The sequence below is a fragment of the Rhinopithecus roxellana genome, chromosome 8, assembly GCF_007565055.1.
Source record: "Rhinopithecus roxellana isolate Shanxi Qingling chromosome 8, ASM756505v1, whole genome shotgun sequence".
Classification (NCBI taxonomy): Eukaryota; Metazoa; Chordata; class Mammalia; order Primates; family Cercopithecidae; genus Rhinopithecus; species Rhinopithecus roxellana.
In genome coordinates, this window is record NC_044556.1 from 35,249,296 (window position 1) to 35,393,474 (window position 144,179).

The 144,179-nt window shown below is 42.9% G+C and overlaps 1 protein-coding gene and 2 long non-coding RNA genes across 4 annotated transcripts; 2 read left to right on the forward strand and 1 right to left on the reverse strand.

The window, feature by feature from the left end:
- Positions 1–9,432: 9,432 nt before the first annotated feature.
- LOC115899126 lies at positions 9,433–15,558 on the forward strand. Its single transcript, XR_004058796.1, has 2 exons — positions 9,433–9,534; positions 14,928–15,558. It is a non-coding gene; the product is annotated as an uncharacterized LOC115899126 (long non-coding RNA).
- On the reverse strand, positions 15,102–58,725 carry SLC16A1 (solute carrier family 16 member 1). Of its 2 annotated transcripts, none has more exons than XM_010359044.2 (5): positions 58,412–58,725; positions 29,753–30,013; positions 24,999–25,142; positions 20,286–21,152; positions 15,102–16,941 (listed from the first exon to the last, which is right to left on the reverse strand). In XM_010359044.2, the coding sequence occupies exons 2-5, from the start codon at positions 29,967–29,969 to the stop codon at positions 16,667–16,669; spliced, it is 1,503 nt and encodes a 500-aa protein (XP_010357346.1). In that variant the 5' UTR covers positions 29,970–30,013; positions 58,412–58,725; the 3' UTR covers positions 15,102–16,666. The 2 variants fall into 2 exon arrangements, with proteins under 2 accessions (XP_010357346.1, XP_010357347.1); XM_010359045.2 differs by having other exon boundaries at positions 57,642–58,572.
- An 8-nt stretch (positions 58,726–58,733) lies between these two features.
- Positions 58,734–118,560, forward strand: LOC115899125. Its single transcript, XR_004058795.1, has 3 exons — positions 58,734–59,335; positions 63,122–63,220; positions 118,121–118,560. It is a non-coding gene; the product is annotated as an uncharacterized LOC115899125 (long non-coding RNA).
- Positions 118,561–144,179: the final 25,619 nt, after the last annotated feature.

Here is a 144,179-nt window from a genome sequence, read left to right on the forward strand (position 1 = left end):
GTATTTTTAGTAGAGACGGGGTTTCACCGTGTTAGCCAGGATGGTCTCGATCTCCTGACCTCGTGATCCGCCCGTCTCGGCCTCCCAAAGTGCTGGGATTACAGGCTTGAGCCACCGCGCCCGGCCTGAAATTATTTTAAATAGACATGTTTTATAGCATATAACTATTATTGAAAAGTTTATTTCTAAACTTTAATCCTAAGCCAGGCATGGTGGCTCATGCCTATAATCCTAGCACTTTGGGAGGCTGAGGCAGGCAGATCACAAGGTCAGGAGTTTGAGACCAGCCTGGCCAATGTGGTGAAACCCCATCTCTACTAAAAATACAAAAATTACCCATGCATGGTGGCAGGCACCTGTAATCCCAGCTACTTGGGAGGCTGAGGCAGAAGAATCACTGGAACCCAGGAGGTGGAGATTGCAGAGAGCTGAGATCACACCACTGCACTCCAGCCTGGGTGATAGAGTGAGACTCCATCTCAAAAAAAAACAAAAAACAAAAAAACTTTAATTTACTTACATTCACCTAATTTACTCATTCTTAACAAATATGATTTGAACTGCTCATGGAAATTTTATGAGACATTAAACAGAGCTGGCTTTTTTTTTTTTTTTTTTTTGAGACGGAGTCTCTCTCTGTCACCCAGGCTCGAGTGCAATGGTGCAATCTCAGCTCACTATAGCTTCCGCCTCAAGTAATTCTCCTGCCTCAGCCTCCTGAGTAGCTGGGACTACAGGCACGCGCCACTATGCCTGGCTAATTTTTGTATTTTTAGTAGAGATGGGGTTTCACCATGTTTGCCAGGCTGGTCTCGAACTCCTGATGTCAGGTGATCTGCCTGCCTCGGCCTCCCACAGTGCTGGGATTATAGGCACGAGCCACTGCGTCAGGCTGTGCTGGCTATTATCTGAAGTTATTTTATGGTTGTTGACAAATGGAAAAGTATTTAAAATATCACAGAAGCAAAGAAACTGAAAAACATGGTTCTTCCTTCTATTTTTTGTTTTAATTTTACTTTTCACGATTGACCTGCATCAAGCCATTATTTTTACAGTGCATTTCAATTATAGGTTGAATTTATAGTTTTATGGTCTTAGGGAGACAATATAAACCTGTCTGACTAGGAAATCTAGGCAAGAACAAACAGTTCTTAAAACACTTTCATTTTTATTTTATCAACCATTTAAAAACTAGCTTTACTTACCAAAGATTACCCCACATCATATGAATTAAAAGGCAGTTGGGCTATTTCCTAAATTTCTGAGAGTTTTAGGAATATTTCATTTATATTAGTGCTCATTTAACTCAACTCCAGTTTGAATAGAACTCCTTTAGGGGATTTTATAAATTGGTTTAGTAATACCATCTGGAGGTAGGAAAAATATCAAATATACAAATCATACATACCTAAATATACATAAAGATGTATACAAAGATCTTATTGCTTTTATTCTAAAATTTTAGTCCCCAATCAGTAATAAAACTGGCTTATCTCCACTTATATTTTTATCCAAATTGTGCTTCTGACAAAAATTGGACAAGTTAAGGCTACTTGCTCACATGACTAAAGCATATTTTAAAAATAAAATTTGTGGAAAAGACAATATTTTTTGGTTGCCAGTTTCCAAATAGTTTCTTCTCCTTTTTTAAACAGAAAAACTAAGCTTGTTAACAAAGATCCTGAAATGTTGAGTTTACTAATTTAGTTAGGAACTTTTCAATTTAGCTTTTGCTTTTAACCAGATTATTGAGTTCAAGGTGGAGCGCATTGATAAATAGGGCAGACAAAGCATTTTCTGTGTCTGGACTCAGCATAGATAGCTCTGAGTTTAATAATTTGACTAGGGGCCGGGCGCGGTGGCTCAAGCCTGTAATCCCAGCACTTTGGGAGGCCGAGACGGGCGGATCACGAGGTCAGGAGATCGAGACCATCCTGGCTAATACGGTGAAACCCCGTCTCTACTAAAAAATACAAAAAACTAGCCGGGCGACGAGGCAGGCGCCTGTAGTCCCAGCTACTCGGGAGGCTGAGACAGGAGAATGGCGTGAACCCGGGAGGCGGAGCTTGCAGTGAGCTGAGAGCCGGCCACTACACTCCAGCCTGGGCAGCAGAGCAAGACTCCGTCTCAAAAAAAAAAAAAAAAAAAAAAAAAAATAATTTGACTAGGGCATAAAGGTGGTTAATGAAGCAAAATTGATCGACTTGAGGACTTAACTTTTATAAACAGTTTTTCTGGCTTTCTTTTCAACCATCAGGGTGGGATGGTAACTAAGTAAACAGGTTAGCTGATTCGATTTTTCTTATCAGTTTGTTGCTTAAAGCTTTTCATTGTCCTTTTTAAAGGAGACCTTTAGAGAAGCAATTTTTTGAAACCTAAAATCTGGTTAGAGGCTTCTGTGTATCGAAAATAGGCATCTCATCTGTTTGTCTAATTTGAGAGCCCTTACTTTCAAATGTGCTTCTTAGATGGATAATCTTGTCCATCTGGAATGTTCTCTATAATGTCCCCTGTAATTCTAAATTGTCTTTGATAAAATTTCCCCACTTTTTGGCCAGGCACAGTTGTTCATGCCTATAATCCCAGCACTTCGGGAGGCTGAGGCAGGAGGATAGCTTGAGCCCAGGAGTTCAAGACCAGCCTGAGCGACACAGTGGGGACTCCATCTCTACAAAAAAAATTTTTTTTTGAGACAGAGTCTCACTCTGTTGCCCAGGCTGGAGTGCAGTGGCACGATCTTGGCTCACTGCAAGCTCTGCCTCCTGGGTTCACACCATTCTCCTGCCTCAGCCTCCCAAGTAGCTGGGACCACAGGTGCCCGCCACCACCCCTGGCTAATTTTTTTATTTTTAGTAGGGATGGGGTTTCACCATGTTAGCCAGGATGGTCTCGATCTCCTGACCTCGTGTTCTACCCACCTCGGGCTCCCAAAGTGCTGGGATTACAGTCGTGAGCCACCGCGCCCAGCCAAAAATGTTTTTAAATTAGCCAGGTGTGGTGATGTGCACTTGTGGTCCTAGCTACTCAGAAGGCTGAGGTGGGAGGATCACTTGAACCTTGGAAGTCGAGGCTGCAGTGGGCCATTATCATGCTACTGCACTCCAGCTTGGGTGACAGAATGAGACTCTGAAAAAAAAAAAAAATCACTGTTTTGGTTAGAATTTACAGCCTCCAGGGCAAAAATTTTTGTACATAAAAAAGGCAGGCGCCTGGCGTGGTGGCTCAAACCTGTAATCCCAGCACTTTGGGAGGCCGAGGCGGGCCATCACGAGGTCAGGAGATGGAGACCATCCCAGCTAACATGGCGAAACCCCGTCCCCGTATCTGCTAAAAAATACAAAACATTAGCTGGGCTTGGTGGCGGGCACCTGTAATCCCAGCTACTCGGGAGGCTGAGGCAGGAGAATGGTGTGAACCCGGGAGGTGGAGCTTGCAGTGAGCCAAGGTCGGGCCACTGCACTCCAGCCTGGGCGACAGAGCGAGACTCTGTCTCAAAAAAGAAAAAGAAAAAGAAAAAAAAAATTATCTACTGTTGGCCAGGTGTGGTGGTTTACGCCTGTAATCCCAGCACTTTGGGAGGCCTAGGCAGGCAGATCACCTGAGTTTGGGAGTTTGAGACCAGCCTGACCAACATGGAGAAACCCCGTCTCTACTAAAAATACAAAATTAGCTGGGCGTGGTGGCAAATACCAGTAATCCCAGCTACTCGGGAGGCTGAGGCAGGAGAATCGCTTGAACCCGGGAGTGGAGGTTGCCATAAGCTGAGATCGCACCACTGCACTCCAGCCTGGGCGACAGAGCAAGACTCCTCTCAAAAAAAAAAATAAATAAAAATAAAAAATAAAAGGCAGGCATACTGGAAAGTGGAGTCCTCAGTTGTTTAGCATATTGGGTTTCTCAGATGAGATGCCTATTTTCTCAATATGAGAGCTGAGATAAAAGCCTGAGAGGGAAATATCATGAGGTTGGGTCATGTGATGTTTTCAGTGTTTCTTCTTGCAACGAAATTTTCTGGGCTCATGGGTAACCTAGTGTCAAACTAACCCTTATCCTTTCTTATCTTTTTCTTTTCTTTTTTTTTTTTTTTGAGACTGAGTTTTGCTCTTGTTGCCTATGCTGGAGTGCAGTGGTGCAATCTCGGCTCACTACAACCTCTGCCTCCTGGGTTCAAGCGATTCTCCTGCCTCAGTCTCCCGAGTAGCTGGGATTACAGGCATGCGCCATCATACCCAGGTAATGTTGTATTTTTAGTAGAGACGGGGTTTCTCCATGTTAGTCAGGCTGGTCTCCAACTCCCGACCTCAGGTGATCTGCCCACCTCGCCCTCCTGAAGTGCTGGGATTACAGCTGTGAGCTACCGTGCCCGGCCATCTTATCCTTTCAGTAGTTATATATTTAGGTGATAGGTGGTCTAACAGCTTTTAGGTGACCTTCCCATACCTGTCAATTAAGTTGTGGTTTGGTTCCAAGATTCCTTAGCCAACATAGTCGATGATCTTTCCCTATCTTAGTGTGCAAGAAAAAGAAACAAAGAGGAGAAAACCCAAATCCCTGTGAATTTCTGAAAAATAGTGTCTAACACCCCCTGCAGTAACTGCCACTTGCTGCAATCACTGTCAATTATCTTTAAAACTGTGATTCTTTGGTAGCGATGCAACAATCACCAAAAGTCCCAAAGGTCATTTACTCTGCCACAACACAGCCCTTGGCACCCCAAAGCCAAAATTACCAGGAGCTCAAATACAAAGAGCTGGCCCTGGTAGGAACTTACTCATGACATTGGGAGCACTGTGAGGAAGACAGGGGACTCTAAAGGATTAAGGAGCACCTTATCTGCATCCTTCAAGGCCCTCAGGGTCATCAACAGTCTTTTTCAAGTCCCTTCATGGTCACCAGAACTGTTACAAAATTTCAATAAATTTAGTCTAACGATCAAGTTGGTTTTTATTAGCAATTCTTAAATCAGACTGCATCTCATCTAAAAAATAGGTAAGTGCTCTGCTAGGATGGCAAACCAGTTTTTTTTTTTTTTTTTTTTTTTTGAGACGGAGTCTTGCTCTGTCGCCAGGCTGGAGTGCAGTGGTATGATGGTGGCTCACTGCAACCTCCACCTCCTGGGTTCAAGCGATTCTCCTGTCTCAGCCTCCTGAGTAGCCGGGACTACAGGCGCATGCCACCATGCCCAGCTAATTTTTGTATTTTTAGTAGAGATGGGGTTTCACCATGTTGGCCAAGTTGGTCTCTCAATCTCTTGACCACATGATCTGCTTGCCTTGGCCTCCCAAAGTGCTGGGATTACAGGTGTGAGCCACTGCGCCCAGCCTAACAGTTGGTTTTTATAAGATAGCTAGAGCAGGAGTGAGGAAACAATAGTACCAGAAGCAGATTGTTAACATCAAGTTACTTCCAGTTACTTTCCTTGTAAGGGTTAAAGGAGGAGACTGCCTTAACATGCTGGTTCAGGTTGACTGGGCCTCTTCTGACTGATTGGTATGAATCTTCTGTTTTTAGGAAAAATTGGTCTAATGGGGAATTTTCCTGCTTCCTTAAAGTTTCAGCTTGATTGCATGACACTTAGCATAAGTGACTCCATTTTGATTTTTTCTTTTGGGGTCTAGTGCAGGAGCTCAGCCCAAAACAGTGGTTTCCCATACATTTTATTTTACACCTTTGTAATAAATTGGTAAATGAAAGTAAAGCGTTTCCCTTAATTCTGTGAGCCACTGTAGCAAGTGATTGAACCCAAGAAAGGGTCTAATTTGTAAAACCTCTAATTTGTAGCTAAGTTGGACAGAAGTTGTGAGTAACATGAAGGTCTACTATTTGCAGTTGGAGTGTGAACATGTGAAACTGAGTCCTTTTTTTTTTTTGAGACAGGGTCTTGCTTTTTCACCCAGGCTTGAGTGGAGTGGCGCAATCTCGGCTCACTGCAACCTCCACCTCCTGGGTTCAAGCAACTCTCCTGCCTTAGCCTCCCAAGTAGTTGAGATTACAGGCGTGTGCCACTATGCCTGCCTGATTTTTTGTATTTTTAGTAGAGATGGGTTTTCACCATGTTGCCCAGGCTGGTCTGGAACTCCTGAGCTCAGATGATCCACCCATCTCGGCCTCCCAAAGTGCTGGGATTACAGGCGTAAGCCATCATGCCCAGCCTGGAACTGAGTCTGTGTGATCTGACAGTATACCTAGGTTAGATAGTATCAAAACTGAGTTTAGTTGTAAGACTCTCAGTTGGTGTCTGTGGAAAATTGGACAATTGCTTGATGTGGAGAAAAATCCCTATACATTTGATCACAGGAGTATTCTATGTTGAGTGTTGAGTACAGAGAAAAATAATTTGCTTTTCCTATCCAGTAGCCCACAGGCCCACTGGGATCTCCTCTGTTTTCTGCCCTTCATCAGACTTGAGCTTGGGGAACACTCTGCGTTGGTTCACGTGAGTCTCCGAAATTTGACCTGTGGACTTTTAGGGTGCTCATCACGCTATATTATAAGCACTGATTTCCTTTTCATGCCACCAACAGACTTAAAGCTTCTTAAAAATAGAGACCAGGCTTTATTCAGCTTTTTATCCTCTTAACCTAGCCCAGGGCCTGGCACACAGTCTGTGTTTAATAATGCTTGAGTGTCAGTTCTACCATGGTTCCTACATAGCTCTCTCTGGATGATTTTCTCCAGAAATGCAGCATTATCTTTCTCTACCTAGTTGAAATGTCACCTCCTGCAGAAGCTTCCCCAGGCCCTAAAATCAAACGGTATATCTCACTTTGTGTGCAGTTCCCTCTCATCTCAAGAAGTTCACAGTTTGGTAGGGATTTAGAAGAGCAAACTAACGTGTACAATGCACTGCAGTGCTAGGAAAAATTGTGAAAGACTTTTAAATGGGCAAAGAATTACTGGCTGTCTTTCAATGGAATGATGTGTGTTATTTAGAGTTCCAGGTTATCCGATTCTATGCTACAAAAGTGCTGGACTGTTTTATAACTCTGTAGAAATGAAAGTAAATGGGGAAGGCTGATGATGGTGCAAATGTTTTCTGTCTAGAACCGGATACAGGATGAAAACAACGTCTGTTCATGGCAATGCAAATAAATACGTTTTGTCCGGTACAGAACAAATCTTTCCAAGTGTAACCGCCTGAGGGGTTCACCTTGCCTGCTGCCTAGACAGAGCATTCATCAAGACAGGAATTGCAATAGAGAAAGAGTAATTTACACAGAGCCAGCTGTCCTGGAGACCAGAGTTTTATTATTACTCAAATCAGTCTCCCCAGGCATTCAGGGAGCAGAATTTTTAAGGATAACTTGGTAGGCGGGGGAAAGCCAGTGGGCCAGGAGTGCTGATTTGTCGGAGATGAAATCACAGGGAGTCAGAGCTGTCTTCTTGCACTGAATCACTTCCTGGGTGGGGGCTACAAGATCAGTTGAGCCAGTTTTTCAACTGGGGGGTGCCAGATGATCCATCAAGTGCTAAGTCTGCAAAATATCTCAAGCACTGATCTTAGGAGCAGTTTAGGGAGGGTCAGAATCTTGTAGCCTCCAGCTGCACGACTCCTAAACCACAATTTCTAATCTTGTGGCTAATGTTAGTCCCAGGCAAAAAGGATGTCTGCTTTGGGAAAGAGCTGTCTTTGTTTAAACTATAAACTAAGCTTCTCCCAAAGTTAGTTTGGCCTATACCCAGGAATGAACAAAGATGGTTTGCAGGTTAGAAGCAACATGGAGTCTGTTAAGTTAGATCTCTTTTGCTGTCTCAGTCATAATTTTGCAAAGGCAGTTTTATAAGTAAAGTTCCATTTTACACAGTTATAAAATCCTACTAGTTTTCTCCTTGATTCATGATTTAAATAAATGTATGTTTATTCTCTGAATTATGCTTTTACCATTTTGAAAACTATCCTTTAATAGTGGTATCTGTGAAAGAGAAAGCAATAATTAATACACAGTGAGCATTTATTCCGTGTCAGGCACTATGCTAAGGGTTTTATAGATTTAATCCTCATGGTGACCTTGTAAGTTAAGTTCTATTATTAGTTCCATTTTACAGATATGGAAGCCAAGGCCTAGAGGTTAAGTAACTTGCCTAAGGACCCAGAGCTAGTAAGTGGCCTGAGATTTGAGACCTGAGATTTGAAAGACTTGCATTGTAACTGCACTTCAGTTAAGGGGACAATTGAAATGAAATTGTGGGATCAGGTAAGGCTCCCAAATTTCAGAGGATAAGGCGTTGCTGCAGAGGGGAAAGAAGGGCGGGGCTTCCAGGTACAGGTCAGCCCTAAGAAATGTAGTTGGCCTGGAGAGCAGGGTGTGGGCTGGAGTGGTAAGAGATAAGGCTGAAGGAAACTTCAGGAGTTTCCTTCACGGAGGAAGGAAATCACAGAAGGGCCCTGTGAGGCCTGAAGCCAAGGAGTTTGGACTTTATCCTCAAATGACAGGATTTTAAGCAGGAAAAAAAGACATTATTGGATTGAGTTTTATTATCTTTATTGCTCTTGTTTGTAGTTATAAAAGAGGTATAGGCTTTAAAAAAAATTGTTGTTAAAAAAAAAAAAACCACTAAGAGATTTGGCCCTTTTAGAAAAATGATACTGGCAGCACTGTTGAGGCTGGATCCGAAGTGGTGAGTGAGAAAAGACGGAAGCTGTTGAAAACTAAGCCAATAGCAAGGAAAACGAAGAGGAGAGGATGGAAAGGAGAAACAGTAAACTGGCTGAATCTACAGGATTTGGCAACTGTGGCATGGGGGGATAGGAAAGGGTGGGAGTGAGGGAGGGGCTGATGCACAGGGAGAGCCCCCTCAAGGTGTCTAGCTCAGAAAACCTTCTACTGCAGGCCTGGTTACTCATTCTTAGCACTTAAGAACTGAGATAGTACTTAAAGCGTTGATATCAAGTTTGTACAACTCCCATTCTAAAAAGCATATACAAATAGAGCCTGACCAAAGTACCCAGGCCCTTTTTTTTGGCCTCAAGGTGGTTAGAAGCCGCGGTGTGGGGGAAAGAGTGTGGAGAAAGGAAAAGAAAGATAAATCACAAAGACTACAGCCATTATAAACCTTCTGTTGATAATTACGCACATACAGATTGTCAGCACACCAGGTGACTTTTAATCCTGGTCCAGTTCCCCTCCTGGCCCTCTTAATGGCTTCTGGCCACTTCCTCTTGGGATCTGGCCAGAGTAAGCTCAGGAAATGCAAAGTTTTAATTCTGGAATCAGTAAAGCATATTAGTAAAGGAAATCCACAAATGAAAAAAACATCACATTATGCATTTCAAAGCCAAGGGACAGAATCACAGATTGTATATTTGTGGGGACAGGAACCATTTTACACATTTTGGTGCAGAACTCAGGGATTGGTTTAGCCATTATTTACCCTCAGGTTCACCCAGGATTTGGTCTCTTGCATTCTTGTATGATTCCAAAGCTTCCATCCAGCACAACCTTCAGCTCTAGCAGCTAAGCTGTCTGCAATCCTGCTTTGTGCTCCCTGACAGCACGGGAGGATGACCCACTACGATGAAGGCCCAGATAAAGAGTCAGTATTTTTAATTATACTAACTTCCCTAGGATTTTGCAGGATCAGATGATAGAATATATTTGAAAGGCCTTTGTAAAATTGGATGAGCTATACAACCACCAGCTGTTCTTTATTCATTGTTGTTCTGGTTGATGACCTAACTGATACTTGCTACACTGCACTGCAGAATGTTCAAGGAGATTCAGATTTCTACAATGACTATGCACTTAATATATTGTTACTATGTACTCACAGTGTGTTGTGTACTTTCACACATAATCCTCAAAATAATTTTATAATGTTTATTAAAGATCAGATAGATTTAACTTGCTCAAAAACATAATTTTTGATCTTTTTATGCTCTCCCAAGATTGGATTAGGTTTCTCCATGTGTTACCACACCACAGCAGTTACTACATATCTTCCCCACTACACTAGAACCTCTGGGTGCTAGGAACTGAATTTTGTTCACTGCTATATGCCCTCTATCCAGCTAATGGAGCCAAACACAAAACATAGAAGATGCTACAAAAAATAGTTTGGGTGAATGAATGAATGAGGCTGATTTTATATCCATTGCTCTATTCTGAAAACTACTGTTTTCTTATTAACTTACTGTTCGTCACCTGTTTTTCCCTACTAGAATGTAAGATGCCTGTGAAAACATATTGTGTTTTATTCACTGCTGGATTCTCAAAGCCTGGAACAATGCCTGGGATATACTAAGTGTCCAATAAATATCTGTTGGTGAATGAACAAATGATAGCCATACGGACAAGCAAATTCCACCTCTTTTTGTGATATCACTATTTTTTTTTTTTTTTTGCGATGGAGTTTCACTCTTGTTGCCCAGGCTGGAGTGCAGTGGCATGATCTCAGCTCACCACAACCTCCACCTCCCGGGTTCAAGAGATTCTCCTGCCTCAGCCCTCTGAGTAGCTGGGACTACAGGCATGCGCCACCACTCCTGGCTAATTTTGTATTTTTATAGAGACGGGGTTTCTCCATGTTGGTCAGGCTGGTCTCTAACTTCCGACCTCAGGTGATCTGCCTGCCTTGGCCTCCCAGAGAGATGGAAATATAGGCATGAGCCACTGCCCTCAGGTCTAGTTTGTGTTTTTTCACTTAATATTATGCCATATTTGTATCACAGGGACTTCATAACCATATCCATCTAACTATTTATTGAGGCCAGGCAAAGTGGCTCATGTCTGTAATCCCAACACTTTGTGAGGCCCAGGCAGGATTGCTTGAACTCAAGAGTTGGAGACCAGCCTAAGCAACATAGTAAGATCCAGTCTCTATAAAAGTTATAGTTATGAGGTCAGGAGTTCGAGATCAGCCTGGCCAATATGGTGAAATCCTTTCTCTACTAAAAAAATACAAAAATTAGTCAGGTGTGGTGGCATGTGCCTGTAATCCCAGGTACTCAGGAGGATAAGGAAAGATAATTGCTTGAACCTGGGGGGCAGAGGTTTCAGTGAGCTGAGATTGCGCCACTGCACTTCAGCCTGAGTGGCAGACAGAGCAAGACACCGTCTCACATACACAAAAAAGTTATAGTTAGTCCCAGCTACTTGAAAGGTTGAGGCTGCAGTGAGCAGTGACTGATAGTGCCACCTCACTCCAGCCTAGGCAACAGAATGAGACCCTGTCTCAAAAACAGACTACAACAAACAAACAAAAAAAAAAAAACACTGATACCCAACCTAATAATTTTTCAAAGAAATTGATAATTTCAAAGACAGGCAAAAACTTTCTTAGACAAATTTCAAAATCTGAAATTTTTAGGAAAAACGAGTTCCTTATGCTTGATATATATTATCAATTGTGCTTGATACACATACCAATTTACTCAGCCACCAACCGGTAATAATTTATCATTTAAACTGTCATGATGTAGTAGGGAAAATAGATATTTCATCAACCTTTCCATTTGCATTTGAAGACACTGCTAGGTATAAAGAACCTTAGCCAAGATTATTGACTAGTTTTATTTCTTCTTTTATAGAATCGTTAGTTATTGAGGGGAAAAGTTTATCTGCTACTAGTATGGCATCTTTTCCCTATGGAGGGAGTGTGGTATTAGAGTAGAAAGACTAAGGACTTTGATATTCAAATCCATCTTACGTGAAAAGCTGGTATATATGCACCATTTGGTGAAGTGTTAGTTTCATCCCTTCATTTACCAAAGAAAGACCAATATATTGGGAAGACTAAAAGGAGAAGCTGATCAAAAAGGAGGATTTAATTGTTTAGCTAATATTCTTAAGAGTCACCCTGAAACTATCCTCTGGCAAGTAAGAGTCCACCTCAGGAATTATCATAGCCTTTTTACCCCTAAGCATGAACTTTTTAGAGTCAAGTGCATCCACTTATTAACCTTCTTGACAACCCTAGGGGTGGGTACTCATTATTATTAACATCTTTTATTAGAAAAAAACCTTGATGCTTAGGGAGGCTAAGTAACTTGTCTGATCTCAATTTAAAACCAGGCAGTCTCCCTTGCTAACCAACCAGTAGGATGTGATTCCTTTTGCTATCTCCTCTGGGCAAGTCAGAGTAAAAGCAAAAAGTAAATATACTGATGCTCTTCAGCTGAGGAGAAGGATACTCTATGCTCTACTGCTTACATTTGAATGACTTTGCCACAGTGGCCCAGACTGAATGGAGGAAAAAAGAGTGACTGAATCTAAAACCCTAAAGCTGGAACACTTTTCAGGTAGTGACGTATGTAAACTACCACCCCTCCCTGCCCAGATTCCTTTAAAGTCTGAAGCAACTTGCCTCAATTGCTCACATTTAGGCAAGCCAGGCAAACTTAAGTTGTCATTTCCCATCATACACTGAAAGAACGGTCACAGTTACACAAGTCTATCATTAACCTCTTTCTTCATGTCTTCTAAGCAGTGCCTGACTTGATTATTAAAACAAACCATGATGGCGGGGTGTGGTGGCTCATGCCTGTAATCCCAGCACTTTGGGAGGCTTTTCTGTTAACCTTTCCTCATCTTTCTAAGCAAAAGTGTGTGTGAGGGGATGGTGGTGAGGGGCATACCTGCACTGATGATTAGACTTATTATACTGTGAACCATTTCCCAGAGAAGGTAAAACCCAGACATTTAGCTTTTGCATACAAACATGCAACCAATATCCACTTTATCGCTCTGAGATTTAATACAGTAAGCCATTTGTTCATATGGAAATATTAAATGGTTTTTAACCATTTACTTTATCATCATCCTTTCATTAATACAATACATAGTTTTGTATAAACTATGCATTTATGTTGGCTAGTTAAGACAGTTTATAAATTTGGGTATAACATGGTAATATGATATGATTTATGTTACCATGACCTTCTGCAATGGTTCAACCTATCAGTTTCTTGAATACTTTTCCTGCTTTGACTTGGGAGCCTGTTTCAGAGTGTGTACCCTTGAATAGTCCCATGCCTTTTCAGGCACTGCAATTACCTAAGAACTGTCTATATTCCCTCTGTGTTACAGAGAAAAAGAAAAGCAGGTGCTTTATGGATACATCTATTTTCCCAAAGCAGCCACTGAAACCATGTTTATTTATTTATTTATTTATTTTTCTTTTTGAGACAGAGTCTTGCTCTGTCGCCCAGGCTGGAGTGCAGTGGCCGGACGGATCTCAGCTCACTGCAAGCTCCGCCTCCCGGGTTTACGCCATTCTCCTGCCTCAGCCTCCTGAGTAGCTGGGACTACAGGCGCCCGCCACCTCGCCCGGCTAGATTTTTGTATTTTTTTAGTAGAGACGGGGTTTCACCGTGTTCGCCAGGATGGTCTCAATCTCCTGACCTCGTGATCCGCCCGTCTCGGCCTCCCAAAGTGCTGGGATTACAGGCTTGAGCCACCGCGCCCGGCCTTGAAACCATGTTAACTGAAATAAAACTTCAAATGCAGTCAATCTTCAAATGGAGTAAAGGACAACAGACTAGATCAGAAAGCCCAGTTGCTTCCAGTGTTGACCTGCAACACAGAGATGATAAGCTGATTAATAAGGAGAGACTAAGAGTAGGCTTATGTTGAGCTTTAGTGTTGGTTCTGTTACCAAAACTGATCCTGAATAAATCCCTTAAGCATTTATCTTCAGTGGGAAAAAGTCAGGGTTGTACGGTTAGTACATTCAGTTCCAGCTTTGAGCCAGTTATAGGCATACCTTAAAGACACTACAGTAGGTTCAGTTCCAGACCATGGCAATGTCACACATCTTTTTTTAGTTTCTCATTGTATATGAGTTATGTTTACACTGTATCCAGTAGCTTTTTTTTTTTTTGAGACGGAGTCTTGCTCTGTCGCCCAGGCTGGAGTGCAGTGGCGCGATCTCGGCTCACTGCAAGCTCCGCCTCCCGGGTTCACGCCATTCTCCTGCCTCAGCCTCCTGAGTAGCTGAGACTACAGGCGCCCGCCACCGCGCCCGACTAATTTTTTGTATTTTTTTTTAGTAGAGACGGGGTTTCACCATGGTCTCGATCTCCTGACCTTGTGATCCGCCCGTCTCGGCCTCCCAAAGTGCTGGGATTACAGGCGTGAGCCACCGCGCCCGGCCAGCTTTTTTTTTTTGAGACAGAGTCTTGCTCTGTCACCAGGCTGGAATGCAGTGGCGCAATCTCAGCTCACTGCAACCTCCGCCTCCTGGGTTCAAGCAATTCTCCTGCCTCAGCCTCCCGAGTAGCTGGGACTACAGGAGTCCACCACCACGCCTGGCTAATTTTTTTTTTTTTTTTTTTGAGATGAGTCTCTCTCTGTCACCCAGGCTGGAGTACAGTAATGCGATCTCGGCTCACTGCAAGCTCCGCCTCCCGGGTTCATGCCATTCTCCTGCCTTAGCCTCCCTGAGTAGCTGGGACTACAGGCGTACGCCACCACGCCCGGATAATTTTTTGTATTTTTAGTAGAAACGGGGTTTCATCATGTTGGCCAGGATGGTCTCAATCTCCTGACCTCGTGATCCACCCGCCTCGGCCTCCCAAAGTGCTGGGATTACAGGCTTGAGCCACCACGCCCAGCCTATTTGTTTCATTTTTTAAAATTGGACTGAATCTTAGGAGAAAACAGAAAATTGTACTGCGTTATTGCATAGCTAGCTGGGATTATAGGCGTGAGCCACCGTGTCTGGCCTAATCCTCATTTTTATACAGGGGAAGAGAGGAGAAGTACACAGAGATTATCGACTTGGGTCCGAAGAAAATTACAGAGTCCAACCTGAGGCCAAGCCTGCCAACACTCTCAGCAGCAGTTTTCTCCTTGAACAGTCTTCCTCTATCTGCCATGATGCCCAGGCATACAAAGGGAGTTTTTCATTGTTTCCTTAAGGTTAAATGCTCTGGATGCTCTCAGTTCAAATAAGATGGTTTTAAAATTCCCCTCCTCCTTGCCTTTCAGCAAAGAAGAGAAAAGGAGAAATTCAAATGAAAATAAATCATATCCCCAAATATCAAGGCTCATAAGCTGGATGATTTAATTCAATCAATTTAGCAAGGCCCGAAATGAAACCTGGTAATGAAAATGAAGACACAGCAATATTTTCCTGAAGAAAATAGACATTTGGAAGAAATATTTTCTTAAAAAATGTTTATTTGGAAAAGTCAGCCTCTTACACAAGGTTTTGTATCTATGCTTTTAACTCTGTCAATTACAGTGGTATTTTAAATGCATTGAATATAATTCATTGAATATCTATATCTTTCTGCCTCGATTTAAGTGATATTAGGTTAAAAAAATATTTACAGTTTTCATTCTGGTCCACCTTCCCTCCTTATCCTTATACTGAATCAATTTCTCTAATTTTCAGGTAAGTGAAAGGGGTCACGAAATTTCTAGGTTTGTGTGGAGAGTAAGAATGCATCCAACAATTCAACAACGATTTTCTGTAAGGCCTTCTCTGAAAAAAGAGAAAGAATTACTTATTAAAACTAAGCACACTTAGCAACTTCTTTCCCAATCCTATCTTTATTCGTTTGTCTGGTGCCAAATTTTTCTGGCCCTTTTTAATTTGCCAACATTAAAAAATAAAATTTAAAACAAACAAACAAACAAAAAAACACCAAACACACATATATCTTATGCATAGCACTAAGCCAGAAGCAGATATAAATGGGACCACTGTGAATCAAAGGAGAAAAATTCCAGGAAAAAAAAATTCCAATAGCTTCACAGTTTAACTGAGGTTTTGGAAAAACTTAAGTGAATTCAGCTGATGTCTGAAATATCCGTCTACATTTAATTAGATGTGTTGTATTTACCAAGGAGGCACAAATACGTAGTTTTGTAGATTTTAATACTAACTTTTCCAGTGAGAAAAATAATACCAGGTGATTTCAAAAAGGGCAGTGATCGACAAACACTCAAAATGCATCTTTGAACAGGGGAGCAAAAATAGCTAATTTAATGAAAACAAACCTTAAGCACTGCACTTGGCTTCTAATAAGCATCCCAAGAAAAGGTACCTGAGAGGGGTTGACAAGTACACTGTGTCTAGAACAGCCAAGATGTTGCCAAAGTTTTATGCTTTGAATTTCTTAAATATGTAGCTAGCAGAAACATATGCCAGAAATCTACTGATGCCAGGAAAATGTTTTTGTCAGCATTTTATAAAATCTCTAATTTTCAACCAATATTTCTGTCCATAAATCTTCCAGTGAAAATGTCTGAAATATATTACATGTAACAATGAAGCAAGATTAATTTTAAATTTTGGATTTGCTTCAAACAAGTTAGTTGTTATTTTTCCTTTTAACACAACACGTGAAATAGATGAATTCAGCAAAAATGGTTTAAGAAGTTAAGGCTCTCTAGAGTTCTAATGACTAAAACTTAAGGCACATATTATAATCTTTATGACACTATTAAAAGCGAAGATTAAAACAAAACAAAACAAAATAAAACCTACTTCTTTCCCGCATCCTTTGCTACCAATCACTCCCTCCTCAAAGCATATGTCATTTTAAATTCAGGCTAATGGTAAGGAGTCAAACAAAAATCCCACCAATGAACAACTGGTATGATTTCCACACAAATGTCTACTATTTGCATTGAGCACCACTGGTAGATTACAGGCCAGTAGAATATTTTCAGATATCCTGGGTCATCAACTGCTCAATTTACCCTTCAGTCCCATGGATTCAGACTGGACTGTCCTCCTCCTTGGGCCCTTCTTCTGTGTCTTTCTGGTCCGGAGATTCTGCTGCTTTGGTAACTTCCTTTGGCTTTCCAGCAACATCTATACTGGTCTCTTCCTCTTTACTTTCCTTTTTCTGCTCGTTTGCTTTCTGTTCTTTTGCCAAAAGTCGATAATTGATGCCCATGCCAATGAAGAGATAGATACCGGAAATAATCAGGACGACGCCACATGCCCAGTATGTGTATTTGTAGTCTCCATATATGTCATTGAGCCGACCTAAATATGTAAAACAACAAAAACAGTTATGTTTCTAAGAGTAAACAGGTTTTTTTTTTCTCCCCCAAGCAAAGCTTAAGGATCCATTCAGAAAGATGTCAACCCAATCTTTAAAGAGTCCCAAAATGATGAATTAGTATAAGGAATTGCTGAAAATTAGCTGATCCTCTGTTTATAATGCCTCATGGATTTTAAGTGGCCTTTGCATCTTCTGTTATTTTTAGTAACCTGAAAATAGTTAACTCTTGGCAAACTGGAAATGGAAGAGACGCAGTGATCACCTAGAGTCAATTCTCTTAACACACTATAGAAATAAGCGTTGCTGAAAGAGGCCTGGGAGTCTTGTCCAAGGCCATAGTGCTGTCCCAGTTACCCAGGCCAATCCTCTTTCTCAGCATTTCCCAAAGAGTATTCCTGTGAACACTTGTCCAGTGCTAAAAACTTAAAAGCAATATCTTACACCCATTCTAAGTGCTTAATCCTTATAACAGGCAGATTCTATTATCATCCTCACTGGACAGATTTAAAAACTAAATTACAGAGATGTTAGCTAATTTGTCCATGGTAACAAAACTAATAAGTGAAATGACTTGGCTTTAAACATAGGAAGTCTGACTCTGAAGTCTGCACCCTTAAGCATGTGCTACAAGGATACTGCTTTAATGTTTCAAAAGTCAAATGAATGGGTAAATGGCATATTATTTTCTCATAAAGGCTTTGTGAAGTCTGGTAGTAAAGAATCCTATTTAACTTGATGTTTCCAAATTTTATTTTGGTCATGTAACTTCCATTACTGTAAAATTTATTAGCATCTCATTGAACTGGTATCTCTGGGAAAATTCTACTCTACACTTAAACAGGACTTAATACACCAATTTAAATATGATTCCATATGGCTTTCTAACTCACGGCATCATTCATTAACAATAGTTTTTGAGGCCGGGCGCGGTGGCTCAAGCCTGTAATCCCAGCACTTTGGGAGGCCGAGACGGGCGGATCACGAGGTCAGGAGATCGAGACCATCCTGGCTAACATGGTGAAACCCCGTCTCTACTAAAAATACAAAAAACTAGCCGGGCGAGGTGGCGGGCGCCTGTAGTCCCAGCTACTCGGGAGGCTGAGGCAGGAGAATGGCGTGAACCCGGGAGGCGGAGCTTGCAGTGAGCTGAGATCCGGCCACTGCACTCCAGCCTGGGCGGCAGAGCGAGACTCCGTCTCAAAAAAAAAAAAAAAAAAAAAAAAACAATAGTTTTTGAGCCTTTATCATATACCAGGCACTGGCTCAGCTAGGCCCTGAGGATAAGGGTGAACAGAGGAGTTAACATCCACAGTTCAGTGGACAAGAGACATGTTAATCAAGTAACTACACAAACTGTGACAAGTACTACCAGGGGAGTTTGAAAGAAGTGGGGTCAAGAAACTTTCCTTAAAATGTCAACTAAGCTGGAATTTGCAGGATAGGAATTATCTAGGAGAAAGGGGATGGGAATTAGATCCAGGTAGAGAACTGCAGTGCAAAGGCACAATGGTAGGAGAGAGCATGGTGTGTGAGGGGAAAGAAGGGCCAGGTTGCTGGGGCACAGAAAGCAGGAGGCCAGTGGTAGAAATGAGGCTGGAGGGACAGGTGGGGCCAGTCCATGCAGTGCCTTGCAAGCCACATTAGGGAATTTGCTTTTCACCCTGAAAGTAAGGGGAAGCAACTGGAGAGTTTTAAGAAATCTTGAAGAGTTCTGAACTGGAGACTTCAAGGAGACTGAAGAACAGCTGGAACTGATACAGGCAGACCGGTTAGGAGGTTACAGTTAGGAGCAGCCCAAACAGGAGACAAGAGCTTTGGATAAGGGTAGTAGTTGTGATGGAGAAAAATGGGCAGATGAGAAAAAGATTTAGAGCATAAAAACTGATAGAACTTAGTAACTCACTGGGTATGAGATGGAAGAAGACTTATCTCAAAAGGCAGCTATGGATCTTCTGTTATATACTCACTCACTCACCAAATCAAAATTCCTAAAGTATGAGTCACATCCAGAAGGAGGGTCAAATTATTTTTTCACTATGTGTTATCTATTGAGCTATTAATTTGAAAGATAAAGTATTCAATAACCTTCAGGAATAGTTCCCAAGTTATAATTAGTTTACTAGCTGTATGATCTTAGCCAAGTTACTTCACCTTTTGAAGCCTCTGTTCACTTACAAAATGGGGACTAAAACGGTCCTACCTCTCACATGGACTTGTGAGATAGATACAACAGCAGATACAAAATGATAAGGACTGTCTCTGGTACACTGTGAGCTTACACGGTAGCTATTATTATACTACTGCTACTGAAATAAACTTTTGTTTTTTTTTTTTTTTTTTTGCTTTTTGTGTGTTTTTAAAAAACTTATGGGCCAGGCGCAGTGGCTCACGCCTATAATCCCAGCACTTTGGGAGGCCGAGGCGGGTGGATCACCTGAGGTTAGGAGTTCGAGACCAGCCTGGCCAACATGGTGAAACCCTGTCTCTACTAAAAATACAAAAATTAATGTGGGCATGGTGGTGGGCGCCTGTAATCCCAGCTACTCAGGAGGATGAGGCAGGAGAATCGTTTGAACCCAGGAGGCACAGGTTGCATTGAGCTGAGATCGTGCCATTGCTCTCCAGCCTGGGCCACAAGACCAAGACTCTGTCTTAAAAAAAAAAAAAAAAAAAATTATGTGAAATACACTCCATTTTTAAAATGAAATAATCACTAGTGCTTTAAAGATTGAGTTGTTTTTCTACATGCTTTTCTACACTAAGCACATCAGTTTTGTGATCAGAAAAAAATGTATTTTAGGCCAGGCATAGTGGCTCACACCTGTTACCCAGCACTTTGGGAGGCCGAGGCAAGTGGATCATTTGAGGTCAGGAGTTAGAGACCAGCCTGGCCAACATGGCGAAACCCTGTCTCTATTAAAAATATAAAAATTGGCCAGCATGGTGGCATGCACCTGTAACCCCAGCTACCGGGAGGGTGAAGCAGGGGAACTGCTTGAACCCAGGAGGCGGAGGTTGCAGTGAGCTGAGATGGTGCCACTGCACTCCAGCCTGGGCAACACAGCAAGACTCCGTCTCAAAAAAAAGAAAAAACACTGACATTTGTAATGATATTTGATCCCCCTTTTGGCTTGATGGTTCCATTTAATTAGATTCTATACTTGAGCAATTATCCTGTGCCAAGCATTGTCCCAGCACCAAGGACACAGAAATGAGAAAGATTTGTTCTTACCCAAATAGCTCACTAATGTTTGCTTTCTGTCAGCCTTCCCATCTCATATGCTTGTTTGTAACTGAGCCACATTAGTAGGGAGATATACTGTACCTAAAAGTGGTGGCCCCAGGAGGACAGGACAGCATTCCACAATGGTCACCAATCCCACAGCGCTGGAGAACCTCTGGGGTCCAACAAGGTCCATCAGTGTTTCAAACAATACGGAGCTGAGCCACCCAAAGGCAAATCCAAAGAATCCCGCATAGACACAGAATCCAACATAGGTAGTGGATAAAGGTGCTAGCATATGACACACTCCATTTGCAACAATAGAAGCCGCAAAGAAATACTGAATTCGAGGTCTTATTGGCTTTGTGTTGGCTACAAGTCCCATAGATGGTCTGGCTACCATGTCAACAAAAGCCAGAATGGAAAGAAGGAAGGCAGACTTCTCACTAGAATAATGCTGACTCTTCCCGTAACTACTAAGAAACACTAAAGGTGCAAAGAGTCCAAAAAACATGATCACATTTCCAGAGAGGTATAGCAAAAAGCCTCTGTGGGTGAACAGGGTTAAGTCCAGGAACTGATTAATTGTTTGGAAGACTGATCGTTTCTCCCGTTTAGGGTGTCTTCCAATAAGATCCGTATTTGCATCATGCAGATCTTTTTTTACACCAGATTTTCCAGCTTTCTGAAGGGATGCTTTAGACTTATCTTTCCCTGCCTTGGTTGGTTTGGGCCCGATTGGTCGCATGAGGGCTCCAGCGACACAGCAGTTTAGTAGCAAGCCTCCAAGAATTAGAAAGCTTCCTCTCCATCCAAAGATACCAAAGAAAACCTGATTGAGGGGGGCCAGAGTACAGAGGAACACAGGACTGCCTGCCATGGCCAGTCCGTTGGCCAATGGTCGTCTTTTGTAGAAATACTTGCCAATCATGGTCAGAGCTGGATTCAAGTTGAAGGCAAGCCCAAGACCTGTGAAAAGGGAAAATAAATAAATAAATAATAAGAGGTATAAATAATGGAAAGAATAGAATATAAATCCTCATTGTTAGAGAACATGTTATGTAGTGGTTTAAAGTATGAGTTCTAAAACAGACAAGGGTTCAAATCTCAGTATCAGTGCTTACTGGCAGCATAATCTCAGACATGTATACCCTCCTATGACTGCTTCCTAATATGTAAAACGGGCAGAGGGTACTGTTGTGAGGAAGAAAAATTTGTTAAGCACTTAGTACCCAGTGCCCAGCATGTAGTAAGCACTCAATATATGTTATTTTTATTATGTTATTATTATTCGAAGGTGAATAATTGTCTATTTTGTCCAATCTAACAAAATCACCTTAAGGACTATTATGACCATATAAGATCGTTAAGTCGACAGTAGAGATAAAACAAATTTACACTAGAAAATACATAAGGCCAGGTGCAGCGGCTCATGTCTATAATCCCAGTGCTTTGGGAAGCCAAGGTGGCAGGATTGATTAAGGCCATGAGTTCAAGACCAACCTAGGCAACATAGCAAGACCTGTCTCTACAAAAAGTAATTCGAAAATTAGCCTGGTATGGCAGTGTGTGCCTGTAGTCCTGGCTACTTGGGCGGCTAAAGCTGGAGTATCACTTGAGCCTAGAAGTTTGAGGCTACAGTGAGCTATGATCACATAACTGCACTCCAGCCTGGGCTACAGAGCAAGAACCTGTCTCAAAAACAAAAAAGAAAGAAATAACATATAGTACAAAATGATCCCTTCCAATATAGCACCAAAACTTAAAAACAGGCATTTCCTAAGGCTCCAATTGTGAAACTTTCCTGAGAGATCAGAGAATTTAAAATACACACAAAGTTTTGGGAAAATAAAACATAACATTGTTAAGATGTCAAGGCTCCTGAAATCAATGTACTAACTTAATGCAATCCAATGAAAATGTCAGTGAATTTTACTTTCAGATTAAGGTAAAATGATTCTAAAGGATACTTAGAGAAAAAGTGGGACCAACCAGAACATATTATTTAAATGTCTTTACAAAAGCTACAATCATTAGAGCAGTGTGGCTCTGTTTCACGAATTGGTAAAAATTGATTAGTGCAAGTGCAGAAACACTACAGAAAGTCCACGAGCAGAGTTGAAATATACAGAAACATTTAATGTAAGATAAAGTAGCATTTTAAATTAATTCAATAAATAGTGAAATTATTCAATAAATACTGCTAGCAGAAGTAAATATTCAAAGAACTTCCTGACCTCATAGCAAACCATTCTTACATTTGTTAATAAGCTCTAGGGTCTATGATCCCTTACATTTTCCAAATCTGGTTCCCTGTTGTTATGCAGGTCTCTACTTAAAATTGATTGTTCAGTGAGCCTTTACCTTCACTGCTTGCCCAGTTCTTCCCTGTCACAACACTTAGTTAAAGGTTTTGTATAGCATTTATCACTGCTTGATATTTTTCTCATTTATTCATATATTTATGAGTTGTACTGTCTGACTCCTCCTATTAAAGAGCTGCCTGACTTGTTGCTCTATCTCTATAGCACCTAAAATGGTTCCTAACACACATACAGTTGTTGCTCAATAAGTATTTCATAAATAAATTAATAAAAGAGCAAATGAACCAACTGATTAACCATGTGGGAACAAATAGAGTTAAATTTCTTTTTTCTCATCTTACGTCAGATGTTTTCATTCTTTCAGAATTTTTTTTTTTTTTTTTTTTTTTTTTTTGAGACGGAGTCTTGCTCTGCCGCCCAGGCTGGAGTGCAGTGGCCGGCTCTCAGCTCACTGCAAGCTCCGCCTCCCGGGTTCACGCCATTCTCCTGTCTCAGCCTCCCGAGTAGCTGGGACTACAGGCGCCCGCCTCGTCGCCCGGCTAGTTTTTTGTATTTTTTTAGTAGAGACGGGGTTTCACCGTATTAGCCAGGATGGTCTCGATCTCCTGACCTCGTGATCCGCCCGTCTCGGCCTCCCAAAGTGCTGGGATTACAGGCTTGAGCCACCGCGCCCGGCCTCTTTCAGAATTTTTAAATGTAGTTGGGCGCGGTGGCTCATGTCTGTAATTCCAGCATGTTGGGAGGCCGAGGTGGGTGGATCACCTGATCAGGAGTTTGAGACCAGCCTGGCCAACAAAGTGAAACCCCGTCTCTACTAAAAATACAAAAATTAGCTGGGTGTGGTAGCAGGCGCCTGTAATCCCAGCTATTTGGGAGGCTGAGGCAGGAGAATCAGTTGAACCCAGGAGGTGGAGATCATGCCATTGCAGTTTAGCCTGGCAGTGAGAGTGTCTCAAAAACAACAACAACAACAACAAAAAACAAAAAATCAGATTTTTAAATATAAAAACTAAAGTGCACTAAACAAAAGTGGACAAATATTTTCATAATCTTGGAGTAGAAAACAACTTTCTCAGGATGATATACAAGATAAAAACTATAAAATACTTTTTGAATACATAAAAATTTTAGATGTTTAATACTGGGAAAACATTGGAAAAGAGTTAATTTTAAAAATACTTTTTTAACAAAATTCAACATCCAAAAATTAATCAGGAGGCTGGGTGTGGTGACTCACGCCTGTAATCCCAGCACTTTGGGAGGCCGAGGTAGGTGGATCACGAGGTCAGGAGATCGAGACCATCCTGGCTAACACAGTGAAACCCCGTCTCTACTAAAAAAAATACAAAAAATTAGCCGGGCATGGTGGCGGGCACCTGTAGTCCCAGCTACGTGGGAGGCTGAGGCAGGAGAATGGCATGAACCCGGGAGGCGGAGCTTGCAGTGAGCTGAGATCGCTCCACTGCATTCCATCCTGGCCGACAGAGTGAGACTGTCTCAGAAAAAAAAAAAAATAAAGAAAATAAAGATTAAAACCAAGAGATACTGTTCTCACCTATTAAATTGGCAATTTTTTTTTTTTTGAAAAAAGACAATATCCCATTGTTGACAAAAGGGATAATCTTGGAATCTCTGATATACTGTGGTGGGACAATAAGTGAGTATAACATTTTTAGAGGACAATTTAGCATACATATTAAAACAAACACACAGCAGTTCCCTTTCTACAAATTTATACTAAGAATATATTCATGTTCACAAAAGAATTTCAACCTAATACTGACAAAAACAATCTGTCAACAATTAAGAGATCAGTCAAATAAAATTATGTTATGTATATTCAATGGAATAATAGAGATTAAAATTGTTATGTATCAAAACATTTAGCAACATGGAAAACTGTTCATGATATATTGTTAAGTGGAAAAAGAACTGGTTACAAAATATTATACATAATTTGATCCTTTTTTGCTCTAAAAAAAGGTGTATCTGTGCATAGAAAAACACATGGAAGGATATATATAGAAATGTTAATGATATTCTTTGGATTGTGAGGTTATGGGTAACTTTTATTCATTATGTTCATCAACAGTTCATTATCTTCATTTAGTGATTTTTAAAATGGGGGAGGAATTATCAAGCATATCCTCTACCCCTCAGAAACGTTATGTGGACATTCTATCAAATAGCCACTCTCGCACCAAGTTGCCACACACATTGTATCTACCACTACTGTCTATTCTTAGGACAAGGAATGCAATCATTCTTTCAATTCATTTACTCATTCAACAAACAATAATATCCATCACATAATGGCAATTTCTTTAAAAGTTTGCTTTTCTAGTACTTTTATCTGTAGTTCTTCAAAATGATAATCAAGTCATTTCTATAAGAAAATAATTTCACTCCAGAGATCTGAAAGATGAATGCAGGTAAATACAAAATAGCCAGCAAAAAACTAATGCTTCCAAATGAATCAGTAGTAACTCACCTCCAACGAATCCAATACAGAAGTATAGTTCCTGTACAGTGTTACAGAAAGAAGCTGCAATCAAGCCACAGCCTGACAAGCAGCCACCAATAATCATGACTATACGACTTCCATATTTATTCACCAGGATACTGCTGATAGGACCTAAAAGATAACCAAAAATGTAGTAATATAAAGGAAACTGCTCCCTCACATCTATACAAGTATGAATGACAACGAATGACAAATCCTCCAAAATAAACAAGCAGCAATGATAAGAATACTGTTTTCTGTAATTATTTCTGAGTCATATGTGTACTAAAATAAAGATGTTAGAAAACATAATTGTGCAGGTTCTAAATCTAAAAATACTGGATGGAATTTTACTAAAATACAAAAGACCTGAAGTTATCCTTAATCTTTCTCTTTTAAGGCAGGGCAGACTGAAAACACCTTGGTAATGAATGTTCACAAGATTCTTGATATATCTAGGATATGATTAACATACATGTAGAAAGTGGCTGGGCGCAGTAGCTCACGCTTGTAATCCCAACACTTTGGGAGGCTGAGGCAGGTGGATCACCCAAGGTCAGGAGTTCAAGACCAGCCTGGCCGACATGGTGAAACCCCGTCTCGACTAAAAATACAAAAATTAGCCAGGCACGGTGGCATGTACCTGTAATCCCAGCTATTCGGGAGGCTGAGGCAGGAGAACGGCTTGAACCTGGGAGGTGGAGGTTGCAGTGAGCCAAGATCCTGCCACTGCACTTCAGCCTGGGCAACAGAGTGAGACTCTGTCTCAACAAACAAACAAACAAAACAAAAACGTGTGTAGAAAGTATGTTCTAAATTTCAGACACACACAGTGATAGGAGACATATAAATGCATCTAAATACCTTTTAGAGTACTTGTATATTATCACAAATGTGGTTAGTGTGTTTTTTTTTTTTTTGAGACGGAGTCTCGCTCTGTTGCCCAGGCTGGAGTGCAGTGGCACGATCTCGGCTTACTGCAAACTCCACCTCCCAGGTTCATGCCATTCTCTTGCCTCAGCCTCTTGAAAGACAGGGCAGAAGTGGTGGCTCATGCCTGTAATCCCAGCACTTTGGGAGGCCAAGGTGGGTGGATCACCTGAGGTCAGGAGTTCGAGACCAGCCTGACCAACATGGAGAAACCTCGTCACTACTAAAACCACAAAATTAGCTGGGTGTGGAGGTGCATGTCTACAATCCCAGCTACTCGGGAGGCTGAGACAGGAGAATCACTTGAATCTGGGAAGCGGAGGTTGTGGTGAGATTGCACCATTGCAACTCTAGCCTGAGCAACAAGAGCAAAATTCCGTCTCATAAAAAAAAAAAAAAAGTGGACTGAGGGAGTTTGTCTTCTCTTCTGTCACATGAGGACACAGACAGATGGCACCATCACTAGTTATTTAGTCTGCTGGAACTTTGATCTTGGACTTCCCAGCCTCCACTGTGAGCAATACTTTGTTACAGCAGCCTGAGCAGACTAAGATAATCAGTTCATGAAAATATTAGATCACAGCTAATTTGAAAATAATTTGAGCCAAGAATGGGGGCTCACATCTGTAAACCCAGAACTTTGGGGGGCCAAGGCAGGCAGATCACTTGAGTCCAGGAGTTTGAAACCAGCCTGGGCAACAAGGCGAAACCCTGTCTCTACCAAAAATAAAAAAGTTTGCCAGGTGTGGTGGTACACACCTGTAGTCCCAGCTACTCCAGAAGCTGAGGTGGGGGGAATGCTTGAGCCTGGATGGCAGAGGTTGCAATGAGCAGATTGTGCCATTGTACTCAGCCTGGGCAAGAGAGCAATACTCTGTCTCAAAAAGAAAAGAAAGAAAATAATTTGAATTTAAAGCTTGTGTAAGATGAAAAAATTACATACTGAAAGAACACTTATAAAATATTTTTAGGCCGGGCACGGTGGCTCACACCTGCAATCCCAGCACTTTGGGAGGCTGAGGTGGGTGGATTACCTGAGGTCAGGAGAGTTCGAGACCAGCCTGGCCAACATCATCTCTACTAAAAATACAAAAACTAGCCGGGCATAGTGGTACACGCCTGCAGTACCAGATACTCAGGAGGCTGAGGCAGGAGAATTGCTTGAACCCAGGAGGCAGAAGTTGCAGTGAGCAGAGATCACGCCACTGTAGTCTAGCCTGGTCAACAGAGTGAGACTCTGTCTCCAAAAACAAAAACAAACACAAAATGAAACAACAACAACAATATATATAGAGAGTCATAAGACTTTGTACAGTCAGAATAACAAAGATAAATACCAGGCCAGGCATGGTGGCTCATGCCTGTAATCCCAGCACTTTGGGAGGCAAAGTGGGCAGATTGTTTGAGCCTAGGAGTTCAAGACCAGCCTGGGCAACACTGCGACAACCCACATCTACAAAAACTACAAAAATTAGCTGAGCGTGGTGGTGCAAGCCTGTAGTCCTAGCTACTTGGCAGGGTGAAGGGGGAGGATTGATCGCCTGAGCCCAGGGAGGCTGAGGCTACAGTTAGTGGTGATCGTGCCACTGCACTCCAGCCTTAGTGACAGAGTGAGAAACCCTGTCTCAAAATAAAATAAATAAATAAATAACTAATAAAAAAGACCAGCTTGGGCCATAGAGTGAGACCCCATCTCTACTTAACAAAAATAAAAAATTAGCTGAGCATAGTAGTAGGGCCAACTGCTACTGGGGAGGCTGAGGCAGACATGATCATGCCACTGTACTCCAGCCTGGTCAATACAGTGAGACCCCATGTCAAAAAAAAAGAAAAAAGATCCCACAAAACAAAGATCAGTATCACCACACTGCTGACTTTGTGAGGTAGAAGCTAATACTGCAGAAGTTAAAGTTTTTGAAATATTTAAAATTCCAAACCACAAGTGTTAAGGTGACCCTTATGGAACTTAAAATATGTAAATTTATACTTTCATGTTTTTAAAAAAGGAAAAACAAACCAAAAGTAGGCAGGTAACATCTCCTCCCCACAAAATATACTTTAATAACCATCACTGTATATCTCTGACCCAAAGCACTAAAAAAGAAAACAAAACCAACTATATCTCAAAATGTATTAGTGTTCACATTGTGGTCCAAGTGAACAAGTTAAAGGATTATCACAGTTGTAAAAGTGATGAAAACTATTAGGGGATATACTATTTAGAAACTAAACCAAACGAAACAACCCATTTAGTAAAAATTCTGCAACAAGGTTCATGATAGGCATTTTGTCTTTTAGTGTTATTTCAGGAAGGATGGGCCTAATTAGCTATGATTAAAAATAGAAAGGGGTATGGTTTATGGGCCTATTAAAATACAAACTCAAAAAAATGTGCTAGTTATCTCACTAATTGTGTAAGGACAAAGGAGGAACTGTTTCCCCAAAGGAAAGAGTCACGTGCAATTAATAAAACTGACATCACTTACTTTTGATGCAAAACACAAGTGGCTCTCTAGCTCTTTGGTGGCACAGAATTGCAACATGTAAACTTCCGGTTTGTAGTCAACTTAAGAACACACTGAACACCTGGAGTACCTCTGGGTAATGTTTATACCAATTTCTTCAAGCCAACATAGTCAAAACCTGATTAAAATCCTGGCCGAATGGAGTTCAAAGCCTGCAAAATTATTGGCTCTCAGAAGCTAATGCCCAAAGTCCCTTTTGATTTCTCTGAACTTACAAAAAAAGCAAACACTACAATTTAGCACTTAGGTTCTTTAATTTGATAGACAAAATAGGCCCATGTTCAAAATGTAAAAGGCACAAAAAGATAAGTAGTGGAAACATAAGTCTTCCTATTCCTGTTCCCAGTCACCCAGTTTCTCTCTCCATGGCAGCCAGTTACCTGTCTGTTTCTTCTGTACAATTTAATTATAGGCTTAATGAAATGATGATTTCAACTGCTTATTCCTGTTTCATGATCATATATTATTGTCTCAAAAGGATTATAAACTTCTCAAAGGAAGGGATCAGTGTTTTCTGTCACTCACAACACCTCGCCCCGTGCTGAATATACTCATAGAACTTGATAGATATTGGTTGAATATGGCACCACCTTAGCAGCCTAAGGCTAAGTTATTTATAGTTGAAACCTAGAATCATTACATTGGCTAGAAACAGTATTTTAGATGATGTTAAGTGAGCAACTTACTCCCTACATTTCCTTTACAATATGCCAAAGAAAACAAAAGAGAAATAAGTGGTAAAATTTAAGTTTAGAGTACAGCTGAAATGCTTTTAGGACTCATAACATCGCAAGTCATACGGAGGAGGTTTTATTCAGTTAATTCTAACATCATACAAAGATTTTACCTGAGACTCTGAACCATGCCATTAGGCCAGTCTGATTTATTTTAATTCTCCCAACATCAATTTTTAAAAATCTCTATTTATGTTTACATTTCAAGAGTCTAGCAGGGATCAAAAAAAAAAAAAAAAACCAGTTGCGCATACATCATTTTTATAACAGTCTTTTAAGCTCAATGATACATCAGTTGGAGCAAATCAAGGTCCCTCACGATTTTCTCATTTCTGTTTTGAAATGCTATAGTATTTCAAACACCATAGCGAGAGCTGCTATTGTTATCAGGAATGAAAAATGTGACTCTAAACACCAAACTTTAGGAAATAACATTTCAAAACATCTCACTGAATAAGACTTTTTTTTTTTTTTTTTTTTTTTACAGTTACCTATTACAGACACTCTGGCTGCTTCATGGAAATTAAAATAGCAGGCCTTAATAGGTACTTACCTCCACCATACATGACAGCCAACATTATGGAGGATATCCATGACACTTCGCTGGTGGTGGCATGGAATATACTTTCAATCTCTTTGAAGAAGACAGTAATAGATTTGGGAAATGCATAAGAGAAGCCGATGGAAATGAAAGCTCCAATTACCACTGCCCAGCCCCAGCCTCCATCTGGGGGGGTGTATCCAACTGGACCTCCAACTGCTGGTGGCATTTTAAGTGTAGATAAATTCTAACACACAGGTCACATACAAATATCTGAAAGATATAAAATTAAAATAGTATGTCAATATAAGGCCCACCTATAAAACTTTTTTGTGAAACAAGAAATATAGCCAGGCGTGGTGGATCATGCCTATGAGTAATCCCAGCTACTTGGGAGGTTGAGGCAGGAGGATCATTTGAGGCCAGGAGTTCAAGACAGCCTGGGCAACACAGATCCTGTGACTGTCTAAGAAAATTTTTTAAAAATTAGCTGGGTATGGTGGAGCATGCCTATAGTCCAAGCTACTCAGGAGGCTGAGGCAGGAGGATCACTTGTACCCAGGAGTTTGAGACCAGCCTGGGCAACATAAGTAGACCCCAACTTTACAAAAAAATTAAAAAATTACCCAGACATGGTGGTGCGTGTCTGTGGTCCCAGTTAGTCGGGAAGCTGAGGTAGGAGGATCACTTGAACCTGGGAGGTAGTGGCTGCAGTGAGCTGTGATTGCACCACTGCACTGCAGCCTGGGTGACAGAGCGAGATCTTGTTTTGTTTTGTTTTTTTTGAGACAGAGTCTCACTCTGTCGCCCAGGCTGGAGTGCAATGGCGAGATCTTGGCTCACTACAACCTCTCCACCTCCCAGGCGGTTCTCCTGCCTCAACTTCCCGAGTAGCTGGGAATACAGACGCACGCCATCACCTCTGGCTAATTTTTGTATTTTTAGTAGAGACGGGGTTTGGCCATGTTGGCCGGGCTGGTCTCGAACTCTTGAACTCAGGTGATCCACCCACCTTGACCTCCCAAAATGCTGGGATTACAGGCGTGAGCCACCATGCCCAGCCCCGACACTATAGGTTTTAATATAGCCTTTGTAAGTTTTTTACCTTTTCCAAAACATATTCTTCCATACTTTCTTTTCACATTCTTTTATTTATGGCTGACTTAACGTACTAGGAGTGGGTGCCTGACTCGCTAGATATGTAGCAATTTACAAAAAAATAAGATAATTCTTTTTTTTTTTTTGAGACTGGAGTCTTGCTCTGTCGCCCAGGCTGCAGTGCAGTGGCCGGATCTCAGCTCACTGCAAGCTCCGCCTCCCGGGTTCACGCCGTTCTCCTGCCTCAGCCTCCCAAGTAGCTGGGACTACAGGCGCCTGCCACCTCGCCCGGCTAGTTTTTTTGTATTTTTTTTAGTAGAGACGGGGTTTCACTGTGTTAGGTAGGATGGTCTCAATCTCCTGACCTTGTGATCCGCCCGTCTCGGCCTCCGAAAGTGCTGGGATTACAGGCTTGAGCCACCGCGCCCGGCAAAATGAGATAATTCTAAACACCCAAAATTTTCACTTAACAGGCTGGGGAACTATCTCAGAAAAGTTTCCTTTTATCTAATAGCTTTGATTCAAGGTATTTTTTCCCACTATATGACAAGAAACTCCTAAACAACAGCTAGCCAATACAGTTAAAATCAGAAATATATATATGATGTCAAAAGATGGTAGTTTTAGGCCAGGCGCAGTGGCTTACGCCTGTAATCCCAGCACTTTGGGAGACAGAGGTGGATCACCTGAGATCAGGAGTTTGAGACCAACCTTACCAATATGGTGAAACCCCATTTCTACTAAAAATACAAAAATTGGCCAGGCATGGTGGCGTGCGACTGTAGTCCCAACTACTAGGGAGGCTCAGACAAGAGAATTGCTTGAACCCAGGAGGCGGAGGTTACAGTGAGCTGAAATCAGGCCACTGCACTCTAGCCTGGGCGACAGAGTAATACTCTGTCTCAAAAAAAAAAGTAGTTTTAAATCAAAGTTAACCCCTTTGTCTTGAATTCACTTAGTACTAATGAATAATGAATAGCATGGTTAGAAAATGTAACTTCCTGTTAGATTATTAATAAGGGGCAGGTGGGAGTGAGTGTTTTGTGGTAGGTTACCTGTTTTCTCATGAAGGTCTCCTTTACTTTTAATTAAGCCAACTTCCACCCTATATTACAACTTATCCTGTATGTTAGCAGGTCCATTTCAGAGTACTTCCACTCAGACTATATTACAGAAATGAATACAGGTCAGAGATGACAAGTTCACTATTGACTACCATGTTCTTTAGTCTATAACACAAACCCTTCTTCATAATATTAATACTCAACTCCAAAACACTGTTCCTTCCATCCCCATGAACAATTCAAATACAATTTAGGACACTGGATGTTGCGGGAGTATGATGAAAATAGCTTCATACAAGAAGTTTCCTGAAAAGCAGGGACATACTCACCTCTTACAAACAACATTCTACTATAGGTTCTAGCCAGTGCATGCAGGCAAGAAAAAGAAACAAAAGGCATAAAGAATGGAAAAGAAATAAAATAGGCCAGGTGCAGTGGCTCACACTTATAATCTCAACACTTTGGGAAGACCAATGTGGAAGAATTGTTTGAGGACAAAAATTCAAGAACAGCCTGGACAATATATCAAGACCCTACCTCTACATAAATTGTTTAAAAATTGGGTGTGATGGTGCACGTATGTAGTCCTAGTTACTTGGGAAGCTGAGGTGGGAGGATCACTTGAGCCTAGGAGTTTGAGGTTACAGTGACCTATGATCATGCTGCTGCACTCCAGAGCAAGACCTTGTCTTGGCTGAGCATGGTGGCTCACACCTCTAATCCCAGCACTTTGGGAGGCCGAGACGGGCGGATCACAAGGTCAGGAGATCGAGAGCATCCTGGCTAACACGGTGAAACCCCGTCTCTACTAAAAAAATACAAAAAACTAGCCGGGCGAGGTGGCGGGTGCCTGTAGTCCCAGCTACTCGGGAGGCTGAGGCAGGAGAATGGCGTAAACCCGGGAGGCGGAGCTTGCAGTGAGCTGAGATCCGGCCACTGCACTCCAGCCTGGGTGACAGAGCAAGCCTCCGTCTCCAAGAAAAAAAAAAAAAAAAAAATGAGCCTCACTTGGCCAGGCGAGGTGGCTCACGCCTGTAATCTCAGCACTTTGGGAGGCCGAGGCCTGGGGATCACTTGAGGTCAGGAGTTAGAGACCAGCCCGGCCAACATGGTGAAACCCCGTCTCTATTGAAGATACAAAAAATTAGCTGGGCATGGTGGTATGTGCCAGCTACTCGGCAGGCTAAGGCAGGAGAATCACTTGAACTCAGGAGACAGAGGTTGCAGTGAGCCGAGATCACGCCATTGCACTCCAGCCTGGGCGACAGGGGGAGACTCTGTCTCAAAAAAACAAAACAAAACAAAACAAAAAAAGCCTTGTCTCTAAAAAATAAATAATAATAATAATAAAGTTGTTTTTATTCAGATGACAGATTTGTATAAAGAACACCCTTTAGAGTTTTCTAAAGAGATGTTCCTTAGAACATCAAATAAGTGAATTTGACTAGGTCTCAGGATACAACATCAATAAACAGAAACCAGTTGTATTTCTATATACCAGCAATGAACAATCCAAATCTGAAAAAATTTTTAAATGCTATTGTAAATGGTAAACGATATAGAAATAATTCTCACAAAAGATATATGAGATATGTACACCAAAAACTATAATACTGAGAAATTAAAATAGATAACCTATCCTCTCGGACTGAAACAATCAATATTTAAATCAGGCAAAGATTTCTGAAGGAAAATAAAGAAACAACTATAAAAAAAGTTGGCCAGGTGCGGCGGCTCACGCCTGTAATCCCAACACTTTGAGAGGCTGAGGCGGGCGGATCACCAGGTCAGGAGTTTGAGATCAACCTGGCCAACATGGTGAAACTCCTTTTCTACTAAAAATACAAAAATTAGCTTGGTGTGGTGGTGCGTGCCTGTAGTCCCAGCTACTAGGGAGGCTGAGGCAACAGAATTGTTCACTTGAACCTGGGAGGCAGAGGTTGCAGTGAGCCAAGATGATGCCACTGCACTCCAGCATGGCCGACAGAACGAGACTGTATCTCAAAAAAAAAAAAGTTTAAAAATTAGAATTCAAAATATATGCAAAACAATATACCCAACAAAAGACATACCCAGAACATAAAAAGAACTTGCACAACGATAGCAAAAAGGCAAATCATCCAACTTAAAAAAAAGCAAAAGATCTGAACAGATGCTTCACCAAAGATACATGTATGATAAACAAGCACATGTAAAGATGCTGAACGTAGTTGGTTATTTAAAAATGCAAAATAAAATCACAATCTAATACATACGTACTAAAAATAAGATAGATAATTCCACGACTTTGTGGGGATATGAAGCCAATGGAACTCTCATTGCTGATGTTACAGTCCCTTGGAAAACATTTTGGCAGTTCCTTATAAAGTTATAGATACATTTAACATATGAGCCAGCCATTACAGCCACAGGTATTACCCAGGATTTATATAAAAATTCTCTAGCAGCTTGATGCATAATAGGCAAAAACTGAAAACAACCCAATGTCCATCAACAAATGAATGGATAAAAAATGGCATAGCTATATAAAAGAATACTACTCAGCAATAAAAAGGAACTACTGATGCATGCAGTAACATGGAGGAATTGTAAAAGCATTCTGTTAAGTAGAAAAAAAAGCTAGACAGAAGATTGTATTCTATATGGTCACATTTATATTAAATTCTAGAAAAGGCAAAATTGTAGCACAGGTTAGGCATCTGTAATCTGAAAATATGAAACCAAAATCTGAAACTTTCTGAACACCAGCATGATGCTCAAAGAAAATGCTCATTGGAAAATTTTGAATTTTGGATTTTTGGATTAGGGATGTTCAACTGCTTAAGTAACTGCAAATATTCCAAAATCTGCAAAAATCTGAAATCCAAAACACATCTCATCCCAAGCATTTTAGATAAGGGATAGAAAACAGATCAGTGGCCACCAGGATTCGGGGGAGGAGACTGCAAAGCGGTTTGGGGATAACTTTTAGGGTAATGGAAATTTATTATCATGATGGTGACAGTTACTCATCAAAGTGTACATTCAAGTTAGTAAATTTTATTATGTCGATTATACCTCAATAAAGCTCATCAAAACCAAAAAACAAAAGTTCAAGGACAGTGACAAAGGGAATAAAATTTGTTCTGTGCCACAGGGAGACAATACAGAAGCAAAAGGAGAGGGCAGGTGAACTTCTTAGTCTTGGTTATCTGGATGGTTAAAAGAAAGAGGAAGAAGACAAAGAGAATAAACAAAAGGAGACAAGAGGAGGGCAGAAGACTCTTCTGAGAATTCACAACTCAGGCCAGTGTGAGCTCATGCTTGGCAGGGGATTATCTGTAGAAAATCTTTGTGTTCTTCCAGAGATACATTATATTTGATTTTGCTAGCAAAGATTTCCCACAAACAAAGGCCTGCTAAACATAAGCTCACAATTGTGAACACATCAAGAACCAATTAACTGTAAGTAAATGCAATGTCAAATCAACAGTCAGACACTCAGGAACTACAGTCATAGAAATATGAATATTTAAACGACTAAAGACATAAAACAAGGCATTTAAAACATTAGAGAAAATTGTGTCTTTCTCTAAAAAAGATCCATTGAAGAAGATTAATTGATTTGAAATAGAACAAGAAATGGAAAGTAAAGTTGGCCGGGCATGGTGGCTCGTGCCTGTAATCCCAGCACTTTGGGAAGCCGAAGAGGGTGGATCACCTGAGGTCAGGAGTTCGAGACCAGCCTGGCCAAAATGGTGAAACCCCATCTCTACTAAAAATACAAAAATTTGCCAGGCTTGGTGGCACGTGTCTGTAATTCCAGCTACTCGAGAGGCTGAGGCAGGAGAGTCGCTTGAACCTGGGAGGCAGAGGTTGCAGTGAGCTGAGATTGCACCACTGCACTCCAGCCTGGTGACAGAGCAAGACTCCGTCTCAAAAAAAAAAAAAAAAAAAAGTAAGTCAAGTCAATGAAATTAATAACAGTTAACTAGAAGACTAGACATAGCTATATACAGAGTCAGTAAACCTTAAGAATAGGTTTGAAGAGATTAGTCAGAATTCAGGGGAGAGTTTCATTCTGAAGCTATGTTTTTAGAATGAAGGTTTTAGAATGGGAGGATCTGACATTTATCTAATGGGACTTTGGAAAAAGAGAATAAAGAGTGGAGAAGAGGCAACTGTCTCAGTAAATGAGTAAGGATTAATTACTAAGGATATTATTGACTTGAGGAACAATATAAATCCTCAGTTTGAGGAAACAAGATAAAGAGAAAAATCTTAGAAGACAACTATTTAGAAAATACAGATGACGGCCGGGCGCGGTGGCTCAAGCCTGTAATCCCAGCACTTTGGGAGGCCGAGACGGGTGGATCACGAGGTCAGGAGATCGAGACCATCCTGGCTAACACGGTGAAACCCCGTCTCTACTAAAAAATGCAAAAAAACTAGCCGGGCAAGGTGGTGGGCGCCTGTAGTCTCAGCTACTCGGGAGGCTGAGGCAGGAGAATGGCGTAAACCTGGGAGGCGGAGCTTGCAGTGAGCTGAGATCCGGCCACTGCACTCCAGTCTGGGCGACAGAGCCAGACTCCGCCTCAAAAAAAAAAAAAAAAAGAAAGAAAAGAAAATACAGATGACACAGCTAACAAATATTCATACTGACAAAACAGTCTTCTTGACATTTTGAAAAATTCTCACCTACCATGTCTTCAAATATTGCTTCTCCCCCATTCTCTTTTCACTTTTCTGAGACTCCAATTGGATATGGGTTGGACCTTCCCATGCTATCTACTCTCTTACTCTCCCTTCTATGTTGTCATATTATCATTCATTCCTTTGTTTCTCTGAACTTCATTCTGGATGGTTTCTTCTGTACTTTAGCTGTGTTTGGCACTAAAGATTAATGTGACATAACCTATGGGAAATAGCTGGCCAGTACTCATTTTCAAACCAATCAAGTAAAAGAGATTTCTATTAAACAAAAGCAAACTTCATTTTAATTGAAATAAATGTGTTGATACACATCTCTGTGATAACTATCTCATTTTTCTAATAATAATTCTTTTTTTTTTTTTTTTTGAGACGGAGTCTCGCTCTGTCGCCCAGGCTGGAGTGCAGTGGCCAGATCTCAGCTCACTGCAAGCTCCGCCTCCCAGGTTTATGCCATTCTCCTGCCTCAGCCTCCGAGTAGCTGGGACTACAGGCGCCTGCCACCGCACCCGGCTAGTTTTTTTTGTATTTTTTAGTAGAGTCGGGGTTTCACCATGTAAGCCAGGATGGTCTCGATCTCCTGACCTCGTGATCCGCCCGTCTCGGCCTCCCAAAGTGCTGGGATTACAGGCGTGAGCCACCGCGCCCGGCCTCTAATAAAAATTCTAACTTAGAAAACAGAGAAGGCGGCCAGAGGCAGTTGCTCATGCCTATAATCCCAACACTTTGGGAGGCCGAGGCAGGTGGATCACTTGAGGTCAGGAGTTTGAGACCAGCCTGGCCAACATGGTGAAACCCCATCTCTACTAAAAATACAAAAATTAGCAGGGCATGGTGGTGGGTGCCTGTATAATCCCAGCTACTTGGGAGTTTGAGGCAGGAGAATTGCTTGACCCTGGGCGACAGAGCAAGACTCTGTCTCAAAAAAAAATTAAAAAAAGGAGAAGGCAGGAGTTTGTTGTCCAGATGAAATAATTTTTCAATATTCTCCAGTATTTCTGACCTAACCCCTTTTTGGATTTCTATCATGGGACTCTCTCTAGGACTATGCATTCTGGAATTTTCCCTTCCTTTGAGATTTTTATTGCCTGGGACAGTGAACCACCATAAGAAATGGGATGAGTGAGAGATACACCTCTCTTTTGTAGTGGGTGTAAAGGCTTTTGGATAATTCAAGTTGGAAAAGAAAAAGTAGAGATCAGGCATCCATTCTCAAGAGGTAATTTTTAGCTAAGGTTATCTCTCAACCTGAGGATGTGCAGAATAATTCCCTCAAAAATATAACCCAGTTTAAAACCTGAAGGTCTTTGTCCTAGGGCATTTCATCTACCTAGGATTTGGGTGAGATAAAAATATTTACAAGTTAAGGTTTCCTAAAATTTCTACTGGAATGAATATGAATAAAAGGTATTTAACAGGTCAGCTCTGCTAACAGAAACAGCCTAAATTCTAAAATGATGTTAAATAAAACTGCTGCAGGCATTGATGAGTTTTTTCTTCTTCTAAGTATGAAAAAAGAGAACACTTGAAAATTTTCAAAGAACTACTAAAAAGATTAATTCATCTCAGAATATTTACACACACAGAACACCCACACACAGACAGTAGGGCTGTTTAACACATCAAGCTCTGACTGGAACAGCGAATACGTGCTGGACGTGATTAAACTTTTGAGTTTAGCTGCCAGCTATGATTTGTCCCAATTAAGGCAGTTACAATTTTTAGTCACTAAAGTTTGCCTCATCAAGTTAATACCTTAGTCCATAGTGCCAAAATTAGATTGAAAGCTTCAAGAAGCTTTAAAAAAATTTAAAAGGAAATAAGAAAGTATAAGAAATAAGAGTATACAAAATCATTATGAAAAACAACACTTCAAACCAGACGCAGATTCAACACAATTCTGCCACCACCTGACAAACGGCTATCCCTGTTAACTTAAAAATTCTGATGGTACATAACCGAAAAAACAAAAAGTCAGTTAATATGATCTAAGCGTATTATTTCCTTTTAAACTGGCAAATCTCAGCTATAAACAGAAGGGCTCATTCAAAAAGTAAATTATGAGAGCAGGCCCCCTTGCAGAGTACTCAGAGTTCCCTTGAGAAAACAGAGCACACGCATTCTTTGTATGCTAAAGCCCAGAGGCTAAAAGAGACTAAAGTTTAAGATTTTAATCCTTACAATGTGCACAGTAGCTTTCCCATCAGCTTAGCTATTATTGCCCAAGAATGATGGGGAGACTAAAAAACAAAGTGATAGGGTAATGAGAAAAATTCATCAATTCATCTTGTAAAGGATGATAGAAAACAACCCTAACTTTTCTTGGCAATGACAGTGATAAGAATGACCTTCTAGATTTTCTGATATTTTTTTCTCGTAACTCTTTTTTTTTTTTTTGAGACGGAGTCTCACTGTCGCCCAGGCTGGAGTGCAGTGGCCGGATATCAGCTCACTGCAAGCTCCGCCTCCCGGGTTTACGCCATTCTCCTGCCTCAGCCTCCCAAGTAGCTGGGACTACAGGCGCCCGCCACCTCGCCCGGCTAGTTTTTTGTATTTTTTAGTAGAGACGGGTTTCACCGGGTTAGCCAGGATGGTCTCGATCTCCTGACCTCGTGATCCGCCCGTCTCGGCCTCCCAAAGTGCTGGGATTACAGGCTTGAGCCACCGCGCCCGGCTTCTCGTAACTCTTATAAATTGTGCTAGTAAATTAATCTGGAAATCCGAAGCTGTGCTCTATACCCGCCGTGTCCTTGCCCGACTCCCAAAGAGAAGAGCTACAAAAGCCTTGAAAATAGTATTTATGATGTTATGTACACTTTCCTCATTAACACTTAAAGCCACTGTCAGAGGCCAGGCGCGGTGGCTCAAGCCTGTAATCCCAGCACTTTGGGAGGCCGAGACGGGCGGATCACGGGGTCAGGAGATCCAGACCATCCTGGCTAACACGGTGAAACCCCGTCTCTACTAAAAAATACAGAAAACTAGCCGGGCGAGGTGGCGGGCGCCTGTAGTCCCAGCTACTCGGGAGGCTGAGGCAGGAGAATGGCGTAAACCCGGGAGGCGGAGCTTGCAGTGAGCTGAGATCCGGCCACTGCACTCCAGCCTGGGCGACAGAGCGAAACTCCATCTCAAAAAAAAAAAAAAAAAAAAAAAAAAAAGCCACTGTCTTTTCCTAAAATGACAACGACCAGTTTGTGAATTTAAAAGAAGCAGAAAGTATCCAAAACCAATAACCTTAAAATAATGTGTTACCAAGTATAAACTAGTTTTAGGTTTCAAATTCACACGGAAACATTCAAATCCAGAAAGGCTGATTTCCTGAAGCTATTGCTGCTAAAGTAGATACTTGTTGCTCTCTGTAACTAGCCCTAATCCAGCTTCATGGTTTACAGAACCACCTGTCCCAAGTTAACTTCCAAGATTCAAAGCCTAGACCTCACTTTGTCGTTTCTTTTCCACTTGGAAACCGAATACATTGAGGAAACCAAAACAATGAAAAAAATCAAGCAGAAAGTCCAAGTCAAAGAAGGAATATAACTACTGGATCTGGCTAGCCAAACGCTCAGCAATTATGAAATGCATAATTTTGCTCAAACTGCATATAAAGAATCTTAAAAAATGTAAACCTGTCTCTGCAAACTTCCAACTCTCTTTACCTACCCTGCCATTCTGGGAAAATCCTATCCACATTACAAGAAGTTAAATATATTATGCTTATAAGAGAAATTAACAACTTGCTAACTAAATTGCTTAAAGAAGGATTTTAGGCCTATCTTTCAGAATTCTGTTTATGATAATTGATTTTAGATCTTGCTTTTAATTCATATTTATAATCCCTTAAAAAAATCAATATTTTAGTTAATAATTTCCAGTTTTAAATTATTTACATAGACCACTCTACCAATAAACAGAAAGCATTTCTTTTTTTTTTTTTTTTTTGAGATGTCATCTCATCCTGTTGCCCAGGCTGGAGTGCAATGGCATGATCTCGGTTCACTGCAACCTCCGCCTCCCAGGTTCAAACGATTCTCCTGCCTCAGTACACTCAGTAGCTGGGATTACAGGCACACGCCACCATGCCCAGTTTTTTTTTAATTTTTTTTTTTAAACTTTTAGTAGAGACGGGGGTTTTACCATGTTGGCCAGGCTGGTCTCGAACTCCTGACCTCGTGATCCATCTGCCTTGGCCTCCCAAAGTGTTGGGATTACAGGCATGAGCCACCGTGCCCGGCCAACATATTTCTTTTTTAAGATAGCAGATCTCCAAAGAACAAGAGTTGGTAAGGATGTGGACAAAAGGAAACCCGTGTACACCGTTGGAGGGAATATAAACTGGTGTAGCTGTTATGGAAAACAATATGAAGATTCTTCAAAAAATTAAAAATACAATTACCATTTGATCTAGCAGTCATACTTCCGGGTATGTATCCAAAGGAACTGAAATCTGGATCTCAAAGAGATTACCTGCACACTCCCATGTTCTTTGCAGCATTTTTCACAATAGCCAAGACATGGAAGCAACATAAATGTCCATCTACGGAGGAACAGATTAAGAAAATGTGGAAAATACATATAACAGAGTATTACTGGCCTTAAGAGAGAAAGAAATCTGGCCGGCCACGGTGGTTCACACCTGTAATTCTGGCACTTTGGGAGGCCAAGGCAGGCAGATCACCTGAGCTCAGCCTGCCCAACATGGTGAAACCCTGTTTCTACTAAAAATACAAAAATTAGCCAGTTATGGTGGCACACACCTGTAATCCTAGCTACTTAGGAGGCTGAGGCAGGAGAATTGCTTGAACCTGGGAGGCAGAGGTTGCAATGAGTGGAGATTGCGTCATTGCACTCCAGCCTGGGCGACAAGAGGGAAACTGTCTCAAAAAAAAAAAAAAAATCCTGCTACTTGCGACAGCATAGATGGACCTGGAGGACATTTGTTAAGTGTAATAAGCCAGACCCAGAAAGACAAACTTTGAATGATCTCACTTATATGTGGAGTCTAAAATAGTCATAGAAGCAGAGAGTAAAATGGTGATTGCCAGGGCCTGGGAGGAAGGGGAAATGGGAAGGTATTGATTAGAAGGCACAGAATTTCCATAATACAACAAAAGTTTGTTCTGGAGATATACTGTATAATATAGGGCCTATGATTAATTAACAAGACTGTATTGAATTCTTAAAAATGTGCTAAAAGTGTAGACCTATGTTAAGTCCTCTAAACACAACAGGAAAAAGCAAAACAAACCACCAAGAAGAACAAATGCAGCAGAAGGAAATTTTGGGAAGTGATTAAATTTATGGTACTGATGGTGATGGTTTCACAGTTGTACACTTATGTCCAAATATATCAAGTTGTATATATTAAATATCTACAGCTTTTTGTATGTCAAACATATTTCCAGGAGGCAGTTCAAAAAAGACAATGACAGTATGCAGCCCAAGATCACAGGAGAAAAATATTAGACATATGTCCAGAAATTCATAAATTTATCTTTTTTTTTCTGAGTTCACTTTCTGTTGTTCATTGTTATTTGTCAGTTGTTTTTTTTGCAATGGCGTGATCTCGACTCACTGCAACCTCTGCCTCCCGGGTTCAAGTGATTCTCCTGCTTCAGCCTCCTGAGTAGCTGGGATTACAAGGGTGTGCTACCATGCCGGGCTAATTTTTGTATTATTAGTAGAGAAGGGGTTTCACCATGTTGGCCAGGCTGGTCTCGAACTCCTGATCTCAGGTGATCCACCCGCCTCAGCCTCCCAAAGTGTTAGGATTACAGGCGTTAGCCACCGTGTCCTGCATTTGTCAGCTTTTTAAAATGAGTTATGTATTATTTCTTTCATTATTCTAAATAAAAACTCAGCTTCATACTCCCTCCACTCCCCACCCCTGCCCACCCCCCGGCCCAAAAAGACAACAAATCTAGAAAGATTTTGTTCCAAGGCAACCTTAAGCAGAAATGTATTTGGAAAAGGGAGTATTTTAATAGCATTTTCAGATAATTGAGGATATTCCTCTTTGATACTACACCAAAACTTGATGGGTGATTTATTTATTTATTTTTTTTAAAGACAGTGTCTCGCTCTGTCACCCAGGCTGGAGTGTAGTGCTGCAGTGGCTCACTGTAGCTCCTGGGCTCAAGTGATCCTCCCACCTCAGCCTCACGAGTAGCTGATATTACAGGCGCGAAACACCAGGCCTGGCTAATTTTTGTATTTTTTTTGTAGAGATGAAGTTTTGCCATGTTTCCCAGGCTGGTCTTGAACTCCTGGGCTGGTTCAAGTGATCCGCCGGCCTCAGCCTCCCAAAGTGCTGGGATTACAGGCGTGAGTCACTGCCTGGCTGCTAGTTTCATGATGATTAGTTTTAAGTGAAATCTAAAGACCTCAATCTTGAGAGTCTTGAGGTCCTTGAAGGGTCCAAAAAAAACCCACACTTTGAGAATGGCTGTTTTTTAAAATCATTAATTCAATTTGATCGCAAAAGTGACTAAATTGATACCTAATGGTACCTAATGGTTTATTCAGACTGCATATCATCTTGGTGCATTCAACTGAATCAGAATCAGGTTAGACGACAATGCTTTCTTCAGCACAATGTTTTTTTTCAGTAAATTCTGATGTATAACAGGGATGTATTAATTATAGAAAAAAGCTGATCTATATGTATACTGGAAAGGATGGCCAGAGATGGTGCAGAACACACTATTTTTCACTGTACATCATTTAGGCTCTATTTAAATAATATATATTTTATACTTTGATAAAAATTATGTACATACACCTCATTTATTAAAATAATTTTGATCAAGGATGTCAAATTTACTTTTAGTCAGTTAAAAAAGAACATGCAATAATTCTATTATAGAACGAAATAATAATTCACTTTCCTTTACAGGAAAGTTCTTTAGACAAAATCATGTCCTTTGCAACAACATGGATGAAGATGGTGGCCATTATCCTAAGCAAACTAACACAGTAAACCAAATACTTTTCTCACTTATAAGTGTGAGCTAAACATTGGGTACACATGGACATAAAGATGGGAACAATAGTTACTGGGGAATACAAGATGGGCGAGAAGAGAAGAGGGGCAAAGGGTTGAAAAACGACCTATTGGGTTCTATGCTTACTTCCTGGGTGATGGGTTCAATTGTACTCCAAACCATACCATCATGATATACCTTTGTAAAAAATCTGCACTTGTACCCCAGAATCTAAAATAACAGTTGAATAAATAAATAATGATGTAGTATAAAAAAAGAGTTCTTTGGCTTATCAAGTTTATCTCCTATAGACCTCTTCCCATTTTCTTTTCTTTTTTTTTTTATTTGAGATAGAGTTTTGCTCTTGTTGCCCAGGCTGGAGTGCAATGGTCCGATCTCGGCTCCGCCTCCTGGGTTCAAGTGATTCTCCTGCCTCAGCCTCCCGAGTCGCTGGGATTACAGGCATGTGCCACCACACCCGGCTTATTTTGTATTTTTATTAGAGACGGGGTTTCTCCACGTTGGTCAGGCCGGTCTCAAACTCCCAACCTTAGGTGATCCGCTCACCTTGGCCTCCCAAAGTGCTGGGATTACAGGCATAAGCCATTGAGACCGGCCCACATTTTCTTGTAGTCCTAAATACCACAGGTATTCTTGGAGAGCATTCTCTAAACCAGAAATTTGTCCAAAGTTTTTCCTAACAAGAAAGCTCACAATGCACACTTGTCAGGAGCCTACAGGACCATAAAACATATGAAAGCTAACATTTGTAAGTGTCCTCATCTCTACTGTGATCTACAAAAGCCCTGTTTTTTTTCCAGTAAATATAGCATGTGCTAAATTTGTGATGTGATGAAATGGAGAGTGTTTGTAAGATCTCAGGGCCTTTTCACCACCTAAAGTAAGACAGAAGGAGGTTGAGAGGAGGGTTTCTCCAGCATAAACAATATCCCTTAATTTCCAGCCTTTCTGACACCTCTCTCTGTCCACTGCAGTGCAAGTATGACCCCCTTTTTTTTTTGAGATGGAGTTTCGCTCTGGTTGCCCAGGCTAGAGTGCAATGGCATGATCTTGGCTCACTGCAACCTCCACCTTCTGGGTTCCAGCAATTCTCCTGCCTCAGTCCCCCAAGTAGCTGGGATTACAGGCACCTGCCACCATGCCCGGCTAATTTTTGTATTTTTAGTATAGACAGGGTTTTACCATGTTGGCTAGGCTGGTCTCAAACTCCTGACCTCAAGTGATTCGCCTACCTCAGCCTCCCAAAATGCTGGTATTACAGGTGTTAGCCACCTTGTCAGGCCAGTATGATACTTTTCTACCTTGTAAATGACTTTTGGTGAAGAAACTTTGCTAAATATTAGTCCAACTAGAGTCACCTGAGCAAAGCTTCAATGCTGAAATTTTTTGAAAAGGCATAAACAAAGTTGAAGTAACATGAAGGCATGTGGACATAAAGAACCAGCCTCAAGAAATTCCCAGAGAATGGGATTTAACTACCAAATAACATGTATTATAAATATCTCTGGCTTGTTAGGTGAAATGGGTTTAAGTTTTCCTAGACAGCTTCCTGGCAATCAATGTTTCAGCTAACCAGCATTAAGAGCTACTTTTGCTATATCATGAACAAAGCCAGTCAAGCTATTTCAATGAAAAATAAATAAATGGAAAATGTTGGCTTTCTATTTGCAACTTCAACTAAATTTCATTAAGATACAATATGCCCGAGTAAGAATCAATCTTCACTTGCATTTCCATTTTACTGGGCATATGTTGATATATAATTCCAATTAATTTGACTTGACTTTAATACTCTACAATATCCTAAGATGCTACTATTGTGACCCCAATCCTAATCCTCTCGTATAGTACTTGTTTTAGATATGAGGAGGATTAAAGTAGTATAGAGAACTGATGAAGCTGAACATATTTGTAAATGGGCAAACTAACATGCAAACTTAAAGGTAATGAACATATATATACACACATGCACACATTTGTGTGTGTATATTTACTTATTTAATCTTCTTTTGTCAATCTCAGCCAATGTTATGTTAAATAATCTGAATCTGGTAGCAAACACTCTTAATTCTCCTTGTAAGAAAATGACTTACATCATTTGTTCAACCAAATAAGCATGATTTTATTTAGGGAGAATGAGGCTATTCTATAATAAAGGTGGGGGGTATAAAATGGATCACTTACTTTTGGGATAAGTACCCACATCAGTACAACTTTTTTCAAAAGATAGTGACCCATTCGTTTTAAACTGAAAACAGGAATTTTCCAGTGTCTACTAAAAACACTACAGATTAGCCGGGCATGGTGGCACGTGCCTGGAGTCCCAGCTACTCAGGAGAATCTCTTGAACCGGAAAGGCGAAGGCTGCAGTGAGCGGTGAGGAAGAATGGGGTATACTTTGTTAGCTAACAAAGAAAGATTTGTGTAGAAAGGCAACATTTTAGGGTGATAACAGCTAAAGAAGATCAAATACCAATGTCCTAAATTATCAAACTTCATCGTATTGTTTTTGCAATTAAAATTGCAAAATGACTGGGCGCAGTGGCTCATGCCTGTAATCCCAGCACTTTGAGAGGTTGAGGCAGGTGGATCACCTGAGGTCAGGAGTTTGAGACCAGCCTGGCCAACATGGTGAAACCTTGTCTCTACTAAAAATACAAAAATTAGCTGGGCATGGTGGCGGTTGCCTGTAATCGCAGCTTCTCAGGAGGCTGAGGCAGGAGAATCACTTGAACCCAGGAGTTGGAGATTGTGGTAAGCCAAGATCGCACCACTGCACTCCAGCCTGGACGACAGTGTGAGACTCCATCTCAAAAAAAAAAAAAAGATTGCAAACTAAGATTTTAAAAATTACACATGATATTGGCCGGGCACTCACGCCTGTAATCCCAGCGCTTTGGGAGGCCGAGACGCTCACGCCTGTAATCCCAGCACTTTGGGATGCCGAGACGGGCGGATCACAAGGTCAGGAGATCGAGACCATCCTGGCCTGGCTAACATGGTGAAACCCCGTCTCTACTAAAATACAAAAAAAATTAGCCAGGCTTGGTGGCGGGCGCCTGTAGTCCCAGCTACTCGGGAGGCTGAGGCAGGAGAATGGCATGAACCCAGGAGGCAGAGCTTGCAGTGAGCTGAGATCGTGCCATTGCACTCCAGCCTGGGCAACACAGCGAGACTCCGTCTCAAAAAAAAAAAAAAAAATTACACATCATACAATTGTATCATCATTTTAAAAAGTGTATCAGGATATACACCAAACATTTTGGCGATTCATTCAACAAATCTGAGTGCCTGGAGTAAAGGCAGTGAAAGAGAAAAAGAGACAGACATAAGCCCTGCCCTCATGGAGCTTAGACTCTGGGGAAGAAAGCAAATAGGTTAAACAAATTAATTAAGTAAATATGTTCTAATGAGCATACTTAAAATGTCACATTGCTGGAGGTTGAGAAGGGGAGATAATATGCTCTTTCCATACAACTATGCTGACTGACTTGTTCTGATGAACATGTATTACTTGATAGTAAAAGAAAATATGGCCAGGTATGGTGGCTCACAACTGTAATCCCAGCACTTTGGGAGGCAGAGGAGGGAGGATCACTTGAGTCCAGGAGTTCAAGACCAGCCTTGGCAACATGGCAAAACCCTATCTCTACAAAAAATGCAAAACATTAGACAGCAGTGGTGGCACACACTTGTGGTCCCAGCTACATGGGAGGCTAAGGTGAAAGGATCACTTGAGCCCAGGAGGCGGAAACTGCATGAACCAAGATCATGCCACTGAACCCCAGCCTAGGCAACAGAGTGAAATTCTGTCTCAAAAAACGAAAAACAAAGCCCCACAAAGTAGTTGTTTTAAAAGATTACAAGTTATACATATGTGTTATAGAAAAAAAAATGTGTGAATAGAAAATAAAATTTACCTGTCATTCTACCATCCTCATTTAAAGTTATTTATATTTTGATGTAAATCCTGACTTCCTTTTATGATAGTCATGCATATGAATAAACATAAATTTGCAATATGTATGTATGTATGTATATGCTGCTTAATAGACATTTTCCATTAATATCAGAAACTTTTTTTTTTTTTTTTTGATGGAGTCTTGCTCTATCGCTGAGGTTGGAGCGAAGTGGTGCAGTCTTGGCTCACTGCAATCCCTGCATCCCAGGTTCAAGTCATTCTCCTACCTAAGCCCCCTGAGTAGCTGGGATTACAGTTGTGCGCTACCACACCTGGCTAATTTTTGTATTTTTAGTAGACATGGGTTTCACCATGTCGGCTAGACTGGTCTCAATTCAAACTCCTGACCTCAAATGATCTGCCCATCTCGGCCTCCCAAAGTGCTGGGATTACAGGCCTGAGCCACTGCACCTGGCCTTTTGAGACAGGGAGTCTTGCTCTGTCACCCAGGGTGGAGTGCAGTGGCACGATCTGGGCTCACTGAAACCTCTGCCTCCTGAGTTCAAGTGAATCTCCTGCCTTAGCCTCCTAAATAGCTGGGATTACAGGTGCCTGCCACCATGCCCACCTAATTTTTGTATTTTTAGTAACGACAGGGTTTCGCCCTGTTGGTCACGGTGGTCTCAAACTCCTGACCTCAGGCCACCTGCTTCAGCATCACAAAGTGCTGGGATTATAGGCATGAGCCACTGTGCCTGGCCAGAAACATTTTTTGATGTGTTTGTTTTTAAAAAACACGATGCTGTTTTTGAAGAATGGTATTCTAGTCTATGGATGTATTATATTTTAAAACATAACCTACTGTTGACCGGGCATGGTGGCTCACGCCTATAATCCCAGCACATTGGGAGGCCAAGGCAGGCGGATCACTTGAGGTCAGGAGTTCGAGACCAGCCTGGCCAACGTGGTGAAACCCTGTCTCTACTAAAACTACAAAAAAATTAGCTGGGCGTGGTGGTAGGTGACTATAATCTTAGCTACTTGGGAGGCTAAGGCAAGAGAATCACTTGAACTCAGGAGGCAGAGGTTGCAGTGGGCCGAGATCACGCCACTGCACTCCAGCCTGTGCGATACAGAGAGAGTCAGTCTCAAAAAAAAAAAAAAAAAAAAAAAAAAACGAAAACAAAAACCAAAAAACAAAGAAAAATGAAGTTTGCCAATATTCTCATTACAAGTCAATGATAGTAAGGTTTATTTTAAGATACACAATAAACAGTATCTACGTTTTTCCTATATTAAAAGTTCACAAAGGAACTGATATCAGATGAAAAAAATGTGACTAACTCTCCAGTATTAACAGCACTGTGGGTTATTTCGGTCTGAGCCATAAGATTATTGGGTAAAAGTTGGACAGCTGCTCAAAAGTAGTGGCAAATTCATTTTTACTTTTCACGGCGAATCCCTGACTTCAAGAGTATTTTCCCAACCAATTTGGCACCTGGGCTAATTCTCAAAGTTACCCAACAGAGAAGCTAAAATACTGTAAGTCTGTAATACAGTGCAAAAAAAAAATAGCATAATTAAAACAAAAATCATGAAATCCAGTTACTTTAGTTCTCTTTAATACTGGGGCTAAAGGATAAGTGTACTCACTTACAGGGTATGGAGGCAGATGAGGATATTCAGAGATTAGAAAATATCTTCTGTGGATATGGCAAAGCTTTAAGAGAAGTTAGCAGAACCAATTCTTTATTACTGTTAAAAGTATTCTTACAATTTTTCTTTTCCGTGATACTTTTTAAATTTTTTTTGAGACAGAGTCTCACTCTGTCACCAGCTAATTTTTGTATTTTTAGTAGAGATGGGGTTTCACTATGTCGGCCAGGATGGTCTCCATCCCCTGACCTCGTGATCTGCCTGCCTCAGCCTCCCAAAGTTCTGGGATTACAGGCCTGAGCCACTGTGCCCGGCCTCCTTGATCCTGTTGTATCATTAATGCTTCTCATATTTATTAGTAGAGATTGAGGCTATATTTTGTCTCATAAGACGGAAAGCAAAAAAGAAGAGATATTCTGATAAGGCTCACTGTAACAGTTGGACATAGAGGAGGGTACGGTAATATCCTTACTATTTTTCTGAATATAACTTGCCACATGGAGATAATTCATTCCATGACGTTATTCAATGCTCCTTAGGTAGTACCTTGAAAACTCTACATAAGTTGTATGTGTATTTCTTTCTTTGTAAACAATATTTCCCTACTAATTTTAGCTGTGTGCTTTTAGATCATGAATTAAGGGGAGAGGTTATTTTTCTACTTAAAAAAAAAATCACTTTATCTTATCATAGGCCTGATGCGGTGGCTCATGCCTGTAATCGCAGCACTTTGGGAGGTCGAGGTGGGTGGATCTCGAGGTCAGGAGATCAAAACCATCCAGGCTAACACGGTGAATACCCATCTCTACTTAAAAAAAAAAAAAAAAAAAAAACAAAAAATTAGCAGGGCGTGGTGGTGGGCACCTGTAGTCCCACCTACACAGGAGGGTGAGACAGGAGAATGGCGTGAACCCAGGAGTCGGAGGTTGCAGTGAGCCGAGATCGCACCACTGCACTCCAGCCTAGGGGACAGAGAGAGACTCTGTCTAAAAAAAAAAAAATCACTGTATCTCAACCAAATGTTAGCATTAGATGAACTTCAGGTAATCTACTTTTCCCAGTTTTTGAGAAGTAGAGAAAAATATGAAACCAGAAAAAAAACCTTTCAGTGATGTAATGCTTTCTGGATCTAGTGCCCTCTACAGTCAAAAAAGCAGAAAAGTTTTTGTTTTGTTTTGTTTGTTTTTCTTGAGAGGGAGTCTCCCTCTGTCACCCAGGCTGTAGTGCAGTGGCAGGATCTCGGCTCACTGCAACCTGCGCCTCCTGGGCTCAAGCAATTCTCCTGCCTCAGCCTCTCAAGTAGCTGGGATTACAAGCATGCACCACCACGCCCAGCTATTTTTTGTATTTTTAGTAGAAAGGGGTTTCGCCATGTTTTCTGAGCTATTATTATACTAGCAAATTTTGCCTTTTTTATGCTTCATTTTTGCCTTCTTCTCACAGACTGAAAAACTGGCTACTACCTAAGTTAAGAGTCCTATGTCCCTTTCACATTAATTTATTTCTTGGTTGGTCAGGAGTTTCCAAATATAGACCCATTTCACATTTTATAAAATGACATGAGATGTCATGGAGAAAAGAAAGTTGGGGGCTACTTCCATCAACAGTAGGTTTCGCTTGGCAGAATTCTAAATTATATTCTGGAATAAATAATGATATGTGTTCTATTTTCTACAGCAACCCAAAATATATTCAACAAATCGATATCTAAGTGGGCCATTTAAATTTATTAACACATGGCCGGGCCCGGTGGCTCAAGCCTGTAATCCCAGCACTTTGGGAGGCCGAGACGGGCGGATCATGAGGTCAGGAGATCGAGACCATCCTGGCTAACACGGTGAAACCCCGTCTCTACTAAAAAATACAAAAAACTAGCTGGGCGAGGTGGCGGGCGCCTGTAGTCCCAGCTACTCGGGGGCCGAGGCAGGAGAATGGCGTGAACCCAGGAGGCGGAGCTTGCAGTGAGCCGAGATCCGGCCACTGCACTCCAGCCTGGGCAACACAGCGAGACTCCGTCTCAAAAAAAAAAAAAAAAAAAAAAAGAGTAAATACTAACAACAGCATCATACAACACAATAGATTGAAGTAACGATGTGCATTTCTAATTTCCAGGGCAGGTATTTCAAACTTTAGGTTCATCAACCTCTTTTTTCCAATTGAGCAAAATAAAGGCCTGCACTAATAGTGACCTGTTGAAGACAAGGTATGAAGCAATTTTAAGTACATTTGAGGTTGTGAACACACCCAAAACAGTACAAGAAAATCCCTCAAGTCTGTGAAGACACCCAATATTCCATTTAACTTATGGCACTTAAGATGAACTCCTTTGGAAACATAAACATATGCCTCTTGAATACAAAGGAAAATTATTATTATCATTATTATTATTATTATTATTTTGAGATGGAGTTTCGTTCTTGCTGCCCAGGCTGGAGAGCAATGGCACAATCTTGGCTCACTGCAACCTCCGCCTCTCAGGTTCAAGCGATTCTCCTGCCTCAGCCTCCCAACTAGCTGGGATTACAAGCATGCATCACCATGCCTGGCTAATTTTGTATCTTTAGTAGAGACGGGGTTTCTCCATGTTGGTCAAGCTGGTCTCGAACTCCCAAACTCAGGTGATCCATCCGCCTTGGCCTCCCAAAGTGCTGGGATTACAGACATGAGCCACGGCGCCCAGCCTCAAAGGAAAATTATTATGCCTTAATTTGTGAAAATCATTTTATTCTCTCTTAGCATATACACAAATATTTTGTTCCCTCTCATTGTGAGGTCAGAATTTATGATGATTAGTAAATAAAACAAAGTCAATAACCAAGGAATGTCATCATGATTCTGTAAAATCCTATAACATCAGCATCTGTGTGCTGTGTTGCTTCATAGGTTCTGGCTAACTTCATTCTAACCTTGGAACAGAAGTAAAGAAGTTAGGAGCAGGGGTTCTTAGACTCTTTGGTGCCAGGGATTCCTACAGAACCCTTGTCAGAATGTTTTCTTTTTTTAATATAATTTTATTTTTTTCTTAAACAAATAGAGACAGGGTTTCGCCATGCTGCCCAGTCTGCTTTTGAACTCCTGGGCTCAAGTGATCCACTGACCTCAGCCTCCCAAAGTGCTGGGATTACAGGCGTGAGCCAGCGTGCCCAGCCAGAATAATGTTTTTAAATGCATAAAATAAAATGCAAAGATAGAACTGTCAAAACACTTTAACTGGAATTAACAATGTGCTTTTAAAAAATAAAATAAGATCCAGCAGTGGGTCTAATAACCACAGTAATTTTGAGGTAGTGATAAGCTTAAACAATTTCAAGATAGCTATAACAGCTGCATTATGATATGAAGTACATGATTTCTGTTGGTGACAAAGTCACAGGTACTGCTAATACAACCATGCATTTGTTGCCTATATTCATATTTGAATGAAATTCCAAGTTTTAATTAGAGATTAATGAAAAGATGTAATATTCTTCCCCCAAACAAGTTTACAGACCCCCCGAATTCAACAGACCTTGGGGAATCAATATGCAGACCCAGGATAAAAACCTCTCATACGGGAAGAGAAGAGTAGGTCAATAAAGTAAAAACATAAGTTTTGGTTCCCAAAACTCGAAAAGACAAATTATAAAGGCCCTGTTACTCTCCAAAATAGTCTAACACACCAGAGCAGTGTACAGATTTTCATTCATTCAATAATCTTCAAAAGGTTTGTATAGGAAGAGCAAAATCAGAGGGAGGACATATTTTTCAACCAATGATCAAATATATAGCTTATAATATCAGTACATTTTGAGGAAATTCTCCTATACAAAGGCTAAGTCATTGTAATTTTAAGTCAGATTCCAGCAATATCAAGAGTTGTGATTAGCAACATGATAGTGTAGATAACCAACAGAATTGGATCTTACTCTGCAAGACAAATGGTCAGTGACACCCTTCAATGGTTCAGCCCATGCAGCTGCCTCACTGGTGTGGTGGATGTGAACCCTTCCTTCCTATCATTGTGCATACTGTGATCCCAGAAGATTGTTATTGCTGGACAGGTGGGGTAGCTCACACCTATAATCCCAGCACTTTGGGATGCCAAGGCAGGAGGATGGCTTGGGGCCAGGAGTTTGAGATCAGCCTGGGCAACACAGCGAGACCCTATCACTAAAAAAATGTTTAAACAAATTAGCTGAGCATTATGGCCCATGCCTGTAGTCCTAGCTACTCAAAAGGCTGAGGTGGCTCTGCTTGAGCCCAGGAGTTAGAGGCTGCAGTGAACCATGATGGTTTCACTATACTCCAGCCTGGGCAACAGAGTGATTTTATAAATTTTTAAAGTATAATTCATAGATTTATAACTTATATACTCTTCTCAGGATGACACTAGGAACCAAACATGCCACCTAAACTAGTCCTCCCATTCATTGTAAAAATCTGCTGTAACACTCCCTCCCTGCAAAGAGAAAAATATATAAACAAGGTAGCAGTATTACAAATGAAAAGTGGGGGGTTGGACAAGAAATAACAAAAGCGATGAGGGATTGGCAGAAACTGCATGTGGTAGGGCAGGGGGGCCTACTAGGAGAAATATTAAGATGATTCAGAGGTTTTAAGCCTGGCTACCTTCAAGAATGGTAGAATCAGAAGAAAAAAACTAGGTTTGGAGATGAAGGAAACTTGAGAACAGGCAGAGATAATGAGCTTTAAGTGACATATTAAGTTTGAAATGCCCAGGAAGCAACTAGAAAAGCAGATCATCAATAAGAGTGTTCAATCCCTGTCCTTGAGGAACTTACAATCTGGAATCCTTTTATAGCTAGAGATTTGGATTTAGTAGTGATTCTACTAGATACTCCCTAAAAGCTGTGGGAACAGCAAAGTCCTCCAAGAAAGAGCATGAAAGTCCAAAAGAAACGCCATCAATTTAAGGACAAAATTTTTAAATATTCTAAATACTAAAAGCCATTTGAAATGTTAACATCAAGTGCTAAAAACACTTTTACAACTTAAAATAGTGGCCTTTTAAGAGGCCATACCTCGATACATTTAAATACATTTCCAGAAAAAGACAGTGTCAATAACATACCATATTGTATTAAAACATAAACTTTAACTTGTCCTTCCTATTCAAATTGTACCTCTCTTTATAGAGGTATTCTAGTTAAATTAAAAATAAATGGTAGAATTAAAGCCATAATTATTTCCACTTGCAAACCACTAGTGAAATAATGAAAACAGGCTATTAATGTAGTAGAAAAAGGGATAACCAAATATATGCCTCTTGAAGGAAGTACACAGCAATATCTAAGAATTATACTTGTCCTCTCCCCCAACACTCCCACTCGGAAATCAAACCTGAACTAAATTTGTTCAGTCTTCAATCTAGCTACCAATTTACAGCAAATACAAAGGATAGAGGGACATATTAAACTAGGACATGTGAAATCTATACCTGAGGGACATATTCATCAACATTCAGGATGAGAGAAACTGGAGGAAAAATGGCCTGGTTCCTTCAACAAATATTAGGTTGGTGCAAATGTCATTGTGGTTTTTAAATTGCCATTAAAAGTAATGGCAAAAACCACAATGACGTTTGCACCAACCTTACAAGGAAAATACATTACGAGGAAAATAATTAAGATGAGGGAACCTATAGATTAAAAAGTTTAAGAGACATCCCAAACAAACGTAATACGTTACCTTGATTGGATCCCAAATTAAACCAACCAATTATTTAAAAACAACTGAGGAATATTTGAATACTGACTGGATATTTGGTGAGGTTAATTTTCAAAGGTAGGGTAATGGCATTGTGGTTATGATTTTCTCAAGAGTTATCTTTCAGATATCTATATTGAAATAAAACAAATGAAATCATTTGCAGAATTTGCTTCACAGTAATCCAGTAGGGTCTGGGGAAATTAGATAGGGGAAGAGATAAATCGTGTCGCTCAATTCTTTGTGTTTTGAAATTTTCCATACTTAACTGTTCAAAAGGGAAAAAAGAAAAACACCATTCTCAGGGGGTGCCAACAAAAACTGAAAACAACAGTTTGAATTTTGTCTCCAAGCCTTACAAGCTGAGCAGCCCTGGTCTAGTCACGCAACTTCTTAGTGTCCCTGTTGGTTAAACGGAGACAAACAAATACCACCTAATAAACTCATATTCGTTCAAGCCAGAAAGGATATAAGGATATAACATGTTGAACGTTATATCCTTAATGTCTTTGACTTTCCCAGTCTCCCACATCTGGTCTCCACCAAATTCTGTCTGTTTCTCTACCAAATCCTGTCTTGTCCATCACCGTGGTCTCACACCACTCCAACGCCTCCTTTCAGCCTGTTTTCCACATTGCATACAAAGTGATGTTCCTAAAACGCAAAATCCAATCAGGTTATCCCCAGCCCCACTGAAAATCCTTTTTTCTTTTTTTGAGACGGTCTTGCTCTGTTGCCTGAGCTGAGCTGAAGTGCAGTGGTGCGATCTCAGTTTTCATTGCAGCCTCCACCTCCTGGGTTCAAGCAGTTCTCCTGTATCAGCCTCCCAAGTAGCTGGGATTACAGAAGCACGCCACCACACCCAGCTAATTATTTGTATTGTATTTTTAATAGAGACAGGGTTTCACCATGTTGGCCAGGCTGGTCCTGAACTCCTGACCTCAAGTGATCCACCTGCCTCCGCCTCCCAAAGTGTTGGGATTACAGGCGTGAGTCACCAGTGCCCAGCTTGAAAATCCTTAAACTGCTTTCAATCAGCTTCAAGATAAGAGCCTTCTTTAAATTTTTTTACCCTCCTTGATTCCTTAAAAATTCCTTTAAATTTTTTACCCTCCTTGATTCCTTAAAATGGCTTACAAGGCCCTCCATTTTCTCATACTATCTCTTCAACTTCTATCTCTTTCTATTCTCTTAGACTTTTTTATGCTTTAGCTTTAGTAAAATTATTTCAGCTCTTGCATTACACCCTGTACCTCTAAGTGTAGCTTCAGTGTTCATGTCTGGAATGTTCTTTCCACCCATCATCACTGCCTTGCCTGGCTAGCTCTTTCATCCTTGAAGTCTCAGGTTAAACAGTATTTCCTCAGAGAGGTCTACCCAAATTGCTTCTATACTAAGTTGGGTGTCTCCTCACACCTACACAATACAGTATTTGTTCCTACAGGAACCTGTACTTACCCTAGTATAACAGTCCCTACTTGTTTGTAAAGAGTATTTGCTGTGGCAATTATATATTTATCTGTTTTCCAGCTAGACTATAACTCTAGGAGGGCAAGTGGTGAAATTTGTTCACTGCTGAATCCTAAGTCTCTCATGGTGCCTGGTAGGCAATAACAAACTGAACATACAAAATTCACAACAATCTGGACTGTTTTCCTCATACCCAAGTTTCATCTTCCTAGTCCTCTCAACTGCAACAAAAACAAGACAGCTATGAAGGCATTTACACAGAGACCTTAATCTTGCATAGGACTGAGCATTGTAAAGTGAATTGAAAACACGATGGGAACATAAGGAGTTGAGAAATCTATTTTCAGGCTGAGATAATTTGTATCCTAATTTACAATCTAAAGAAAACTCAGGAGTGCCAATCTAACAAAAATGAGTTCAATGACACACATAGTTCCCACCAAACCATAACAAGTTTTCAGACCTAAGATGTTAGATCATTTAATCCCTTCAGCCTCGGTTTCCTTATGTGTAAAACAAGGGATCCTTATCAGCTGGTCATTAGGATCCTTTCCAGGGCTAATATATGCCCTAATATTTGAAGGCTAAAAGATGTAAATTAGTGAAACACTAATCATTTGTTTTCATCCTATAGTGATGATTTTTTTCCTTTTTAATCTATTTAAGGACATTACAGCTTACCCCGTTAAGCACAACTAAACCTTCAAATCTATTCAGCTATAAAAATCTTACAAAATGCTCCTCAGATCAACCTGCATATTTCACAAAGGTAACTGCAATCTGATGAAACAACAGCATCTACCTAAACCCAAAATGAATTACTGAAATATATTCAACTTCTGTGTAAATAATAAATCTTACTCACTACGTGTTTTCAGTGCTAAATATCTTGAATTGCTGGTCATTTCTATAGCAATCTGCAGGCAAAGTTGTGCCCCAGGGTGTAAGACTTGCATTTATGAGTACTATTTAACACCTAACTAAAAAACTGAAGATACATAGTCTTTGCATCACCTCACCGGTCTGGTGGTTGAGATAAAAAAATTGTTGAAACCAGAGTAATTTTTGAAAAAAAAAAAATCAAAACAAGTTATAGTAAGTTACAGTAAATAAAGTAGCGTGTAAACATTTCACTGTTATCAGTAGCAGCCCAGTTTCTAATCAGCCACTGGAAACCCAAGGAAAGACTAAAGTAGTAACAAGTTTGTCTCCTGGTTTAGATTAGTTTTGGCAACTGCTTGTTCCATCAAATATGTCACAACAAAGTAATAAAATGTTAAAACGCATGCTGAAAAAAAAAAAAAAAAAAGACGTACTTGGAACAAAAAGCTTGCATCGGACCAAGTGTAAACGCTATCCTCCAGATTTCTCTCAACAGGGCGGCCTTAAGTCCATGAGTAGAAGGGCGCTGCGGCGGGCGCTGCGGCGGACGCTGGCAGCCACAGGTTGAATGACAAAGAGCCCCCGTCAGCACCACTCCCAGGAGTCTGCGGGCTGCCCCGTCCCCTCCGCAAAGTCTACTAGAACCCTGCAGTCACGCCTTGGCTGTGGGGAATGCGGCTCTCCGCATCACTCTCGCAAGTCACCACGTGGGGCAAGAATCGGGGGACCAAGAAGGTTGGGGCGGACAATGTCACAAATCATAAATAATTCCTGCCCCGAGTCCTTTCCCTTGGAACAGAAGCGGCCAGGAGAGTCTGGAGGTACCACGTGAAGCAGCCTCATGTTATCCCTTTTCCAGATCAAAGCATCTCTCGAGGAACCTATTGAAGACTTAGAGGGGATGGGACTTCCCCAACGTCACCGGGCACTACGACCCAACTCCTCGGCCAGGCCAGGGGCCGGCATATGACCACGAGGCCCGCGGCTCGGCTGAGAGGCGCTGTCCCCAGCGCCTCAAGGTCTCCTTCACCAGCACTGCAGTCCGAGGCCACGCGGCTGCCTATGACCACGATGCCCTCTGCTGGGCCCCCTCCCTCCCCCGGAGACAAAGTCTCCCAACCCCGGAGGTCCCCTCCGACCCCACCACGGCAGCGAGGGCACCGTGGGGTCCGCGCCGCGTGCCGCCGGCTATTACCCAACTAACCGTTATAAGCGCGGATCGCACCGCCGAGCGTGTGCGTGACGTGGTGGCGCGGGCTGGAGTTCCACGGGGCCCAGGGTCCGACTCCCGTCCTTCGCTCGCTGCCTCGTTTACTTGTTCCAGCACCTACGCAGCCAGCCAGTCACGTAGCAGCTCACCACTTTGTCTGGTCGGGCCGGCGAGGCTGCCTTATAACCCGCCGGGGCCCGAGCATGCGCACAGGGGGCGGAGTCGTTTCTCCCGGCCGCCGCCCCCTCCCCGCCACACAGACACCCGCACTGTAGCCGGCATCTCCACACGCTCTCAGCCGCGCGCGCCCTCTAGCTCGCCCGCGCGCGCCGGCGCCCCCCTCCCCGCCACGTGACCGGCGTCCCAGTCCGACCCGCGCGCTGCGCCCCTGCAGAGCTACGCGGAGCTATCGCACCCTGCCAGACTCGCCCCTTGGTCCCTGTCTGACGAGCTCTAGGCAACCTGCCCTCGTTCGGAACACAAATGTCGGTCTCACCCCTCAGTTTCTGCCAGAGAAAAAGGAAAAGTCACCTAGAGGCCTGACCCTGACGGGTGGGGGGAGACGAGCGCGCGGAGTAGCGGGAAGCGACTGAGGAGCGGGGACTGGGCAGCGTTTGAATGGATGCGGGTGCCGCTGACACCCGGGAAGACGCCGGGGGCCGGCGCTGTGGAGCCGGGCACGGGCTGGGATGTGTTCGGATTCCAATCCGGGCCTGACACCAGTTCAGTGACCTCGGAAAGTTCCCCAACCCTTTGGGCCTGTTTCCTCCCTCTGAAGTGGCGACAGTAACAGAACCGACCTCGTAGGCTCATGGGGAGGCCCTGAAGGGAGAACCCATGCAACTTGCCACCACAGAGCCAGGCCAGCGGCGGTTGGCGCCTGGTGGGTATTAAAGACGAGTCGGGAAAGAAGAGCAGGTAAGAGGGTGGGGAGACTGGCCGGTGGGTTGGGGTGTGCACCGCGGCCACGTGGAGAAGCGGGAACGCAGGGGCCGGACGCCTATGGAGGATGCGTGTGTGGGGCCGGAGAGAATCGTGGCAGGCGGCGCTGGGGCTGATGCGCCTCACCCGGATTAGCCTCTGTAATCCTCACAGCCCCGTGAAGTGGGCACTGCCGTGAACATTTTGTAAATAAGGGACCCGAGGCTCAGAGAGGTGTAGTAACTTTCCAGACGGCCCAGCTTGTCAGCGGCCAGCATTTGAAGTCACACCCCAGAGCCTGTTTTTATCGTAATAGCCGCTTTGACCGGATAACCAACGTGTGTGTTGAAGTGATCAGATAACCATGGAGTGTCTCTGATGTCCAGGACTTTTGAGAAATACCAAAAAAGTATGAGGCAAGGCCCCTGCCTTCAAAAAGCTTGCAAGTTTTTGGGGGAGACTGGGTCAGGCACAAATTAACCAACATCTGTTGAGCACTTGCTGCTTGCCAGGACCCTGCCCTTCCCTCGTGTCTTCCTCCCTTCCAGGACTCACCCCCTCACTTACCCTCCCCCTCAATTCTCACAGCAACCCGGGGAGGTAGGCCTTATGGTTTCTGTTTTGCAAATGAAGAGCTTGAGATTGAAGAAGAGTACAGATTGGAGAATCAGGTCCTGAGAGGTCCTGTGTGCTTTCCAATAACAGTTCAGTGTGTTAGAAGACAGTATGGCATCCACGGCCAAGTACTACTAGTAATTCAGTAATTGCTTTTTACAGAAAGGGAAGGCATTTCGGGTCATTGGGGCAGCCAGGACTTACAAGAGCAGTGCTAGGGTGGCAGCAACATTCAGGTAGATGGTAAGCAGAATTAAGTTAGAGAGACAGGATCCTGAGTCTGGTTTAGATGTACATTTATAAGGCCCTGTTCTATGGAATGTAGTGAGAAGTGGTTAAATAAGATGAATCTCAGGAAACCTCAAAAGCAGGCTTATAGAGCCCCATAGGATGGTAGATTGACAATATAGACTTGAAAGCCAGATCTGTTGAGTTCCAAATTTGATTCTTGCACTTACCAGCTCTATGTCTTCAGGCAAGTCATTTTACCTTTCCAAGCCTGACTCCCAACTCTGTAAAACAAGGATAATACCTACCTCAGGGTTATTATGATAATAAAACTAGTATTTATTGCAGGCCGGCGTGGTGGCTCAAGCCTGTAATCCCAGCACTTTGGGAGGCTGAGGTGGGCGGATCACTTGAGGCCAGGATTTTGAGACCAGCCTGGCCAACATGGTGAAACCCTGCCAATATTAAAAATAGAAAAATTAGCCACGCGTAATGGCACACGCCTGTAGTACTAGCTACTCAGGAAGTTGAGACAGGAGAATTGTTTGAACCCATGAGGCAGAGATTGCAGTGAGCCAAGATCTCACCATTGTACTCCAGCCTGGGCAACAGAGTGAGATTCCATCTAAAAACAAAACAAAACAAAACAAAAAAAAACACGAGGTGGACAGATCATGAGGTCAGGAGTTCGACACCAGCCTGGCTAATATGGTGAAACCCTGTCTCTGCTTAAAATACAAAAAGTAGCCGGGTGTAGTGGCACGCGCCTGTATTCCCAGCTACTTGGGAGGCTAAGGCAGAAGAATCACTTGAACCCAGGAGGTGGAGGTTGCAGTGAGCCGAGATGGTGCCACTGCACTCCAGCCTGTCCAGCCTGGGCAACAGAGTGAGACTCTGTCTCAAAAGAAAAAAAAAAAATTAGTATTTATTTTGCAATGTCTTACCATATAGAAAACACTACATGAAACCTAACCCTAAAGATTAACCCTAGAGGCCCTTCCCTTGAATAGACCCCAAGGAGGCTCTGAGAGGGGCCTTAACAGTGTGTTCAACAGGATCATACTTTGTGTTGTATTGCAGTTTTGTACTCCTATCCTTGAAGATAGATAGTCATCAAAATATAGATACCTCAGGCCCTACAAAACCTGGATCTGCCTTAATAGATTTTAGTGTTGTGAAAAGAAGACTTCAGAATCAGAAGACCTGGTCCTGGCCAGGCACGGTGGTTCACGCCTGTAATCTCAGCACTCTGGGAGGCGGAGGTGGGTGGATCACCTGAGGTCAGGAGTTCAGGACCAACCTTGCCGACATGGCCAAATCCTGTCTCTACGAAAAAATGCAAAAAAAAAAAAAAAAAAAAAAAATAGGCCTAGGCTGGGCACAGTGGCTCACGCCTATAATCCCAGAACTTTGGGAGGCCGAGGCAGGCAGATAACCTGAGGTCGGGAGTTCAAGACCAGCCTGAGCAACATTGGTGAAACCCTGTCTCTACTAAAAATACAAAATTAGCCGGTTGTAGTGGCGCATGCCTGTAATCCTGGGAGGTGGAGGTTGCAGTGAGCTGAAATCACGCTGACTGGTCACTCCAGCCTGGTCAACAAGAGCGAAATTCCATCTCAAATAAATAAATAAATAGGCCAGGCACAGTGGCTCATGCCTGTAATCCTGGCAGTTTGGGAGGCTGTGGAAGGCGGATCACGGGGTCAGGAGTTCAAGACCAGCCTGACCAACATGGTGAAACCCCGTCTCTACTAAAAATACAAAAATTAGCCTGGCGTGGTGACAGGCACCTATAATCCCAGCTACTCAGGAGGCTGAGGTAGGAGAATCACTGGGAACCCAGGAGGCAGAGGTTGCAGTAAGCCAAGATCGTGCCACTGCACTCCAGCCTGGGTGACAGAGTGCAAAGAAAAAAAAAAGAAGAAGATCTGGTCCTATAACTGCTATCTGTGTTATTCTGGGCAGTTAACTCACTGAACTTTCTTGGGCTTTGGTTTCCTCGCCAGATAAATTAAAAATAATACCTACTAGTCCGAACTGTTGTGTTAATCAAATGAGACAGTATCTGCAGAAGAAGTAATTAGTAAAACTTTGAAAGTGTTCTATAAGTATTTATGAATTAATGTCATAATTTGTCTAAAGTACATAAAAGGGAAAAATCAAAAGCAACTCCAAGGCTGTTACCTGGAAAAATAGAAACAGGGTGGGTGGGTGAGCTGCTGAAAATAATAAAATAATACAGGTAAAATTCTTGCTCTTCTGCCAGATTTTCTTCCTGATTTGAGGCACACAACATTGAAGAAATGAACTAGGAAGCATAGGATGAGAAATCAGAGTGGAGAGGAAATTGGAGATCTTCTAAGGCACTCCTGACTTTTTATGGAAATGGAAATTAAGGCCCAGGGACGCTAAAAGACTTGTCTGAGGCCTCCCATCTAATGATTGGCATGATCAGAAACTCAGTTTCTTTAAGTGTAAAGAACAAGTACAATCTTTAAGATAAAATATTTTGTCATGGGGGTCTTTTAGAATCATTACATCAGGCCGGGCGCAGTGGCTCAGGCCTGTAATCCGAGCACTTTGGGAGGCCGAGGCAGGCGGATCATGAGGTCAGGAGATCGAGACCACCCTGGCTAACACAGTGAAACCCCGTCTCTGCTAAAAATACAAAAAATTAGCCGGGCATGGTGGCAGGCACCTGTAGTCCCAGCTACTCGGGAGGCTGAGGCAGGAGAATGGCATGAACCCAGGAGGTGGAGCTTGCAGTGATCAGAGATTGTGCCACTGCACTCCATCCTGGGTGACAGAGCGAGACTCTGTCTCAAAAAAAAAAAAAAAAAGAATAATTACATCAGAACCAGAGAAGACCTGGTGCTTTCTACTGGCTTTTAGATTTATGACTATCACAAAATTCTTAGGATTCACCTTTCTGTTTTAAAGGTTGATAGACTGGATGCAGCTATGGTAATCTGCCTCAGGAAAGTGCCGGACTGTTGTTTGCAAGCTTGTTAAGTGAGCAAAACTTGGGAAGATTTCAAGGTAAGAGTTATAACTTCGTAAGTTAGTGATGCAATAAGAAATGCAAATGCAAACTTCAAAAAAATATGATATAGGTACTCTTTAAGCTGAGTAAGTTGCTCTGTTGCTTTATCTGAAAAAAGATAAAATTACAGTGTGTTCTCCAGAATTCACCTACTTAACTTACATTCTTTCAGTTACTTCACCATTTCTGTGATGTAATAAATAGGAAGGTGCTATTTTGCCCATTTTAGTAACAATAATACAGGAAAGAATTCTTTTTTTAATTGACACATTGTAATTGTTTTTTGGGTTTTTTTTTTAAATTTTCATTGTAATTGCTGGCTTTTTGTATGTTTAGTTATTCTGGTGGCCAGGGATTTGCTTTACTGCTTCTTTGGGTCTTTGAGAATTCTTTTGTGCACACACAGACACACACATACACATATATGTAATATGTAATTGTACATATTCTGGGTTACAGTTTGGTGTTTCCATACAAACAAATGTTGTATACTGATCAAATCAGGGTACTTAGCATATCTCTCACCTTGTGCTGTTTTGTGATATACAATATCTTATTGTTAACAGCAACCCTACTGTGCAATAAAACACCAGAACTTATTCTTCCAATCTAATTGTCACTTTATACCTGTTGACAGCCTCTCCCTCTCCTCCTTTCCCCTCTCCCCTTTCTAGTCTCAGATAACCACTCTTCTCTTTGCTTGTGGGATATAAACTCTTACTTTAAAAAAATTAGATTCCACAGATCATACAGTATTTATCTTTCTGTGTCTGGCTTATTTCACTTAACATAATGTCCTCCAGGTTTAACCATATTTTCACAAATGGCAAGATTTCATGCTTTTTTACAGCTGTATAATATTCTGTTATCCATATGTACCACATTTTCTCTTTTTTTTCCTTTTTCTTTTCTTTTTTTTTTTTTGAGACTGAGTCTCACTCTGTCCCCCAGGCTGGAGTGCGGTGATGCAATGTCAGCTCACTGCAACCTCTGCCTCCCAGTTTCAAGCGATTCTTCTGCCTCAGCCTCCCAAGTAGCTGGGATTACAGGCACCTGCCATGCCTGGCTATTTTTGTATTTTTAGTAGAGACAGGATTTCACCATATTACTCAGGCTGGTCTCAAACTCCTGACCTCAAATGACCCACCCACCTCAGTCTCCCAAAGTGCTGGGATTACAGGCATGAGCCACCGTTCCCAGCCTCACATTTTCTTTATTCATTCATTCACTGTTAGATATTTGGGTTGATTCCATAACTTGGTTATTGTAAATAGTGCTGCAATAAACATAGGAGGGCAGATACCACTTCAATGTAACTGACTTCATTTCCTTTGAATACATAGCCACTAGTGGGACTTCTATTTTTAATGTTTTGAGGTAAAAATTTTCAACAAAGGTGCAAAGAACACACATTGGGAAAAAGTCTCTTAAATAAATGGTGCTGGGAAAATTGGAAAGTCACGTGCAGAAGAATAAGACTAGACCCTGTCTCCACCATATACACAAATCAACTCAAAATGGATTAAAGACTATCTTCCATAGCTGCTGTACTAATTTGTAATTCCACCAAAAATGTGTGAGTGTTGTCTTTTCTCCATATCCTTGCCAACACTTGTTTTCTTTTGTCTTTTTTTTTTTTTTTTTTTTTTTTTTTTTTAAAGGCAGAGTCTCACTGTGTCACTCAGGCTGCAGTGCAGTGGTGCAATCTTGGCTTATTGCAACCTCTGCTTCCTGGGTTCAAGCAATTCTCCTGTCTCAGCCTCCCGAGTAGCTGAAACTATAGGCAGGTGCCACCATACCTGGCTAATTTTTGTATTTTTAGTAGAGACGGGGTTACACTGTGTTGGCCAGGCTGGCCTTGAATTCCTGACCTCAAATGATCCACCTGCCTCAGCCTCCCAAAGTGCTGGGATTATAGGCATGAGCCACCATGCCCCAGCCTGTTTGTTAATAGCCATTCTAACTAGAGTGAGGTGATACCTCATTGTAATTTGGATTTGCATTTGCCTAATGATTAGTGATGTTGAGCATTTTTTCATGTACCTGTTGGCCATTTGTATGTCTTCTTTTGAGAAATGCCTATTAAGGTCTTTTGCCCACTTTTAAATCAAGATAATTTGTTTTTCATTGTTGAATTAAGTTATTTATATATTCTTCAGATATTAACTCCTTGTGAGATGTATAGTTTGCTTATATTTTCTTCCATTTTGTAGATTGTCTCTTCATTTTGTTACTTGCTTCCTTTTTATGTACAAAAGCTTTTCAGTTTGATATAATCCCATTGGTCTATTTTTTGCTTTTGTTGTCTATGCTTTGAGATCTTATTTTAAAAACCCTTGCCCAACCCGATGTTGTAAAGCATTTCCCTTATGTTTTCTTTTAGTAATTTCATAGTTTCAAGTTTTGTATTTAAGTCTTTAATCCATTTTGAGTTGATTTGTGTATATGATGGAGACAGGGTCTAGTCTTCGGCTTCTGCATGTAACTTCCAGTTTTCCCAGTACCATTTATTGAAGAAACTGTCTTTTTCCCAGTGTGTTTTCTTGGCACCTTTGTTGCAAAACAGTTGGCCATAGATGCATGAATTTATTTCTGGGTTTTTTATTCTGTTCCATTGGTCTCTGTGTTTGTGTTTATGCCAATACCATGCTGCTTTGGTTACTATACCCTTGTAGTATATTTTGCAGTCAAGTACTGTGATGCCTCAGCTTTGTTATTTTTGCTCAGGATTTATTTGCCTGTTTGAGTCTTTTGTGGCTCCATATGATTTGTTTGTTGTTGTTGTTGTTGTTGTTGTTGTTGTTGTTGTTGTTTTGAGATGGAGTTTCACTCTTGTTGCCTAGACTGGAGTGCAATGGCACAATCTCGTCTCTCCGCAACCTCCGCCTCCTAGGTTTAAGCGATTCTCCTGCCTCACCCTCCCAAGTAGCTGGGATTACAGGCATGTGCCACCACGCCTGGCTAATTTTGTATTTTTATTAGAGATGGGGTTTCTCCATGTTGGTCAGGCTGGTCTCGAACTCCCGACCTCAGGTGATCCCCCCTCCTTGACCTCCCAAAGTGCTGGGATTACAGAGTGAGCCACCGCGCCCGGCTGTCTTTTTTATTTCTGTGAAATATATCATAGGTATTAGATAGAGACTATAGTTTGTAGATCACTTTGGGTAGTATGGGTGTTTCAACAATATTAATTCTCCCATGAACATGAAATGTCTTTCCATTCCTTTGTGTCTTCTTCAGTTTCTTTCATCAAGGTTTTATAGTTTTCAGTTTAGAGATCTTTAACCTCCTTGGTTAAGTTTATTCTTAAGTATCTTATTTTTGTGTAGCTATTGTAAATGGAATTATCTTCCTGATTTCTTTTAGGAAAGGATTCTTTTTAAACATAGTATTTTGTCATTAAGAATACTGCGCCCCCCCATAATATATAATAATTTAATAGGGAATATGGAAAATGTGATTTGCTTTTGAACCATATTTGAAGAAAGGGTTTGCTAAGCACATACCTGGAGTAAAGAAGATAATGTCAATCCTAAAAACTTTTTTTTTTAAAGTTGAGAGCCCTCTTATTCAGAGTATCATCATCTAATTTCAGGTTATATGTCAGGTGTAGTCCTCCTGCTTTCAAAGGCCTGTGTCTCGATGTAGGGTGAATTTTGCCATTCTTTAAAGAAAGACTAACTCAGTATTCGTGAGATGCACTCTAAGCTCCTCCCTTGACCTCCCCATTTCTCTTCAGCTCTCCTTGCTCTGTTTTGACCTATCACTTATCTTACCAGCCTGCACCAGTTTAGTATCCTAATCAGTTACTTCCTTGGCACTCTACTGACATGACATGACGCGGTCAAAATAGTTTGCTAGAAAACAAAATGTTTGCAATAAAAATTTCTTCAACATGACAAATGAGTCAAAAATTATTGTTTCCAACTGCTGGTTTTTTGTATGTTTAGTTATTCTGGTGGCCAGGGATTTACTTTACTGCTTCTCTAGGTCTTTGAGAATTTTTTTGTGCGGACACAGACACACACATACACATATATATGTTTCTTAAGGAATCATATTGTACATACTGTTTTTTTTCCACTGAGACGGAATCTCACTCTGTCGCCCAGGCTGGAGAGGAGTGGTGCGACCTCGGCGCACTGAAACCTCCACCTTCTGGGTTCAAGCGATTCTCCTGCCTCAGCCTCCTGAGTAGCTAGGCTTACAGGGGTGCACCACCATACCTGACTGATTTCTGTATTTTTAGGTTTCACCATGTTGGTCAGGCTGGTCTCAAACTCCTGACCTCAGATCCACCCGCCTTGGCCTTCCAGATTGCTGGGATTATAGGCGTGAGCCACCACGCCTGGCCGCTGTTTACTACTTTTTAAATATTTGCAGGCTGGGTGTGGTGGCTCACGCCTGTAATCCCAGCACTTTGGTAGGCTGAGGCAGGTGGATCATGAGGTCAAGAGTAAAAATATAAAAATTAGCCGGGTATGGTGGCAGGTGCCTGTAATCCCAGTAATCCCAGTACTCGGGAGGCTGAGGCAGAGAATTGCTTGAACCTGGGAGGTGGAGGTTGCAGTGAGCCGAGATCGTGCCACACTGCACTCCAGCCTGGGCGACAGCAAGCCTTTGTCTCAAAAAAAAAAAAAAAAAAAAAAAAATATATATATATATATATATATATATATATATTTGCAATGGCTTGATAATATGAGACATTTACATTGCTTCTTAATAATCATCTAAGAATTAATTTAGATTAAAAAGCACAAAAGTTTGAAACATACCTAAAATTTTATGAAAATCTGACAGTACTGCTTTAAAACTTTAAAGGTGGCAAAACAATCCATATGGAAAACAAGCAGCTGAGAATATTCCTTTTTGACCTGTTTATCTTCAAATTCAATTTGTTTTCAACCAGATTACTTGAGGCTCAATCTACGTCATTCTAATTCCCACTCTGGTCTGATATGGCTTGACTCCTGCTCCTTGTCTTTGCTAGCCCAGGAGGATAGTTTTGACCTGTGCTCTTTGTAACCTACATCGTCGCTGTTTAGGATCTTTTCTAGGAAGCATTCTTTCTAGAGATGGTCCTATGTATTTGCCAGATCTGTTTTCTTCCTTGACCCCTAGCTACTAAAAGTCCTAACCATGAGTACCTTCCCTGCCTCCCTTCTTTCCTCCCTCCCTTCCCTCCTTTCTTCTTTCCATCTCTAGTAAAGTATTTTAGGCAAATGGGATGGGGAGTTCAATAATAACAATAGTAAATTGATGACAGCCAAGATTTCTGGAATACTTACCATATGCTAAGCATTGCTGTAAGCACTTCAGATGTAGTAACACTCATTAATTCCTCACAAAAATGCTATAAACTAGGAACTGTTACAATCCCCATTTTATAGACATATGCAGATAGAGAGAGGTTAAGTAACGTCCCTAAGGTCACATAATCAGTATTGTCTCGAGTCATCAGAAAGTAGTCATCATGGCCAGGCACAGTGGCTCACACCTGTAATCCCAGCACTTTGGGAGGTCAAGGCGGATGGATCATGAGGTCGGGAGTTTGAGAACAGCCTGGCCAACATAGTGAAACCTTGTCTCTACTAAAAATACAAAAATTAGCCAGATGTGGTGGCAGGCGCCTATAGTCCCAGATACTTGGGAGGCTGAGGCAGGAGAATGACTTGAACCTGGGAGGTGAAGGTTTACAGTGAGCTGAGACCGGGCCATTGCACTCCAGCCTTGGCAACAGAGCAAGACTCTGCCTGAAAAAGAAAAAAAGTGTCATCATTTAGTTTTCACCAAAAATACACAAGTAGAAATTGTCATTTGTAACTATTAATACCATAGGAGACTAATCAATAGAATTTAAGGCCATCTTGACTTAGAAAAACCCTGTTTTGGTTTCCTTTTATGTTAATAGAGTGAAACAACCATTATGAAAGCATGTGCCATGAAAGCTGCCATTGAAACCAGAGCTTCACCACAGAGAACTACCCCCTGCTTATCTGAATTTGGGGTAGTTATCAGTCTCTAGTCAGCTAAGTTGGGGACAAAGATGATGGGACATGGTTTTGTTAGCAGCTTAAATTTTTTTTTTTTTTTTTTTTTTTTTGAGATGGAGTTTCACTGTTTCACCCAAGCTGGAGTGAAGTGGCGTGATCTCAGCTCACTGCAACCTCCGCCCCCTGGGTTCAAGCAATTCTCCTGCATCAGCCTCCAAAGTAGCTGGGATTACAGGCATGTGCCACCACACCAGGCTAATTTTTGTATGTTTAGTAGAGATGGGGTTTCACCGTGTTGGCCAGGCTAGTCTCGAACTTCTGACCTCAGGTGATCCACCCACCTCAGCCTCCCAAAGTGCTGGAATTACGGGTGTGAGCCACCACGCCCAGCCAACTAACAGCTTAATTTTAAGGTCACCTATTTCTAGGAAGTTCTGGGTGTCCTGGTCCCCATATTCCATGCTATAAGATCATTCAGTGTGAGAACCTGGACTTTAAAGCCCTAACCCAAAGCAGCAGCAGATAGTTGGAATTACTGGACGACTGCACATCAAGCCTACTGTGACTCAGCCAAGGGGTGCATGCAGTGTAGGAGGCCTCTAACATCACAGTGACTGTCTTTGTGTATATATCTGCCTGGGGATCCAGACCTGGGTGTTCTACCTGTACCTTCATACTGCTGCACTGGTGAGCAAGATGAGGCTTAAATAAAGCATACAATTCAATTTGTGGTTACCTCTGAGAACCCCAAATCTGCCATGGATCTCTGCACCACACAACACCTGTGACACCTGTGCCAAGGTGAGGTGCAGTAGCTACCACACCTACTTCTGAGCTGCCTATTAGAGTGACGCCTTCCTCCCTACCCTCCCTCTGTCTTACCTTTTGCACAAATCATGGGCTCAGATGTTATACCTGTTATTGCACTCTGATATGATTATTTTATTTGTTTTTTTGCAGTCATGGAATAAGGCCATACCCTGTGGGTAGGGTATAAAGGTTTCCCTCTATATGGTAGATATTATCAGTCATTATAGAAAGAGAGAATCCTCACACAAAAAAACTTGGAACATGGAACAGATGGAAGGTGGCACTTCTGGATATGCCTTTTTACATCTGAACTTGGAAGAGTTAAGAATTGTTGAAGGCCCTTCTCACTGATCAGGGGAAATAGCTTCTGTCACAGAGCTGCCTACTCCAGGAGAACCAAAAATGAAAGCAAACACTCATATTTTGTAAGTCTGTTCCCTGAACTTCTGTCAATCAAGTTTAATCTAAATCAAGGATTCAAACTGAGAAGCATTTAAGGACCAAGAAAAAGTTAATTAGCCCAGTATAAGTCAATAAGAAATGGTAAGCAGTATGGGGGAAAGGAGTGCCATACCCTTCTAGGCATCCAAATTCAAGCATTTACAATGTACTACATGAAGCACTACCCTATACAGCACTAATAACAGCACAAACTTGCTTGACATTTCTACATAATACATTATTCATTAATTCAGAAGAAAAATCGAATTCTTAAAACTCCTAACTTTATTTTTTATTAATATAAAGGAGGAACCAACAACAGCAAAAAATTGTGTGGGAGTTAGAAAATAAGGACTAGGCGGCCGGGCACGGTGGCTCACGCCTGTAATCCCAGCACTTTGGGAGCCCAAGGCAGGTGGATCACGAGGTCAGGAGATCAAGACCATCCTCGCTAACACAGTGAAACCCCGTCTCTACTAAAAAATAGAAAAAATTAGCTGGGCATGGTGGCGGGCGCCTATGGTCCCAGCTACTCTGGAGGCTGAGGCAGGAGAATGGCATGAACCCGGGAGGCAGAGCTTGCGGTGAGCCGAGATCTTGCCACTGCACTCCAGCCTGGGAGACAGAGCAAGACTCTGTCTCAAAAAAAGAAAAAAAAAGAAAAGAAGGACTAAGCAGGCAGATGTGGGGTGGGGCCAACAAAACGTGGCAGCCAGCAGACCAGTCTGTTTCACCATGGTCTCTGCTGCAGTATTTAAGAAATAGGTAGAGCCGGCTAGGCGTGGTGGTTCACGCCTGTAATCCCAGCACTTTGGGAGGCCGAGGCCGGTGGATCATCTCAGGTCGGGAGTTTGAGACCAGCCTGACCAACTTGGAGAAACCTCGTCTCTACTAAAAATACAAAATTAGCCAGGCGTGGTGGCACATACTTGTAATCCCACCTACTTGGGAGGCTGAGGCAGGAGAATCGCTTGAACCCAGGAGGCAGAGGTTATGGTGAGCCGAGATTGCGCCATTGCCCTCCAGCCTGGGCAAGAAGAGTGAAACTCCCCATCTCAAAAACAAACAAACAAAGAAATAGGTAGAACTGGGTGTGGTGGCTCATGCCTGTAATCCCAGCACTTCAGGAGGCTGAGGTGGGCTGATCACTTGAGGTCAAGAGTTTGAAACTAGCCTGGCCAACATGGTGAAACCCCGTCTCTGCTAAAAAAAAAAAAAAAATGCAGAAATTAGTCAAGCATGGTGGCAGGCACCTGTAATCCCAGCTGCTTAGGAGGGTGAGGCAAGAGAATCGCTTGAACCCCAGAGGCAGAGGTTGCAGTGAGCTGAGATTGCATCACTGCAGTCCAGCAACAGAGTAAGACTCCATCTCAAAAAAAAAAAGGTAAAAAGCAGAATGCTTCCTCTGGTGATTTATGAAAGGTCAGGGTGATTTATGAAAGATCCCCAAGGAAAAGTTGAATATCAGAATGAGGGTCATTTTCGCAGTCCCATCCCTGTATGGAGACACTCCTTTCGTTATTACCTTTGGCAGATGAGGATTTGAGTTTAAGAGACCTGATGGATTTCCATACAACTTCATAATTTCCCCCCATCTAAGACCCATGCTTCCATTTTTGTCACCATGGCCACAGCGGCTGAAATGGCTCACTAAACAGCCTTCATCCCCACACTGCACCACTAAATGGACAAGTTCTTTTTTCTCTAGTGTCTTAAATTCATGGCCTCAGTCTGAGGCCTTTAGTTTTATACTGCTTTGAGAGAGTCCTCTTTAAAGTCTTAGAGATATACATATACCTCTTACTGTTTACCACCTCTAATTTAATAGCAAGAAAGAAACTGGAAATCTTGTAGGAATATTCTCTGTTCTTTTTTTTTTTTTTTTTTTTCAGATGAAGTCTCACTCTTGTCCACAGGCTGGAGTGTAATGGTGCGATCTTAGAATCTTGGTTCACTGCAACCTCCGCCTCCCGGGTTCAAGTGATTCTCCTGCCTCAGCCTCCCCAGTAGCTGGGATTATAGTTGCCTGCCAACACGCCTGGCTAATTTTTGTATTTTTAGTAGAGACGAGGTTTCACCATGTTGGCCAGGCTGGTCTCGAACACCTGACCTCAGGTTATCTGCCCACCTCAGTCTCCCAAAGTGCTGGGATTACAAGTGTGAGCCACTGCACCTGGCCAAGGAATACTCTGTTCTATGCTACCTACTAGGACAGCTAGTCTACTTAGTTATCCCCAAAACCAAAAGGATAGTAACTCAACAAGCTCAGAATACACCATTCTGCTTGCAGCCATGGTTTTCACCACTACCCCATTTCCGCCTGTACACATAGCTCATTACCTTGCCGCATGTACACTTGCTATAGTCACAGCAGGAACTGGAATCTGGAGATGTTACATGCCACACAAGAGGTCAATGAGAAGCACAAAACCAAACATTGCAAATGGGTAACATATCAGTGTGGCCATCCAAGCAGAGGATTAGGTATGGCCTTCATCTCATGTTCCCATTAGGCTCAGATGAGCTAGATAATGGAGTTTTGCTCCTGTTTCCTATTCAAAGATTAGTCAACCTGGGAGCTTTCTAATTCTATTATATGTATTTCATTTGTTTCACTAGTTACTCATTTGATCAACCTAGGGAAGACCATAACATGAATGAAACACAGCCCAAGTATGCTTTAACCATAATATGGGAGTGCATAATTCAGGCTACCAAGACCATTTAACAGAATCCAGGGGAATGAGGGAAGTGTGGACTACAGGAGTTAGTGGGGGAATTCTCAGTCACTGCAACCATGCTTCTAAACAAAGGCCTTCACCAAGAACCTAGGGCAATCTCATTCCATCTGCCAGAACTTATAGGGGTATCACTAAATTATGCTTAGTCAAAATTGGGTAATTTGTAGTTTATAAATACTATAAAACTTATATTTAGGCCGGGCGCAGTGGCTCATGCATGTAATCCCAGCACTTTGGGAGGCCGAGGCGGGCAGATCAAGAGGTCAGGAGATCGAGACCTTCCTGGCTAACACAGTGAAACCCCGTCTCTACTAAAAATGCAAAAAATTAGCCGGGCATGGCGGCGGGCGCCTGTAGTCCCAGCTACTTGGGAGGCTGAGGCAGGAGAATGGCGTGAACCCGGGGGGTGGAGCTTGCAGTGAGCCGAGATTGCGCCACTGCACTCCAGCCTGGGCGACTGAGCGAGACTCCGTCTCAAAAAAAAAAAAAAGACTGATATTTAAATCTAGGTCTACTTAATTCTTAGCTTCTGTTCTTAAGTGCTGGATTATTTTCATTCATTTGTTTTGTTCAAAATCTTGACGTTATAGAAAAGGATGGGAATGAGGAGGATGATGAGGCAGGAAAATGCAGAACTGCTTCATAGTCCCAATGCTGAACCTTTCTACATGCTGTTTCTTCTTCATATAAAGCACTTCTTGGCCAGGTGTGGTGGCTTACACCTATAGTCCCAGCTCTTGGTGGGCAGGTCACTTGAGGTCAGGAGTTCGAGACTAGCATGGCCAACATGGTGAAACCCAATCTCTACTAAAAATACAAAAAAATTAGCCAGGTGTGGTAGCGTGCCTGTAGTCCCAGCTACTTGGGAGGCTGAGGGAGGAGAATCGTTTGAACTGGGGAGGCAGAGGTTGCAGTGAGCCGAGATCATGCCACTTCATTCTAGCCTGGGTGACAGAGAGAGACTCCACCTCAAAAACAATAAACAAACAAAAAGCCCTTCTTCCTTCCACTTGGTAAACTGTGTACAGAATAATATGGAGATGGAAGAGAGGCAGGTAGATTAACGGGGAGCAGTTTTAGTAATTGTATGATTCAGACATCTTCTTAATTCAGCTTTCCTGCTAGTTAATGTAAATTAATAAGGTTTCTGCTGGGCACGGTGGCTCACGTCTGTAATCCCAGCATTTTGGGAGGCCGAGGCGGGTGGATCACGAGGTCAGGGGACTGAGACCATCCTGACTAACACAGTGAAAACCCATCTCTACTAAAAATACAAAAAAATTAGCCGGGCGTGGTAGGGGGAGCCTGTATTCCCAGCTACTTGGGAGGCTGAGGCAGGAGAATGGCGTGAACCCAGGAGGCGGAGCTTGCAGTGAGCCAAGATTGGGCCACTGCACTCCAGCCTGAGCAATAGAGCAAGACCCTGTCTCAAAAAAAATTTAATAAGATTTCATAATTATTATATTTACCAACCAGGTTCTTTCTACATAATTATTGTTTACCTTCTAATAAATTACTTAGAAAGGCCACCTACAAATCCAAATTATATGCAAAATGTTTCATTTCCTATTTCCTTCCCAGGGACGCATAATTATTTTGGAAAAATCATTGGCAGCCGGGCATTGTGGCTCATGCCTGTAATTGCAGCACTCTGGGAGGCCAAGGCAGGCGGATCCACCTGAGGTCAGGAGTTCAAAATCAGCCTGGCCAACATGGTAAAACCCCATCCTTACTAAAAACACAAAAATTAGCTGGGCTTTGTGGTGCACACCTATAGTCCCAGCTATTCAGAAGACTGAGGCAGGAGAATCATTTGAACCCAGGAGGCAGAGATTGCAGTGAGCCGAGATGGTGCCACTGTACTCCAGCCTAGGAGACACAGCCAGACTGTCTCTCAGGAAAAAAAAAAAAAAAAAAAATCACTGGCTTGTAAGTTAAAATCTTTATCTTGCTCTACCTTCTCTAGAATACCTACATCTCTTTTTTTTCTTTTTTTTTTTTTTTTTTGAGAGGGAGTCTTGGTCTGTCGCCCAGGCTAGAGCGCAGTGGCACGATCTCGGTTCACTGCAAGCTCCGCCTTCCGGGTTCACGCCATTCTCCTGCCTCAGCCTCCCAAGTAGCTGGGACTACAGGCACCCGCCACCACCCCCAGCTAATGTTTTGTAGTTTTAGTAGAGACAGGGTTTCACCCTGTTAGCCAGGATGGCCTCGATCTCCCGACCTTGTGATCCATCCGCCTAGGCCTCCCAAAGTGCTGGGATTACAGGCATGAGCCACAGTGCCTGGTCATTCTTATTTTTTTTTAACATTATATATTCACAAACTTTACCAATTCATGGAAAGGATTCCTTTAGGATATTGGTGGATCTCTTGAAGCACTAAGAACCTCAAGCAAAATGTATGCAGTCTTTGTACTTTAAAATAAAGTATTGGCCAGGAACTGTGGCTCACGCCTGTAATCCCAGCACGTTGGGAGGCCAAGGCAGGCGGATCACAAGGTCAGGAGATCAAGACCATCCTGGCTAACACGGTGAAACCCCATCTCTACTAAAAATACAAAAAATTAGCCAGGCGTGGTGGCAGGCACCTGTAGTCCCAGCTACTCAAGAGGCTGAGGCAGGAGAATGGCGTGAACCTGGGAGGCAGAGCTTGCAGTGAGCCAGGATCGTGCAACTACGCCCCAGCCTGGGAAACAGAGCTAGACTCCATCTAAAAAAAAAAAAAAAAAAAAAAAAAAAAAAAAAAAAAAAATTAAAGTATTTCAACCAGGAGCAGTGGCTCATGCTTGTAGTCCCAGAACTTTGGGAGGCCAAGGCAGGATGATTGCTTGAGCCCTGGAGTTTCAGACTAGTCTGGCCAACATAGCCAGACCCCATTTCTAAAAAAAAAAAAAAAAAAAATTAGCTGGATGTGGTGGTACACACCTGTAGTATCTGCTTTGGGAGGCCCAGATGGGAAGATTGCTTGAGCTCAGGAGGTTGAGGCTGCAATGAGCTATGATCATACCACTGCACTCCAGCCTGGGTGACAGAACAAGACCCTGTCTCAAAAAACAATCTATTTAATAGATAAACATTCAGGCATTCCAAATTCCTACTGTGTTGTCTACTATTAGGAATACATGCTGGCTGAGGCAGGAGTTCAAGACCAGCCTGGCCAACATGGTGAAACCTCATATCTTCTAAAATACAAAAATTAGCTGGGCATGGTGGTGGGTACCTGTAATCCCAGTTACTCAGGAGGCTGAGGCAGGAGAATGTCTTGAACCCAGGAGGCGGAGATTGCAGTGAGCCGAGATCTCGCCATTGCACTCCAGCCTGGAAGACAGAGTAAGACTCTGTCTCCAAAAATAATAATAATAATAATAATCTGTGGAATTTAACATTCCTTTAAACTTAAAAAATAAGAAAAAGTAAATTAAAAAAAAAAAAAAAAGAATGCATGCTGGGGTCTGCTCAGTGATTCACAAGGCAGGAGATCTCTTGAGCCAAGGAGTTTGAGACCAACCTGGGCAAAGTGGCAAGACCCTGTCTCTACAAAAAAAATTAAAAATTAGCAGGGCATAGTGGCACACTTCTGTAGTCCTAGCTACTTGGGAGGCTGAGGCAGGAGAGTCATTTGGGCTCATGAGTTTGAGGTTATACTGAGCTTTGATCACACCACTGCACTCCAGCCTGGGCAACAGAGTAAGACCTTATTTCAAGAAAACAAACAAACAAAGAATTCAGGGCTGGGCGGTGTGGCTCACACCTGTAATCCCAGCACCTTGGGAGGCCAAGGCAGGCAGATCGCTTGAGGTTAGGAGTTTAAGACCAGCCTGGCCAACATAGTGAAACCTTGTCTCTACTAAAATTACAAAAATTAGCTGGGTGTGGTGGCAGGCGCCTTTAATCCCAGCTACTTTGGTGGCTGAGGAAGGAGAATCACTTGAGCCCAAGAGGCGGAGGTTGCAGTGAGCCAGTATTGTGACACTACAGCCTGGACAACAGAGCAAGACTCTGTCTGAAAAAAAAAGTTCAGGTCAGAGGATCCCTTGAGGCCAGGAGTTCAAGACCAGCCTGGGCAATGTAGCAAGACCTTGTCTCAAAAAAAAAAGAATGCAAAAGTCATAGAACCTTTTCCTAGGAGAGAATGCTAGGAGGAAGGAGGGAAACAGTATATTTTAAGGTAAATAAGAAAGGCCTAGTGCCCCATGGATAGATTTTTCTATCTACATATTGGAGATAAGTTTAAATTTTGTGGTGTTTGGGTATTACTTCCTGCCAATGTGAAAAGTTAACCTTTCTAAGACAATCTCTACTAATAATCAGGACTTTTTCAAGATTTTTGCCTACTCCTTTCAAAGAGACTGCAAAACAATTTTAACTCACTAAAGAATGTTTTTCACCTCTTGATTGTCCAGTAGAAGTGTAGTACAGTTCTTTTTTTATCTGTCCTTCCTTTGTTTTTATAGACTGGAAAGTATCCAGAAATAAAGGCATTCAGAAATGGAGGCACACATAGATGAAGGCAAAGGACATTCCTATGAAGGCAGGTCTGTAGGCAGCTGGTTATTTGTTTTTCTCTTGGCCTCTCTTGGCATTCTACCTTCATCTGGAAAAAAAATTAAAAAGGAGGATACTTTACAGGCCCTGCCTCAAGTATCTGACTTCCCTGGAAACTTGATTTTCACATTCAAAATATATGGGGAGTTTGGTTCAGTTAAATTTTATCACACCAGAATTGTTGAAAAGCAATAAATTATTACTGTATAACTGGTGCCTGTTTGTTATCTTAGGTATTGTTATTTCTGTTTTTAACTCATTTGGAAAACCATAGACTATAAACTTTTCTCAACCTTCGATGCAGAGCTCCAACCGAACTAGCAAAGGACATTTCCTCAAAGAAAGAGTATTTTTTTCTGTAACAATTTAACTTTCTGTCTTTCATTCTTCAAAATGTATCACTATAAATTTCCTATAAAAAGCTGTTTCTTCTCTTGGTATCATACAGATTGATTTGTATAGATGTATATGTATGGCTATTAAATATTTGTTGGTATAAAATGGTGAGTGTCAGTATAATAATGATGATAACAAATAGCAGCTAACATTTATAGCACTTACGCTGTGCCAGGCACTGTTGTAAGCATTTTACATAGAGTTGCTCAATCTAAAACCACTTTTACCTGGTTGTCTTTATTTAGCAAAACTCTTTAAGAATCTATGCTGCAATAAATTCTGCAACTCGGCCTTTACCTTCCCAACAAAAATAACTAGAATTCCAGTGTTTTCTCTTTATCAGTTTGTCTCCAGGAAGCTGTCAACATTTTAGAACCATGCTAGTCCCCAAGACTTGATCTGAATATACAATAGGTAGCTGCATTGCCTATCTTAGGACATAGACCAGTAAACAAAACCAAAGGTAACTTTGCACGTAGTATAAGCCATTGATGTTAGCTTCACTGAAGTAGGAGAGGCAGTAAAAATGTTGACTTGAAGTCTGCTCTACCTTTCACCATCTTTCAGAAAAATATTGATCAGGACTAGCCTCCTCAGCAAATGTAGGCATATATAAAAATATACTTCTTCATCCTTTATGATGTAATAAAGACTAATGGCTTAAACTTAGAAATCTAACAAAGTGACAAGTTTTTTTCTCCCAATTCAGACCTATTTCTGTTCTTGAAAAGACATTTAAGCCGGGCGCAGTGGCTCACGCCTGTAATCCCCACACTTTGGGAGGCCAAGGTGGGCAAATCACAAGGTCAGGAGGTTGAGACTAGCCTGGGCAACATGGTGAAACCCCATCTCTTTTTTTTTTTCTTTTTTTTTTTGAGATGGAGTCTGGCTCTATCGCCCAGGCTGGAGTGCAGTGGCCCTATCTCCACTCACTGCAAGCTCTGCCTCCCAGGTTCACGCCATTCTCCTGCCTCAGCCTCCTGAGTAGCTGGGACTACAGGCGCCTGCCACCGTGCCCGGCTAATTTTTGTATTTTTAGTAGAGATGGGGTTTCACCATGTTAGCCAGGATGGTCTCGCTCTCCTGACCTTGTGATCCGCCCATCTCAGCCTCCCAAAGTGCTAGGATTACAGGTGTGAGCCACCGTGCCCAGCTGAAACCCCATCTCTACTAAAAAACACAAAAAATTAGCTGGGCGTCATAGCAGGTACTTGTAATCCCAGCTACTCGGAAGGCTGAGGCAGGAGAATCGCTTGAAGCCAGGAGGTGGAGGTTGTAGTGAGCCGAGATTGGGTCACTGTACTCCAACCTGGGTGACAGAGTGAGACTGTCTCAAAGAAAAAAAAAAGACATTAAGTCTCATACAATTATGAAATTTCACGATTCCAGAAGGCTTTAGTAATCAAAATACAGATTTAAGACACTTACTCAGTCATTTCACTTAATTCAGCCATCTATTCATTTATTCATTGATTCCATCTTTATTGAATACCTACTATGTGCAGTGCAGTTACTCCAATCTTATCCAACATTGAACTACTAGCTAGTAAGATTTTTGTAATTCTATTTTTAAATTATTCCTTTACATGGGACAAAATTCAAAAGGTATAATATACAATGAAAAGGAAATCTCGTGCTGGGCACGGTGGCTCATGCCTGTAATCCCAGCACTTTGGGAGGCCAAGGCAGGCGGATCACCTGAGGTCAGGAGTTCGAGACCAGCCTGACCAACATGGAAAAACCCTGTCTCTACTAAAAAAATATAAAATTAGCCAGGTGTGGTGGCACATGCCTATAATCCCAGCTACTAGGGAGGCTGAAGCAGGAGAATCACTTGAACCGGGGAGGCAGAGGTTGCGGTGAGCCAAGATGGTGCCATTACACTCCAGCCTGGGAAACAAGAGCAAAACTCTGTCTAGAAAAAAAAAAAAAAAGGAAATCTTGCACCCCAGTTCCCCAGTCATTCACCTCACCTCCTCAAACAAAAAACAAGAAAAAGAACAATTAGGCCAGGCTTGGTGGCTCACACCTGTAATCCCAGCACTTTGGGAGGTCAAGTGGGCAGATCACAAGGTCAGGAGTTCGAGACCAGCCTGACCAACATGGTAAAACCCCGTCTCTACTAAAAATACAAAAATAGCTGGGCATGGTGGTGTGCGCCTGTAATCCCAGCTACTCAGGAGGCTGAGGCAGGAGAATCGTTTGAATCTAGGAGGCAGAGGTTGCAGTGAGCCGAGATTGGATCACTGCACTCCAGCCCGGGCAACAGAATAAGACTGTCTCAAAAAAAAAAAAAAAATTAAAAGAGTTATAATAAATACAGGCTTAGAAAAGAATAAAGTCTCACAACAAGGTAAAGGGGCAATAAATTGTGTGAAGATGTGCATTGTTATTTCACACATGGCTAACATGTTACAAGTTATTCTTTTGAATGGTCAGCTATCAACAATAACATGCTTAGCCAGTAAGTCAGAGCCCAGCAAGGGGGTTCTGTAGGTTTCCAGTTTTTCTGGATTGGTTTTTCTTCTAAGGGCTAAAAGGTTCTAATGAAGGTATCCACTTCCAAAGTATTTACCTTTTACTTACCTAGCTAGTAAGCCAGTGTTATCTGATGAGTCAAATTCTAGGGATATGCAAGTGAATGTAGATACTTTTTCCTGCCACCACAATTTTGATATTCAAATCCTAGTAGTTTTACATTTAAAAATATAATATTGGCCAGGCGCAGTTGCTCATGCCTGTAAGCCCAGCACTTTATGAGACTGAGGCAGGCGAATCACTTGAGGTCAGGAGTTCAAGACCAGCCTGGCCAACATGGTGAAACTCCGTCTCTACTAAAAATACATACAAAAAAATTAGCCAGGCGTGGTGGCAAGCACCTGTAATCTCAGCTATTTGGGAGGCTGAGGCAGAAGAATCACTTAAACCCCGGAGGCGGAGGTTGCCTTGAGCAGAGATTGCGCCACTGCACTCCAGCCTGGGCAACACAGTGAGACTCCGCCTCAAAAAAAAAAAAAAGTAATACTGTCAATGTGCTTATGTTCTTCCAATTTGTCCAATATTAATCTACCGATGTTTAAGGTTTGTTAATGTTTCAATGCACAAAATTAACTAGGTATTAATCTTTTATTAAAATATTTTATTGGCCGGGTGTGGTGGCTTATGCCTATAATTCCAGCACTTTGAGAGGCCGAGGCAGGCAGATCACCTAAGGTGGGCAGTTCAAGACCAGCCTGACCAACATGGAGAAACCCCATCTCGACTAAAAATACAAAACTAGCCGGGTGTGGTGGCACATGCCTGTAATCCCAGCTACTCAGGAGGCTGAGGCAGGGGAATCGCTTGAACCCAGGAGGCAGAGGTTGTGGTGAGCCGAGATCATGCCATTGCACTCCAGCCTGGACAACAAGAGCGAGACTCCATCTCAAAAAAAAAAAAAAATGCAAAGCTGGGCCTGATGGCTCACGCCTCTAATCCAAGCACTTTGGGAGGCCTAGGCGGGCGGATCACAAGGTGGAGAGATAAAGACCATTCTGGCCAACATGGTGAAACCTTGTCTCTACTAAAAATACAAAAAATTGGGTCGGGCGTGGTGGCTCACGCCTGTAATCCCAGCACTTTGGGAGGCCGAGGTGGACGGATCACCTGAGGTCAGGAGTTTGAGACCAGCCTGACCAACATAGTGAAAACCTGTCTTTACTAAAAATGTAAAAATTAGCCGGGCATGGTGGCATGCGCCTGTAATCCCGGCTATTCAGGAGGCTGAGGCAGGAGAGTCACTTGAACCTGGGTGGTGGAGGTTGCAGTGAGCCGAGATCGCACCACTGCCCTCCAGCCTGGGCGACAGAGTGAGACTGCATCTTCAAAAAAAAAAAAAAAAAAAAAAAAAAAATTGTCAAATTATTGACAGAAAAGACATGCTGTAGTTTGGTTGTTTATCCTCCCAAACACCATGTTGAAATTTGACCCTCTATATAAAGGCAGGGCCTAATGAGAGGTGTTTAGGTAGTAGGGGTGGATCTCTCATGCATGGCTTGCTGCTGTCCTTGTAATACTGAGTAGATTCTTGCTCTGTTAGTTCCTTCAGAGCTGGCTTGTTAAAAAGAGCCTGGCAGCTCCTCCCTGCTCTCTCTCCATGTGATCTCTGCACACACAGGCTGCCCTGCACCTTTCACTGTGAAGCAGCCTGAGGCCTTCACTAGAGGCAGATGTTGGTAACGTGCTTCTTGTACAACCTACAGAATTGTGAGCCAAATAAACCTATTTTCTTTTCCTTCTTTTTTTTTTTTTTGAGACAGAGTCTCACTCTGTCGCCAGGCTGGGCTGCAGTGGCGCCATCTCAGCTCACTGCAACCTCCACCTCCTAGGTACAAGCAATTCTCCTGCCTCAGCCTCCCGAGTAGCTGGGATTACAGGCACCGGCCACCATACCCGGCTAATTTTTTGTATTGTCAGTAGAGACAGGGTTTCACCATGTTGGCCAGGATGGTCTTGATCTCTGGACCTTGTGATTAGCCCACCTCAGCCTCCCAAAGTGCTGGAATTACTGGCATGAGCCACCACACCTGGCCAATAAACCTATTTTCTTTATAAATTATACAACTTCAGGTATTTCTTTTTAGCAACACAAACAGACAAAGGCAAGGTGCTCGAGAAGAGAGCCCTAACATGATTTACTGGTAGGTTTTAGATTTGAAAAGCAAAACAAAATCATAAAAGTATTCATGTACAGGCCAGAATAAAATTGTCAATGGAAGGACATTAAAATTTTGGTTTGGGACCACAATTATGGTGATTTTTCTTTTCCTTCTTTTTTTTTTTTTTTTGAGATGGAGTCTCACTCTGTCGCCCAGGGTGGAGTGCAGTGGTGCGATCTCAGCTCACTGCTGCAACCTCTGCCTCCTGGGTTCCAGCAATTCTCCTTCCTTAGCCTCCCAAGTAGCTGGTACTACAGGCATGCGTCATCATGCCTGGCTAATTTTTTTGTATTTTTAGTAGAGGCGGGGTTTCACCATGTTGGCCAGGCTGGTCTCGAACTCCTGACCTCAAGTGATCCGCCCACCTCAGCCTCACAAAGTGCTGGGATTACAGGCGTGAGCCACTGCACCCGGCCTAATTTTGCTTTTCAGAAAGAACTTTGAATCTCCCTCAGTCTGCAGAGCACCTTGTAAAATGCATTTCGTCAAAAATGAGGCATTTGGGGTGTCTCAAAAAGAAAAGTGGGGAAGAAATGGAAAAGTGAGCAAAGGAACGGAATAGACATTTAATGACAACAAAAAGAAAATCCACATGATCAAAACAAAATACAAAGAAATGTTCAATAATATGAAACATGCATATTTGTTTGTTTTTTGAGATTGAATTTTGCTCTATTGCCCAGGCTGAAATGCAGTGGCAAGATCTTGGCTCACTGAAACCTCCACCTGCTGGTTTCAAGTGATTCTCCTGCCTCAGCCTCCCAAGTAGCTGGGATTACAGGCAACTGCCACCACGCCTGGCTAATTTTTTGTATTTTTAGTAGAGACAGGGTTTCACCATGTTGGCCACGCTGATCTTGAACTCACGACCTTAGGTGATCTACCCACCTTGGCCTCCCAAAGTGCTTGGATTATAGGCGTGAGCCACTGTGTCTGGTCTGAACATGCATATTGACAAGGGTTTCTCTAAATTATAAAACCCAGTACCTCATGGGTTTTTCACATGATATTCTGGCAACAGTTTCTTTTCTTTTTTTTTTTTGAGACAGAGTTTCGCTCATTTCCCAGAGTGGAGTGCAATGATGCCATCTCAGCTTACTGCAGCCTCCGCCTCCGAGGTTCAAGTGATTCTCCTGACTCAGCCTCCTGAGTAGTTGAGATTTACAGGCGTGCGTCACCACAGCTAATTTTGTATTTTTAGTAGAGGTGGGATTTTTCCATATTGGTCAGGCTGGTCTCAAACTCCAGACCTCAGGTGATCTGTCCACCTCAGCCTCCCAAAGCAATTTCTTTAAATTATAAAACTCGACCGGACGCGGTGGCTCACGCCTGTAATCCCAGCACTTTGGGAGGCCGAGGCGGGTGGATCACAAGGTCAGGAGATCAAGACCATCCTGGTTAAAATGGTGAAACCCCGTCTCTACTAAAGAAATACAAAAAAATTAGCCGGTTGTGGTGGCGGGTGCCTGTAGTCCCAGCTGCTTGGAAGGCTGAGGCAGGAGAATGGTGTGAACCTGGGAGGTGGGGCTTGCAGTGAGCCTAGATCGCGCCACTGCACTCCAGCCTGGGCGACAGAGCCAGACTGCATCTCAAAAAAAAAAAAAAAAAAAAAAAAACTCATTATCTCAAGGTTTTCTGGAAACCAGCACTCATACATGGTTAGTCGGACTAATTTTAGCTATGAGAATTTATCCTTAGGAAATAATCATATATTTTTGTATAAGTTTGTTTACTGCAGTGTTGTTTATAATGAGTATAAATAACCCAGATGGCAAACAATATATAAGTTAATAAGTAATATTTTCAAATAATGGATTACAAATTTAGTTGTGAAAAACAGTCATACCTTAAGTGCATATGGGGAAATGTTTTACAATGTATTGTTAAATAAAGATTTCACCTGGGTACAGTGGCTCACGCTTATAATCCCAGCACTTTGGGAGGCTGAGGCAGGCAGATTGCTTGATCCCAGGAATTCAAGACCAGTCTGGGCAACATGGTGAAACCTTGTCTCTACAAAAATGCAAAAATTAGCCAGGCATGCTGGTGCATGCCTGTATTCCCAGCTACTCGGGATATGGGGAGTCACCTGAGCTTGGGGAGGTCAAGGCTGCAGTACGCTGTGATTGCACCACTGCACTCCAGCATAGGCAACAGAGTAAGACCTTGTCTCAAAACAAAAAGAAAAGCAGATTTCAAAACACTAAATAGAAAGTGATCACAATTTTATTTTTTAAGGAAATATGCATAAAATGAACACAAAGGCAATATTAGATTATAACAAAATCTTAAGGATGTTTATCCTTTGGTGATGGGATTATAAGATGTTATTTATTTGCTTCTTTGTGTCTTCATTTGGATTTTTAAAACGTCAACATGGTGCCATGACTATGTGGAGAAAAAAGGCAGACATTCTATAGAGAGAGAGCTATTTTATTTTAAGCATCTGTGATGAGTGATGGAGCATTTCACACACAACAAGGATGAAAAGAGGGAGGGTTTGTCAGATGAAATCATAGAATATTCAACTGGAGGGTGGGTTAGAAATCATTCAATTTAACTTCCTTTATTTTACATATGAAAATATTCAAGTTTATCTAAGGCCACACAGGTAATGTTTAGAATCCAGAACAACAATTGGATTTTCTACTTTCCAAGATCTTTAGCTCATCTTTCTTCCTTTCTACTTATGTATAATGCAGGAGCTGGCAGTAGAGCTCTTTTAACTCTGAAAAAAGAGATAGAAAATTGTTAGGATAAAGAGAAAAGCTATATCTTAAATAGCATGTTAAATAGCATGGTGACATGACTTTTCTTTTCCTTTTTTTTTGGAGACAGGGTCTTGCTCTGTCGCTCACACTGGAGTGCAGTGGCATGATCATACCCCACTGTAACCTCAAACTCCTAGGCTCAAGCAATTCTCCCACTTCAGCTTCCTGAGGAGCTAGGACTACAGGAAGACACCACCATGCCCAGCTAATTTTAAAAAATTTTTGTAGATGAGGGGACTCACTATGTTTCCCAGGCTGGTCTTGAACGTGTAATCTCAATCAATCTTCTTGCCTCAGCCTCCTGAAACACTAGCATTACAGGCGGGAGCCACTCTGCCCCACAGCCTTTTCCTATTTTTGAATTGGCATTTGCCAAAAACAAAAAAAAGCAAAAAACCCACCATGTACATACTTCATAGTTGTCTTCAGAATAGCACATTTTAAATAAAACCTCTAAATAAAACTTCATAGTGCTGATTTAAATATCCTTTTCTTTCAAACATCATCCATTTTTTTCCCACCAGCCTTTTTTCCCCAGTGTTAATTTCCCTGAAGACCACAGACTGATGACAAGAAGTAAAAATTGGGCTGGGCGCAGTGGCTCATGCCTGTAAATCCCAACAATTTGGGAGGCCGAGGTTGGTGGATCATGAGGTCAGGAGTTGAGTCCCACCTAACCAACATGGTGAAACCCCGTCCCTAAATGTCATTGTCAAAAAATGGTATATACCTTTGTGTTAGAAAGCTAACATCATGTACATTTTTGTTCATATATTTAGACATTCAACTATTTTTTTTTTTTTTTTTTGGATGGAGCTTCCCTCTGGTTGCCAAGGCTGGAGTGCAAAGGCGCGATGTTGGCTCACTGCAACTTCTGCCTCCCAGGTTCAAGAGATTCTCCTTCCTCAGCCTCCTGAGTCCTGGGATTACAGGCACACACCACCACACCTGGCTAATTTTTGGATTTATTTAGTAGAGACGGGGTTTCACCATGTTGGCCAGGCTGGTTCTCCAACTCCTGACCTTCAGTGATCCACCTGCCTCAGCCTCCCAAAATGCTGGGATCACAGGTGTGAGCCACCGTGCCTGGCCTGTTCAACCAGTATTTATTGAGCTCCTACCATGAGACTGATTCTGTGCTATCCCTGGATATAAAATGGAAATTGAAACAGACTTAAACCCTGACCTTGGAGTTCAGTCTAGTATATAATAGTCTCTACTAAATTATACATATAAGGCAGGAATCATGTCTTATTCATCAGTATAATGAATATAGTAGGTTTTCTTTGAATATTTGTAGACTAAATGAATGAAATTTGCCGGGCGCGGTGGCTCAAGCCTGTAATCCCAGCACTTTGGGAGGCCGAGACGGGCGGATCACGAGGTTAGGAGATTGAGACCATCCTGGCTAACACGGTGAAACCCCGTCTCTACTAAAAATACAAAAAAATTAGCCGGGCATGGTGGCGGGTGCCTGTGGTCCCAGCCACTCTGGAGGCTGAGGCGGGAGAATGGCGTAAACCTGGGAGGCGGAGCTTGCAGTGGGCTGAGATCCAGCCACTGCACTCCAGCCTGGGCAACAGAGCGAGACTCTGTCTCAAATAAATAAATAAATAAATAAATAAATAAATTTTACCAAGTGTAACCTTGCCATAAACTAAGAAATAGTTATTTTTACTCCAGACATATATGTACTTATGGAAGTTTGAGAAATAATATGGACTAAGAAGCCCTTATATAGCCTCACTGAACTTTAGCATGCTCCTTCCAAAGCCAACCCATCATTCAAATAATCCAAAATTCTGTCTAATATTTTGGATTATTTGAATATGAACAGATTCCTGACACAAAAACAAAAATGTGGCCACCCACTGATAAAGCAAACAGCCTTGGTGCTCAGACACTGCTGCCATTTAGTTCAGAACAGATTATTGTCATTATTATAATTTTGTTATTTAAAAAGAAAACTCTTGGCGCCTGGGCGCGGTGGCTCATGCCTGTAATCCCAGCACTTTGGGAGGCTGCAGCAGGCGGTTCACCAGGTCAGGAGATTGAGACCATCCTGGCTAACACGGTGAAACCCCGTCTATACTAAAAATACAAAAAAGTAGCCGGGTGTGGCGGCGGGCGCCTGTAGTCCCAACTAGGCCGGAGGCTGAGCTTGCAGTGAGCCTTGATCACGCCGCTGCACTCCAGCCTTAGCGACAGAGCGAGACTCCATCTCAAAAAAAAAAAAAAAAAAAGGAAGAAAAAAAAGAAAAGAAAACTCTTTAGCTGAGCACGGTGGCTCATGCCTGTAATCCTAACACTTTGGGAGGCCAAGGCGGATGGATCACTTGAAGTAAGGAGTTAGAGACCAGCCTGGCCAACATGGCAAAACTTCATCTCTACTAAAAATACAAAAATTAGCTGGGCATTGATGTACATGCCTTTAATCCCATCTACTCAGGAGGCTGAGGCAAGAAAATCGCTTGAACTGGTGAGGCAGTTAACAGTGAGATCACACCACTGCACTCCAACCTGGGTGACAAAGCAAGACTGTCTCTCTCAAAAAAAAAAAAAAAAAAAGAAAACTCTGACATTTATTTTCCAGTGGTTTTCATTACCATTGAGATAATTTGATAAGTATTGGGATAATTTGGGGAAGTAATCTGAGAGATTATATGACCCAGCACTTTTGGAAGCAAGTAACAGATTTCTACACAGATACATAACAGAAATCTCTAAAGTAACACATTTTGAAATGAGGAACTGTATCAGGAACTTTTGAAGTTTTAGAGACTAGTCAGTATGTAACCGTATCTTTTCATTTGCTGACATCTCAGTGAAATCAGAATCTGTGCTATTAAATCAAAGAAGAAAAAGCCTGTAAGGACTTTCCTCTATCTCCCCTGTAAATAATAGATTTTTTTTTTGAGACAGAGTTTTGTTCTTGTTGCCCAAGCTGGAGTGCAATGGCACGATCTTGGCTCACTACAACCTCCGCCTCCTGGGTTCAAGCAATTCTCCCAAAGTGCTGGGATTACAGGCGCGAGCCACCACGCCCAGTCATAAATAATCAATTTTTCCTACTTTAATTTACCTGGGGGAGTAAACACAATATGAAACGACAAAAACTTGATCCTCCCTAAATATGATCTACCTAGTAAAATGCTGGCCAGCTGCAGTGTCTCGTGCCTGTAATCCTGGCACTTTGGGAGGCCAAGGCAGGCGGATCACTTGAGGCCAGGCCAGGAGTTCGAGATCAGCCTGGCCAACATGGCAAAACCCTGTCTCTGCTAAAAAATACAAAAATTGGGAGGGATAACATTAAGAGAAATACCTAATGTAAATGATGGGTTAATGGGTGCAGCACGCCAACATGGCACATGTATACGTATGGAACAAACCTGCATGTTGTGCACATGTACCCTAGAACTTAAAGTATAATAATAATAAAAAAGAAATCTCACATATCAGAATATGTTACATTCTTTACAGATACTGAGATTTCCTTTAATGGATTTTTGAAGTCATATTTATAAAAAGTTCTTATATTAACCACGGAGGAGATGAGTACTTAAGGCACAAAAAGACATTTTTTTCTCTGAGTCAGCAATACTTGTCCTTAAATTTCCCATTGGAGGGCAAACCTGATTTGAAATCTGACTCCTTTTTGTCTCTTGGGATTGTTCCCACCTAAACAGAACATTACAGCATTTACTGCAGGGCCAAATGAAAGACAGAAGTCAGAAAGTAACTCCTAGAAAATGGAATAAATTGTTTCTGAAGGTTAAAAAAAAAAATACAAAAATTAACCAGGCATGTGGCCCACGCCTGTAATCCCAGCTACTCTTGGGAGACTGAGGCAGGAGAATCACTTGAACTCAGGAGGCAGAGGTTGCAGTCAGCTGAGATGGTGCCACTGTACTCCAGCCTGGGTGACAGAGTGAGACTCTGTCTCAAAAAAATAAAGAAAAATTTAAAAAAAAAGTGGTGCTTACCTAGGACCTCCAAAAGTTAGCCTCTGTTGTGTCTTCCAAAGGTAAGAGAGTAGATTGTCCTCTGGGCTGATATAAATGGGGAAGACAGTAGTGTATGTGACCTTGCGTTCTGACATGATTCTGGCATCTGTACAGAATCTTTTTGGTAGCATGTGCTTTGTCACTTTCTAGCAAGCAGGGAGACTAGGCAGGCACCTAGGACCTAAGAGTCAACCACTCCACAAGTTTCCAAACCATGATGGTAGGAGAAAGGGGTCCCAATATTCTCAGCATTTGGGTAGTTACTACTCTGAGCTGGGTTTTAAGGCCAGTTAATAAAAAGGCACCATGCCACTGGAAGAGATATGTGAGCTTGGATCTCAAAAGGGTATGTACTCTGAAGCTGAAATCATAAACCAGAGCATCTGATGTGTGTCTCATACACAATGAGGGAGGAAGGACTGCTGACAGAAATGTCACACGCAGCTGCTTTTAGCACTTGGCTCTCACTGATGAAGCTTCACTCTCTGCCACTACACACCACCCTCTTCCTACGTGAGAGACCTTTAGGGCTCTTTAATTCTCATCCTGAAAGCTGTGAGACAGATTATAAATTGATATCTATTATATCAGTGTAGTTAATGCTTGGTTGATGCGCCTGATGGGCTATAGGAGTGATTGACTCAGCTACTATTTTGGTGAGGAAAGAGAGTCTTCCTTAGAAAGAGAATTGTACGCCTTGCCCTGAAAAGGTTAGGAATGTGGCCTAACCTTTAAGTGCCCTGTTAAACAGTGTCTCTTGAACAAGTCACTTTCTCTTCTCCAACTTCTCCAGCTATATAATTAAGCATGTAATCCTTCATAGTAAGGTTGTGAGGACAGGCTATTCCCACCATCTGGAGTTCTCTTCCCCTCACTTTCTCATTACCAAATAAATCCTCCTTATCCTTTGGAGTTAAGTTGAAACATCAATTTCTTGAGATTGTTTCAGATCCTACTTTTCTAATGCCCAAAACCAGTAGTTCCCCAGTCTGTCACTTTATAGCACCTGGCACTTCCCTTTTTGCCACCAATGTCACGCTTATTGTAATAGTTGTTCAATGTCCATCTTCCTGATTAGACTAGAAGTTCCATTAGCAGAAATCCTATCTTTTGCACCTCAGATCTTAGCACAATCTTGAGCATTGTGCTTTGTACCTGTTTGGATGATGAATGAAAGATGAATGGTTACATCTCATAATCACTTTGAGGTTCCTTTCTGAAAACTCCAATATTGAACTCTTTGTGCCTTTCTAAATGTGCTGGTAAAACTGAGAACAGGTTTTTGAATTAGAGTGTAAAGGACTGCTGTTTATTGAATGGTTCCCCCTGCCTCACTACTCCTTACCCTTTCCTGTTATGACAATCTTAAATTCTTCTCTCCATGGCAAGCTGTTCCCAACTCCCTAAACAGTCATTTCTAGGAAGACTGCAAACTGTTCGTTTTTTTTTCTTTTTTTTTTTTTTGAGACAGGGTCTCACTGTGTGGCCCAGGCTGGAGTGCAGTGGCACGATCTTGGCTCACTGCAACCTCCGACTGCTGGGTTCAAGTGATTCTTCTGCCTCAGCCTCCTGAGGAACTGGGACTATAGGCGCGCGCTACCATGCTCAGCTAATTTTTGTATTTTTAGTAGAGATGGGGTGTCACCATGTTGGCCAGGTTGGTCTCAAACTCCTGACCTTGTAATCTGCCCGCCTCGGCCTCCCAAAGTGCTGCAATTACAGGTGTGAGCCACCGCGCCCAGCCACAGGCCGTTCGTTTTTAAATGAAACAAAAAATCTAGACTGACTTTTAGAGTTAACTGTTGTCTTTCCTCACATTTTAGTCAATTTCAAGAACTGTTAACCTCCTGTAAAAGAGATGTTATGTAATCTGTAACTATATTTGAGAATGTTAGTCAACTTCAAATAAATTCTTATCAAATACCTTTTTCTTGTCAACACTAATTGTTGCTGAAATATTAACCTGAACTTGCATATCATTCTATCTAGCAACTTTTCAGATTAGATTCATACCAGCTTCAGATGCCATTTATTAATTCATCAATTAATTGATTCAGTAATTATTAGTGAACACTAAATGTCAGGTACTTTTCTAGATGTTTGGGAATATCAGTAAATAAAACAGATTCTTGCCCTCAAGGAAATATTTATAGTACTGTTGTGGTATAAACAGTACTCATCAAATATTCCACTGCTTCCTTGCTTTTCCAGCATCCCTTACAGTTAGGTTTGGATCATGTGATTACAGCAAGCTAATGGCCTATGAAGGAAATAACGTGTATCATTTTTAGGCTGAGGAAGGTATAAGCTAATGTGCTCCCCAACCCTGTTATTACCTGTCGCACAACCCCAGAGGTTAAATATTCCACATGGTTCAGCCACAAGATATAATTTGAGTCATTTTGGTTACTGAGTCTCATAGTCTGTTTGTGCTACTATAACAACATACCTAAGACTAGATAATTTACAAATAATAGGAATTCGTTTCTCACAGTTCTGGAGTCTGCAGAGTCCAATATCAAGGCACTAGTAGATAATGCCTTGTTGCTGCATTTTCAGAGTGGCTGAAATCTCTGTCCTTACATGGAGGAAGAGACAGAAGGGGCAAACCCACCCCCTCAAGTCCTCTTCTAAAGCACTATGAGAGTGGAGCCCTCAGGGCCTACCCTCTGAAGGCCTACCTCTTAAAGAGTGTTGCATTGTAGATTAAATTTCAATATAGTTTTGGAGGAGACACAAACCATAGGATTCCACCCCTGAACCCCCAAAATGTATGTCCTTCTTACATACAAAATATAATCATTCCATCCCAATAACATCAAAAGTCTTAACTTGTTTCAGCATCAACTTTAGAGTCTGACTCTGAAGTCTCATCTAAATACCATCTTCATAAGATTTGGATATAACCCAAGGTACAATTCATCCTGAGGCAAATTCCTCTCCAGTTGTGAGCCTGTGAAATCAAGTTGTGTGCTTCCAAAATACAATGGTGTACAGGCATAGGACAGACATTCCCATTCTAAAAGGGAGCAATAGGAAGAAGAAATGGGTAACAGGTCTCAAGTAAGTCCAAAATCCAACAAGGCAAACTTTAAATCTTGAAGCTTCAGAAAAACAATCTTTGACTCTATGTGCAACCTTCTGGACACCCTGGGGTGAGGGTTGGGCCCCCAAAGCCCTGGACAACTGCATTCCTATGGCATCACTGGGCATAGCCCATGCTGCAGCTCTTCCTGACTGATGCTGCACACTGATAGCTCTCTAGGTTTTGGGTCTTGCTAGGGTTTGGGGGAGTGGAGCTGACCCTTCCCCATGGCCCCACTAGATACTGTCCTTGTCAGGGCTCTCCACAGTGACCTTAACCCACAACTCCATTGGACATTGCCTAGTGGAGGTTCTCTGCAGTATCCCTGGCAGCTCTCTGCCTGGGCCCTGAGGCTTTCAGAGAGGGCCTTTGAAATCTAGGTGGAGGTAGCAATGCCTCCACAAGTGTTGTACTCTGCATGCCTGCAGAGCTGAATCCCACTGAAGTTTACCGCTTGTGCCTCCTGGAGCAACAGCCCAAGCCTCACCTGGGCCCACTTGAACCACAGCTGAGGCAGCCAAGGAGTTCTGCACCTGTGAATGCAGGGAACAGACTTGAGGCAATATTGAGAGCCCCAAGGTCCCTCCTTTGAAGCCTTTCTTCCCTCAAGGCACTAGTACTCTGGGCCTGTGATGGGAGTAGCAGCCTCAGAGATCTCTGAAATGCCTTCAGGGTCATTCTTCCATTGTCCTGAGAATAGCATCTGGCTTCCTTCTATCCCTATTAATCTTATCAAATAGCCACTTGGCCACATCCTTGGTATGCTTTCTGAAGTATGCTTTTACAACCCTGCCAGTGTTTAAATTAAAATGGAGACTTGACCAGAAAACTTCTTGAGCAGACAAAACCAAAGGCCTTAAAAATAACCTAAATCTCCATCCTGGCTAACACGTTGAAACCCCGTCTCCACTAAAAATAAGAAAAAATTATCCGGGCATTTTGGTGGGTGCCTGTAGTCCCAGCTACTTGGGAGGCTGAGGCAGGAGAATGGCGTGAACCTGGGAGGCGGAGCTTGCAGTGAGCCGAGATCACGCCACTGCACTCCAGCCTGGGCGACAGAGCGAGACTCCGTCTCAAAAATATAAATAAATAAATAAATAAATAAATAAATAATAACCTAAATCTTGCTTAAACTGCAAAAACTTAAGTTGGGTAATTTCTGATGGTTCATGCTAGACAAAACTAAAACTTAACCCCAGCCATGATAAGTACGATTATGTGATTAGGGTCTTGCCGACAAGTACCTAAAAAAAAGAATTTTGTAATTGGAAGCCAACCAAATAATTTATTTTGCTTCTCCATTTTCCCAATAAATACCTGACATTTCATCATTGGAACACTAAACTTTTTAGTCTGGTGTTCCCCAACTCATGAATTGTATCTTACTCAAATAAACTCTTGTGCCTCAGATTTTTCTTTAACACCAGGCTGAGAAGTTTCCAAATCTTCTGCTTCCCTTTTAGTTCTATCTTTAATTCATTTCTCTCTTCTTACATTTTACTATAAGCAGTCAAAAGAGGCCACGCAGGACCTTCAACACTTTGCTTAGATAATTCTGCCAAATATCCTAGTCCATCACTCACAAGTTCTGCCTTTCATAAAATGTTAGGGCACAGAAACAATTCAGTTAAGTTCTTTGCCACAAGAATGGCTTTTCCTCCAGTTTCTAATACCATTTTCCTCATTTCTATCTGAGGAAGTATTGTATTTTAGTAGAGATAGGGCTTCGCCATATTAGCCAGGCTGGTCCCGAACTCCTGACCGTAGGTTTTCCTCCCATCTCTGCCTCCCAAAGGGCACGGTGGTTCATGCCTGTAATCCTAGCACTTCAGGAGGCCAAGGCAGGTGGATCACCTGAGGTCAGAAGTTCAAGACCAGCTTGGCCAACATGACAAAACCCCGTCTCTACTAAAAATACAAAAAATTAGCAGGGCCTGGTGGCACACACCTGTAATCCCAGCTACTTGGAAGGCTGAGGCAGGACAACTGCTTGAACCCGGGAGGCAGAGGTTGCAGTGAGCACCACTGCACTCCAGGCTAAGCAACAAAGTGAGAGTATCTCAAAAAAAAAACAAAAACAAAAACTTGAGAATGGGTAAGGTATAAACAATAGAAATGTATTTCTTACAGTTCTGGAGGCTAAAATTTCCAAAATGAAGGCAACAATAGGTCTGATATCTAGTCTACTCTGTTCTAGTCTGATGTCTGTGCTTCCAATGGCTCTTTGTCCTCACATGGTGGAAGGGATGGAAGGGTAAAAAGAAATGCTGTGTAAAGCCTCCCTTGTAAAGCATTAATTCCATTAATGAGGGTGGAGCACTCATGACTTACTCACCTCATAAAGGCCCCACCTTTTAATAGTTAATATAACTTTGGGCATTAAGTTCCTACATGAATTTTGGAGGGGACACAAACATTCAAACCATAGCACTGAGTGAAGGTGAGGAGTTGAGCAACACTGAACTTTCACTGCTTGCCAACCTGTGCTAGATATATGACATGTGTGAGATATAAATGTTTGTTGTTTAAACCACTAAGGATTTAGGGTCTGACTGCTGCGATACTCAGTGTTAATTGCCCTGAGTAATACAACTCTTATTATTTATTTAGTACCTTTTGTGTACTTTGCTATGCAAAGTACTAGGCTGTTTGTAATAGTGATTTGTTACAATTCTGACAGTTGACCTCCCTTGCCAAAAACGAGTCATGTTCAGTATTCATTCTGAATTATATTATCATCAATCTCACCAAATATGCTCAATGTTTTAAAAACAGTGGTTCTCGGCTGGGCGTGGTGGTTCACGCCTGTAATCCTAGCACTTTGGGAGGACAAGGCGGGTGGATCACGTGAGGTCAGGAGTTCGAGACCAGCCTGCCAACATGGTGAAACCCCGTCTCTACTAAAAATACAAAAATTAGCTGGGTGTGGTGGCGGCCGTCTGTAATCCCAGCTACTCAGGAAGCTGAAGCAGGAAAATTGCTTGAACCCAGGAGGTGGAGGTTGCAGTGAGCCAAGATCGCGCCGTTGTACTCCAACTTGGGCAACAAAAGCAAAACTCAGTCTCAAAAATAAATAAATAAATAAAATAAAAACAGTGGCTCTCAGAAAGAAAGAAAGAAACAGTGGCTCTAAATTTGATACAAGTCTTGAAATTTTAGAGGGAAAAGAAGGATTTCAGGCTTATTCTAAAAGATTTAATTAGGTGAGACAATTAGGATGAGTCCTGATTCTATGGTTGAGTATTTAATCTGCCTTATTTTCCCCAGAGGTAAAATTAGAGATAATACTTTGCTACTAATGTCACATTATTGTAATGATCAAAATGAGTTGACTATATAAATTGTGAGGCATATATATACAAATATGAGTATTCTCATTGAACCTGAACATTGATTTTTATCATATCACACTTGTGCTTTAATAAAAGGAAAACATAATGAAAACCAGGTAAGGCAGTCCAAAATGTCTTCACATTCAGAGTCTGTCTCTGAATCACCTTGGACTCTGAATCGATGTCTGCATTTTCTTTTCTTTCTTTTTTTTTTTTTTGAGACTGAGTTTTGCTCTTGTTGCCCAGGCTGGAGTGCAATGGCGTGATCTCAGCTCACTGCAACCTCTGTCTCCTGGGTTCAAGTGATTCTCCTGCCTCAGCCCCCCGAGTAGCTGGGATTACAGGCATGTGCCACCACGCCCGGCTAATTTTTTGTGTTTTTAGTAGAGACAGGATTTCACCATGTTGGCCAGGCTGGTCTCGAATTCCAGACCTCAGGTGATCCACCCGCCTTGGCCTCCCAAGTACTGGGATTACAGACATTAGCCACCAAGCCCGGCCGATGTCTGTATTTTTCAACGCAATATTACAAGTGTGGCCTCAAGAGCACTGGTGATACAGCATTCCTTAGGCAGGTCTTCAGGTCTTCACTTTTTGTTGTTGTTGTTGTTGTTGTTGAGACAGTCTCATCCCTCCATCACCAAGGCTGCGGTGCAATGGTGTGATCTCAGCTCACTGCAACCTCCACCTCCTGGGTTCAAGCAATTCTCCTGCCTCAGCCTCCCAAGCAGCTGGGCTTACAGGTGCCTGCCACCATGCCCAGCTACTTTTTTTTTTTTTTTTTTTTTTGTATTTTTAGTAGAGATGGAGTTTCACCATGTTGGCCAGCCTGGTCTTGAACCCCTGACCTCAGGTGATCCACCTGCCTTGGCCTCCCAAAGTGCTGGAATTACAGGCATGAACCGCCACTCCTGGCCAGACTATTTTTATCTGAGTTTTTCTTCCAAGCCTCTGACATCCAGTCTGCAAGTTTTGATGCTAATACTTTCTTGATCTTACAGGAAGGTGTCAATGGAAGGTTTTCAGGCAACAAGTGGGGATTCATATAACTTGCTTAAATGGTACTTAAATGAACAAACTGAAAGGGCTATGAATTTCAGTTTTCCAGTCACACCACCAGGATTAACAATCAATCAAGTTTGGGCATGAGTAGACAATGACAACTACAGCACAACTGCTGAGCAGAAGAAGTAACTGTGAGACATCAGTTTTAAGACACATCAGTTTTAAGACACATCTTGGCCAGGCATGGTGGCTCATGTCTGTAATCCCAGCACTTTGGGAGGTCAAGGCAGGTGGATCACGAGGTCAGGAGTTCAAGACCAGCCTGGCCAACATGGTGAAACCTCGTCTCTACTAAAAATACAAGAATTAGCCAGGCATGGTGGTGGGCACCTGTAATCCCAGCTACTTAGGAGACTGAGGTAGGAGAATCACTTGAACCCAGGAGACAGAGGTTGCAGTGACCCTAGATTGCGCCACTGCTCTCCAGCCTGGGCAACAGAGCAAGACTGTCTCAAAAAAAAAAAAAGACACATCTTGATTTCAGAGATATTACAATATATTTCTTGGGACAGATAAAATGCAGTAGTTACTTTATTAATACAAATAAAGGTATATAATAATAAGGCCCTGAGAACCTCAGCTACACAGGAACTGACAGATCATTCTTTCTTTTCCATCTCATTCTTAGCACTCTAATCAAGCCTTTGTAATCTTAAATCTAGGACAAAGCAACAGAAGGATTTGGGGTATGGAGAAAAGAGAACTCATTTTGGTGTCTAAAGACCTGGATCTGGGCCGGGCGCGGTGGCTCAAGCCTGTAATCCCAGCATTTTGGGAGGCCGAGACGGGCGGATCACGAGGTCAGGAGATCGAGACTATCCTGGCTAACACGGTGAAACCCCGTCTCTACTAAAAAATACAAAAAACTAGCTAGGCTAGGTGGTGGGCGCCTGTAGTCCCAGCTACTCGGGAGGTTGAAGCAGGAGAATGGCGTAAACCCGGGAGGCGGAGCTTGTAGTGACCTGAGATCCAGCCACTGCACTCCAGCCTGGGCCACAGAGCGAGACTCCGTCTCAAAAAAAAAAAGACCTGGATCTGACTCTCAGCCTTCAGTACTTTTAGGAGGTGAAGTCACTACTCTGGGGGAAATACCTGATTCAGAAGATTTTTTGGGGGGGTATTTAATGTATGCAAAAGCACTTTGTAAACTGTAACATCACTATGCAGGAGGAAGAGAACTGGCTGCACTCCAGCCTGGGCGATAGAGTGAGAGTTCCGCCTCAAAAAAAAAAAAAAAAGAAGGGAAGAGAACTAATATTTGTTGAGTGCCAGGAACTGGGCTGGGTATTTGGGCATTATCTTATTTGATCTGATGTAAATGCTAAGGCATATTATTTCTGGATAGTCACTTGCTAGCTAATCTATTCTGTAGTGGGGTTTTATTTTTCTTCTTCTTCCTGAAATAACCCTTTCATTCCCTTAAACCTTAAAGCAGAAATCTTCTTTAGTTACTGTTCGTATCACAAACAAGTTGATGACTATGAGCTCATGACAAAGCTACAGCCTCTCACTTGCCTTGTAGCAAGACACATTTGAAATAAGAGACCCTTAGGCTACCAGTGTGCTGTCTTCCCTGTGATTGTCCTACCAGAACTAGCCCTTGGGACCACGGCAGAAATTTTTTCCTTATATTATGATAAAAATTCCAAAAATAGGCCGGGCGCTGTGGCTCACACCTGTAATCCCAGCACTTTAGGAGGCTGAGGCAGGCAGATCCACTTGAGATTAGGTGTTCAAGACCAGCCTGGGCAACATGGTGAAACCCTGTCTCTACTAAAAATACAAAAATTAGCTAGGTGTGGTGGCAGGCGCTTGTAATCCCAGCTACTCGGGAGGCTGAGGCAGGAGAATCACTTGAATCTGAGAGGCAGAGACTGCAGTGAGCCAAGATCACGCTATTGCACTCCAGCCTCGGTGACAGAGCAGGACTCCATCTCAAAATAAATAAATAAATAAAATTCCAAAAACAATCCAAGATCCATTAGACAATTTATACAGATTCAGGATTCAGGTGCACAAAAAGTTGACGTCTAAAAACTCTGGCCATAGAAACCAGAGATCCCAGTAACGAGATCATTTGGGGGCTGTAACTATTCAGAGGCAGAAAAGTTACTGGCAAGAAATTTAGTCCTAGGGAAGTACAAGTCAGGAACTCTTTTCCCATCCCCAAAGTCCTGATTACCTTTGAGACTTTTCTTTTGAGACAGGGTCTCACCCAGGTTTTTTTGTTTATTATTGATTGATTGATTGACTGATTGTTTGGTAGAACCAGGGTCTCACCTTGTTACCCAGTTTGGTCTCCAACTCCTGGCCTCAAGCAGTCCTCCCACCTCACCTCCCAAAGTGCTAAGATTACAGGCATGAGCCACCAAGCAGAACTGAGACTGACTCTTTGAACTAAAGACCTAGTCTCCTCATTATCTTCTAGCTGGAAGAATTGAGTCATTGAAATGAAGTGAATCTTAATCTATAAGCTGAGGTTGTAGATCCTAGCTCAGAGGCTAGAGGGTATATGAGGCACATTATTGCATCAGGCAAGTGAAATGCTATCTTGGCCTATTAATAGGTGGGGTAAGGTGGAGTGGTGGGGGAGGTATTGAAGCAATAAACTTTATTATGTTTCAGATGACCTCAGGATGGGGGGCAAATACCTACACAAATTTGAGGAGTCCCAAGACCCATCTCATGGCTACCATCTTAGGAGAGTAATGTAATGTTTAATTTCTAACTCAATGTAACATTCATATCATTCTCTGATTATTTTATGTACATCTACATTAATTTCTCACTAAGATTTTAAGCTTGAGGACAGTAATCACATCTTACTTTAAAAAATATTCTGGGCCGGGCGCGGTGGCTCAAGCCTGTAATCCCAGCACTTTGGGAGGCCGAGACGGGCGGATCACGAGGTCAGGAGATCGAGACCATCCTGGCTAACATGGTGAAACCCCGTCTCTACTAAAAATACAAAAAACTAGCCGGGCGACCTGGCGGGCGCCTGTAGTCCCAGCTACTCGGGAGGCTGAGGCAGGAGAATGGCGTGAACCCAGGAGGCGGAGCTTGCAGTGAGCTGAGATCCGGCCACTGCACTCCAGCCTGGGCGACAGAGCGAGACTCCGTCTCAAAAAAAAAAAAAAAAAAAAAATATTCTGGGCCAGGCACAGTGGCTCATGTCTGTAATCCCAGCACTTTGGGAGGCCGAGGCAGGCAGATCACGAGGTCAGAAGATCGAAACCATCCTGGCTAACACGGTGAAACCCTGTCTCTACTGAAAATACAAAAAATTAGCCGGGCGTGGTGGCGGGCTCCTGCTGTCCCAGCTCCTCAAGAGGCTGAGGCAGGAGAATGGCGTGAACCCGGGAGGTGGAGCTTGCAGTGAGCCCAGATCACGCCACTGCACTCCAGCCTGGGTGACAGAGGGAGACTCCGTCTCAAAAAAAAAAAAAAAAAAAAATTTGCAGGCTGGGCATGGTGGCTCATACCTGCAATCCCAGCACTTTGGGAGGCCAAGGCAGGTGGATCACTTAAGGTCAGGGGTTTGAGACCAGCCTGACTAACATGGTGAAAGCCTCATCTCTACTAAAACTACAAAAATTAAGCAGATTTGGTGGCACGCACCTGTTGTCCCAGCTACTCAGGAGGCTGAGGCAGAAGAATTGTTTGAACCCAGGAAGCAGAGGTTGCAGTGAGCCAAGATTATGCCACTGCATGCCAACCTGGGCAATAGAGTAAGACTCTGTCTCAAAAAAAAAAAAAAAAAATGCATGTATAATACCTATCATAATTCTTTGTAAAACCCAGAAAATTTATTCTTTTTATTTTTTATTTTTTGAGACAGAGTCTTGCTCTGTTGCCCAAGTTGGAGTGTAGTGGTACGATCTTGGCTCACTGCAAACTCTGTCTCCTGGCTTCAAGTGATTCTCCTGCCTTAGCCTCCTGAGTAACTGGGATTACAGGCACACGGCACCACACCTGGCTAATTTTTGTATTTTTAGTAGAGATGGGGTTTCACCATGTTGGCTAGGCTGGTCTCGAACTCCTGACCTCATGATCTGCCCGCCTAGGCCTCCCAAAGTGCTGGGATTACAGGCGTGAGCTACCATGCCTGACCCAGAAAATTTATTAATGTCACCTCTTCCTATTTAACTCTGGCAGAGATTGTATCTTGTGTGATCTCTTTAAAGGTAAGGACCCAGATTACTTTTTGCCATCAACACATGTTTTTCCAAGAACCCAGCCGCTCCAGAAAATCTATTTTATTTGCAGAACTATTGCAAAATCTGACACTCCACTTCACTGGAATGCCCTTGTAATTGCCAAATGTTGTCTTGCCTCATGGAAATTCTTGGCCAGACCTATGGATTGCCAGACCTTGCAGCTGTTTACCCTTTAAGTCCAATTCTCCTATAATATCAAAACCAGTGACATTTCTTAATGACCTAATAAGAGTCAGCACTGAGCTAGTTGCCACTGAGGGTCTCAAGACATGATTGCTGCCCTTAAGTAGTTAAGAGTTTATATGAAGACAAACATGGATATTTCAATAACATATACAGACTTAAGTGATAATTTAGATAGAAGAGAAACAAAGGCGTGACACAGGAAAAAAAAAAAAAGCCTATAAGGACTCACTGGAGGGAGATATATCAATTCTACCCTCTTGTTTTGTTGTTGTTGTTGTTGTTGTTGTTGTTGTTGTTGTTTTGAGCCAGTCTGTTGCCCAGGGTAGAGTGCAGTGGTGTGATCTCAGCTCACTGCAACCTCTACCTCCCGGGTTCAATCGATTCTCCTGCCTCAGCCTCCCAACTACCTGGGATTACAGACACCCGCCATCATGCCCGGCTAATTTTTGTATTTTTAGTAGAGATGGGGTTTCACCATGTTGGTCAGGCTGGTCTTGAACTCCTGACCTCAAATGATCCAGCCACCTCGTCCTCCCAAAGTGCTGGGATAACAGGGGTGAGCCACTGCGTCTGGCCATTTATCTCTTGACCTGAAATTACTCAATGGCACCATTGAGATTTCTGCCGTGAAAATGTTCCACGTCTTTTTTTTTTTTTTTTTTTTTTTTCCGACAGAATTTCGCTCTTGTTGCTCAGGCTGGAGTGCAATAATGCAATCTCAACTCACCACAACCTCTGCCTCCTGGGTTCAAATGATTCTCCTGCCTCAGCCTCCTGAGTAGCTGGGACTACAGGCATGTGCCACCACACCTAGCTAATTTTGTATTTTTAGTAGAGGTGGGGTTTCTCCATGTTGGTCAGGCTGGTCCTGAACTCCCAACCTCAGGTGATCCGCCCACCTCGGGCTCCCAAAGTGCTGGGATTACAGGCGTGAGCCACCGCGCCCGGCTCGGTCCACCTCTCTTTACTGCTAATTTTATGTATTGGAGCCTGTACTCTGTCCATTTTGTTTTTAAGTTTTCTAGACCTGGAAAGCATGAACTGGTACCAGGTCACAAAGATACTATTTGTGTTGTGACAACTTATTCTCTTCCTCTAGGATGTTGGGACAGAATATGTGGGATTTCTACTCATCTTCATCTTTCTCCCGGGAATTGGTCTTTACCAAACATACTTTTCTTCTGAGATGAAGAAACTTTGTCAAAAGCAGTCTAATTCAGTTTGGCCAACATGGTGAAACCCTGTCTCTACTAAAATGTATATATATATAAAAATTAGCTGGGTGTGGTAGCATGCGCCTGTAATCCCAGCTACTGGGGAGGCTGAAGCAGGATCATCTGAACCTGGGAGGCAGAGTTTACAGAGAGCTCAGATCATGCCACTGCACTCCAGCCTGGGCAATAGGGTGAGATTGTCTCCAAAAAAAAGATAGTCCAATAGCCACTGTCTCCTATTTCTTCACCTCACATTCCCTGCTCCCTTCTTAACCTTTCTACTTTGGCGACTTTATCTTTTTCCCTATGAGAATGAATGTCACCCCACTCCAAGTCTTCAATCAATGTGTTCTAAAAGGAGAGAAAGCCTAAGAGTATGAGTCAACTTTATTCCTGGTACTGAACTTTGTTTGTTCTCATGTTAGTTGCCCTAAGGAACAGGGAAGAGAAGCAAAAGGGAAGTGATTAACAGGTCAACCTATTTGACTAATTTAAGAGATCAATTTAAAAGAAAATGATAACATACCAAACTCCTCTTGTATGCACATAAGGCATTAATAAGTATTTATTTTATGGTGCTTGACATGTTACGATTGCCTTTTTTTCTCCTTTTTTTTTGAGACAGTCTTACTGTATCTCCCTGGCTGGAGTACAGTAGCTTGATCTTGGCTCACTGCAGCCACCACCTCCCAGGTTCAAGCGATTCTTGTACCTCAGCCTCTCGAGTAGCTGGGACTACAGGCGACTGCCACAATGCCTGGCTAATTTTTGTTGTATTTTTAGTAGAGATGGGGTTTCGCCATGTTGCCCAGGCTGGTCTTGAACTCCTGACCTCAAGTGATCCGCCCATCTCAGCCTCCCAAAGCATTGGGATTACAGGCGTGAGCCATCGTGTCCAGCCACAATTGCCTTTTTTAACCTTGATGTTAGCTTTTTTTTTTTTGAGATGGAGTCTTACTCTGTTGCCCAGGCTGGAGTGCAGTGGCGCAATCTTGGCTCACTGCAACCTCTGCCTCCCGGGTTCAAGTGATTCTCCTGCCTTAGCCCTCCAGAGTAGCTGGGATTACAGGGGCCCGCCACCACACCTGGCTATTTTTTTTGTATTTTTAGTAGAGACAGGGTTTCACCATGTTGCCCAGGCTGGTCTTGAACTACTGGCCTCAAGTGAGCTGCCCGTCTTGGCCTTCCAAAGTGGTGGGATTACAGGTACGAGCCACCGCGCTGGGCCAGATGTTGGTTTCTTAAGCAAAAACAGAATCAGGATACCCCAGGAAGTCAACAGACATCTACCTGGTGGCCTCCTAGGTGAAAATGCTCTCCTTCAACTTACCAGGTGTGAGCACTATAACTGTGACCTGTCCTTCTATCTGGACTTTATATTATAATGATTTATGTCTGCACCTATGTCTCCATTAGAATGTAACCTCCTGGAGAAAAGAATTCATTTTCTTGTTCATCTTTATTTCCATCTACATCATCAAGTGTTTCATGTACATGTTAATGTTCAAAAACATTTTTTTAATCAATCTGTCAAACTTTGCCAAAGTGGTAGCTTGTCACTATTGCCTAGGTTTGTTGAAGTCTGCCACTCTGCATGCCAGCTAAGAATAATAACAACGGCCGGGCGCGGTGGCTCAAGCCTGTAATCCCAGCACTTTGGGAGGCCGAGACGGGCGGATCACGAGGTCAGGAGATCGAGACCATCCTGGCTAACACGGTGAAACCCCTTCTCTACTAAAAACTACAAAAAACTAGCCGGGCGAGGTGGCGGCGCCTGTAGTCCCAGCTACTCGGGAGGCTGAGGCAGGAGAATGGCGTGAACCCGGGAAGCGGAGCTTGCAGTGAGCTGAGATCCGGCCACAGCACTCCAGCCTGGGTGACAGAGCGAGACTCCGTCTCAAAAAAAAAAAAAAAAAAAAAAAAAGAATAATAACAACAATAGCAGCTAACCTGTGAAAACCATGAACAGCAACTCCCCTGAGAGCCAATGACAACTAGAGATATGGCAAGGAGTCATGTTGGGAGAATATTCATCCAGACCCTTGCTGAAACAGACCCAGAAAATGGCTCTGTGGAATCACATCCAGAATGGAGCCTATGGAGAACACCCATATTCAACAACAGTGGCTAACTTTCAGCACCCAGCAGGTCTAACCTCTGAGAGATTTTGTTTTGTGTCTCACCCTCCTCTTATGCAGTGAGGAAAGGGAGACTCTCTAGGCCAGGCAATAACCCTGAGAGGTTCCCTGACAGAGGATTGCTGAGAGACTGAGCAGATGCAATAGGAATGCCTCTGTTCTTCCCTCACTGCCTATTTTGGCCATCTCCCTGCTTTTAGACTTTGCAGTGGAGGAGCCAGAGGCTTGAGCCAAGTCAAAGATACAGGAGAAGGATCTGGAATCCACCTCAGTGGGTAGGGCCAATTAAGACAAGAGGGATGTGCACAGAGGGAAATGTTTAGAAAACAAACCTCTCGCAAGAATCTGGAGGTATAACAGGGCCAGGTCTTAATACTAGTTGGTGGGGGCTTCACTTTAGTATGTGAATGTTGGAAAGAGGTGGGATATGGAAAGAAATCACAATACCTTGATCACCAGCTTCTACCGGAGGGATCTTGTCTCTTATTGCTGCTGTCAGTACTTTGGGGCCTCATGAGTGAACCTGGCTGACTAGAACCCTAGTTGGCCTTCAGTGAAGAAAATCAGTAACTGTAGTTTGACTACCCTGATCTGCCCTACCCCTCTTTCCTAGTATCATCTAGAGAACACGCTAGGAAGAGGCTGTGGGTATAATTGAGTGTATCCAGTGTTCTGTGTCCAGGTACCAGGAGCTCTGGGTCTACCTGAGATTCTTTCCATGTGGCTGAAAAGAGCTGGAAAGAGTGTGCCTTGATAGGCAGGGGCTTCAGTTCTCATTATGCTTTCCCAATGTGGCAGCTCCATAATGCTGGAAAAACTCTGTTCCCCCAGGACCCTCTTCCTCTTCTTTGTACTATGAAGATGCAGAAGGAGAGGAGTTTGTCCATACTGTTCTTTCTCTCTGATCTGCTGTGCAAGGTGTCATGTAGCACATGCAGGCAGTGAGCATTCTTTCCTTGATTTTAAGCTCAGCAGTTACCCGGGGTCCAAAGGTTCTGGGGGCAACTGTCCTCCTTTAAGTCTTGGCTGCTCTACCTAGTAGAACTTCTACCGTTATCGTTCACACATTTTTATCATCAGGAAACTCCCAAGCATTCTGGAAGCTCTGCATGCGAGTGAGAACCACTGCTGTTGCTGTTGCTGTAGCTGTCTGAATCTATGGCAGAAAGCCAAGAAAAAAAAAATTGCTTCACACCATGTGCACCGACTCCCCTGCAGCTGGCACCGCCAGGGTGTCTGCAGAGCTATGTAAATCTTTCTCCAAGCAGTCTGTCTCTTTGGTAGCTACAGAAACAGTGTTTGTTATCCTTTAGTTTTTGGTTGACAGGCAAAAATCTGATGGCGACAGTCTCTGTTTCTGAAGTTGGAGAGCCAATCAGCAAAACCTTCAGAAAGGAGAAGGCAGCTTCTGCCAGAGGGATCTTGTCTCTTATTGCTGCTGTCAATACTTTGGAGCCTCAGTGAGAGGACTCCCTATGAAACCATGGAATTAAAGTTGTCCTTTCAGATTTTAACCTTGAGATCAATGCACAGTGGGTCAAAGTATAGTTATTCAAAGTCTTAGTAAAGAGGTAAAATGGCTCCCTGGTAGGCAAGATTATGCTATAATCTTAAAATAGGCTCACACCTGTAATCCCAGGACTTCGGGAGGCTGAGGCAGGCAGATCACCTGAGGTCGGGAGTTCGAGACTAGCCTGGGTGACACAGTGAAACCCTGTCTCTACTAAAAATTCAAAATTAGCTGGGCGTGGTGGCACATGCACGTAATCCCAGCTATTCAGGAGGCTGAGGCAGAAGAATCGCTTAAACCCGGGAGGCAGAAGTTGCAGTGAGCCAAGATCGCGCCATTGCACTCCAGTCTGGGCAACAAGAGCAAAACTCCGTCTCAAAAAAAAAAAAAAATGTTTAGGAAGACAGAGTGTCTCAGAGGCAAATGCTGTTGGTGTTTATCCAAGTGTTTGTAGATAAGAGGTTGCATTAGCCTGTTCCATTCTGGAAGTAGCTGCTTTGGAGTTGAATGGGTTTCAATCTATCATGGCCTGTAAATATTTATTAAATAGGCTGGGCACGGTGGCTCATGCCTGTAATCCCAGCATTTTGGAAGCCAAGGTGGGCGGATCACTTGAGGTCAGGAGTTCAAGACCAGCCTGGCCAACATAATGAAACCCCATCTCTACCCAAAAAAAACACAAAAATTAGCTGGGTGTGGTGGTGCACACCTGTAGTCCCATCTGTTTGGGAGGCTGAGGCAGGAGAATTGCTTGAACCCTGGAGGTGGAGGCTTCAGTGAGCCGAGATTGCACCACTGTACTCTAGCCTGGGTGACACAGTGAGACCCTGTCTCAAAAAAAAAAAAAAGAAAAATTGTATTAAATAAAACAGACTCCCTTGTTTACTCTGTAAGCAACCTACTCTTACCATCTGACTTCCCTAGTGCTGCTAACAGAACATGAATGTCTTGACCCTTGGCCATTATAATTTTCTATTTCTATTCAAAATTTTATGAATAAACTGGTATTCTGCTTTTGAATACCAGCCACTTGAGTCTGCTTTGGGAGATAAATCCATAATCTATGTGTTAGCCGATTGGATTTCTAAGCCTATATGGCTGTGGACCAGAACCTCACCCTGATGAATCACCAAGGTAAGACCATACGGCAGAGGAACGTTTGGGGTCCATAAAAACTCCCTGACTGGCTGGTTGTCTGTATCCTTCCTACTGAGACTTCTAAAGTTATCAGGCCTAGTGAAGATTATATCTATATTTGAGGAATAGCAGGATAAAATTATGTTTGGGATTTTGGTTTGGAGTCAGAGAGACTTAGTGTACATCCTTCCATTTTTACCTTAAACAAATTGTCCAATATTTCTGTGCCTTAATCTTCTCATCTGTGAATTGAGGATAATGAGGATGTCTATTTCTTAGAATCGTTAGAGAAAAAATGAAACAGCATGTTAAGTACTTCATGTAGTGCCTGACATAAATAGATGTTCAATAACCACTAATTTCTCCATGAGTAGAAAAACTCAAACTATTTTTTTCCTCTTGTCTCACACGACAACCAACACAGAAGAGTTCTGTGACCACTTTGTGGGGGATTTTCCCCACAGACCCAGCAGGCAAGCGATTCTGCAACAGACACCAGCTGAATGTGGATATCCTGTAATTTAATTCAATTCTGACACTACCTGGAGATAGCCTCAGAAACCACAGGTTGAGGACTGCCTTTCAGATTTAAACCTCAGTTCCTAAGATTGCCCCCAACTTCTGAGGCCAATTGCAAGTTACAGGTTGTTTTACCTCTGCTTCAGAGACTCCATGACCCCCTCCTTGAGTTTGATTAATTTACTAGAACAGCTCATAGAACTCAGGGAAACATTTACTTATGCTTACTGGTTTATTTTAAAGGATATTATAGTCTGGGTGCCGTGGCTGAAGCCTATAATCCCAGCACTTCAGGAGGCCGGAGCAGGTGGATCACTGGAGGTCAGCAGTTCAAGACCAGCCTGGCCAACATGGTGAAACCCCATCTCTATTAAAAATAAAAAAATTAGCCAGGCATGGTGGTACATGCCTATAGTCCCAGCTACTTGGGAGGCTGAGGCAGGAGAATCACTTGACCCAGGAGGCAGAGGTTGCAGTGAGCCAAGATTGTGCCACTGTACTTCAGCCTGGGTGACAGAGTGAGACTCCTGTCTTAAAAAAAAAAAAAAAAAAAAAAAAAAAGGCCAGGCGTGGTGGCTCAAGCCTGTAATCCCAGCACTTTGGGAGGCCGAGACGGGCGGATCACAAGGTCAGGAGATCGAGACCATCCTGGCTAACACGGTGAAACCCCGTCTCTACTAAAAAATACAAAAAAACTAGCCGGGCGTGGTGGCGGGCGCCTGTAGTCCCAGCTACTCGGGAGGCTGAGGCAGGAGAATGGCGTAAACCCGGGAGGCGGAGCTTGCAGTGAGCTGAGATCCGGCCACTGCACTCCAGCCTGGGCGACAGAGCGAGACTCCGTCTCAAAAAAAAAAAAAAAAAAAGGATATCATAAAGGATACAGATGAAGAGATGCATAGGACGAGGTACAGGAAAGGACACGGAACTTGCATGCCCTCCCCAGGCTTGCCACCCTCTAGGAACCTTCATGTGTTCAACTATCTGGAAGTTCTCCAAACTCAGTTCTTTGGGGGTTTTATGGAAACTCCATTATGCAAGCGTGATTGATTACATCTTTGGCCATTGGTGAGCAACTTAACTTTCAGCCCCTCTTCCCTCCCTGGAAGCTGGGGGCTGGGACTGAAAGTCCCAGCCCTCTAATTATGCCTTGGTCTTTCTGGTGACCAGCCCGAAGCCACCAGTAATCTTATTAGCATACAAAACTCATCACTTTGGAAACTGTAAGCCTTTTTTAGAAGTTGTAGGTCAAGAAATGGGGTTGAAAACCAAATATATGTATTACAATGTCACACTCCTTTTTTATGGGTCTCACTAGATGCCAGGTATTGTGCTGAGCACTGATAAACTTGTCCAAAGTCAAACACTTGGCAAGTGGTAGAACCAGGAGTTGAACCAGGCCAAAGCTTATGTATTTGACTAGTGGGTTAAACTGTCTCTGACGGTTTAACAAATACAGCAAAACTTGCAGTTCCAAAGTGTTCTGTGCCTTTTAAAGGAATAGATTTGGAAGAATATATATTTATTCCTAAGTTTACTTGAAGCTTTTCTTTTGGAAGTACCTGAGAAATCCGTGATATATTTTTTGAACATCCTTAACAAGGGCAAATTTTTGTTCTTTAAGATTTGATCTTCTTAATAACCACAACTTGCTTAGTGACAAGCACAGTAAATAAGGTGGAAAATCACAATAGGTGTTTTAGTCCATTTTTTGTTGCTATAACTGAATCTGAGACTTGAGAATTTATGAAGGACAGAGGTTTATTTTTTACAGTCTGGAGGCTGATAAATCCAAGAGCATGATGCCAACATTTGGTGAGGCATCTTGGCATCATAGCAAGCCAGAGGGCATCAATCACATGGTGAGAGGGCAAGAGCATGCATGTCACCTCAGGCCTGTCTTCCTCTTCTTCTTTTTTTTTTTCTATCTTTTTGAGACAGTGTCTCACTCTGTCACCCAGGCTGGAGTGCAGTAGCACGATCTTAGCTCACTGCAACCTCCACCTCCTGGGTTCAAGCAATTCTCCTGCCTCAGCGTCCTGAGTAGCTGGGATTACAGGCATGTGCCACCATGCCCAGTTAATTTTTTTTTTTTTTTTTTTTGAGATGGAGTAGTATCTCCTGAGTAGCTGGGATTACAAGCACACGCCACAATGCCTGGCTAATTCTGTATTTTTAGTAGAGACGGGGTTTCTCCGTGTTGGTCAGGCTGGTCCCAAACTCCCAACCTCAGGTGATCCGCCCCGCCTTGGCCTCCCAAAGTGCTGGGATTATGGCCGTGAGCCACCGTGCCCGGCCATTTTTTGGTATTTTTAGTAGAGATGGGGTTTCACCATATTGGCCAGGCTGGTCCGGAACTTCTGACTTTATAATCCGCCTGCCTCGCCTCCCAAAGTGCTGAGATTACAGGTGTGAGTTGCCACACCTGGCCCTCTTTGTCTTCTTTTAAAGCCACCCATCAGTCACATCATGGAGGCCCCACCCTGTTGACCTTACCTATTATCTAATCCTGATTACATCCCAAAGGCCCCACTTCTAATCAACATATGCGTTGGGGATTAAAGTTTGCAATACATAAAATTTGGGAGACACATTCACATCATAGCAATAGGAAATACCATCTTTGGTGGAAAAACATGTGGCTTAGAACGCAATTCTTTTTTTTTTTTGAGACAGAGTCTCGCTCTGTTGCCCAGGCTGGAGTGCAGTGGCCGGATCTCAGCTCACTGCAAGCTCCGCCTCCCAGGTTTATGCCATTCTCCTGCCTCAGCCTCCCGAGTAGCTGGGACTACAGGCGCCCGCCACCTCACCCGGCTAGTTTTTTGTATTTTTTAGTAGAGACGGGGTTTCACCGTGTTAGCCAGGATGGTCTCGATCTCCTGACCTCGTGATCCGCCCATCTCAGCCTCCCAAAGTGCTGGGATTACAGGCTTGAGCCACCGCGCCCGGCCTCCCCAACTTATTCTATCTTTCTTCCCAAGAGACAACTTAAGCCATGATGGAGCTGATGGCTGGTGGAGCCTTATCAGATCGTATTTATCATCATTACCATCATCTGAAAGCAACCTTGAAGCACTCATAAGTGCTGTGAAGCCAGGGTGACTAATTTTCCAATTTGCCCAGGACAGAGAAATTTCCTGGTGTGTGGGACTTATTCCAGTTTTAGCATTGGGAATGTCCTAGCAAACTGAAAAGAGTTGATTACCTCTGAACTGAGGGAGTTTTAAATAAAATGGGTCCGTTAAGACATGATTGAGACAAACATCAAAGATATGCAGAGAGTCAAACCTTCTTTTTTGTTTGTTTGTTTGTTTGTTTTTGAGACAGAGTCTTGCTCTGTTGCCCAGGCGGGAGTGCAGTGGCGTACTCTTGGCTCACTGCAGTCTCTGTCTCCCAGGTTCAAGCGATTCTCCTGCCTCAGCCTCCGGAGTAGCTGGGATTACAGACATGTTATCATGCCTGACTAATTTTTGTAGTTTTAGTAGAGATGGGGTTTCACCATGTTTGCCAGGCTGGTTTCGAACTCCTGACCTCAGGTGATCCTCCTGCCTCAGCCTCCCAAAGTGCTGGGATTACAGGTGTGAGCCACCGCACCTGGCCTGTCAAACCTTCTTTGAACCAACATATGAATAAATGGAGGCATTAACTTTTCTCTCCCATGTGAGTGAAATTTGTAGATATTTGAAGCTTACTCTTCAAAATGCCAACAAATGTATACTTACTAGATTTAAAATGTCCTGAGACACATTAAGTATAGTTCCCTATGATGTTTATCAAAGAATATAAAAGATAGATTTGCCTTTTTTGTTTGTTTTTTGAGATGGAGTTTCGCTCTTGTTGCCCAGGCTGGAGTGCAATGGTACGATCTCAGCTCATCGCAACCTCTGCCTGCCTCCTGGGTTTAAGCGATTCTCCTGCCTCAGTCACCTGAGTAGCTGGGATTACAGGCATGCGCCACCACGCCTGGCTAATTTTGTATTTGAAGTAGAGATGGAGTTTCTCCATGTTGGTCAGGCTGGTCTCAAACTTCTGACCTCAGGTGATCCGCCTGCCTCAGCCTCCCTAGGCATTAGCCACAGCGCCCGGCCTTTTTTTCGCGACAGAGTTTTGCTCTTGTTACCCAGGCTCGAGTGCAGTGGCGCAGTCTTGGCTCACTGCAACCTCCACCTCCTGGGTTCAAGCAATTCTCCAGCCTCAACCACTGGAGTAGCTGGGATTACAGGTGCTCGCCACCATGCCCAGCTAATTTTTGTATTTTTAGTAGAGATGGGGTTTTGCCATATTGGCTCAGCTGGTCTCGAACTTCTGACCTCAGGTGATCTGCCCACTTCAGCTTCCTGAAGTGCTGGGATTACAGGCCTGAGCCACCACGCCTGGTGATTTGCCTTTTTTGATAATATATCAGTAAGTAATGAGCATTGGAATATAGGACAATAAAGCATAATAGTTAAGGTTTGAAGTATGACAGGTTGTTTTGAGCTTGCTTCTGTCAATTACTATACATGTAGCCTTTGCCAAGTTACTTTATCTGGGTTTTGGTTTTCTCAGCTGTAAACTGGGAATAATAATTACACTATTACATAGGATAGTGCCCAGTAGGCCATAATAAGCACCCAGTAAATAATAAATGGTAGGAATTTTATAATTGTTGTGAATAACCTCCAGAATTATTGTCTGGGCTAAATAGCTGCAGTCTTGACCTCCCAGGCTCAAGTGACAATCAATCCTCCCACCTCAGCCTCCTGCATAGCTGGAACTTTAGCCAAATGCCACCATGCCCAGCTATTTTTTTTATTTTTTTTTTAGTTTTTGAGAGATGGGGTCTTATTACGTTACCCAGACTGGTCTCAAACACCTAGACTCAAACGAGCCTCCTGCCTTGGCCCTCCAAACTGCTGGGATTGTAGATGTGAGCCATTGTGCCCTGCCACGTGTGCTTTTTGATGGCTCATTTATATCTAGGCCCTCAACTGTATTCCAAATACTTGGGAGTTCTGGAATACCGCACTGCCTCTAAGTGCGGTATTATAAAAATTGATTAATCTGACATTTTTGGCCGGGCGCGGTGGCTCAAGCCTGTAATCCCAGCACTTTGGGAGGCCGAGACGGGCAGATCACGAGGTCAGGAGATCGAGACCATCCTGGCTAACACGGTGAAATCCCGTCTCTACTAAAAACTACAAAAAACTAGCCGGGCGAAGTGGCGGCGCCTGTAGTCCCAGCTACTCGGGAGGCTGAGACAGGAGAATGGCGTGAACCCGGGAGGCGGAGCTTGCAGTGAGCTGAGATCCGGCCACAGCACTCCAGCCTGGGTGACAGAGCAAGACTCCGTCTCAAAAAAAAAAAAAAAAAAAAAAAAAAAAAATATGACATTTTTACCAGCAGTTTCAAGTTAAAATGTTCATTTTCAAATATAATTTTACAAAGGCTCTTCTCTTTGTTCTACAACCCATTTTGTCCAAAAATTTCTTATTCTTCTCTTAATGTTCCTTAAATACAGAAGGACCACTTGGACACTGAACTTTGCTTTCTCAGGGAAGCCCAGGAGAAGAACATTTCTAAAGCACAAGAATGAGACTTTTAAGACAGTAATTGCTTTTCCCCTTTAACTTTACCCTTGATCTTATACTGAAAAAGCAGTAGATAAAGGGGCATGCATGATCCTAAAAGAGACGGTGCTATGTGAATAAAGGAACGTGAAGGCACATTTGACACAGCTTGCTGACTTTCTCTACCTGTCTCTCTCCTCCACTTACCTGCAGAACTGATGATGCCACCTCAAATCTGTTGGTCAACATCCAATCAACTACACTCCTTACTTTAGGACTGGACACAGAGTCCCCATTAAAGTCATTCTCTTAAATCCATAGTACTCCCCTAAGGTGTTCCCTTAGAGAGAGTAAATACTTTAGAAAAACAGATAAAGTCAAGAATACTGGCATTATTCACATGTCTATTTGAAAGTTGTGGATTTTTTTAAAATCTTGCCAGTCCAAAGTAAACCTATTTGAAAGTGACCACTGAGAGTTGGCCTCCTGTCTAAAGGTTTAGCTGTAAGTAAACAATCTAAAAAAAAAAAAAAAAAAAAAAAAAAAACTAAAGACCTTGTTTTTGTTTTTGATCACACTGTTCAAAGAAGGTTTTTTGTGGGTGAAAGTTCACTAGGCTGAAATAATAGAAACATTGGAGAGTGGAATTATGACCTTTACCCTTAAAGCAGGGGGCCTTAGTTTATTTTTGCTAGCCTCCTTCATGGGAGAACGTGGACACTGCTTGTCTCACTTCTCAGAATATTTTGCAAGTTGATCGGCCGGGCATGGTGACTCACGCCTGTAATCCCATTTGGGAGGCCGAGGCAGGTGGATCACGAGGTCAGGAGATCGAGACCATCCTTGCTAACACTGTGAAACCTCGTCTCTACTAAAAATACAAAAAAATTAGCCGGGCGTGGCAGCACGTGCCTGTAGTCCCAGCTACTCGGGAGGCTGAGGCAGGAGAATCACTTGAACTCAGGAGGCGTAGGTTGCAGTGAGTCGAGATCGCGCCGTTGCACTTCAGCCTGGGTGGCAGAGCGAGACTCCGTCTCAAAAAAAAAGATTATTTTGCAAGTTGATATTTGATATGAGGAGAACCAACTGAAGATAATATGTTAAGCAGTTGGGCATCTATCTAGGTCTAGGAAAAGTGGGAACAAATTTAAGGAGGGCTGGTCTTCACTTGACAAATAACCTCCCAAATCATCTGTAATGATTAAAAAGCAAAAGGAAGCTGGGTGCGGTGGCTCATGCCTGTAATCCCAGCACTTTGGGAGACCAAGGCAGGCAGATCACAAGGTCAGGAGTTTGAGACCAGCCTGGCCAACACAGTGAAACCCCATCTCTACTAAAAATACAAAAATTAGCCGGGTATGGTGGCATGTGCTTGTAGTCCCAGCTATTTGGGAGGCTGAGGCAGGAGAATCACTTGAAACCTGAAAGGTGGAGGTTACAGCGAGCTGAGACCATGCCATTGCACTCCAGCCTGGGTGACAGAGTGAGACTCGGTCTCAAAAAAAAAAAAGCAAAAGAAGGCTGGGTGCAGTGGCTCACACCTGTATTCCCAGTACTTTTGGAGGCAGAGTCAGGTGGATCACTTATGTTCAGGAATTTGAGACCAGTGTGACCAACATGGTGAAACCCATCTCTATTAAAAATACAAAAAATTAGCCAGGCGTGGTGGCACACACCTGTAATCCCAGCTACTCGGGAAGCTGAGGCAGGAGAAACGCTTGAACCCGGGAGGCGGAGGTTGCAGTGAGTCGAGATCGCGCCGTTGCACTCCAGCCTGGGTAACAAGAGTGACGCTCTGCCTCAAAAAATTAAAATAAAAAATAAGTAAAAATAAAAAGCAAAAAGTAAGAGGAATTTTTCCACTACCATGGCTCTGTATCTGTCTTGCTACAGATTGCTATGAAAACCACCCAGAAGCCGGGCACAGTGGTTCACGCCTGTAATCCCAGCATTTTGGGAGGCCAAGGCAGGCAGATCACGAGGTCAGGAGATTGAGAACATCCTGGCTAACACAGTGAAACCCCATCTGGGCCGGGCGCGGTGGCTCAAGCCTGAAATCCCAGCACTTTGGGAGGCCGAGACGGGTGGATCACAAGGTCAGGAGATCAAGACCATCCGGGCTAACACGGTGAAATCCCGTCTCTACTAAAAAATACAAAAAACTAGCCAGGCGAGGTGGCGGGCGCCTGTGGTCCCAGCTGCTCGGGAGGCTGAGGCAGGAGAATGGCGTGAACCCGGGAGGCGGAGCTTGCAGTGAGCTGAACTCTGGCCACTGCACTCCAGCCTTGGAGACAGAGCGAGACTCCGTCTCAAAAAAAAAAAAAAAAAGAAACCCCATCTGTACTAAAAATACAAAAACTTAGCTGGGCGTGGTGGCACGTGCCTGTAATCCCAGCTACTTGAGGCAGGAGAATCCCTTGAACCGGGAGGCAGAGGTTGCAGTGAGCTGAGATGGTGCCACTGCACTCCAGCCTGGGCGAAAGAGCAAGACTCCGTCTCAAAAAAAAACAAAAGAGAAACCACCCAGAACTGAAAAAGAGAATATAGCTATTCTGACCTATCCTCTGATTTAAACCTTACTTTTGAACCTTTATTCAAGAGATAGCAATATGAACTTAATCCTTCATTACTGAGACTCTAAGGGAGGTCAAAATCACAATTTCAGGAGTATAAAGCTAATTATTAATACGTGCCCATGAGTTTGCCTATGTGTTTTGGTTGGGGCAATGATAGGTCCTAAATTATCTGGAAAGGTCCAGATTTCATATTTTATTTCATAAGTCCTTGATTCCTCAGATCATGAAGTTCAGAAAATTTTCAATTGGAAACTATGATTATTTGAGTTATAGTCTCATAAGCTCTATTAACAATAATGATAAACATGACTGGGTGCGAAGGCTCATGCCTGTAATCTCAGCACTTTGGGAGGCCAAGGAGGGTGGATCACCTGAGGTCAGGAGTTCGAGACCAGCCTGGCCAACATGGTGAAACCCCATCTCTACTAAAAATACAGAAATCAGCCAGATGTGGTGGCGGGCGCCTGTAATCCCAGCTACTTGGGAGGCTGAGGCAGGAGAATGGCTTGAACCTGGGAGGCAGAGGTTGTAGTGAGCTGAGATCCTGCCACTGCACTCCAGTCTGGGTGACAGAGCGAGACTCCGTCTCAAGTAAATAAATAAAGAAAGAAAGATAAGCAAAGCTGTTTTAGGCTAAGGAAAGGCTGTTGAAGAGCAAATAGTGATCTTCCAGCCCCTTATAACATTTTACCAACGTAGTAACAGTCATATCCCCTATGTGGTTTTAATGCATACTAAAAGAATAGGGGGCCGGGCATGGTGGCTCACGCCTGTAATCTCAGCACTTTGGAAGGCTGAGGTGGGCCGATCACGAGGTCAGGAGTTCCAGACCAGCCTGGACAACATGGTGAAACTCCATTTCTATTAAAAATACAAAAATTAGCCGAGTGTGGTGGTGCATGCCTGTAATCGCAGCCTTACTCAGGAGGCTGAGGCAGGAGAATCGCTTGAACCTGAGAGGCGGAGGTTGCAGTCAGCTGAGATGGTGCCATTGCACTCCAGCCTGGTCGAGAGAGCAAGACTTTGTCTCAAGAAAAAAAAAAAAAAAAAAAAAGAATACCACTTAGCATGACTACTGCTAGAATTAGTCTCTCGCCTTACTCTAGTGTAGGTGGAGGGTTATCGTTTTATGTCCCTTCTGAGTTATCACCCTAGTACTTGGAAATTGCATGCTGTTCCCAGGTGCCAAGTACATCATATGCTCCGCCCCAACCATCTGCTCCATCATGGGTCCCCACTCACTTAATTGCAGATCACGGCCCCAAACTCCTGGACGCTCTTCTTTTGTAGGATATTATTCCCTGTGATGGGTGTAGCGTAAGAGTAAATGTGAGGCAAGGCACCTTTTTCTTTAGTTCTTCTTCCCCTTATTCTCTATACCTTCACCACATAAGGTAGTAGTATAAGTCTATTAGACTTAGTGAATGGTTGAAGTAACTGAAGGAAATAATACTTTAGGAAGAGGGAAAAATTAAACACAACACAATCTGCTCTGGTTACACAATTATAGTGCATTTGATAAGTAGGAGCTCTATTTTTAAGCTGTCTTCCTAGAAGTCCCATAAATACTTTCACTTAATCTCATTCATTAGGAACTTAGACTCATGCCACACAGACTCATTGCTTTAAGAATAAAGTCTATATTCCACTCTCAAATTTCTCATGTCACTATGGTTTTAGCTTAATGAACTTTTACCACAAAAGACTCTACAAGGGAGGCGAGCAAAATGAGTCCCTTGCCCTGCAGCTACCACCATAAGAGGAAGTCAGGTGTTGGGAAACAAAATGAGATTAGTTATACTAATTGATCAAGTTATGGATTTTTATGTACATCCAAGTTTTAGTTTATCAATGGTAGTCTTGCTAAATGACCTTTCTGATTGTCCCAGGAACGCTAACAAGATATTACTTCCTTCCCAAGGGGTTGCCTTGTAGAATATCTAATTTATAATCTTTTTACCCTACCCACAGGTCTGACAGCCCTGCCATTTCCTAACTTCTGCTGTGTGGCCATCTACCTACCTTTGGGAACCTCCAATCAATACTCACAGAGTTGGTCTCATCCTGGGAACTCTCTTGCCTCTCCCCATGGTTCATTCTCCAAGTCTGAGTTATTTGGTCAAAAAAAACCCCAAATGCTTCAGAAAACTCTCGCAAACTTGTCATAGCTTTTGATGTTCCAGGCCACAGAAGAGCCCAGGTTGGTACATAGGCCCTCCAAGTGTTTGTTTCCTCACCACTGTGAGTGACAAATATGCCTCTTTATCCTTAAAATTGTCCAGCCAGTAACTGTTGGAACACACTGACCTAAATCCACACATGCAAGGGCAAATGTTAATTCACACACCTTTCAAGGGCAAATGTTAATTCACAAAGACAATTGTAAAGTATAAACTAAAGTTCACAAATGAGAGCTGCCTTTGAAGTGAATTCAGCCCACAGACATCTTTGATTAGCACCATGTGTTGTTGCTGTTTTAAATTTTTGTTTATTTGTTTGTTTAGACAGAGTTTCACTCTTGTTGCCCAGTCTGGAGTGCAATGGCACGACCTTGGCTCACTACAACCTCTGCCTCCTGGGTTCGAGCAATTCTCCTGCCTCAACCTCCTGAGTAGCTGGAATTACAGGCATGCGGCACCACCCCTGGCTAATTTTGTATTTTTAGTACAGACAGGATTTTTCCATGTTGGTCAGGCTGGTCTCGAACTCCTGACCTCAGGTGATCCACCCACCTTGGCCTCCCAAGGTGCTAGGATTACAGGCGTGAGCCACCATGCCCGGCCCTTAAAATTATTTTTAATGTCTTTAGAAGAGGCGTGCAATTTCAGACGGGTGCAGTGGCTCATGACTGTAATCCCAGCACTTTGGGAGGCCGAGGCGGGTGGATCACCTGAGGTCAGGAGTTGGAGACCAGCCGGGGCCAACATGGTGAAACCCCATCTCTACTAAAAATACAAAAATTAGCTGGCCATGGCAGTGGGCACCTGTAATCCCAGCTACTCGGGAGGCTGAGGCAGGAGAATTGCTTAAACCCAGGAGGTGGAGGTTGCAGTGAGCCTAGATCACACCATTACACTGAGCCTACATCGCACCATTGCACTGAAGCCTGGGTGACTAGCAAGACTCCATTTAAAAAAAAAAAAAAGACCGGGCGCGGTGGCTCAAACCTGTAATCCCAGCACTTTGGGAGGCCGAGACGGGCAGATCACGAGGTCAGGAGACCGAGACCATCCTGGCTAACACGGTGAAACCCCGTCTCTACTAAAAAATACAAAAAACTAGCCGGGTGAGGTGGCGGCCCCTGTAGTCCCAGCTACTCGGGAGGCTGAGGCAGGAGAATGGCCTAAACCCGGGAGGCGGAGCTTGCAGTGAGCTGAGATCCAGCCACTGCACTCCAGCCCGGGCGACAGAGCGAGACTCCGTCTCAAAAAAAAAAGAAGAGCCATGCAATTTCCATTCCCCACCCCCCGCAGTCTCTACTCCTCCCTATTATAGCTGATTGCTTCACCCATTTATAGTACTAGCCTGTCCTCTGAAATAATTGGAGTTTCAGATCCCTGAATCTAAACCTATAAGCAGGAAAACAGATATTTTCCTAATGCCCTATAATACATAAACATGTTTCCTTTTTCTCCTTCTGTTTTTATTTTTTTGAGATGGAGTCTCACTCTGTTGCCCAGGCTGGAGTGCAGCGGCACAATTTCAGGCTCACTGCAACCTCCACCTCCCAACTTCAAGTAATTCTTCTGCCTCAGCTTCCCGAGCAGCTGAGACTAGAGGCACCTGTCACCATACCTGGCTAATTTTGTATTTTTAGTAGAGGTGGGGTTTCACCATATTTGACAGGCTAGTCTCGAACTCCCAACCTCAGGTGATCCACCCATCTCAGCCTCCCAAAGTGTTGGGATTACAGGTGTGAGCCACTGTGCCTGGCAAGAAGGAACATTTATGGGTGGTTGGGTGTAGTAGTTAAGAATGGTTCCACAGAGGCCAGGCGCAGTGGCTCATGCCTGTAATCCCAGCACTTTGGGAGGCCAAGGTAGGTGGATTGCTTGAGGCTGGGAGTTCAAGACCAGCCTGGACAACATGGTGAAACCCCGTCTCTACTACAAATACAAAAACGTAGCCGGGCGTGGTGGCAGGCACCTGTAATCCCAAATACTCGAGAGGCTGAGGCAGGAGGATCGCTTCAACCCAGCAGGTGGAGGTTGTAGTGAGCCGAGATTGCACTGTAGCACTCCAGCCGGGGCGAAAAGAGTAAAACTCCATCTGAAATAAATAAATAAATATGGAAAGGGGGATGGCTAGAATGAACTCTGCAGTGCTGGATCAGAATTGTAAATATCAATGTGAGCACATAGTTTTATAAATTGTGTGTGTGTGCATATGTGTGCATTTGTTTTGTGTGTATTAGCGTGATAGTCTGTCCTCTGAAAGGGCCTACAAGCCATGATACTCCAGTACAAATTAGTACACCTAGAACCCAGATTGTTCTAAATACAATTATCCCTAAAGGAACCAGGGTTTTCTTTTTTGTTTTTTTTTTTTGTTTGTTTTTGAGACAGAGTCTCGCTCTTGTCACTCAGGCTGGAGTGCAATGCTTCAATCTTGGCTCGTTGGAACCTTCGCTTCCGGAGTTCAAGCAATTCTCCTGCCTCAGCCTCCCAAGTAGCTGGGATTACAGGCACCTGCAACACGCCAGGCTAATTTTTGTATTTTTAGTAGAGTCTGATTTCACCATGTTGGCCAGGCTGGTTTCAAACTCCTGACCTCAGGTGATCCACCCCCCTCAGCCTCCCAAAGTGCTGGGATTACAGGCGTGAGCCACCATTGTGCCCGGCCAGGAAGGAACCAGGGCTTCTTTTTTTTCTTTTTTTTTTTTTGAGACAGAGTCTCGCTCTGTCACCCAGGCTGGAGTGCAGTGCAGTGCAGTGGCGTAATCTTGGCTCATTGCAGCCTCCGCTTCCTGGTTTCAAGTGATTCTCCTGCCTCAGCCTTCCAAGTAGCTGGAACTACAGGCACCTGCCACCATGCCCAGCTAATTTTTGTATTTTTAGTAGAGACGGAGTTTCACCATGTTGGCCAGAATGGTATCGATCTCTTGACCTCATGACCTACCTGCCTTGGCCTCCCAAAGTACTGGGATTACAGGTGTGAGCCACCGCACCTGGTCTTTTTTTTTTTTTTTTTTGAGACAGTGTTTCACTCATTGCCCAAGCTAGAGTGCAGTTGCACAATCTTAGTGCCCCGCAACCTCCGCCTCCTGGGTTCAAGCGATTCTCCTACCTCAGCCTACCGAGTAGCTGGGATTACAGGCATGCACCATCATACCCAGCTAATTTTGCATTTTTAGTAGAGACGGGGTTTCTCCATGTTGGTCAGGCTGGTCTTGAACTCCCGACCTCAGGTGATCCACCCCCTCCAGCCTCCCAAAATGCTGGGATAACAGGCGTGAGCCACTGCGACCAGCAGGGCTTCTTAAAGGAATTGCTGATTTCAGGGCTGATGCTAGGAAGATACAAGATAAGACTGGACTATCTTATAACCGGAATGTCTTATTGTGCCATAAAGTTAGAAATCTCAAAAAATTTTGGGAACATGTCAAAAGGGCAGTTTGAAGAGACTCCCACTGTCCATATCAGGGGCAATTTGAGGATCACAACAAATACTGTCAACAACCCATTGAATAAAATAGAAATCTGTGCATCCATTCTGGTATAAATAAATAGTCAAGCAAATCAGGGAGAAGAGAACGTTTTTTCTTACAGTACAATGCCAGCTAAAAAATATAGAAGAAATGACAGAATAATAAAATCACCATTTGATAACCATCATAGTAACAATTGATTCTTTTAAGTAAGAATCATCAAATGATGCTAAAATTAGTAGTAAAAGTTTTGCAAGGAAGAGGATTTTTTAATTTTAATTTTAATTTTAATTTTTGAGACCAAGTTTCTCCCTTGTCACCCAGACTGGAGTGCAATGGTGCGATCTTGGCTCACTGCAACCTCCACCTCCCTGGTTCAAGTGATTCTCCTGCCTCAGGCTCCCGAGTAGCTGGGATTCTGGGATTGGTGCCCGCCACTATGCCTAGCTAATTTTTTTGTATTTTTAGTAGAGACGGTGTTTCACCATGTTGGCCAGGTTGGTCTCGAATTCCTGACCTCAGGTGATCCACCCTCCTCAGCCTTCCAAAGTGCTGGGATTATAGGCATGAGCCACGGCGCCCGGCCAGAGGAAGAGGATATTTACATAGTCTTAGAGTATCTCCTTACAAGATATTTGTTAACTATTAAAGGAAAAATAAAGGGCTGGGCGCAGTGGCTCATGCCTGTAACCCTAGCACTTTGGGAGGCTGAGGTGGGCAGATCATGAGGTCAGGAGTTCAAGACCAGCCTGGCCAACATGGTGAAACCCCATCTCTACTAAAAATACAAAAAAAATTAGCTAGTGTGATGGTGGGTGCCTGTAATCCCAGCTACTTGGGAGGCTGAGGCAGAAGAATTGCTTGAACCCAGGAGGCATAGGTTGCAGTGAGCTGAGATCGCGCCACTGCACTCCTGCCTAGGTGATAGAGCAAGACTCTGTCTCGGAAAAAAAAAAAAAAGGAAAAATAGTCCTTTTAAAGTGAAGAAACCTGGTAGACATCCCCTTAACCAAATAACCAAAGTTAACTTCAACAGTAATGGAACAAGTCAACTAACATTATGTAGGGATCACAACATCACTTCTGTGCTATTCCTGCTAAGAATGCATAACCTGAATGTAATCATGAAGAAACATCAGAAAACCCAAGTTAGGGGACACTCTACAAAACAACTGGCCTGTAACTCCTCAAGTATGTCAAGGTTGTGAAAGACAAAGTGTGGAAAATTCTATTCCAGATTAAAGGAGACTAAAAACACTTGACAACTGAACACAATGTATGATATAGAACTTATTTTACCACAACGGACATTACTGGAACATTTGAGCAAATTCAAATGAGGCCTGTAGGTTAGAAAATATTATTGAATCAATATTGATTTCTTAATTTTTATAATTGTGGTTATGAAAGAGAATATCCTTGTTTTTAGAAAATACACACTGGCGGGACGTGGTGGATCACTTCTGTAATCCCAGCACTTTGGGAGGCCGAGGTGGGCAGATCACGAGGTCAGGAGTTTGAGACCAGCCTGGCCAACATGGTGAAATCCTGTCTCTACTAAAAATACAAAATTAGGAGGGCACAGTGGCATGCGCCTGTAGTCCTAGCTACTCGGGAGGCTGAGGCAGGAGAATAGCTGGAATCCGGGAGGCAGAGGTTTCAGTGAGCCAAGATTGTGCCACTGCACTCCAGCCTGGGCGACAGAGCAAAACTCTGTCTCAAAAAATAAAAAAACAAAGAAAAGAAAATATACACTGAAGTGCTTAAGGGAAAGGGGCATCATGTCTGTAATTTATTATCAAACAGAAACAAGTTCAGAAAAAAATTACACACATACACATGCACAGAAATACAGTGAGAGAGAGAGAGCAAGTATGCATTAGATATTAGCCTAGGTTGCTAGGATAATTAAAGTTAACAAGCAATTAATTCATGACTAACATCAGAAACTTGGAGAATATGCCCCAATGCCCTTTTATCAAGTGCCCGGTGCCAATTTATCATTTAAGATAAGGTAGCACTCCACATGACAGAAAGACTTTTAAATGCCAGTAAGTCGCTCTGTATATCTGGGACATCTATAGAACACGTTTTTTTTTTTTTTTTTTTTTGAAAACTCCTCTAACAAAAAACATTTTATTTTTTTACTTTCTATTTTTTTGAGAGGGAGCCTCGCTCTGTTGCCCAGGCTGGAGTGCAGTGGCACAATCTCGTCTCGCTGTAAGCTCCACCTCCCGGATTCATGCCATTCTCCTGCCTCAGCCTCCCAGATAGCTGGGACTACAGGCGCTTGCCACCACGCCAGGCTACTTTGTATTTTTAGTAGAGATGGGGTTTCACCGTGTTAGCCAGGATGGTCTTGATTTCCTGACCTCCGCCCACCTCAGCCTCCCAAAGTGCTGGGATTACAGGCGTGAGCCACCGCGCCCAGCCACACAAAAATTTTTAAACTTTCATCTTCACATTGGGTGATTGCAGTCATAAATTTCACACAATTATTCTGCTTGTATCATAGAATAATCCATTTTCTGATGATTAAGTTGAATCCAAATAAAGTCCAAACACGTGTATAATGTAGAGTTAAAACATTTTAGACTCAAAGCTCAAAGCTAATTAAGAAACGGCATGGGCCACAGTTTGAACCACCACCAACTTGTCTTTGCTCAGTTATTTGTTTGCTGTCTTTGTCTGTTATTCCATATCACTTGCTGGAAGGAAGCAGCCATATTGAAATACAAATTTTGTTTGTTTCTTTTTTGAAAAAGGAAACAAATAGATGGTTTATTCTAAGAATGTACAGGAACTTATATTCTAAACGTCCATAAATGCATATTCTAGGAACTCTTATCATCTCAGAACCCTACTACAGATTCTCTTTAATCTTTTTAAACATCCTGTTACATAAATTGCAGCTGTATCTATAGCAGGAAGAACAATAAGATAATAATTGGTCAAGCATCAAAAGCACTTGGGTGGGTCTTCCACAAACCTTTAGTCTTCTCTCCCACCAACACCATGTTCTTAGATTTTTTTTCCCAACCACATTAATGTATTTTTTGTTTGTTTGTTTCTTCTTTTTCCTTTCCCCTGAGTCATTACTATGAATTTTTGCCAGGTCAAGAATTATTCTCAGGAACAAACCCCAAGTATTAAAAAAATCAAACAAACAGTACCTGAAGATAAGATGTACTCTTTCCAGGCCCACCCCCTCCCTTTGATTTATTTCTCTAGGTTGAGTGGGTTTAATTGGAATTGCACGTCCTCAGCGTTTCATGAAGGACAGATTTTCTTTTTTTCTTTTTTTTTTTTTTTGAGACGGAGTCTTGCTCTGTCACCCAGGCTGGAGTGCAGTGGCGAGATCTCGGCTCACTGCATTGCTGCCTCCCAAGTTCAAGCCATTGTCCTGCCTCAGCCTCCAGGGTAGCTGGGACTACAGGCGCCTGCCACCATGCCCAGCTAATTTTTGTATTTTTAGTACAGTCGGAGTTTCACCATGTTGGCCAGGCTGGTCTTGAACCCCTGACCTCAGGTGATCCACCCGCCTCAGCCTCCCAAAGTGCTGGGATTATAGGCGTGTGCCACTGCGCCTGGCTCATGAAGGACAGATTTTCTATCTGACCTATGACGTGCTAGGAATTCCCTATTAACTTTCATGAGATGAATTTGGAATTGTCCTTATCACTCAGTATTTACTAAGTAAGAAATCACACAAACCGTCTTATGCAGGCTGTGAATCTAATGTGTGTATACATATAGCAAGCATTTCTTGATGATAAAATGTTAGAGTTATGGCCGGGCACAGTGGCTCATGCCTGTAATCCCAGCACTTTGGAAGGCCCAGGCAGGTGAATCACTTGAGGTCAGGAGTTCAAGACCAGCCTGGCCAATATGGTGAAACTCTGTCTCTACTAAAAATACAAAAATTAGCCAGGTGTGGTAGTGCACGCCTATAGTCACAGCTACTCAGGAGGCTGAAGCAGGAGAATGGCTTGAACCCAGGAGGCGGAGGTTGTGGTGAGCCGAGATTGCACCACTGAACTACAGCCTGGGTGACAGGGCGAGATTCTGTCTCAAAAAAAAAAAAAAATTGTTAGAGTTAGGAAGCGTTTTAGAGGTCATTCAACTTGACGTCTTTTCCATAACTTTTTTTGTAAAATGGTTGCAAGCCAAAAACTCAGTTGTTATAACAAGGAGTTCTGTATGGTGTTGGGCAGCTCAATCTATTGCTGGACAGCTCTCATCATAACCCTTGCTTCTTCCTGTGGTTCTTTGGAGCCTCACAGAATATATCTACCTCTCTTCCATGTGACAACCCTTCACACACTGGTAGCTGCTAATTTGTGCCAATTAAGCTATCACTAGGTCTCATAATGATTTTTCAGATCAAATTGGGTAACGCGTGAACATAAAAGTTAATGTTTAACTCTGGAAGGTAAGATTATGGTTATGTTTTTACTTTCTTGTTTATATGTAAATTCTAAGTTTCACAATAAATACTTACTTTAATAGTGAAAACATTGGGTGGGGCACAGTGGTTCACGCCTGTAATCCCAGCACTTTGGGAAGCCGAGGTGGGCGGATCACCAGGTCAGGGATTCGAGACCAGCCTGGCCAGCAACGCAAAACCCCGTTTCTACTAAAAATACTAAAATTAGCCAAGCGTGGTGGTGGGTACCTGTAGTCCCAGCTACTTGGGAGGCTGAGGCGGGAGAATCACTTAAATCCGGGAGGCAGAGGTTGCAGTGGGCCGAGCTCATGCCACTGCACTCCAGCCTGGGCAACAAAGCAAGACTCTATCTCAAAATAATAGTAAGAAGAAGATGAAGAACATTTTTACTGAGTTTATTCTAGATGCCAGTTCCTTTTTAAAAAGGAAAGAAATAGATGGTTTGTTTTAATTACTCTACAATAACCCTGAGGTATAGGCACTGTAATTATCCCCATTGTACAGATGAGGAAACTGCAGCATAGAGGGATTAAGTACTTTTCCCAAGGCCACACAGCTAACTGGCTGATATAATATTGGAACCCAGGTTTTCCTGATCTTTAAGAATTCCTCTTTTTTTTCTCTTTGAGACAAGGTCTCACTTCGTCACCCAGGCTGGAGTGCCGTGGTGTGATCACTGCACACTGCAGCCTAGGTCTCAAGTAGTCCTCCCACTTCAGCTTCCCAAGCAGATGGGACCACAGGCACGAGCCACCATACCCAGATAATTTTGTTTTTCTGTTTTAGAGATGGGGTCTCCCTATGTTGCCCAGGCTGCTGTCAAACTCTTGGGCTCAAAGGATCCTCCCACTTCAGCCTCTCAAAGTGTTGGAGCCACCGTTCCTGGCCAGCCTCCCAAAGTGTTGGAGCCAGCTTCCTAAGGTGTGAGACACCGTGCCTGGCTGACCATTCCTCTTATAAGAAAAACAGTTTATTTTGGCAGCAACAAGTAGGGCATTATTTGTTTTGTTTTGTTTTTAGTGTGGTGTCCAGAAATTAATATAATATGCTAGATTTGATGTGAACAGCATAAAGCACACTGGGATTATTACATCCTTTGATTTGGTGACAGTATAATATATCAATGTTCCTAAGACTGCATTTGATTTTTTACCTGTAATACAAGATTACCGGCTCCTATAGAGATTACAAAAAATCCTCTGGTTCTTATTTTTTTTTTCTTTCTCCCTTGACTCTACCATCCCCCTTCCTCATCTGCTACCCCATGAGCTCTTCCCTCCACTCCCATAACCAATTTATCAATCTAGTTGTTAACATTTTTCTCTATGCTCATATAATCACATATAGACAAATACAAATGCACACATATTCAATGCAGATTTTTTTGTCATTTAAAAAGTGACTACTTTTTTCCCTCTTTTACTCAAAACATTTTTGTGTGTAAAATCCCTCTAAGTCAACTGGTAGAGTACAAATGCATTCCTTTTCATAGATGTTCCAAAATGTGAATGTACTGTAATTTTTACAACCATCACTCTATAGATGGACATCCATAGTATTTACAATTTGTGTGTGTGTGTTGCCACTTAAAATGTTGCAACAGATGTCCTTGTACATATGTCCTATAGTGTTTTTACTCCAATAGTTTTATTGACACTAATGGTTTTTTTCAGAGGATAGATTTCCAGAACTGTAATTGCTGAGTCAAAGGATATATGTATTTTTATTTATTTTATTTTATTTTTTGAGACCAAGTCTCACTTATTCTATCGCCTGGGCTGGAGTGCAGTTCCAGAATCTTGGCTCACTGCGACCTCTGCCTCCTGGGTTCAAGTGATTCTCCTGCCTCAGCCTCCTGAGTAGCTGGGATTACAGGCATGTGCTGTCACACCCGGCTAATTTTTATATTTTTAGTAGAGACAGAGTTTCACCATGTTGGTCAGGCTGGTCTCGAACTCCTGACCTCAGGTGATCTGCCCTCCTTGGCCTCCCCAAGTGCTGAGATTACAGGCATGAGCCACTGTGCCTGGCCAAAGGGTATATGTATTTTTTTTTTTTTGAGACGGAGTCTCGCTCTATCGCCCAGGCTGGAGTGCAGTGGCTGGATCTCAGCTCACTGCAAGCTCCGCCTCCCGGGTTTACGCCATTCTCCTGCCTCAGCCTCCCGAGTAGCTGGGACTACAGGCGCCCGCCACCTCGCCCGGCTAGTTTTTTGTATTTTTAGTAGAGACGGGGTTTCATGGTGTTAGCCAGGAGGGTCTCGATCTCCTGACCTCGTGATCCACCCGTCTCGGCCTCCCAAAGTGCTGGGATTACAGGCTTGAGCCACCTCGCCCGGCCTTATGTATTTTTAAAATAATAGTCATTGCCAGACTGCTTTCCAAAAAGGTTGTAACATTTCATATTTCAGTAGCAGCACATGAAAATACCCCTTGCCCCCTTTCCCTGCAGCAATAGGTGTTATAGTGTATTCAGTAGCCATTCTATTTTTTTTTTTTTTTTTTTTTTGAGGCGGAGTCTCGCTCTGTCGCCTGGACTGGAGTGCAGTGGCCGGATCTCAGCTCACTGCAAACCCCGCCTCCCGGGTTTGCGCCATTCTCCCGCCTCAGCCTCCCGAGTAGCTGGGACTACAGGCTCCTGCCACCTCGCCCGGCTAGTTTTTGTGTTTTTAGTAGAGACGGGGTTTCACTGTGTTAGCCAGGATGGTCTCGATCTCCTGACCTCGTGATCCGCCCGTCTCGGCCTCCCAAAGTGCTGGGATTACAGGCTTGAGCCACCGCGCCCGGCCTTCAGTAGCCATTCTAATAAAAACTGTGAAATAAAATCAAAAGAAACTACTTCAACATAATAAAGACTATTTACCCCAAATGAAAAGCAACTATGATACTAACTGGCAAAATGTTAAAATTCTTTTATTCAAAATCAGGAACTACACATGAGTTTTTAGTTAAATAAATCTCCCAAGTCTATTTCACTCTTAACTTTGAAATTAATGTATAATAGGCCAGGCACCCATGGCTCATGCCTGTAATCCCAGCACTTTGGGAGGCCCAGGTGGGCAGATCACCTGAGGTCAGGAGTTCGAGACCAGCCTGGCCAATATGGTGAAACCTTGTCTCTACTAAACATACAAAATTAGCCGGGCATGGTGGCACATGCCTGTAACCACAGCTACTTGGGAGGCTGAAGCAAGACAATCACTTGAACCTGGGAGGTGGAGGTTGCAGTGAGCTGAGATCACACCATGGCACTCCAGCCTGGGCAATAAGAGCAAAACTCCATCTAAAAAAAAAAATAACATATACTACACATTTAAAATGTGCACAAATCCTAAGTGCACACATCAATTATCAATGAATTTTTGCACAGTAAACATATTTATATAACTACCACACAGGTCAAGAAAGTTATTACTAGCACTTCAGAAGCCTACCTCATGCCCCCTTCCTCCTTCCTATAGAGAACCAGTCCTGACCTTTAATACCACTGAATAGGTTTGCCTGGATTGGAAACATACATACATGTGGCATCATGTAATCTATACTCTTTTGTGTGTGTTTGGTTTATTTCAACATTATCTTCGTGAAGTTTCTTCATGTTTCTGATAGCAGTAGTTCACTCACTTTCATTGCTGAACAATAGTTCATCACTTGAATAATATACCACAATTCATTGTCCATTCTGTTATTGATGAACTTTCAGGTCCTTCTGAATCTGAAACCCATCATCCAATATTTTAGCCATCAATACTCCCAGCTTTGTGTCATCAGAAATTTGGATGGTCACAACATTTGTGATACAAATCATTGACTTTTAACTGTTTGACAGGACCAGACAGACTTGTATCAGCCAACTAGAGATCTCCCTTTAGGTTAACCTTAATACTAATAAATATTATTTGGACAAAATTCAGTTAGCTAAAACTAGCTATCTGTAGTATCATTCAATATACCTTTCTGCATTTCAGAGGCCAAGACAGGAGAATCACTTGAAGCTAGGAGTTTGAGACCAGCCTAGACAACATAGTGAGACCTCATCTCCACAAAACAGGTGTTATGGTACATGACTGTAGTCTTAGCTACTTGGGAGGCTGTGGCAGGAGAATCACTTGAGCCCAGGAGTTTGAGGCTACAGTGAGCTATGATCATATCTCTACATTCCAGCCTGGGCAACAGAGCAAGATCGCATCTTTTATTTTATTTTATTTTTTTTTTTTGAGACGGAGTCTCACTCTATCGCCCGGGCTGGAGTGCAGTGGCCGGATCTCAGCTCACTGCAAGCTCCGCCTCCCGGGTTTACGCCATTCTCCTGCCTCAGCCTCCCGAGTAGCTGGGACTACAGGCGCCCGCCACCTCACCCGGCTAGTTTTTTGTATTTTTTAGTAGAGACGGGGTTTCACCGTGTTAGCCAGGATGGTCTCGATCTCCTGACCTCGTGATCCACCCGTCTCGGCCTCCCAAAATGCTGGGATTACAGGCTTGAGCCACCGCGCCCGGCCGATCGCATCTTTAAAAGAAAAAAAAAAAAACACAGGCCGGGCACAGTGACTCATGCCTGTAATCCCAGCACTTTGGGAGGCCAAGGCGGGCGGATCACAAGTTCAGGAGTTTGAGACCAGCCTGGCCAATATGGTGAAACCCTGTCTCTACTAAAAATACAAAAAAAATTTAGCCGGTCTTGGTGGTGCATGGCTGTAATCCCAGCTACTCAGGAGAGTGAGGCAGGAGAATTGCTTGAACTCGGGAGGCGGAGGTTGCAGTGAGCCAAGATCATGCCACTGCACCCCAGCCTGGGTGACAGAGCGAGACCCTGTCTCAACCAACAAACAAACCAAAAAAAACATAAATATTTGTGGAGGTCTACTGTGTTCTAGGTACTGAGTGGGGTTAGAGCTGTGGAAAAAACAGATCACACCCAGACTCTCATGAAATTTACATTCTAATTGATGAGATAGATGGAAATAAAAATTCAGATCATTTTATGAGGAAAGTGAAATGGAACAACACTAAATAGAATAATGAGGAGGAAGCACACAACTTCAGAAGGCACTAGTCATGTGAAGACTGGGAGTATACCATTCCAGGCAAGGGGAACAGCCAAGCACAAAGTCCTTGAGGAAGGGATGGACTTAAAGAAAAAAGGAGGGCAGTGTACCTAGAGCAAAATGTGAACAAAGGCAAGTAGAGGAAAGGTAGACAGAAACTAGATTATGTAAGGTCTTGAAATTCTTTTATTTACTCTCTTATTTTTTTAGAGATGGGGTCTCCCTCTGTCACCTGGGCTAGGGTACAGTGGCTATTCACAGGAGCAATCATAGCACACTGTGGCCCGGAACTCTGAAGCTCAAACAATCCTCACCCCTCAGCTTCCCAACAGCTGAGACTACAGACTCACACAACGTGCCTGGCAAGGCCTTTTATTCTAAATGCAGCGGTGAGATGGACAAGAGATGTACCATCCATATCCTCCTCTAAGGAGGGACTTGATGTCCAGATGTGAAGACTGTAGTCACCAAACAACTCTTTCAGGATCTGCCCCAGACACAGAGTGCCTCACTGCTTAAGGATATACCCTTCTTGGAGCAGACCACTTCTAGAGACTAAGTGAGCAGGGTTATAAAGCCCCAGCTATTTTAACCGAACAATTCTGACGGATAATACTCTTTTCAGAGCTCCTTGATAGGTTGGCCAAGGCTATTTTTGGTCTGCATCACTGATTTATTCCTCAGTCCAACTCAGATTTCTCTTTCTTCCTTGTCACAGATGTTAAACTTTAATAACATGTTGAATCCCAAACTCCACCTCTGCATCTGTGACAAACTCAACCTGTGACAAATGGGAAGCCATTGAAGAATTTATTTTTTTTTTTTTTGAGACAGTTTCATTCTTTGCAGTTCATTGCACAGGCTGGAGTGCAATGGCATGATCTCGGCTCACTGCAACCTCCGCCTCCCAGGTTCAAACGATTCTCCTGCCTCAGCCTCCTTAGTAGCTGGGATTATAGGCATGTGCCACCATGCCCGGCTAATTTTGTATTTTTAGTAGAGACAGAGTTTCTCCATGTTGGTCAGGCTGGTCTCGAACTCCCGACCTCAGATGATCTGCCCACCTTGGCCTCCCAAAGTGCTGGGATTACAGGCATGAGACACCGTGCCTGGCTGCCATTGAAGGATTTTTAAGCAAGTAATTCAAATGGCCTGATTTACATTTTAGATCACTAGCTGCTGTATAGAGGATGGACTGTAGGAAGTAAAAGTGAAAACAAGACCAGTAGCAGTGGCCCAGGGGAGATGGTGGTGATTTGATCTAGGGAGGAGAAAGCGGGAAGTGGATGGATTTGGGATATAATTTAGTTGTGGAAGTGATAACTGGTTCATCCCAATCATTTGATCAATTACCTTGCAGAAAACAAATTTAGTGTGTTAAAGGAAACCAAAATATTTCTCTCTAAAATGCTGGGGATTTTAGTTAAAGTTAAAAGCTTAAAACACGTGGGCACACTGCCCTTCCTAACTCTGCCTTCATCAGCTCAGAAACGGCTCAGAGACAGCAGTGCTAGAGGATCCAGGAGCAGACTTTACTCTTCCCATTAATTTACCTTCCCACATTTTCCCGCCTTTTGGAAGCGTAAAGATACTCTTCTTGATTTCATCACTATGTAAGATTCATGGCTCTGGCCAAGTGCGGTGGCTCACACCTGTAATGCCAGCACTTTGGGAGGCCTAGGCGGGTGGATTGCTTGAGGCCAGGAGCTTGAAACCAGCCTGGCCAACATGGCGTTACCCTGTCTCTACTAAAAATACAAAAATCAGCTGGGCATGATGGCACATACCTGTAACCCCAGCTACTTGGGAGGCTGAGGCACAAGAATCGCTTGAACCCAGGAGGCAAGGTTGCAGTAAGCTGAGATCATGCCACTGCACTCCAGCCTGGGTGACAGAGCAAGACTCTGTCTCAAAAAAAAAAAAAAAAAAAATTTGGGCCGGGCGCGGTGGCTCAGGCCAGCACTTTGGGAGGCCGAGACTGGCGGATCACGAGGTCAGGAGATCGAGACCATCCTGGCTAACACTGTGAAACCCCGTCTCTACTAAAAAATACAAAAAATTAGCCGGGCGAGGTGGCGGGCACCTGTAGTCCCAGCTACTCGGGAGGCTGAGGCAGGAGAATGGCATGAACCTGGGAGGCGGAGCTTGCAGTGAGCTGAGATCTGGCCACTGCAGTCCAGCCCCGGCGACAGAGTGAGACTCTGTCTCAAAAAAAAAAAAAAAAAAAAAATTCATGGCTCTTTGTTAAAATACTATTTAAACAAGGTCCCTAAGCCACCACTGCCTGGAGAGATAAATACTTTTGAACTGAGGCCTCTCCCACTTGATGGGTACAGCATGTTAATAAACTTGTTTTTCTTTTGTTAATCTGACTCTTGTTTTCAAGTGTCTCAACTAAGAACCTAAAAAGGGTAAAAAAAGAAATGATGTTTTCTCTCCAACAGTGTGTTTTTATTTCTTTCATCTACTTGTCCAGTAATCATTTTAAAAAAGAAAATAGCATTAGTTACTGCCTATGTGATGTAGCCCCTGCTTATCTGCACTCTCCCTCCTGTTTACTGTTCCAGCCACCTCAGCTTTTTCTCTGTTCCTCTAGCATGGGAAGCTTATTCCTGCCTCATGACTCTTTCACATGATGTTTTCAGATTTTCTCTGTAGCACTCTGTACGCATTGTCCACCTAAATTCTATTCATCCCTCAGGTAGCAGTTTAAATACTGTGTCCTCACAGAGGATTTCTCTAACACTGCCTCCTCTCTCCCAGTGAAGCTAGTTCCTGTAACTATGGGCTCACCTAAATCCCTGGGTTTTCTTTTTTGGCACTTATCACAAGCTGTAATTATACCATACGTTTTATTATTTGTCTTCCTCACCAGAGTTCCACAAGGGGCAGGAATGTGCCTGTTTTGTTTTATGCTTCATCCCTTGTGCCTTGCACAGTAACTATAACCCAGAAGTTGCACAACAAATATTTGCTGAATGAAAGAACTTGCCTGTAGTGGACCCATGTTAGTGCCTAGAGTCAATTTCTTTACATACTCATAAAACATCTTTTGATAATCCATGCCAAAATGTTCTAGAGATTACTGAAAATTTTCCTACTAGATTTTTTTTTTTTTTTTTTTTAAAGACAGAGCCTCTGCTGCATCTCTACTAAAAATACAAAAAATCTCTCACAGAGTCTTGCTGTGTCGCCCAGGCTGGAGTGCAGTGTCATGATCTCGGCTCACTACAACCTCTGCCTCCCAGGTTCAAGTGATTCTCCTGCCTCAGCCTCCCAAGTAGCTGGGACTACAGGCGCTCGCCACGGAGCCCGGCTAATTTTTTGTAATTTTAGTAGAGACAGGGTTTCACCATTTTGGCCAGACTGGTCTCGAACTCCTGACCTCATGATCTGCCCACCTTGACCTCCCAAAGTGCTGGGATTACAGGTGTGAGCCACCGCACCTGGCCTGAGAACATTTTTTAAAATAAAGTTTGATTATTGTATGGATATATATGTGTGTGTGTGTGTATATATGTGTGTGTGTGTGTGTGTGTATATATATATATATATATATATATTTTTTTTTTTTTTGAAATAGAGTCTCGCTTTTGCCGCCGCCCAGGCTGGAGTACAGTGGCACGATCCCTTGGTTCAAGGGATTCTCCTCCCTTAGCCTCCGGAGTAGCTGTGATTACAGGTGCCTGCCACCACGCCCAGCTAATTTTCGAATTTTTAGTAGAGACGGGGTTTCGCCATGTTGGTCAGGCTGGTCTCAAATTCCTGACCTCAGGCGATCCACTGGGCTCAGCCTCCCAAAGTGTTAGGATTACAGGCGTGAGCCACACACACAGCCTATATGGATGTAATTTTAAGATAATACCAAATATTTATAAAAACAACAAAACCCTGCTCTATTCCACAGTCTTACTCTCTAGATATGCAACTACTTAAGCTAAACAGGTTTGGTCAGTCTCTATCTTTAAAAGAAGTCCTTTTCCATATTTAAAAAATCAAAGACATTTCACCCTCTGACCCTTTCCCCACTGTCAATAATTTCAATAGTATTTCCATTTGTGGTTTGCAATCACATTGGCAATTTCTTTCAGTATCTTTTAGTATCAGGGACTAGAAATTTTACTTTTTAAAAATTTATTTATTCATGTTTCTTTTTCTTTTTCTTTTTCTTTTTTTGGTAGAGATGGTGTCTCTCTATGTTACCCAGGCTGGTCTGAAACTCCTGGTCTCCCCAAATACTGGAATTATAGGCGTGAGCCACCACACCCAGTTGAAATTTTAATTTTTTAAAAAGTAGCAGAATTTCTCTTATTATCTTACTTCAATGGTGTTCTCTTCTCTTCTCTTCTGTTCTCTTCTGTTCTCTTCTCTTCTCTTCTCTTCTCTTCTCTTCTCTTTTGTTTTCTTTTGTTTTTTGAGACAGGGTCTTCCCCTGTTGCCCAGGCTGGAGTGTAGTGGCACATTCATAGCCTCGCCTCCTAGGCTCAAGGGATACTCTGCATCAGCCTCTTGAGACTACAGGTAAGTGCTTCCATGGTGAGACAGGGTTTCACCATGTTGGCCAGGCTGGTCTCGAATTCCTGAATTCAAGTAATCCACCGGCCTTGGCCTTCTAAAGTGCTGGAATTACAAGCGTGAGCCACCATGCTCGGCCTGATTTGCAGATTTTAAATGTGATACGTTTCCCCACAAGCCCCACATTTTCCAGAAGAGCTAGCTTGACACAAACTAAATTTTGCTCATGGATGAAATGTAAAGAATTTATAATCGGCCGGGCGCGGTGGCTCAAGCCTGTAATCCCAGCACTTTGGGAGGCCGAGACAGGCGGATCACGAGGTCAGGAGATCGAGACCATCCTGGCTAACACGGTGAAACCCCGTCTCTACTAAAAAATACAAAAAACTAGCCGGGCAAGGTGGCGGGCGCCTGTAGTCCCAGCTACCCGGGAGGCTGAGGCAGGAGAATGGCATGAACCCGGGAGGCGGAGCTTGCAGTGAGCTGAGATCTGGCCACAGCACTGCAGCCTGGGTGAAAGAGCGAGACTCCGTCTCAAAAAAAAAAAAAAAAAAAAAAAAAAAAAAAAGAATTTATAATCAAGCGGCTTCCTCCCCTCCCCGATGCCCTGCCACTGATCCCTCATGAACATTACTTAGGAAGACCCTTTGCCCCAACTCGTTTTTTAAAAAGTGAAATAACAGAAAGTGAAGAGGTTTTCTGAGGATGTTAGCAAGTCTCCACTGTTAAGCAGGTCTTCTCTAGGTTTACAACAGAAATAGCTAAGGAGGCAGCGCTCACACCTACTTTGTCTGTCTTTCTAATACTGAACAAAACCTTTACTCAACTTTGCTGCTTTCTAATGATTCTGTCCTATTTCTACTGTTTTTTTTTTTTTTTTTTTTTTGGCAAACTCCTCTAGCAAAGTATCTGCACAGTTATTGTCACCTCTTAATGTCAAATAACAAATAATTTGGTTTTAGTCTCTATTGAAATATAATTAAGGGCCATTATCTACTCCTGAATAGTCACATTAAAATGCCTCTTCTCAGTCTTTACTGAGAGTTCCCTATTGAGTTTGTTACTGCAAACCACTCTATTAAGGAATGGTTTTTCTTCTCTTTATAATTAAAGAAAATCACATGAACAGTATAGCAACATTAATACAGCTCTAGATAAAAGACAGAAAAAGTCACCCACAATGTCACTACCCATCCAAAAGTAAACTTTTTTAAAAAAGTTTTCATTGTTGTTGTTGTTTTTGAGACGGAGTTTCACTCTTGTTGCCCAGGCTGGAGTGCAGTGACGCAATCTCTGCTCACCACAACCTGCATCTCCCAGGTTCAAGCGATTCTCCTGCCTCAGCCTCTGAATACCTGGACTACAGGCATGCGCCACCACGCCTGACTAATTTTGTATTTTTAGTAGAGACGGGGTTTCTCCATCTTGGTCTGGCTGGTCTCAAACTCCTGACCTCAGGTGATCCGCCCTCCTCGGCCTCCCAAAGTGCTGGGATTACAGGCATGAGCCACCGTGCCTGGCCAAAGTTATGTTTATAGGACACTAGCAGCTGAGTGCAACGGCTCAGCCCGGCCAGCATGGTAAACCCTGTCTCTACTTAAAATACAAAAACTTAGGCATGGTGGCGTGCACCTGTAATCCCAGCTACCCAGAAGACTGAGGCAGGAGAATTGCTTGAACCCAGGAGGCAGAGGTGGCAGTGAACCGTGATCGCACCACTGCACTCCAGCCTGGGTGACAGAGTGAGACTCCATCTCAAAAAAAAAAAAAAAAAAAATTATTCACATTTCAACCATGAGCAAAATCTAGTTTGTGTTAAGCTAGCTCTTCTGGAAATGTGAGGCTGGTGGGGAGATGTATTATATTTAAAATCCTGAAATCAGGCTGAGCGCGGTGGCTCACACCCAGGTAGGTGGATCATCTGCGGTTAGGAGTTTGAGACCGGCCTGACCAACATACTGAAACCCTGTCTCTATTAAAAATACAATATTAGACCGGGCGTGGTAGATCACTCACGCCTGTAATCCAGCGCTTTGGGAAGCCAAGGCAGGCGGATCACCTGAGTTCAGGAGTTCGAGACCAGCCTGACCAAATGAAACGCCATCTGTACTAAAAATACAAAAATCAGCTGGGCATGGTGGCACATGCCTGTCATCCTAGCTACTCGGGAAGCTGAGGCAGGAGAATCGCTTGAACCTGGGAGGCAGAGGTTGCGGTGAGCCACGATCAGGCCATTGCGCTCTAGCCTGGGCAACAAGAGGGAAACTCCATATCAAAACAAAAAGGCTGCGTATGGTGGTACATGCCTGTAATCCCAGCTATTTGGGAGGCTGAGGTAGGAGAATCACTTGAACCCAGAAGGCAGAGGTTGCAGTGAGCTGAGATCATGCCTTTGCACTCCAGCCTGGGCAACAAGAATGAGACTTCGTCTCTAAATTAAATTAAATTAAATTAATAAAATAAGGGCAGGCACAGTGGCTCATGCCTGTAATCCCAGCACTTTGGGAGGCCAAGACGGTGCATCACCTGAGGTTGGAAGTTCGAGACCAGCCTGACCAATATAGAGAAACCCCGTCTCTACTAAAAATACAAAATTAGCTAGGCGTGGTGGTGCATGCCTGTCATCCCAGCTACTAGGGAGGCTGAGGCAGGAGAATCACTTGAACCCGGGAGGTGGAGGTTGTGGTGAGCCACGATCACACCATTGCACTCCAGCCTGAGCAGCAAGAGCAAAACTCTGTCTAAAAAAATTAAATAAATAAATAAAATAAAATCCTGAAATCAGTTAAGCCTTAGTGAGGGTGTCTTAGGGCCTCCCCAGATGGGTGTATGTTTTGAGGAAGCAAGAAAGTAGAGAGAACAAAAATGACAAGGGGGCCGGGCATGGGGGCTCATGCCTGTAATCCTAGCATTTTGGGAGGCCAAGACGGGTGGATCACCTGAGGTCAGGAGTTCAAGACCATCCTGGCCAACGTGGTGAAACCCTGTCTCTACTAAAAATACAGAATTTAGCTGGGCATGGTGGCACGCACCTGTAATCCCAAGCTACTTGGGAGGCTGAGGTATGAGGATTGCTTGAACCGTGGAGGTGGAGGTTGCAGTGAACCGAGATTGCACCATTGCACTCCAGCCTGGGCAACAGAGCAAGACTCTGTCTCAAAAAAAAAGCAAGGGAAAATAATGATTAGGTTGATGAACAGAAAGGCTCTTAGGCAAAATTATGCTTTTCCTATGTAGTTCTGGAAGTAATGTCCTCCTCTTAGTTTAGCAGAAAGGATTGCCTCTTACTGGCAGAATTTCTTGCTAAGTAGAAAAGAAAGGTAGAACCAAGCCAGTGGAGATGTATTTTTACAAAGCATTGGATCTTTCCACACTTCTCAGATAACACTATGTAAAGAGTACCTTCTAATACGTAGAACACTCTTTATTTAGGCCAAATCAAGGTTTCTGGATACTCTATAGTGGTCGGGCTGGGTAAACGGTTAGGGAGGGAAGGAAAGGGACTTTTCACATCATATCTTTTGTATCTTTTAAATTTTGTATTATGAACATGTGTCATTTATTGAAACAGTAAGTTGTTACTTTAAAGACTCAAGGCTGAGTAGCGAAATTTAAGATTTAGTTCTTTGGTCAGCATAGCCTCCAGTATTTATTTCTTTTCTTACCCAACTTGTTCATCTGCTGTGATTTTGTACTGTGGAGTTTTAGTTTAGGGACCTCTCCCTGCAAGTGACATCCCCAAACAGAAGTTATCAAATCTAATGTAAACAGATCAATTTATGCCTGACATTTCATTTTCTTCCATAAGCTCTGTTTCCCACCAGCAAACAAAACATCTTGTTAAAACAGAGACTGTCCACTTCAAGCTTCAGATGAGAATTACAGTCAGATTCCAGCCCTGCTATTTACAAGCTACGTGACCTTCTGCAGGGCATGCTACCGCTCTGGGATTGGGTTTCCTCATGTGGGACTGTAGAAGGTGCACTCAATTTACTAGATAGAGGTCAAAGGATGTACTTCAACTTCTGGCTCTGCCACTTTGTTGTTGTGCGACCTTGGACATACTGCTTGGCCTGTAAGCTTCCGTTTCTATAAAATAGGGATAACACTTCCTTCCAGGGAGGTTTTGAAAGTGGGATGAGGGATCTAAGATGCCTAGGACACATGAGTGCTTAAGCCATGTTAGTGTCTCCTCCTTTCTCTTCACCTGTTTCTTTCCGGGTTGTTTTTGTTTGTTTGCTTTTGCTTCATAAAATAAGAACAGTGAACTACCTATTATGCAGATCTCCTGCCTTTCATAGTGCTTTCTAAACTGTGAAGCAGAAAGCAGAATGTGTGGTTGTTTGGGCACCAGGAGGACAAAGGGCCCCAGGCTTTGAATTTCTCTGACCTCTCTAAATTGTGTTTGAATTCCAGAGAAGAGCTCTGTTTTTCTAGGTGGGAATTAGGCAAGCTTTTCCTGGAGCTCACCCCAGTCAGCACCCCGAGGGCTGAGGGCTGAGGACTTCCCTTCTGCAAGACTTCTCTGTCTTTGTGAGGCTTAGCATCACAAAGCCACCTGGAGAGTCATGGGTAGGTATTGTTCTTCAGAGACACCTGGATACTGCCTCACTCCCTGAGCGGGAGGGAAAGCTGCTCTGGCCTTTGAAACATTGTATTGAAAACTCACGGCCGGGCGCGGTGGCTCAAGCCTGTAATCCCAGCACTTTGGGAGGCCCAGACCGGCGGATCACGAGGTCAGGAGATACCTTCCTGGCTAATACTGTGAAACCCCGTCTCTACTAAAAATACAAAAACTAGCCGGGCGAGGTGGCGGGCGCCTGTAGTCCCAGCTACTCGGGAGGCTGAGGCAGGAGAATGGCGTAAAGCCGGGAGGCGGAGCTTGCAGTGAGCTGAGATCTGGCCACTGCACTCCAGCCCGGGCGACAGAGTGAGACTCCGTCTCAAAAAAAAAAAAAAAAAAAAAAAAAAAAAAAAAGCCGGGCGCGGTGGCTCAAGCCTGTAATCCCAGCACTTTGGGAGGCCGAGACGGGCGGATCACAAGGTCAGGAGATCGAGACCATCCTGGCTAACCCGGTGAAACCCCGTCTCTACTAAAAAAAAAAAAAAACTAGCCGGGCGAGGTGGCGGGCGCTTGTAGTCCCAGCTACTCGGGAGGCTGAGGCAGGAGAATGGCGTAAACCCGGGAGGCGGAGCTTGCAGTGAGCTGAGATCTGGCCACTGCACTCCAGCCTGGGTGACAGAGCGAGACTCCGTCTCAAAAACAAATAAATAAATAAAATAAAATAAAATAAAATAAAGACTGCTACTTGGTGGATTTGTAACCTGTATTAAACATTAACCCCCTCTGGGCCTGAGTTTCTCTATCTTAAAATGAGGAAAATTAGTGAAATAATACCTAACACACTTCTTAGCTCCAACTAACTTTGCTAGGCCAGATGCTTACAAACTGAAATTTTTTTTTTTGTTTTTTTTGTTTTTTTTGTTTTTTTTGAGACGGAGTCTTGCTCTGCCACCCAGGCTGGAGTGCAGTGGCCGGATCTCAGCTCACTGCAAGCTCCGCCTCCCGGGTTTACGCCATTCTCCTGCCTCAGCCTCCCGAGTAGCTGGGACTACAGGCGCCCGGCTAGTTTTTTGTATTTTTAAGTAGAGACAGGGTTTCACTGTATTAGCCAGGATGGTCTCCATCTCCTGACCTCGTGATCAGCCCGTCTCGGCCTCCCAAAGTGCTGGGATTACAGGCTTGAGCCACCGCGCCCGGCCCCAAATTGAAATTTTTTTATGTCAACCCTGTCTTATTGCTTGGACAAAGGGGAAGAGAAGAAGGGTCTTAGTTTTTATACCGCAACCAGCATGTATCAGGCATTATATGAGGGACTTTATGTACACTAACCTATACACTGACTTCTAGCACAGTATTGCTTTGTTAATTTGACAAATGATCTTCAAAAAGGGTGGGCACTTGTGCCAAGGGTACTATCTCACAAGGTTCTCTAATTTTAATCTTATCAAGGAAATAAGTAATCAAAAGACAGAAGTGGGAGGCAGAATTGGTACATAATTTTTAAAAATTTGCATTGGTGTGATACTGTACTAGACACTGGAAATAAGGTAATCACAGTTAACCTACTAAACAGATATATTACTTGATAGCAATAGAGAGTACATAATATGTCTAAATCAAGTATCCTGGATAAATCACAGGTCTGCTATTTCTCAACACATTATTTGTTTCCTTCCTTCTCTCCTTAAAAACATTATACACATAATTCATAAATCATTCTCATTATAAAAGAGTCAGCAACATAGAGCAAAGACTTCGGGGTCATTCTCTACTCAGCCTTCCTTTCAGCCCCCAGCCCCTTACCTCACTCTCCCACCACCCAATCCCCTTAACAGAGAACCACAATGATGTATATTCCAAGTCATTTTCAAGTTAAATTTCATTATTGCTATCCTTACGTTTTCCTTTAAGAAAAAAGAAACTCTGGGCTGGGTGCAGTGGCTCACGCCTGTAATTCCAACACTTTGGGAGGCCAAGGCGGCCAGATCACAAGGTCAAGAGATCGAGACCATCCTGGCCAATATAATGAAACCCCATCTCTACTAAAAATACAAAAATTAGCTGGGCGTGGTGGTGCATGCTGTAGTCCCAGTTACTCAGGAGGCTGATACAGGAGAATTGCTTGAACCCAGGAGGGAAGTCAGGAGATCTTGACACTGCACTCTAGCCTGGCAACACAGCGAGACAACGTCTCAAAAAAAAAAGAAAAATTCTGAAAAGGGTAAGGAAAAAGTGGGATTCAGTAATCTACAAAGCATTTTAGGCAGGACACTTTTCAAAATGCAGTTGGCAGAACTGGAAGTTGAACTGAGTGTGGTTTCCAGTACAGGGCATCTAGCCACCTTCACCTCAGTCAATACTGCTGATCAACTCTCTCTGGCTCTGGCTGACCTGCCAAAGACAGCCAAACACAGGAGACATGACAAATTACTAGTATCTTTTGCTTCTTTTTTTTTTTTTTTTTTTTTTGTGGAGAACAGGGTCTTGCTGTATCACCCAGCTTGATCTCGAACTCCTGGGCTGAAGCTGTTCTCCTGCCTCTGACTACTTAAGTGCTGGGGTTACAGGTGTGAGCCACTGCACTCTACCTTTATTTTTATTCCATATATTCATCAGTCCCCTTGTGCCCTGGTAATGGCTAGAAATAGGAGTTTCTCTTACATACAGTACCAGGGACACACTTTCTCTCCTTCTCTTTCCTTTCTAAAGGACAATGTCAAGGACATGTCCAGGACAGGTCAGAGAATGTTATGTCAGAAATACTGCTGCTATATTTACCCCCACTTGCCTTTGAAGCAAAACAATTTATATAATTCAAAACAAAACAAAAAACAGCAGAGGCAAACTGTCCTGGGTATCTTCAGAGAAGAAAAACATTGAATTTTAAAGCTGTGTATTTTACTTTGCAATAAATTTTTCTGGGGGCTAAAGATCCTTTTTCTCTTTGTTTTTACTTTTTAAAATTATCTGAGGAGAGAGTTAAAGAGATGTATCAGCTGGATACAGTGACTCATGCCTGTAATCCCAGGATTTTGGGAGGCCAAGGCGGGCGGTGGGGGCGGGGGTGCGCAGGGATCACCTGAGGTCAGGAGTTCAAGACCAACCTGGCCGACATGGTGAAACTCCATCTCTACAAAAATACAAAAATTAGCCAGGCATGATGGCGGGTGCCTGTAATCCCAGCTACTCAGGTAGCTGAGGCGGGAAAATCACTTGAACCCGGGAGGCAGAGGTTGCAGTGAGCCAAGATCGTGCCACTGCACTCCAGCCTGGGCAACAGAGCAAGACTCTGTCTCAAAAAAAAAAAAAGAAAACAAAGGCCGGGCACTTTGGGAGGCCGAGGTGGGCGGATCACGAGGTCAGGAGATCAAGACCATCCTGGCTAACATGGTGAAACCCCGTCTCTACTAAAAATACAGAAAAATTAGCCAGGCGTGGTGGCGGGCGCCTGTAGTCCCAGCTACTTGGGAGGCTGAGGCAGGGAAATAGTGTGAACCCGGGAGGCAGAGCTTGCAGCGAGCTGAGATGGCGCCACTGCACCCCAGCCTGGGCGAGACAGCAAGACTCCGTCTCAAAAAAATTATAATAATAATAAAACAAAACAAAACAAAACAAAACTGTAACCCCAGTCAGCACATAAGAGTCCCAAATGTTAGGTAGAGAATGCTGAGAGAATTAGGAGAGTGTTAGGGGAAGCTTTAAAGGAGAGAGTGGTATTTGAGATGGGAGGGGACAAGAAGACATTCCGGATAGAATAAAGAAAGGTCCAGAAGAACAAACGTTCAAGATGTGCTTAGGGAACAATGACTACAC

What these genes read in the sequence shown, in the direction of transcription:
- SLC16A1 (XM_010359044.2), bottom strand. Translation starts at nt 29,969, where the DNA reads ATGCCACCAGCAGTTGGAGGTCCAGTTGGATACACCCCCCCAGATGGA. An exon ending in GGCTGTCATGTATGGTGGAG is followed by an intron (nt 25,143 to 29,752) that starts GTAAGTACCTAT and finishes GTTATCTTTTAG; the next exon opens with GTCCTATCAGCAGTATCCTG. An exon ending in CTGTATTGGATTCGTTGGAG is followed by an intron (nt 21,153 to 24,998) that starts GTGAGTTACTAC and finishes CCCTTTTCACAG; the next exon opens with GTCTTGGGCTTGCCTTCAAC.